Consider the following 144,179-nt stretch of genomic DNA (forward strand, 5'->3'; position numbering starts at 1 on the left):
ACTCCCTGCAAAAATAGCGGCTGCTACAACACGGAGGCCGCCACCACTCGCTATAACCGAACCACAAGAACCCTATGTTACAATGGCCGACGAGGAAGAATTAGGTGCTACTGCGAAAGAACCAGAAGAAGAAATACCCGAAGAAACACCAGAAGAAGAAATACCGGAAGAAAAAGAGGGGAATATACCCCGTATTGTACTCAAGAAGAGCACAATAGATGAAATTAGAGGCTTCAGCAGCAGGGAAGAATTAATTAATTTTGCTGCCAACAATTTTGCTAAGAGCATACGAGATAAGAAGCATATCAATAGCGGTTACGAGAAAAATATAAAGTCGTTAAAGGACTGGGCAAGAATAGTGTATTTAGCGAGTAAACATAAAGATGCATTACCACATCGTAGTAAATCCGATTACGACGCATTCCACAAGGAAGTTAAGAGTATAACACCAAAAAAAGGAAAAGGATACTCTGTTGGTAAAGAATCCTACGGCGTTACCTGTCCTGGTAGTGTTCTCAGTGATATATCACGGCTGGAAGTACTAATCGGAGGAAAACGAGCCGGAAATAACTCTCCGGAAATAATCAATGAAGCCGCTGATATTTGCAAGCGGTTATTTGCAGGCGGTATTATGGACATTAATGCATATCGAACGCTCATAGACGAACTCGTGGATGATTAATTGGAAAACTGGTGTTTTTAATAAGGATGATCATACACTACAACCATGATAAACCAGTACTCGTCTACGTGGTAAACTCGCGATTGCCTGTTTACCGCGCGTACTATGGAGATGGTCTCGGTAGCACCATTGCGGGGTTATTTACAAGAATGGCTCCAAAAGTAGCGCCGTTAGCCAAACAATTAGGAATGAAGGCTATTGATGTTATTCGTGATAAGGGTATTAGTGCTATTGGAGATGTTGCCGGAAGGGCGTTTTCTGCCGCGCGGGACAAACTAATGTCGTTGGTGAAATCCAGGAGAAAAAAACAGAAACCACCGGTAATGCCATCAACGACAGTGATGCCTGCAAATGTCAGTAAAGTAATAAATAACGCCGTGGAAGAAAAACTAGAGTCGTTGGCGACGACTCAGTCGTTGGCGACGAAGCCATCAATGGCTGAGCCATCCGCCGATGCGGCAACCAACGCGCTCATGAACGCGATAGCGGGGAGTGGTTTAAATTCAAAGAATTTACGACAAAAAAATCGCAATTGAAAACATCAACATGATAAATAATAAAATGTTTGCGCGTACCGCTGATCCCGCGTTTGATATGGACGCCCCAGTACGCAGGGATGATTCTGTCCGTGATTATCAATATTATTCTTATTATGCAGCGCAACCTGACCTACGATCGCGAATTGAACTTCAAGTCCAAGATACCAGTAAATATTTTTTGCCGTGTGAAGCGTTTATCGAAATCGAGGGAGAACTCGTGACAAATGCCGCCGATAATGCACCATACGCAGATGACCATCGTGTTCGAGTTGGCTTCGTCAACAACGGTATCATGGCGTTATTTGAGAGCGCCAGATATCTTATTGACGGGCGAGAAATTGAATCAATAGAACGCGAGGTTGATGTTGCAACGACGATAATTGGGTTGGCGAGATACTCGGATGATTATACAAGATCGGCGGGCCCATCTATGATGTTTTCGAAGGACACCACCAATAACGCTGACCATCTTCAGTACATCAACGTGCTGGTGGAAAGAGATACCGCAACTGACCCACAGGCTGAAGCAAATAACCCAGACCGCAGAGCAAGACCAGGTGCTAATTTTAATATTATAAAAAGCACCAACAATGATTACAATCTAGGATTCGCAGCACGAGTAGGAATGTTGCAAGGACCACGCCGACAGTTTTCATGCGCGATTCCACTCCATCACATATTTGGATTCTGCAGAAATGTTAGAAAAGTTGTCTATGGGGCTAAGCATACAATCGCGCTGACGCGAAGGGGCGATGATAACAATGCAATATGGCATGCTGCTGGCATCGCTGCCGGTAAGGTTGTTTTAAGTAAAATGGCATTGTGGATGCCGGTGCTGACTCCATCAGTTACCACGGAAGCACGATTGTTAGCATTTATGGAACAGGGAGGGAAATCGTTGTTGAGTTGGCTAGCGGTAACAACTGATGCTAAAGAGGATAACGTCGCCGATACGTTTACATGGCACCTGGCGTCAAAACAGGGTGTTTCAGCCCCGCGTCATATATTCATAGCGCTACAGAATAGGGAACGATTGGGCAGTCAAGAACGCAGCCATATGATATTTGATCAATTAGGAGTCAGGGATGTTTCGCTGAGAATAAACGGACAACAGGAACCATCCGAGGATATACAGCTTAATTACGGCGACAACCATATCGCACGTGTGTACCATCGATTGCTGTCGTATATGGGTCGTGATCAAAACGTCGACACTGGTTTGCAAATATCACAACTTGATTTTAAAAACCTGTATCCGATTTATTATTTTTCGCTGGAACATCTTGATTTAACGAGACAATCCGTCGTTGATATACACTTCCGAGCTCGTATAGCCCCGGGTGGTGTTAATTATAGAGCGGTTGCTGTCATCCTCAGCGATAAATCAATGCTGCTAGAAGGTGTTGGTGGACGAATGAGAATCATTGATGCACCAGTGGAAAACATGTAATTGAAAGCACAAACGCGTTTACAATAAAATGTCGTATAGTGTCGTCAGTGTAGAGTTGACTGATGGTCAAGTCAAGAAATTACGATCAAAGTCGGCTAAACAATGCGGGACCACAATAACGCTGAAGCCGTCACAGATGGCAGGTGGTAATCATAAGATATCGTTGACGGCGCGTCAAATAAAACATTTCAATAATGCGATGAAGAATAAAAAGGGTGTTCAGGTAGATTTCTCGGCCGCAGCGATCAAAAACATGGAAAAGACCGGTGGGATATTTCCGCTGTTAGCTGCGATTCCGGCATTAATTGCCGCGGCCGCACCAGCAGTGGCTAAGGCGGCGGCGTTGGGGGCCGTTGGTACCGCGGCGGGAATGGCATTGAAGAAGGCAACCGGGAAAGGCTACAAAAAAAAACGACCCGTAGCCGGAAAGGGTCTAAGACTACCGGGAACCCCGTATTCATGGTATTCGGGAAAGGGTCTAAGACTACCGGGAACCGTTTATTAACTCGGGAGTCAATGACTCCTGAGTCTATGACTCCAATGTCTAATTTTGATTTAATAGACGCCGCAAACGCGCTAGCGATAAAAAACTTCAGAGGTGTTTTTATGAGGGATCAATTACCGGCGGCACCAAGGAATATTGAAACCGGCATAATTAACCTCGATGGATCCTCCGGAGCGGGAACTCATTGGGTTGCGTACGCGATTGATCCGCGTGCGATCGTCTATTTTGATTCATACGGGTTAGCCCCGCCGAAAGAGTTCATGCGGTATATCCGGGCGTGTTCAGCCCGGGCGTGTTCAGCCCGGGTTTTTTATTCCACGCTGCCAACACAGCGATTAAGTGACTCACCGATATGTGGCCGTGAGGTATTGAACGTACTTGCGGCGATTTCATCATCGCGAAAACCACCTCATATGGTTGTAAACGAATATACTAGTGGGGTCGTAGAAGCTCAACGGATTTTAAAGAATAACATTTACAATAACGATGATTGATATTTGGGGACGACCGGTTTCGGCGCTGAAACAATCCACGGAAACGGCCGCCGCCGACATAAAAAAACTAATTGAGGATGAAATCGCTGATATGTTGAATCTAACAAGTGTTGACCCGGGCGAAATAGTTGTATTTCAAGACCGCCAGGGTAAATTGAAATCCAGTAATGTGTCGCTGAATGACGTTTTAATACGACAGCGTGATGCCGCCGATGGCACCATAGCGTTGTATACCGGCGACGGACTACTCAAACCGGGTAGACATATATTTCAGATAGAGAATACGATAGAATTAATCCAAGACGGTGTTATAAGGTTGAATAGATCAATAATCGAACTCGAAGGGCATGTGAAAACAACTATCGATAGATTTTTTGGGTACCCGATAGTATTCGAACCAAATCTTGCAACAATAAAAAATACTATTTTGGAGTTTACGACGCTGTCGGGCCAATTTTACACGTTACGAAAAAATGTTAACAGGATCGATGACAACTTTGATAAATTCCTTGGTAAAAAAAATACCAAGCCGGATGAAATCACAATAACTATAAATGATATCACTGCGTATGGACAGGAAATAGAAACAATCAAAACTGATGTTGCAACAAACAAAAAGGGTGTAGACGCGCATGAACGGGAAATAGAAATAATCGGCGCTAATGTTGCAACGATCATAAATAATGTAGACTCGCATGGACGGAAAATAGAAACAATCAAAACTGATGTTACAACGATCATAAATAATATAGACGCGCATACACAGGAAATAGGAATAATCAAAACTGATATTGAAGCGAACAAAAAGGGTGTGGACGCGCATACACAGGAAATAGGAACAATCAAAACTGATGTTGAAGCGAACAAAAAAAATGTAGACGCGTATTGGCGGGGAATAGGATTAATCAAAACTGATGTTGCAGCGAACAAAAAAGGTATAGACGTGCATACATATGAAATAGGAACAATCAAACTTGATGTTGCAGCGAACAAAAAAAGTATGACCGAGAATACACGGGAAATAGAAACAATCAAAACTAATGTTGCAGCGAACAAGAATAATATAGACGCGCATTGGCAGGAAATAGGAACGATTAAAACTGATGTTGAAGCGATTAAAGACGGACTACCGAGAGTAGCAGAGCAATTCGAAAAAATAAAAATCCCTCATGAGAACATCATCAACACAGTATACACAATTCGGCATGGATCATTCGATTGGACTCCTACACAGAATACAGTAAATATCACCGCAACTGTTAAGGGTATTTATCGACTGACACTGGTTTCAATGATGCAGTTTAATATATTATCGTCGAGTTCATCCGGGTTTAACAATACAATATCAACAATTATAGACAAGAACGCAACTGAACAGTTTACAATTTATGCCGTTGATAGAAATCTAGCCCGGGCAAACATTACATGGTATGTGGAATTTGCAGCGAATCTAAGTAATTAAAAACACTAGCTCTTTTAAAATAAAAATGACCACCAAGGAAGTTGAATCAGAGGTATCACCGACGTCACATCAATATCGATTCGATACCGCAAAAGAATTCTCCGCGAACTTGAAAACGCTTTCCGAACAATACCGTGTAAAAATAAAAAAATACCGTCGTAAAATAACCGCCATCGACGCGGTCGTGTACTCGGTGTCGGGTATAGTAGCTGGCGCCGGTGTTATTTTATCCACGGTGACCACGATAACCCCGATCGCTGTTCCAATCGCTGTCTCCGCAATGACAACAGTTGCTGGAGTTGCCAACGCAATCACTAGGAAGATATCATCGTGTTTTCAGAAAAAACTCAACGAGTATACAGTAAAACATCAAATAGTATCCGACGCATACTCGAAATTATCCGGGTTGATCTCGTTATCGATTGATAATTTGTTCGTATCCGATGTTGAATTCTCCACGATGGTCCAGTTATATAGCTCCGCGATGTCAAAAATCGAGGATTTTCAACTGGAAGCCGAAACCACCTGGTTGTTAAAATTAGACACTAAAAACAACGAATAATAATAATGTCGCTGAACCCCGAAGGGTCTCAATTACTTCAGCGGATCGCGGAGAACACCACTCCGGTACAAACAAGTATGATATCGATAACATCAACGAAACCCGAATTCAGTGTGAACTTCCCATCACCGGTTCCAGTAAAGGAAATAGCGCTGGCAAAATTGCGAGTATATCACAGTTGGCCTAATATCCGAGCGGACGCATTTAACGGACAACAACCTAATAACTCGCTGGTTTTTGCACGGACAAATAAACCCGATGGGACCCCAAACTGGGAGGAGGTTACAATACCAACTGGGTCATACCAAATAGAGCAAATCAATAAAGAATTTCAACGCAGGATAAAATCGATCACAGGAAAGGAATCAAAAATCGCTATTACGGTTCATGAACCGACGTTATCGTCGACGATTGAAATAAGCACACCGGGGTATATGGTTGATATTTATAACAGTTCAATAAGAACCATACTAGGATGGCCTGAGAATCCACCCGCGGACACCCCCCCATCAACTATCCTCAGACACGATAACGGAGATGGTGGTAGGCATATTGCTCCATACAACGTAAATATCGCATCAGTGATAGCGATCAATCTAGTGTGTGATGTTATCGAAGGGAGTTATCAGGTGGATACCAAGCAATCAAATCAAGCTCAACAGGGGTATATCCTTTATTCGTTTTCACCAACAGCCCCTCCGGGATTTTTGATCATTGAGAGTCCGATTAATCCGGTCTATATGCGATGCCATGATCGGTTTTTAACGAGAATTAATTTCAGACTTACCGATCAGTCAAATAACCTAATTGATCTGCAAGTGGAGGAGTTAGTGATCACTCTGTTTGTAAGATCATAGCAGCAGAGGGGGCAATGACATCGACGCGGTCGTCGATGTGCTTACCGGACGCTGACGACGCTGGGGATCAGCGCGCAGAAGGTGTTAATTAAACCAAATGACGACGCGACGATCCCCCAACGACGTCGTCGTTTTTTTTTTACCAGGCGCTGACGACACTAGATCGTTGAGTTGCAGAAAGTAATAATTAAGCAAAATAACGATTGGACAAAATGTCCGATTCGCCCCCTCTGCTGCTCTTGGACCTGTTGGGCCCTGCCCCATATATTTGTCCAAGGTAAGGTCATCAAACTTTCACTTCTCATTTTTCGCATTGCTGATTTTGCCACCTTTAATTCCTTTATCATAAGCTACCTCTCCCTTTTAGATAAACACTTTCCTCCTGTTTTTAACTCCATTTGATGTGCTATACTTAGTGTTTATATTTGGCATTTTTCTGTATTTTATTCCCCTAATTTCACCTCCCAATCAAAACATAACCACTTACAAGCTGCGATTTACTATATTTGGTGACTGACTGGCTTATTGAAACAATTTTATTCACATTACAAAGGCGGAAAGCTTACTGTTTGTGTTACAAAGAGGATGGGTAGGTGGACCTTTGTGTGAGGACTGGTGGTTAGTGACCTCTTGTATCTGTAGATAGTGTAAAGTGGTCAAAGCTTATACTTTATAATAAGATTGGGTCATGTCCACCTGTCTCTGATGTTAAGTTCTGCACCTACCAAACAAATATAAATTCCTTTCTTTTAGGTGAATTGTACATTTTGAAGTAGGACAGGTGCATACTATTTGGTACATTGACCTTTGACCTAGTTATTACATAATATGATATAATGTGATTTATCCCATATCACCTATGTGAAGTTCAATAATTGCTGATATGAATAAGATACAACTCATAGTTGAAAGAATTCATTTTATTTCAAAAGATGATTTTGATAGTGAAGCAAAAGTATGAAAACAATAGTTCAAACAGCTCAATGACATTTCTTTACACATTCATATAAGACATAGGTTAGTACCTCATCAAATTGTTTTTCACAAGTGAGACTAAGTATATTTGTTACTTATACAGTCCCGAACTATTTCACAGATTATTGGAAAAATTAAGGTTTGCTATAGGTATAACGGTACCAATTGCGCAAGTCCAGGTGGGCGGAGCTTAAGGTGTATGGAACATTGTATTCAGAATTAAAGAACAAAACTAGCTGTGATTGGTGCATTATGTAAGACTTGTACTTTCTGTTTGGCTTAAAAAAAAGTTGAGCCTCTTGGCAACATGTGAGTTTGTGTTAATTTCTATCTAGATCATATTTTGTATTTTTTATGAGTTTTTTAAAATATGGTACACATGACTGAAAATGTGCTTGTTGTGACTAGATAACTCTTACCCCTGTCTAGTTCCAGTAGAGTTATCTCTCTTAAATGCAATGGAGTACCTGGTTATGTCATTGTCAAATTGACAATCTAGCATTGTTCTATATGACAGCGTGTGACATGCATGCCCAAGTAGGACAGAAAGTATATTTATTTCACAAAACATTAGCATTGAGGTATATGGAAAAACAATTGGTACCGTGATACCTAAAGGAAAGAATAGCCTCACAGTGTTTCCATAGAAACGCATACATGTGGGCGGCATTTATGAACTATACTAGTTTGATGTAGGAAAACAAATGTGTGCTGAACACTTTTGGTCAAATATTGAAAGTTCTTTAAGAATAAAATGTATAAAATCTTTAGAAAATAGCACAAGATGGCTTTGGATGGGGACTTTTGATAACTATAGCTATGATAGATATAGACTTGTGTTACCTGATGCCTTTATGTATGTGCTGTTACCTCCTAGATTGGAATGCATGCAACAAAATAAGTTATGTAAACATAATATAGTTGATTTTGGCCAAATATTGGCTATTGTACCTGCAAAAGATGAAAAATCATGTGTACAAAAACAACTATCTTATTCTTGTAAGGCATGCCATAAACCAGGATAGAGAACACTCTAAGTACACTTGTAGATAGATCACTTGTACCATGTGGGATGTTCTGGCATGAGTAATTTTTAGGTAATTTATTAAGGATTTGGTATTCCTTCCCATTTTGATTTGAATTGTCCTGCTCTAATTGTCCCTTTTTTTTTACACTCTCCTGCTTTGAAATTGTTCATGTAGTTAGTTCAGTTCTCTTGCATTCCCTTTTGTTGAAGTAGCAGTGAATACCAACAAACAAGAACAGTTTCCTTAAGTCAGCATTTCCCATTGGCACTTGTATAAGCCCAATTATAATCTACTATTGACTTTCAATTAATCCTATTTCTTTCTGTCAAGCTGCTCCTGTGGAATTTCCATGTTTGGTCCAACATTACAAGAATGATAACCATTTTAGTCACACAGTGCGTATTCATTCCATTCAAATCCACACTGTTCTTGAAACTTTGCATCCCATCGCAAGAATCCAAATTGGCATGAGATGATATCTGCATGGTTATGGAAGGCTGCACTCTACATGCCGGCATTGTAGAAAATATGAACTATGTGATATGAAAGAGCTGCGTCATCTTAGAAATTAAAATTACATGACTCTTGAGGTCTCCACTAAACATAGGAGTCTAAATGTTAGGTTCTCACTTTGTCAGTAATGTATTTTGAGATAATTTAATTGCAATGAAGTTAATACAGGTTGTTGATGAACTCATCTATATTACATGGATAATGTATTCAAGGTTACCACACCTTATGTATATCATTCAGTTATCTCCCTTACACCAGTCATAACATTTCAAGGAAATAAAATCTCACATTTTCAGTGACTGATTATGAAAATAAAGAGAAGATTTGTGAAGTATTATATTAGCCCTCAATCTTGACGCAAATGTAAGTAGAAGCAATTTGATAATTTCTCACAGTAAAGTTTACAAGTTTAAAAACTGATAAGGTATGTTCTGCTTGGCTCTGAGATAAGTTTCTCTCTATCTTATGCCAATTATTATTAAATTCTTATGTAGAAGAAATATACTTTATATGTATCTATATTATCTAAATTATTCACCCTTTTATATTAGATGGAAATGAACACAACTTCACTTGAAATTTGGGTCCTGTAAGGGATGTTATAGCACAGTTGCCTTTGGGCTGTCCTTGGACCTGTTGGGCCCTGCCCCATATATTTGTCCAAGGTAAGGTCATCAAACTTTCACTTCTCATTTTTCGCATTGCTGATTTTGCCACCTTTAATTCCTTTATCATAAGCTACCTCTCCCTTTTAGATAAACACTTTCCTCCTGTTTTTAACTCCATTTGATGTGCTATACTTAGTGTTTATATTTGGCATTTTTCTGTATTTTATTCCCCTAATTTCACCTCCCAATCAAAACATAACCACTTACAAGCTGCGATTTACTATATTTGGTGACTGACTGGCTTATTGAAACAATTTTATTCACATTACAAAGGCGGAAAGCTTACTGTTTGTGTTACAAAGAGGATGGGTAGGTGGACCTTTGTGTGAGGACTGGTGGTTAGTGACCTCTTGTATCTGTAGATAGTGTAAAGTGGTCAAAGCTTATACTTTATAATAAGATTGGGTCATGTCCACCTGTCTCTGATGTTAAGTTCTGCACCTACCAAACAAATATAAATTCCTTTCTTTTAGGTGAATTGTACATTTTGAAGTAGGACAGGTGCATACTATTTGGTACATTGACCTTTGACCTAGTTATTACATAATATGATATAATGTGATTTATCCCATATCACCTATGTGAAGTTCAATAATTGCTGATATGAATAAGATACAACTCATAGTTGAAAGAATTCATTTTATTTCAAAAGATGATTTTGATAGTGAAGCAAAAGTATGAAAACAATAGTTCAAACAGCTCAATGACATTTCTTTACACATTCATATAAGACATAGGTTAGTACCTCATCAAATTGTTTTTCACAAGTGAGACTAAGTATATTTGTTACTTATACAGTCCCGAACTATTTCACAGATTATTGGAAAAATTAAGGTTTGCTATAGGTATAACGGTACCAATTGCGCAAGTCCAGGTGGGCGGAGCTTAAGGTGTATGGAACATTGTATTCAGAATTAAAGAACAAAACTAGCTGTGATTGGTGCATTATGTAAGACTTGTACTTTCTGTTTGGCTTAAAAAAAAGTTGAGCCTCTTGGCAACATGTGAGTTTGTGTTAATTTCTATCTAGATCATATTTTGTATTTTTTATGAGTTTTTTAAAATATGGTACACATGACTGAAAATGTGCTTGTTGTGACTAGATAACTCTTACCCCTGTCTAGTTCCAGTAGAGTTATCTCTCTTAAATGCAATGGAGTACCTGGTTATGTCATTGTCAAATTGACAATCTAGCATTGTTCTATATGACAGCGTGTGACATGCATGCCCAAGTAGGACAGAAAGTATATTTATTTCACAAAACATTAGCATTGAGGTATATGGAAAAACAATTGGTACCGTGATACCATATCCTAAATTAGAATGGTGTTTAAATCCATGTGTGCTGGGATAAATTGTTATTTTTCTAAGTTAATGCTTTAGAAGAGACGAACGTGAGAATTTGTAGCAGTGTGAATTCGGACACCGACGTGCTTCTTTTAATAAGTGCCATTACATGATAACATATCTGTACTTCACTTTATCGAACAGGTGAATTATGTCCCTAATGTCCTTAGTGCGTATAAATATAATATACGTAGATGATTGGTTAAATGTTCACTCGGTGCATTTGCATAGCAGCATAGCCGCCTATATAGATCCCAACCAGCTTTCGAGTTAGGACGGTGAATTTTCACACACTATAAAGCATACAAGGAAAGAGGAACTCGTTACCTATAATTGAAGTGCATGACGGGAAGCACTGGAATAATATACAAGAATCTGGTTTTCCTTGGCGGTCCGAAGAGAATAAATCACACTCCAGTAGGGATAGCAGAAAATGTGTGGGGGATATCTGGCACATTTCATAGCGAGATACTAAAATGTATGAGCTTTTGATATTGATATCGCTTCAGCGGAAATATCACTTTGTCACCACACTGGTGATGTCACTTTCAGAACTACTTTCTTTCCTATGTAGGAAATACGCATGTCCAAATACATGCTATTCAAATTTATACATAAATACTTACACCCATGTTCTCGCTACCTACCATCATCCCCCCCCCCCTCTCTCGGGGGCCCCGAGTGTCCGAGTGGTCTAAAGCGCTCACCGTTACGGATCACTGCCATCTCACCTCTGTCTGCGTGATTTCGAGTCTCAGGTTCGGTTAACGTTGGTACGTGAGAAAGCCTGCCAGTAGCTTCTCGTGTGTCGGTGGTTCTTCCCGGGGTTTTCCAGGGTTCTTCCTCCACTAATTATACTGGCCGCCATGTATAGCCTATCTTGTGCTGAAAAATGGCGTTAAACCCTACAACAACAACTCTCTCTCTCTCAGGATGAGCAGATAGTAAATTGTGTCATTTGCGTGAGTAAGCAATTACCGCTCTGTAATGATTGTACAATACTATCTTACTCGTCAGGTGAAAACATTTTGCATTGTAAATCGTGACAATACAATTTTTCACTTCATTCGTAAAATATTTTCTTGTTTCTAACCAGGAATCGTTGATATCATATACTCTGAGTCTGGCCTATAAGATTAACGTACATTGTAAACTGAATAATAGTTTCCTATACCCATCATAGAAGTTGTGTAGGACATTTTGTACTAAGACGTCATTCAGCTTTTCCAACATGCCTAATATTTTCATGAGCGTTGTGAATCGAGTTTTATGTTAAATAAATTGAAGAATAAATATCGAATAATTATTTTAACATTTCATGTCTTTTTTTTTCGTTACATTTAACAGATCTTGTAACTGACGATGATTATAATAAAAATTTACCATAGATTATTTTACGTTTATTAGCCGCATACAAAGCCAACACGAGACTCGTCTGTCCTATCCGATCAATTAGTCCATACATATAAATACCAAAGGTGCAGTGAGATGTTACTTGAATGCCTGAATGAGCAGATTAGCATTACTCATATATTTAATGTGTAGATACGATGACGCGTTCGTAAGACAAAAAAAAAAAAAAAACAGAAGTAACTTGAACCCAAGCAACCAAGACTGACTATTGTTTTCTTGATGCAAGTATCCTCATACTCTTTTATATCAAGTTGAAACGGAAAGTAGCTACTGAAAATTTGGATTAAGTAGGACAGTTTGCATTGGCATTTCCGAGTAAAAACGAAATTCCACGCAAACAAAATGAAACTACTCTTTTCAAATATACAATCAACGTGTCTTCTCGTGCTCACACATCTGCATTTTCAACAGGACTTTCAGTGAACTCGAAGTAGTGAAAAAAGAAGTTAAACATTCCCTTGTCACGTGACAAGATCTGTTTGAGAGCTCAGTGTGCGTTGACAGTGGCGGTGTATTTTACGTGAAATATAGAGTTGGACTAGTACATATATTCTTTCTGAGCACTTAAAGAAAGAGGCATATGTAAACTTTTCCACAGACTCATTTAAATCAAGATAGAGAAAATATTTGACTAGAACTAAGCATACATGGAGATTACCGTGACCATCGGTGGCTCAGAGGTTATCTTCCCGGACTCGCTACCGAAAGAGTGCGCATTCGGATCCTATCATCGGCGCAGCCTGGGTCAGCGACCGAATTGCGTCATTATGCGAGGCACTTTACTCCTGTAGCCCCCGTCACTAAATATCCTATTTCTGGTATTGTGCCCTAATGCACTAAACTTGTACAAGGACAATACCATCGTCTGGTACTGAAAATTTGCTTCACAAGAGCACTATACTAGACAGTTACGTATATATATATATATATATATATAGAGAGAGAGAGAGAGAGAGAGAGAGAGAGAGATTGTTGTTATTGGAGGTTCCACTTGTACCTTAAGAGTTTGTCATGTTAATTAACACGGTAAATTTTCAGCATATAAGTTTTATTTCGTCTGCGTCTCACATCAGCTGAGTTTGTATTCAGTCAGTTTATTGAGGTCTCTATATATGTAATGCAGCTGTAATCAAACACTTGTGTATATCATGTCACGTTTTTTAAGTTTCATTTGAAAAGGGGTTACGTAAGAAACGCTCAAGCGCTTTCACAAAATCGTGACACAAATGGAGAATTAATAAGGTAAATCCATCGTAGCATCACTAACATTTACTTTGTAATGAGAACATCCTAAATTACATCCTTGTTCGTGTCCCATTTTGTGTTTGGATAGCATACTTCTAAGTTAATGTTCTAGAAGACACAAACGTGCGAATTTCTTTCAGCATGAATTCCGTCACGTACGTATATGTTTTAATCAATGACATTACATGATTCCGTATCTACACATCGCTTTTTCGAACATGCCATCTGTGAATGATGTCCTTAGTCTGTATCAATATGGGCCATTCCATGCCAAATTACCTACAACTCACCTGGTGACTATTTCAAATTTCCAGGATTTTTTTTAATGGGGGCTAGAAAAAATGTTGTTTTAGCCAAGTAGTGTTGACTCATAAAACTATCCAAAGGTCAATCCAAAGCTTGTATGAGAATGGGGTGTGGGTGGGACGCGACAACAGACAAATTTAGCAAAAATAGCAAAAGGAAGTTACCAAAACCAGGTTGAATGACTTTGGTATCTCTTAAATCTTGGGTAATTGCTATATTTTTCTTTTTTCATTGTAACTGTTTGATCGCTAATTTTGAAAGAGGGGTTTTGGTTCGTTAATTTATAATCAAGCACACACCACCCCATGAGAACCCCAGGCGCTTTCAAATGAACATACTTTGGAGCCCAGGGAAGGTCCAGGTCTCGGATTCCACCCCACTATAATAGCATGTGTCGCCCACACAAACAATATGTCTATATATTGTGTTTCATTTTTGGACTCGAACCCATGAAGATGTTTTCACTAGTCGATCGAAAGTTTGTTTGTACGCTTTAATAACTTCAGCCACCATCTCACTTAAGAATGTACAATGTAATAATTTACATGAGCATACGCTGACTGAACAGAAAGACAGATGTTAAACATACACACGTATTTAAATCGTATTATTTCTTCCTCAAGTATTTTTATTTAATATAACATACACTTCTATAGCTCGTGTACACTAATCAATTTTACCTGTTAAATTTCAGCGAGTTAGCGTATCGAACCACGTGACCTCAATTGAGAAACCCGCGTATTACGAATAGAGCATAGGTATTTTAACGCAGTCACGTGACCAGGGCAATGTCGAAGCCTTGGGTATAATTGAGATGAGGTAATTTATTGTATTTGGAGAGAGAAAAATTACTTTACGTTACTCTATAGTAAAACTTGTGTCACTGCTGACTTAGTGACCTATTATTAAATCGTCGTTGTAATATAATAATGAGTGATTCCGCACTAGCAATGGAGTCTCCAACGCCAAGTTAGGTTGACAACGACTAAATGCAATTAAGAATTATTTTCAAGTCCGAGATTCTGTAAAACATCATCTGCAACAACGCCTGGAAGCTCATATGGAATTTACAGAGGGTACAGAACAGTTAAAAAAAAACAGTCACAAAAGTCACTAAAGACGTTCTTCCGTCGTTGGAGCAAACAGCTAAATTAACCCCAAAATAGCTATAGAACTAAACACTATAAAGATTCCCAAAGAACTTTCAGCTAAAAAAACTGCTATTCAACTACCATCACAGAAAGAAATAGAGCAAACAATTGATAGAATCGACAAAGCTCGTGATGAAATCGCTAAGGTGATCAGTCTCGCTGCAAAACAAGTTGGCGAATTTAACGAAGAAGGTTTCATAAAACGTCAAGAAAGCCTTGTAGGGACTGCTGCTGCAGGATAACAAATTCGTCGTGAACTATGAGATACAAGTACCTCTGATGTTCCAGAAACAAAAGAGGTTTCTTTTTTTATTCCGAGAATATTTTGGTATAACTCGAAACGCAGGGAAATAAAAGCCTCTATATGAAGAATTTCAGAAACGAGGGTAGCTGCTAAAAATCCATTGTTTCCAGATATATTATCGCCATAAAAATCACAATTTGGAAAGCCTCGTGTAGCGGAAGAAGAAACAGTCGGAAGTGGCCCGGCCACTCACGATCGTCGTAGGAAACAGGGTGGTAATATGATCTCTGAATCTCTGGTGATTCAAGATAAACTTAGTCCAAATAACATCCTCGCTAATGTTGATCGACTGGAAATTCTAATTGGTAGAAGACAAGATGGCAACAATTCTCACGAAATCATCAGTGAAACAGCTGCTATTTGTCAGTGTCTATTTACCGGTGGCAACATGTACAATTGCGTCTATTGGGAGCTGATCGCTGAAATTACCAGCGATTACTACAGTGAGTGATCAATGAGATCAGCGATAACAGACTAACATGATCATACACAATGTCCCACGTAGACATGAAAGCGTCAGGGTGATAAATTCCCGATTACCGGTTTATAAAATATGCTTGAGAGATGGTCTCGGCGTTTTTGTTCAATGTTCATTCAGAAGGATGCCCCAAAAGCTATTCCGATTGCAAATCAATTGAATATGAAAGCAGTTGAAGTTGTTTTTGATAAGGCTACTGGCACTCTTGGAAATCTTGCTGCTAAAGCACTCTCGGCGGATAAAAAGAGACTAGCACGGTTAGTATGACAAAAACCACAGCCAGTAAAACTGCTCAGCACCGAAGTAAGCATTCCAGTAAAAGTACCCAGTACCGAAACGATACTAGCAAGTGCCAGCAAAATAATAAACATAGCAGCAAATTAGCGGTTAAAAGAATTAGCTGGTGGGCCAACTCTGACTAAACAAGCTGCAGAGGCAATAAAAAAAATAAACGACTGCAAACCTAAAGGCAGGTAGTGGTCAGGATCACATTCATCGCTGATCAACCACTTATTGATCAGTGTTAGAACACCGTTTTGGAATCAGCGAATATAATAAAAATGTTCCAGCACGTGTATGGTCCCGCATTTGACATGGATGCACCAATATTCAAAACTGAGCCTGTACGTAATTATCAGTATTATTTTTATGAAGCACGAAAACCAGACCAACGTGGACAAATCGAATTACAAGTCCAAGATACACAAGGTATTTCTTGCCCGCCGAGGCATTTATTGAAGTTCATGGTAAACTTGTAAAAAATGATTATACCTCATATTCAATAAATGAACGTCGTGGATTCGTTAAGGACGGTATTATGACGTTGTTTAATAGTGCCAGATATATCATTGAGAAATTGAAGCATGCCTCGATAACGTTGATGTTCCTACGAAAATTATCGGTCTTGCAAATGACTCCGGTGACTATTCACGGTCCTCCGGTCCGTCCATGATGATCGCAAAGGACATTACTGACCATCTTGACGATAGGCAGCATGTCATTGTACAATTAACGCAGGCTAGTTTCGACGTTTTAGCAGCGTGAACTATACCCAGGCCCGTCGCTGCTTTTGCGACACTACAGATTGTTAATTCATAATTCAACATGGAATTTGCATCACGGCTACCTCAGGTTAACGAAGATGCCGAATGTTTATGTGTGACACCACTGTCACATATCTTCGGACTCTATAGACATGTTACAAAAGTTATCTTCGGAGCGAAACATACGGTTGCGCTGGTTCGAAGGGCCACAGACAACGATGATATCTAGCGTGCTAGGACTGGTGGTGGTAGTGCTGGTAAAGTAACACTAACACAACTAGTATTATATATGTCAACGATGGCTTCGTCGTTGACAGAAGAACAACGATTATTATCGTTCGTAAATAACAACGTCAAGTCAACGCTGTCGAGGCTGACAATGGCCACAGACACAGCTCCAGGAACAGCAAGAACATTGGCATGGCAGATCGCATCACAGCAGGGTATTTCAGCACCACGACACATATTAATGGCATTTCAGCGTGACACCAGGCATAACGATTAGACAACAAACCCAATAATGTTTGATAGATTAGCGATGTCTACGATTTCGCTGAGGATAAATGGGTTTCAGGAACCAGCCGAAGACATAATACTGAACTTTGACCGAAATAACGTTGCACGAGCTTATCATAGTTTGATGAGATTTACGGCACGTCATCAGAAGGTCTACTCCGGATTGCAGATATCTCAATGGGATTTCTCGACGTTGTATCCGGTTTATTATTTTTTGTTGGAACATGTGAATTTATTCAGACAGTTAGTCGTTGACGTAGACGTGCGAGCTACTTATAGTCCTGCTTCAGCTGGTAGTTACAGAGGAATCGCTGTTATATTGTCAGATAAAACAAAGTTTCTTGGTGTTCGTGGACGAATAAGAGTCCTTCATGCGTCCGTAAAATAACATGTTATTAGTTCATATTATCACGTCTATGTTACTCTGGCACCTGGTTAGAAAAAAAAAGGTGCAGTCGATATCAAAGAAGACTTCCGAGGCAAATATAACTCCGAAATCAGCGGCGCTGCAGGGACCAAATAAATTGTCGTTAACTGAACGTCAACTCACACACGACAATGACGCCAAAAAATTCAAGAACTGGCGTTCGACTTGATCTTTCTGCGAATGCGATCAGCGATATAACAAACCTGGATGTATATTTCACGTCCAAGCGGCGATACCGAAGCTAATTACATCAGGGACTCCAGCTGTTGAAAAAACCGCTGCACTTGGTGCTGTTGGAACAGCTGCAGGTATGGAGCTGAAAAAAGTAACAGGACACGATATAAACACCTTAAAAAGGGACTGGGTCTAAAACTACCAGGAAAGCGGTATCGTCAAGGTCTGTGCCTGCCGGGTAAGCTTCATTGCAACTCTCAATGACCAATTTTGATTTATTTGAAGCTGCTCAGCGTTTAAACATGAAAAATTCAGAGGTGTTTTCCAGAAGTACTTGCTATACTTAAACCTGTTACAAGGTCATCACCGCCCCTTCATAAATTCATGCATAAATATCCCCCCCCCCTCCAAGATGGCAAAGCCGTCTAACGTCGTTTTAAACAGGTTAATAATTTATAATGGCATATATTTATGGAAGAGCTGCTTAACGGAAGCCCCAGGGTGACATTGAGTCATCCAAATATGAAACACGAGATGAACCTGCTAGTCATTTACTTCTCGCCGGGACTGATCCGGATGAAGTTGTTGTTTCTCAGGAGCAGCATAGGCGGCTAAAGACGAGCAATATCAAATGAGTCGATATTATCCTATAGAGTCCTAGGTGCTACCAACAATACCATCGTGGTATTTATCGGCGAAGGAAGAAACAAAGACTCAGGCGTATCATTCACGATTATCCACAGTGATCTCAGTAGACGTGCTAATAAAATCGGTCATAAAATGACTGGTAAACTCAACATGGGCGTAAATAGTATTGCTAATTTGAAAGAACCAGAATCGGAAGAAGTGCTGTAACGAAGAAATACGTGGACAACAACGACGTCTCGATAAGGACCTCCTTAACAACAATCAATAAAGGATTGATAATATTCAGAGTTGAATAAAATAATTACATAGCTGAATTTACGAATTTTTGGGGAGCCATACATAGAATCATAAACGGATTTCTGTGGGGTTCCAAATTTCCTCGACATTAATCTCACAGAAATTCGTACACGACTCGAAGACATCGCCGAAAAAATCAAAAAGATTTCCGCTCATGTTGTTCATACGACTTCGCTCATCAACGCGGTATACACAGCAGCGTCTGGACCAGCAACGTGGTCACAACAACACAACACCATCAAATATACCGCTGAGGTCACCGGCTGTAGAGGCTCGCCGTGTTTAGCACCGCTAAATTCAAGAGATTCACAACATTGCCATGGCGTTATGTCACCGATAGATTTACCGTAACCGTGTCGGTCATGCTAAAATTCCGAGGAAACTTTCATATTTGAACCAATTGATAAGATAAAGCCATAACCGCAACTACGTATTGGTGGTGCCTGGAATTCGTCTCGCAAACAGCTCAAGTGGTAAATTATTATATACCATGATGAATCCCACACAATCCTATCGGTATCATCCTGCATGTGCATGGAAGGCATCGATGAGAGAAATTATTGACGAGCAAAACAAACAAAAAAATCACAGACGAATCATCGTCATTGACTATGGTGTGTAAGCTGTTTTCTCTAGTTGGTCGCTGTACAATGACTATAATCGGTACATTACCAGCTACGCGCTGGAAACCGCCCATGATTGGAATCAGTGTCTCTGATGTTGTTGGTGTTGCTGGTATACTCAATATAATCGCGAAAAAATAACTACATGTAACAGCCAAAAATTGCACGAGCACACATAAATAACATACGCTGCGATATATGCGTGTTTAAATAAATTATCGATTCTGTCGGCGGAGTTGAACAACGCTGAGATATCAGGCAATGAATTTTATGCAGTTAGGGATATTTATTATCGATATCACAAGAATACCAAAGCACCGTTATCAATGTTACCAAGGCCACATTTCGAGTCCACAGTATAGATTATAATTGTCGAAGAAATAACCACACGACTGGAGCAGATCATCGATAACACAACACCGCCGACGACCACAATGATATCAGCAATGTCCTCACAGCCATAATTCGATATTGGTTTTCTAATTCATATAAAAGCTTCATATAGTCAGACATTTGGAATCGCACTAGCACAATTACGACTTTTTTGTAGTTTGCCAAACATCAGAGGAAATCATTTGGTGAATTATCTGCCAACAGTTCACTGGTATTCTCGCATAAAACCATAGTTGATGCAGTTGGTGGGCAAGCCCCAATATGGCAAGACATTACCATCCCAACAGGATCATATCATATCGAACACATCAATGATGAACTTCAACGTAGAATCAAATTAATAGCAGAACAAGAATCTGAGATTGCTATCAGAGTGCAGGAACTAACGTTGAGTTCCGCCGTAGAGATTTTGACGCCAGATTACGCCGTTATCATTTACAAGTTGTCGATCAGAACCGTGCTGGAAGCGCCAATCTATACCGGACCACCTCAAGTACAACGATCTGATTATTTTTTAGAAAGCATACGCAAATAAAAATTCCAGAGATTATACAACATTTTCAGTGGTATGCTTGGGTAGAACAACATTAAGAATACAATCAATTGGCAGTATAGTGATAACTTTGTTCGCTACGGATAAAAATATTAGGAATGTTCTGGAAGAGAGTAACATAGGGGAAGACGAGGCAGACTATGTTAGAGGAGGTCTAATGTACCAAGAATAGCATGTTGATGATGCAAAAAGCGACGGAACCAGAATTAGAGGAAAAATACAATTCGAGGGTTAATAGTGTTACGGATATTTGATTAATTTATATTTAATTTAGTTGTGTTTGATTTGGTTTGATTGTTTTTAGGTTTTGGAATCTTTTTATTTTCTTTACATGTCAATCTAATGTAATTTTGTTTACAACGAATTTCACATTTTCCAGAAAATGCAGTTTGACCTGAATCTTTCCATAAATACCTAATAATAGAACCACTTGTTCCTATTTTTGACTTAGTTCCTGGCTTTGTTTGAGGGTCAAGTAAACAACTTTTATTCCCGAAGTAAAATGATTGATCATTACCAAGGACATGCAGGAGCTACGTGATTTTTATATGTAAACCTGAACATGTGATCCTCTATTTCGCAATTAGGCATTTCCGAAATTGAGAAATACTTAGTATGAATAGTGATGATTAGAGACAGAGAGATCTCAGAGAGATTTTGGGCTTTTAAACACTTGATGTCAAGTTGTTTTCTTTTCTGTTATGACTAGTTTGAGTTTTTGGGTTCTATTTTAATTTTTCTGATTCTAAAAGATTAATTCGTTTCTCTGGAAATATTTTGTGCTCATACCGAATTCTTGAACAGAGAAATTTCTTGAAAATTTTATTTGGATTTCCAAGACCGGAGGATTAATTATCGTGTTTCTTCTAGTTTTCGACACAGTACAAGTTACACCATACGTCATCGCCTTCCATCTTGGATTCTTCGCCGGGACTCAAGCTTAAAATCGTTAGAACATATTTTTATTAGGACTTCTAAAATTTTATCGGTGGATTATTCTTGGATTATTTTTGGATTTGATTCTACAAACAGTAAGTCATTTTGTCTTCAATTTTTACAGTACTTTTCAGGGAAACAAATTATTTGTTAAATTTTTCAAAGCTTGTTTTTTCACTCTTTCTTGTGTTACTGTTTTTTTTTTTGAGCCTAAACACGTAACATATGATAAATAAATCGTTAATTGACGAAATAACGCAGCAACATAAAAATGCACAGAGTTTTCTGGAAAGGCTTTTTAGTTGTTTATACTTGAATATCCAAATGATAATCTTAAACAGGAAATCGTCAAAGCAGTATCATATCTGAGAGTGTTGAAATTTGGTGCAGAATGCTTTTAAAATTCTGTGCTAGAAACAACAATTGACCGGACTCATAGATATTGTTTACCCATGGGTGAATACAAAAAGCTATTTCTCGATTATTTAAAGACCACCGCAGAACAAATATCTACACTCAAACTACACAGGTAGGAACTCGATAGCCTAATTGACAAATATTTTCCGTAATTTATTGCCGCATGGGAGAAAATAAGAGGATCCTACAGATATTCTCCGATATAAAACGATCCAACAGGTGCTAGTCGTCATGTATCACTGGGTATTTTCCATATCAAGTCGTCGATTTCTATAAATCTAATATGTTATGCAGTCGACTGTAGTAATAACTCGTCTGGGTTGGCATTACAAGGGCAGGCTAAGCAGGGATATGTTCTTTAAAGCTTTTCTCCGGATGTTCCACTGGGTCATTTGAATGTATCAGTGTCCGTTAATTATGTTTATTGACGATGATATAATCCATTGCTGTCAAAAACACGTTTTCGCCTAACCGACCCAGACAGTAATTTACTGGAAACACGTGGTGAAGAATTGATCGTTAGTTTCTACGCGTGTGATAGACTATAACGGCACACCATGATGAAAAATTAACAACAAAAATAAATAACAAAAACTATAGCATTGTTTAGTCGTTAATTTTTTTTGATGGTACTGGCCACGTCGTTATTCTGTGGATTCCTTGGCGGATTTTGCAGAAACCTTAATAGACTGAACTACAACATTTTTTTTGTAGCTGTCTAGCACGTGCACTTACATCCACTCGAGTTTCATATTGCCGAGACAAATCTAATGGTATTTTCTCAATGACGCTTGCCAATGGAACATATTTAGCTATATCATGTTGCTCGTGTAAATCCACCAATAACATTCCCAATCTATACTCTGTCGCTGGTTTATATCCGTTCTCAACCCTTTGCTGCTGTATCATCTCAAAATTATCGTTGATGCTTTCAACAGCGAGATGAATCGAGAGACCATCTTTCTGCAAATGTTCGATCGTAGAGATAATCTTGACAATATTGTCCTGGCTCATTATACAACAAATGCATTTCTTTAACAAAAGATTTTATCTAAACGAATTCGATAACTTGTTGCTGGATCGTGTAAGCTTATCGTGATGAATCCTTACGGTGTTTTCTGAGCATGTGCGACGATATCTTTAAATTTACATATGTGCAGGTCACCGGGACACCATTTCTGAAGAATATTTCGCAACGTATGTGTATCAAACTCGTCAAATATAACCAAATATTAGCAGTTATCTCTGATAACTTTGGGAATCTGATTATCTCGATGAGTAACATTACACCTGTTGAACTGGTCAGAACATTACCCAAAACATGTTGTACAGAAACTTGTTTTTATTCCACGTTGATGGTTTTAATGTGCATTTTATCGTTGTACTGAAGCCTTTGGCTTTTATGTATTTTTGTCTTTCGTGTTCATGTTTAAAACATTCAATAAACGTGTCCTGAAAAAAAGTATATAAACTCTTGTCTTGTCTGTTTTCGTGTCACAAGTGACATTCCTAACACTATGGCTACCTCTGCTGTCTCTGCTCCCTCTTCCTCCATTGTCAAAGTCATCGACGAATATTTAGATTGTGCCAGTTGGGAGGCTTTGTATCTTCGCCATCCCTTTAACATGCTCATTGCTGGACCTAGCGGTTCAGGCAAAACCGAATTTGTCAAACGTTTGATCGAACATAAACATCATTTGATCGATCGGCCACCTAACGCATCGTGTGGTGTTCCAAAGAGTGGCAGTCGGCGTACAGCCTCTTGCGAGAAAGTCAAGGTGATTCCATCGTGTTTGTGGAAGGCATTCCTAAAGAAGACGACGGAATCGTCTCTGACTCCCGTCAAACCCATTTGGTCATTGTCGACGACATGTTAGGAGAAGACGAAGAAGAAATTAAACTTTGGTTCACGCGCAAAGGGCATCATCGTAATGCCAGTGTCATCTACATCACCCAAAATGTGTTTCAACAAAGTAAAGCCCATCGCACCATCAGTCTCAATGCTCATTCCGTGGTCTTGTTTAAAAGCCCTCGAGATAAATTGCAAGTGCAAGTCTTAGCCAAACAGGAACGCCTTGGCTGACTCAGGCGTACGACGATGCCACTCAAACTCCACACGCTTATTTACTCGTCGATTTGAAACCTACTACCCCCGATGATATGCGATTTCGTACCCAATTGTTTCACCACTGGTGCCAAGACGGAGAGCCTGTCCTGTACACGTCTCCGTCCTCGACTTAACCTCTACAAAATATCTATAAAAACCTCAGACACTTTTCGTCTGTCTCACACAGTTTGAACATGACGTCCCTTCATTCGCATCTTCCCGTCAAATTGATTCGTGCCTTGTATGGCATCAGTCGAGAAAAGAATCCACAAATACGGGCTCGTGTCTTAGAAGCTAGTCTCAAAGAAGTCTTACGATGGTTCACTGTGACAGCACGTCAATTACTACAAGGGATCATTCAGATTCCTCATCAAACCAAACGCCTTTTTGATCGAAACAAAGTTGCTTTGACCCAACTGGCCGATCCCCGCATCGACACTCAAACCAAAAAAACCAAATCATTTTGAAACCTGGAGGGAGCGGTATTCTAGGAGGGGTCATCATTCGCTCTCTCTTAAGATGGGATCCAAATGCTCCCAAACTTCTCCCCAAGAAAAAAGTCAAACGAAGCTCCAACAAGAAGAAAAAGAGCCACGGTGTCAAGACCAGGTCCCCAAGGAGACCCATGTCTCCAAGAACTTCTCCAGTGTCGGGACCCTCCTCTTACCAGTCACCACCCCGGAAAAAGAAAAGCCCCCAGAAAAAGAAGCAGAGAAAAAGTCCCCAGAAAAAGAAAAGCCCACACCACAGACAACTAGTCGCAAGAGAGGTACTTCGGCCAGGACGCAACCTTACACTCGAAAACCAAGACCTGCAACGGCGGTGACCCCGTCTCCGGTAGTCTCAGGTTCATTCACTTCTCCGTTGATGACACCAAGAACTGAAAAGTACTTGGAGACGTTGATTACACCAAGAACTTCTCCGTTGATGACACCAAGAACCTCCCCAGTGGCAGGACCCTCCAATATAGCGGCAGTGGCCGCTGCTCACAAAGTACCTGCTTCCAAAATCAAAGTTCAGGAAAGATCGGGCATGTTACAAAGTTTACTGGATTTGTCCAAGAAAGAAATGGCTCGATTTAGTCCGTTGCGTACCCCTGCATGACGTGTCATGCCTGTCCTCAAGTTAATACGACGTAAAGACAATCAGTGGCGACGCGTTCCAGTATAAAAAAAGGTCTGTGACCAAGTAGGGTATCAGTGTTTTTGGCGCTCCTGAAGACTCAAAATGTCACCCTCCAGAAAACATCCCTCTTCTAAACAACCCCAAGGAAAGAAAAGGAAAGGACTGCCTCCTCGTTTAGTCAAACATGGGGACATGTTATCTGTCCTGTCCAAAGCTTCTCCACTCCTACGAAAAAAAACTCATTCAAACAGCCTCCAAAGAGGTCATCGATACCGTGTGCGAATGTTGTTTGAACGTGTTGAAAAGCACGATCCCTTTGTCCAAACACCAGAAACAATGCTTAGGCAAACATCGTCACGTTCTTCGCCAAATGGTTCAAAAGAAAATTCCCATCAGACAAAAGAAGATGTTGGTTCAACGTGGAGGAATTTTACCCCTCTTGTTAGGCCCATTGCTGAAAGGAGTCTTGGGAACCATGATGGGAGGACTGATGGGAGCAAGATAAAAAGGCCCTCTGGAGTCCCAAGATCTCAGAATTGACCCCTGACATCCCATGGAGGGACGAAAACTAGCTTTAGTGCCTTACAAACGATGGATGGAATACCATCGTTGGCAAGAACAACGCACCCCGCATTTACCTCCCAATCCCCATTTAAGCGAGATGTCCCAGTTACAACACGAATTGCAGTCCTTGATGGATCGCCAAGATTTGTCCGAAACAGAAAAATCGCAAAAGTACGGTCAACTCTTGCAACGACTGCAACTCTTTCACCAGAAAGCTTTAGACGAAACAGCTCTACCCACTCTGAAAGATTTTAAGACCTTGATGAAAAGTCCATCCCCCACACCATTACCATCACCACCACTACCATCCCCAGGGGTCACCAGAGACACTACCCCACGACGGCCTGAGGAAGAAGAGATACGAGAAGTGTTTCAAACACCGTCAGCCGCTCCCATGTCTAGTAATATTGCAGCATCCTTCTTGAACCCGTCCCCCACACCCCAACGAGAAGAAATGAAAGCTTGGGTTAAAAAGATGATGTCCACTCCTCCTTCGACAGAAGTGAAAAAGAAAGAAGGGATATCAGAAGTGAAAAAAGAAAAGAAGACCAAAGCCATTCCATTGCCACCTCCACCACTACCTTCGACTTCTACTCCCGTAGCCCATCCGTTTCCAAACCACCCTTTTGTCCCACCCAAAGTAGCATCCTCGAAGAGGTTTCCCGAGAACGAAGTGCTGATGTCTGATCGCCTGTTTGGTACGTTCCCGACGAGGGCTGTCCCCAAGAAAAGTGGAGTGTTGGCCGTAGGAGATTGGGTACGCATTGGCAAAACCAAACGCACTTTCGACAAAGGTTACTTACCTAACTGGGCTACCGAATTGTTTCGTGTCACTGGACGAGTGCATGGCCGTCATCCTGCCATCTATAAATTGGAGGACATGAACGGAGAAGTGCTCAAAGGAACGATTTATTTGCCCGAGTTACAACGAGTCACCAAAAAAGAAGACGACGTGTACGACATCGAAAGCATTCTCGAACGCAGAACCCGTGAAGTAGGTAAACGACGTGTCAAAGAAGTCAAAGTACGTTGGAAAGGATATCCACCCAGTTTTGATTCTTGGATCGACACTTCGCAAGTCATCGACTATAAAAAGAAGTGACCATCATGCCCTGTCACACAGACGCAAATACTGGGACCACTCCTTCACCCAGTTCTTCTCTGCAAGATTTACAGAAACAACCCTTGTGGGTGTGGTTTGGAGAACGTGTGCCTAAAATGCAAATCGTCTTTTTCTGCCAAATCTTTGTGGTGTATTGTGTCATCGGTGCAGCCATTGCCATTTTGAGTTTGCAACAAGGAGACAAACAATTGTGGACCATTTTATTGAGCAGTTGCATCGGCTACCTGCTTCCCAATCCCTCCCTAAAATTCTCTTCCAACGGGAAGAACGGGAACCTTGTGCCCAGTGCCAGTGTCAGTCACCACTCCAACAACAACAACCCCATTTTAGGCGGAGACACGCCTCTGACGTCCAGTAACCCCTCGGGCAGCCACAGAACTCTGGAATTATGAGCAATAACAACCAATTTTACTTAACCTTACCCAGTGACAGTTCCATGGTGGTGTTTCCCAAGAACACGTTGTGCTGTTACACGGTCAAATTACCTCAGACCATCCAATTAGATCACGAAGCCCATTGGGAAGTGGCTTTAGTGAAAATGATTCACCAAACACAAATCAAAAACATCACCGAAAAGCACAACACTTTCCAGGTGGAAATCCTGAATGCCCAATTGCAAGAAGAAATCAATAAAATCGGGGTTTTAGGGGACACAAGACCAGCCAGCAATCTAGCCTTCATTATCTACACCTTGAAAATTCCTTCAGGTTATTATTTTAGTGGTGAACATTTGGTGCACACTATTGCGGACAGGTTCAACTTAGCCTTTGGCAAAGCCCTGAACAGAGCCAAAAAAAAGTGTGAAGATTGAGTACCATAAAGTGGCTCATCGTCTCATGATCAAATTTCAAGATATGGACACATTGTCCCTCAGGTTCAATGGTAGTTTGTTTGAAATTTTGGATGGACATGCAGAAATGGTCGCAAACAATTTGAGCCCAAGATCAACAGTAATATGGATTTTTACAGAGCTTTTGGAAACCCGGTAGAACTGAACCAAGGACTGAATTTGATCTTTGTGTATTCCGATGTGGTGGAGTACAACGTGGTGGGACACACATCTGTGCCATTACTGCGTGTCATTCCTTTCAAAGTGGATAGTACCACGACCAATGACCAGGAAGGTGCAAACACCTATCACGTACACCGCGAATTTGTACATCCTCACTATTTGCCGGTCAGTAAGTCGTATTTGGACACGGTCAACATTGCTATAAAAGGAGATCTGGGACAAAATATTCCATTCTCCAAAGGGAAAGTTACGGTAAAACTCCATTTTCGAAAACGGTTCTCTAACGAATTATAAGTCAAGGCAGCGACGAGGGACATTTCCACCCTATAAAATCCGGCCAGATTCGAGTGGAACTTCAGTTTACTAATCCTCTACCTGACACAGTGAACGTCCTCCCGTATGCAGAATTTGACAATACGATAGAAATCAACAGTTTGAGAGAAGTCATTCTAGACTATTAGAAGCCATGGAAGACTGTTATCCCTCTTTACCTAGTGGAGAAACTTTGGAGATGGAATGTGAGGAGACCGGGGAAGAAGAAGAAGAATCCCAAGACGAAGAAGTTATCATGATGAAGTCAAGATGGCCAGAACAAGAAGCCCATTTAGTTTCCTGTTTTGCTACATTCCTGGCAGATATAATGAAAGAATTGATCAAGGAAGAGTGCTATGGATGTCACAGAGATCATCCCAGTCAAATTCAACACGACAAATATTTGATGTTGAATCAAGAAGAAAAATTGGACGAATATCCGAACAAAGCTTGGGATCACATCGAGATAGAATTCGTGTTGAACGAGTGGTATGAAGGCTTGGATAAACATTCTTCTCCTCCATTAACGTCTCTGCAGTACCGTCGCATCGAATCTCTCTTGGACCAGAGTAAGAAGTCGGATCTAAACGCCTTTTACTTGTCAGACATTTTCAAGCAAAAAGTCAGGATCGAATTGATCACTTATCATTACCTGTGAAGAAAAAAACCCCACACAAAACATGGATACCTGGGAACTTTATTACCTTTTGAACCACAGTTCGTATACGGCTTCTTGGAATCCTGTCGTCTGTGCTAAAGATGAACTCCCTCATCGCAAACCTCAAGACCATCTAGCTTATGTGATCAACACGGACGAAAGTCATCTCCCAGGAACCCACTGGGTAGCCGTCTACTTTCCTCAAGAAGGATGTTTGGAATATTTCGATTCGTACGGATTGCCCCCTTTGGAAGACGATATCATTGACTTTATGAGAAGAAATGCTCAGACCACCCGATTCAATAATGTGAAATTAAAAGGCACAGATTCCTTGGTGTGTGGACAGTACTGTGTGTATTTCCGGCATCATCGCAGCCTGGGCTATTCCTTAGAACATTTAGTGACTCATTTTGATCCTCGTTCTTCTTCTAGAAACGATGTGAAAGTAGATCAATGGTTTTGTGACCATTATGCTTATCTTTTATCTCAAGCATGGAAACGTAGTGTCCATCAATGGCCTAATGACTTCCAACAGTGGAAATCACAATTTCATTCACAACGTTGTCAGCCCTGTCCAAAATAATGTGTTAATTGGAAAAAAATGTTTGTGATTTGAAAAAATGTTTGATGTTATATTGTTAAAAATGTTATAGTTGTTTGTTAGTGTTAAGTGATTTTGAATAAAAAAAATGTGTGTTTTGAAGAAAAAATGCCTTTGTGGTTTGTTTGACTATAGAAATCTTGATTCATGCTCTTTGACTTCTTACTATCCCTCTCATGACACTCATTGAACGTTGCGGCTCGAAAACCGTAGAGGGATGTTTTCCTTCACGTCCGCGCTTTGACTTTAAATCCGGGGTAGCCTCCAGTCTAACCATCCATTGTCGACTCATCCTCCTACGAAGATGTGCTCCAAACTAGCTATGCTAAACGAAGCCTACGTAAATTTGCATAGGGTCAGACAGTCTGATACCGAAGCCAGAATAGATAGAGAATGTGAGAATGTTAAAAGTCACTGAAGACTTGATAGAAGAGCTCTTCAGAGAAGAAGTGAACATGGAGAAAGAAAAATGGACAGAGAAGTACAGACTTCAGAAACAGCAGAGAGAGCAGCAACAGCAGCAGCAACAGAAACCTGAATCTGACAGAGGCTTTGTCGACTGTCGTATCGATACCAAAGAGTTCTTCTTCTCTTTCCGAAGAAGCAGACCTTATCCTGTGAGAAAGCCTATTGTCAGAGGTGACCGCCATCTTAGAACCTAAAAGATTGCCATAGCTTCAAGTTCACAAAAAACAGCCCTTTTCAGGGCTACCCCCAACTTGTAGGAAAGAAATAATTATTGATTTGCCAATGTGTAAATGTAGAGTAGTGTAAATATAAACACTTACTCTTTTCTGGTGTCATTGTATATGTTTATGTGTGTGTGTGTGTGTGTGTGTGTGTGTGTGTGTATGTGTGTGTGTGTTAGCTTTCGCTTACATACATATCGTTTGTACAAAATAATTAATTACAAATGGAAACTATTGACGTAAACCATTTAACTAAACCGTGCAGATAGCCAGAACAAACCTATAATAATACATTTTGAAAAGTGTCGTGTGACACGGATCGCCATTGTCGATCGGTGTCTGCTTTCTTCTTCGAAAACAGATCGTTTCGTCTTGACTTTAAAAATTTAATTTGACTAAGTTTTACGCACTACTTGAACTCATACATTTCACGTTGTAGGTGTAAGCCGTCGTTCTCAGTTTTCTGGAAGTTCGTTTTTGCGTTTCTCAAATGTGATACTATTTGTTATGGACCGAAAGAAATTTCTTTTGGCGTGAATCAGGACTCGTGGTTTTGTGGCATAATTGGAGAGCATTGATTAAAGCTCAGTTATGTCGTCTTCGAAATCGCTGACACGGATTTGAGCTAACACTTCAGCTCTTGTGTGAGGCGACAAGGCATGTCATTGCCTTTTACTTTCTCAATGAAATCGTTTCATATTATTGCAAAATTACATTTGACTAGGTTTCATACGCAGCAGGTCCCTGTATATAGGGAGTGTCTTAGCGTCAGAGTATTCATTCCACTCTCAAACGATCAAGAAGATGGAAGAGTCAGCACAGATCGACCTGCTGGTCAAATATTTGCTAAAAGTCATACGAAAGCATAATTCACAGACGAAAGTGGCAACAAAACTTACTCTTTTGGTCGTTGATTTGATGAGAGTCATACGAAAGTGTGTAAGTGCTGATGAAGTTTGCTATATCTGCAAAGGTAAATGGGTATTTGTCTCCAGAATACCTGCTTCGTCTAAGAAAGAGAGACAAAAGTCAAGACACCTAATATCGTTGTCGGGAGAAAGGACACTGGGATTCAGAGTGCCCTAAGAGAAAAGAGAAGAAACAGAACGAGACGAAAAGAGAAGAGGGATTCAGAAGAAGAAGAAATTGAAGATGAGGAAGAACTTGTGCCAGTGAAGACATGGAAATGGAAAAATTGACAATGTGAGCCGATGCGTTGGCCCTGATGGGAAATTTCATACCACCTTCTAAAAGAGAATAGACCAGAAAGAAAACGTAAGTGTCTCTTGGACTTGACATTCTATAATAAGGATGGCGTGTTTTGTTTTTACTCACACTTTATGAAATTGTGCTCTTTCACCTCTCACTATCCCTATGGATCATGTTTTAGTTAGAATTGAAATGGAAGGATGTTTTCCTTCACGCACGCTCTTTAGGCATGAAAGTCGGTAGACAATAGTCAGTCTATTCATCCATCATTTTGTGTCTCGATGTTTCCTAAATCACACACTGATGCCATAAAATAACGGGTTAAATGGGTTTTGTAGTGTTGGGGGTGGGGGTGGGGTGTAGGTGTTTGGCAGAGTTGGTCATTGCAGGTGAGGGCTTAGGTTCTTTCAAAAAACTTTTTCTTCTTCACTCTGTGTTGATGGAATATAATGGGTTATTTTCTTCACTCTATGTTGATAGTATATATAAAGGGTTATTTCTTCATTCCGTGTGGATAGTGTATAATGGTTTTCTTCTTCCCTCTGTGTGGTTAGTATATTATGGCTTTTTCCTCTTCCCTCTTTGAGGATAGTGTATATTGGGTTATTTATTTCTACTTCCCTCTGCGTGGATTGTAGATATGCGGTTTATTTTTTTACATCTCACCTCCGTGTGGATAGTAGGTATGGGATTTGTATTCTTCATCTTCCATATGTAGATAGTATATTTGGGGTTTGTATTATCTCCCTTCTGTGTTGATAGTATATTTGGGGTTTGTTTTTTCCTCTTCCATCTCTGGGTGTGTATGTGTGTGTATGTGTGTGTGTGTGTGTGTGTGTGTTTGCGTACGTTGTGTAGATCGTAAAGTTGGTTGTTTTTTTTTTTTTCTTCCTCCCGAGTGTTAGCGACGTTGTGTGGATAGTATATTTGGGGTTTTTATGCAATACCGACGTTGTGTGGATAGTATATTTGGGGTTTGTACGCGTTAGCGACGTTGTGTGGATAGTATATTTGGGGTTTGTATGCGTTCGCGTACGTTTGTATGGATAGTATATTTGGTTTTGTTTTCCCTCCCTTCCGTATGGATAGTATACTTTGGGTTTGTTTTCCCTCCCTTCCGTGTGGATAGTATATGTTGGGTTTGTATGCGTTAGCGACGTTGTGTGGATAGTATATTTGGGGTTTGTACGCGTTCGCGTACGTTTGTATGGATAGTATATTTGGGTTTGTTTTCCTTCCCTTCCGTGTGGATAGTATATTTTGGGTTTTTTTTCTTCCGCTTCCCTCTGTGTGAATAGTATATTTTAATTTTTGTTTTAGTCTTCCCTGTGTGTGTGTGTGTGTGTGTGTGTGTGTGTGTGTGTGTCTGTGTGTGTGTAAGATAGTGTGGATAGTATATTTGTTTTTTTTTCTTTTTCTTCCCGTGTGTGGATAGTATATTTGTTTTTTTCCCTCTTCCCTGTGTGAATAGTATATTTTGGGTTTGTTTTTTCTTCTTCCCTCTGTGGTGTGTGTGTGTGTATTGGTCTCTGTTTGTCCCTATAAAACTCCCTTTATCCCTATCAAATACATTCTACCTACCTACAGTAACGTTTATTCGGGTCAGCTACTTGCAACACTGTTGCCATTATTCATTTAGTGTTCAGTAGAGTCAGGTCATTCAAGCTAGAAATTTTGAGACTATAAATATAGATTTAGATTTTTTACAGATTGTAGCTATAAATAAATACTATGGTTTTTAAACAGGAACGTCACATAAGTTGAGGCTATAAATAGTGGGGTTTTCCAAAAGGATTTTTCCACAAGTTGTAGCTATAAATAAATAGTGAGATTTAATAGAAATTTCAACACATTATATCTATAAATAGATTCATGTGTGTTTATCCACCATCGTCACACAAGTTGATATTGTAAGTAGTTACTAGGTTTATCCATTTTAGTCTAAACCATTGTAACTTAATTTTCGGGGATATGTTATTCACCTTTAAAGTCTGGGACAATTTAGTCATTTTAACGTTACTTTTAGTCACATCCATTTTGGCGTTGAGCTTTTCCTTGATTATAGTTATTTATAGCATCATTCCAATTATGCAAATTTTTGAACACCCCAGCAAAATTTCAGGTCTTGGTAATGCTTTATATATAAATCTCAGGCTTGTACTAGTGTATGTCTGTCTCTGTCTCTGTTGTGTTTGGCCCTCTACCATCATTGTCCCTAGACAGTCCCACCATGTTCAATTCCCCTTGACGCTATACAGACCCACCATGTTCAATTTCCATAAACCCATAAGGTCGGGACCGTATTAAAATAGGGTCCCGACCCTGTTCCATTCCCCCTTGTCCCTATAATGCCTATGATGTTTGTCATGTTTGTCCAGTTATAGGGACAATGGGAAAAACTAATGTTCTTTTCCCATGTTAAATTCCCCTTTGTCCCTATAATGCCTATGTTTTATAGGAAAAATTCTCAGGGACTATGAAAAACTGTTATTTGCCTAATGTTAATTTACATAGTCCCTATATGCAATTTTCACTTTTTTCCATAGTACTTGCCTAGTCCCTGAATCGCCCCTATTCACTACTGATAGTGCTTCTATGACTTTCGAAGAGGTGTCAAAAGCGGCAACTTTAGTAGAGGTGGTATAAAAATAACATCTAGATAATTTACTTGTAACCGTTAGAAAGGTAGCAATAATGGTAATACTTAGGTGATACTACTATTCATTGAGGTGCCGAGAGGAGATTTCATTTAGCGGTTGCAGAATTGGCCGTGGTAGTAATAGGTAGTACTTATAGGAAGAGGACCAGATAGAAGAATGAATTGGTTGATTGTTGTTGTTGTTGTTGTTGTTGTTGTAGGGTTTAACGCCATTTTTCATCACACGAGAGGCTATACATGGCGGCCAGTATTAATGGTGGAGGAAGAACCCGGGAAAACCCCGGAAAGCACCACTGACCCACGAGAAGCTACTGGCAAGCTTTATCATACCCATAGCCGAATCCGAGACTCGAACCCACGCAGACAGAGGTGAGATGGCAGTGATCCGTAACGGAGAGCGCTTTAGACCACTCGGCCACTCGGGGCCCCTGGTTGATTATAACGGCACTTTTAACTAAATATAGGCTATAGCAAGCCAAGGAATTGGAGGAAAGTGACCTTAACAGCTAGGCAGCGGAATTGGGCTGGCCTGGACTGGTATCGAACAAGTGACCCTTGGATTACGCGTCCAACTTTTTACTAACTGAGCTACCGCGGCTCCCACAGAAAAAGGAATGGGGAAAAGAGGAGTTCATCTCTCAGCAGTCGTATCTGCCCGACTGACAAAAGAGAGGAAGAACAGATAGCCAGACCGATCGACCGATAGATAGATAGATATATAGATAGATACATCAGCAATCCAAGTACTCTGGCTATTGGATTTGAATAAATAAAATGAGATGCATTTATGCAACCTTCATAATCTTCACTGAGACTTTTATCCTTATTAATACTTCCGTGTTAGTTTATTTCTCTACCTTCATTAATATAAGCAAAGAAAGCTGTATGCATATCTCAGTAGACATCCTTCAACAAATAATTTTTCAATTACAAACTTCAGCCAGGTAAGGTAAACTATACATGACCTTGTTCATTGCGCAATGTTTAGCAGATTCTCTGCAGTGTTTGGTTGGTATGTTTTTAATAACAGGCTGTTAGTCGGGAAAGGTAAACAAGAACACACTTGATAATTCAGTTCAATCCCTCTCAAATTCACTGCAGTGATTGGTTAAATTAGCACTGTGTTGGCCGGGGAAAGGTAGACAAGAACACACCTGATACTTCAGGAAACTTTCGCTCTTAGGGATTTATAGACATTTTGTAAGTATCAGTCTTTTATATTATTATTAAACAACACAAATGCACTTTTAGTTTATCTGTCTTAACAGCTGGGCAAATGCTATCTTGTCACTATGTTTGTAAATACAATTCTAGCTTTACAATTACGGTACATCCTATTTAGTCAATTTATTTTTAAGTGTCAGGCTGGCGACACAAGTACACATTCATACTACTTGTGTTTACAATTACGGGAGAACACATTTAATCCATGTATGGAGTGCTATTGAACTGACATTACGTTGGAATCTATCTATTATCATGAATACCATTACATAGCATGGCTTAGTTCAAGCTTCATTCTGGTTTTTAAACTACTAATTGTTTGTGGGACGTTAATTAGTATGGGACGGTGATGCCATTAGCACACTCGGACATACATTTGTTGAAATGAGCAGCAGAGAGGGCGAATCCAACAACTTTTATAGGGTTCCAAATGCCGAACTAAGCCCTTTATGGAGGGCAAATCCTACAACTTTTAGAAGCCTCCAAACGCCGAAATGACGCTTTATGTAAACGCAATTGTCGCCGTCGTTACTGCGTTTTGTTGTCGGCGCCTTCTCTGCTGCTTCATTGAAAACCCAACCGAGGAAATAAATTAAAAATTACTTATACCAAATAATGGTACACTCAGAATCTTACACAGCTAGACTAGCCAGGGAGCGAGAAGAGGAGCTTAAAAAATATATCCCTGTGAAGGAAAAGTTTGAAAAAGATGTGCAATTACAACAGCAAGCACAAGTTGAGTACGCAGCTGAAGCAAAAGAGTTATTTAAACCTGTCATAGCAGTTACTGAAAAAGTTTTAATTGCTATTAGGGGACCAGAGGAAGGAAAAAGTCTTATTCAAGTATTTAGAGAAGAATCCGCTATGCAACCTGGTAGAAAAAAAATGATTGATCTCAGATCAAGATTTACCGGAGAGGGTATAAAAAATTAAGGAATTTGAATTGACGGATGCCCACAGTAGGTATGATTTTGGTAAGTTTGCTGCCGAAGGTTATCGACGCAGAGATCAATTTTTAAAACCCGGGTATGTTAAAGGTGTAAAGAAAGATACTTGGGGTGATTGGTTGTATAAAATAGCTACAGATGATTATACTACAGATAGAGAATAATGGAATAAGAGACTATAATGAAGAACAGCAAAAACAGCAAAAAATGGCGCGTCAACAACAACTGGAGGAAAAACGGGAACAGCAAAAAATAATACAAGAACAGCGACAACAAGAAAGAAAATAACAAAGAAAGAAACATCAAAAAGACCCTTCGCCGTTGCAGGGAGACCTTTCACTTCCTGCGCCGTTGCAACAGACAGAGAAAAAACGACGAGGAAGCCCCAAAAAAGCACCAGAAGGAATAACAGTACCACACGTAGACGTAGCTGATCCACTTCTGTCACCGACTTCACCTTCGGATTTCTCACTTCCTGATATGGGCCCACAACAAGGACCTTCTTCGTCTTCGATTCTGTTGCCTCCGTTGCCTCCGTCTCCAACTTCTCCCTTTGCTCCAACTCTGTCAGGGTCCACGCAGAAGAATTTCTGGTCGCCAGTTTTTCACTAAGGACGCTCTTAAACTTATTATTAATAACCGTGACAAATCAGTCGAATTAGCTGCACGTGGTTATGACAAAAATTATCTAGCCCCTGAGTATGCTGATAAGATACCTCCTGATTCTTGGATTGATATATTATATCTTGCTCACAAGGATTTCCCAGCAATAGTACCCATGAGAACGTCTTCCACTTATTTAAAATTTATAGAGGATGTGAAAAACTATAAATCAGGCAGCGGTTTTGGAATCCCTTGCCCTGATAATATTTTCAATGATGTGTCGCGGTTAGAAGTTCTTATAGGAGGAAGACGTGCTGAAAACAACTCACCGGAAATAATTAATGAAGCCGCTGATATTTGTCGGCGATTATTTCAGGGTGGTGTTATGGATGCTAACATATATCAAGAACTCGTTGATGAACTTATTGAAAGCGATTAGATACATGACAACAAATAACATAATATGGTTATGTACAACAGTCACTACACACCCGTGCAGGTCAGAACAGTAAACTCACGATTACAAATTTATAACGCAACTTACGGAGACGGACTTGGTGATACCGCTCAAAGGTTATTTGCGGGGTTAGCACCAAAATTGGGCCCTCTTGCAGAACAATCATCAATGAAAGCCATTAATGTTGCTGGTGAAAAAGCTCCTAGTGCAATTGTTGGTGCTACTGGCAAAGCATTCTCTGCAATCAAAGAAAGATTAGCGCGACTCATAAACGCAAACCGGTAAAATTGCCAAGTACCGAGACCATGCCGGCGGAGGTCAGTAAAATAATAAATCAGGCCGCAAATCAAAAACTAGCGGGGCTGGAATCTGACGCGCAAAGAAATATCACAGCAAATTTAATAGCAGGAAGCGGACTATCGTCCATTTGAAATCACACGCAATAGTATAAAATGTTCAAATCCATATCCGATGTAGCATTTGATATAGATGCGTCGGTCCCTAGAGATAAATCGGTGCGTGATTATGAATTTTATTCCTACGATGCAAGAGAGCCAAATCAGCGAGGGCGTATTGAACTTCAAGTTCACGATACAAGTAGATATTTTTTGCCATCTGAGGCGCTCATTGAAGTAGAAGGCAATCTTGTAAAGGCGGATGATACTAACTACGATCCCAATACACGAGTTGGTTTTGTCAACAACGGGATTATGGCATTGTTCAGCAGCGCCACATAGATGATTGATGGAAAAAATATCGAATCGATTCAAAATGATGTCGATGGTGCCACAACAATAATTGGTCTAGCGAGATATTCTGACAACTTTACAAGATCATCTGGTCCATCAATGATGTTTGCCAAAGATATTACCGACAGCGCTGATCATATTCCGTATGTTATAGGAACACCAAAAAAAAAAAACCACTAACGTTAATAAGGACGCAGATATGGGGCCGTAGTTATGAGTGCTAGCACGACTCATAACTTGGGATTTACAACACGCCAATCAATACTGTCAGGAAATACTAGAATGTTTTCGTGCGCGATTCCACTCTCTCACATCTTTGGATTTTGCAGAGACGTTAGAAGGGTCATCTTTGGAGCTAGACACACGGTTGTGCTTCATAGAAAAACCGACGATACTGATGCGATCTGGCGAGGAGCTGGTGTTGTTGGTGCTGATCCTGCTGCCGATGCTGCTTTTGCTGGTAAAGTAAACATAACGAAACTCTCATTGTGGATGCCGGTATTAACTCCATCGGTCATAGAAGAACCGCGACTGCTCTCTTTTATGAATCAAGGCGGTAAATCATTGCTATCGTGGCTTACAGTAACCACCGAAGCGATTCAGAGTCAAGTCAGGGATGTGTTTACTTGGCATATAGCATCACAGCAAGGAGTTTCTGCGCCACGACATATTTTTATTGCGCTGCAGGATGTTAGTCGGGTGAATAATCAGCGAAAGTCTCATATGATATTTGAAAAACTTGACGTTACTGAGGTTTAGTTGAGAATAAACGGCCAACAAGAACCATCCGAGGATATATCATTAAGTTTTGCAAATAATCATGTGGCGCGCGCATATCAGCGCTGGCTGACATTCTTGTCGCGTAACAAAAATATAGATACTGGGACCCAAATATCACAGCTTGACTTTACACATTTGTACCCGATTTATTACTTTTCGCTGGAGCATCTTGATTTATCCAAGCAGTCTGTTGTTGATATACATTTTCGAGCTCGTGTCGGCGCCCTACCAGTTCCCGATCCTGTTCATGCAGATGTTACCGATCCCTATAGAGCAATCGCGATTATTCTCAGTGACAAAACAATGTTACTCGAAGGCACTAGTGGTCGAATGAGAGTCATTGATGCACCAGTAGAAAACATGTAGGACAATTAGATCAATCCCGTTAATTATAAAAATGTCGTACAATTGTGTTAATGTCACTCTGACTCCTGGTCAGGCTAAGAAATTGCAATCAAAGCAGGCAAGCACATGCGGGACAAAAATAACTTTAAAACATGATCAAATTACTGGAGGTCCAAACAAGTTATCGTTGACTAAAACACAGTTTAATCATTTTAATAAAGCGAAGCAAGCGAAGAATGGAACCCAGTTTGATTTTTCTCCAGCCGCGGTCAAGAATATGGTTAAAACCGGCGGTATATTTCCTCTTCTCGCAGCAATACCAGCACTGATCGCCGCTGCTGCCCCAGCTGTTGCTAAAGCCGCTGCGTTAGGAGCTGTTGGAACCGCTGCTGGAATGGCACTAAAGAAAGCCACTGGAAAAGGATACAAAAAAGGACGCGGTCTAAGACTTCCAGGAACTCCACCATCGTGGTACCCAAAACGGTTTTAGGTTTCACTCCAATGTCAAATTTTGATTTGCTTGACGCTGTTAAACAATTAAATATAAAAAATTTCAGAGGCGTCTTTATGCGACATCAATTACCACAACAACAGAATAATCCAGAAACCGGAATTATTAATCTTGATAATAGTAACGGTCCAGGGACTCACTGGGTTGCTTACGCGATCGATCCACGTGGAAACATCTATTTTGATTCGTATGGGCTAGCACCGCCAGTTGAATTTCTAAAATATACAAAAGACATCCCCCGTCCTTGACAGGGACAAAATTTTGGTACTCAACGCTGCCAACACAAACACTGACCGATCCTCCGATATGTGGTCGTGAAGTATTAAATGTCCTTGATGCGATATCAGCGTCAACCAAACCACCTCACACAGTTGTGCACCAGTATACCATGGGTCGATTTAAACAGTTTCCTATTAAATAATGGTTGATATTTACGGAAGATCTCTTCTTAACAGAAAAGTGAAGCGCGCCGATATAGATTTATCAAAATATGCGACCAAAGATGAAATCGATAATCTTTTAAGTCTGACTGGGATAGACCAAGATGAGGTTGTTATTTTTCAGGACCGACACGGAAAACTAAAAACCAGCGATATCAAATGGCATGAAATAATTCGTAGGGTTATTGGAGCTACGTAACATCCCTGTGTTCACTGATAGCGGAAAAATCAGAGATTCGCTGATATCAATTGTGGCGCTGCGAGATGATACGCAGAAAGCTGCAGGGGAACGCGTAAAAAAGACCGATGATACAATGACAGGTGAACTCAGCATGAACGGAAACAAAATAGTGGTTTTGAGAGATCCAACATCCCCGGAAGATGCCGCGACAAATAATTATGTTGACACAAGCGCTAGCACCATTGACGGTAAATTGTCCACGTTGCGAGTCGAGTATGATGTTCATGTAAACGCGTTTGCAAGACTTCGAAGAAACTTTCAAAAAACTAATGAAACCGCAGAGGAATTCTTTGGTACTCCGCACACCGTTGACATAAAACTTTCTGATTTCAAGACCAACATTGACACGATCAAACAAACACAGCAAGATATCGTAAGTGGGATTCCTGAGATCGTTAATAAAACCGGTTTGATTAAAATCCCATCTGGAGTAACTGCCGGGCATATTACCAATATAGTATACACAGTATCATCTGGATTTACAACATGGTCTAAACAAAACAACACCATCAACTATACAGCAACAGTCACTGGTGTGTACAGGTTGTCTGTGTTCAGTGCCGCTAAATTTGATATCTTCACAACGTATCCCTGGAGACATTCCACCGACAAGTTTAACGGGGTTGTAACTATCATATTAAACAAGGGAACCGAAGAAACATTTATACTGGAATCCGCCGACAAGAAATTAACCGCAACATCTTACTGGTGGTGTTTGGAATTTGTAGCTGAAACACCTCAATTGGTTACTACGTAAAATAATAAAATGGCGTTAAAAAATAAATCAGCATCAATGACAACACTGGATGCGCAACAATACAGATATGATCAAGTACGCGAATGGCAGTCAGAGTTAAAAAATACCATTAACGAATGCACGATAAAAGTAAAAAAATACAAGCGGCGTGTAATCATCCCAGACACAATAGTGTATTCGGTATCCGCGATAGTTGCATCTACGGGGGTATTTTTATCAGCGCTAACACCAGTGACAACTGCAATCGCGGTCACAATTACAGTTTCAACATCAACGACAATTGCAGGCGTTGCTAATATTATCGCGAAAAAAATATCTTCATGCGCGCTAACAGAATTGCACGAATATGAAAAGTTAAATAATGCGGCCACGAGAGCCTATTCGACATTGTCGTCGCTCATATCATCAAGTCTCGACGATACAACAATATCAGATTCCGAATTCGCGCAAATGGCAAAGATGTATGAAGACTACACCGGTCATTTGAGGCAACAAAAGATAAATAATGACAGAATTACTTCATCAAGCTCTGCTTGATATAGTCGAAAATACAAGCCTGAAACGAACTTCTTTAATAACAGTAATCTCGACTAAACCAGAATTCAGTATTAATTTTCCAACTGCGATTCCAGTAAACGAGATCGCGTTAGCACAATTACGAGTATATCACAGTTGGCCCAATATCAGATCAAAATCGTTCGGTGGATTACCAGCAAAAAATTCGTTTGTGTTTGCACATAAAAGTAAACCCGATGGCACACCAGACTGGAACGTCATTGGGTTACCAACCGGATCTTATCAAATCGAAGAAATCAATGAAGAATTGCAACGTCGAATAAAAAATGTCACAACAAAGGAATCCAAAATAACAATAACTGTTCATGAGCCAACCCTGTCTTCTGCCATCGAAATAAGCACCCCAGACTACGCCGTGGATATATATAATAGTTCGATCAGAACAGTGTTAGGATGGCCTGAAAATTCACCACCGGCACCACCAATACCACCAGAAGCTAAGAAATCTGACTATGTCACTGATAATAAGTCATATCACGGAATTTTACCAATATACGAGGAAAATTTAATTCTGCTAAAAAGCGCAACATTGGGTAGTTTATTTGAATTTCACAGCGCGGATAATATTATATGGCTTTTTACTTATGACCGGAATCTCCAAAAAGAACAGTTAAATACATGACTATAAGCCTAGATGCGATCAATCATTACTTCAAATTCATTGATGAAGAGCATAAAAAAACAATTACAGCAACTACGGCAACTTTTCCAAGAACATATTTTTGATACATCACTACGCAGCGAAATTATTAAACAAACTGAGATATTAAATCAGCTCGCATACGATATGGAATATTTTAACCAGCGATTACTTCAGGCGATAATCGATCATGTTGACGGCGTAACCAAATATAAGCAACAATTTTTAAACTTCTTTAGAATACCAGAGGCGAATCTACAAATTTTAAACTTCCCTGGTATAATGTAGCCGAGTTGAAAAAATCAGTCAACGTTCTAATCAATGAGTTCTTTGATGACATACTTGCACAACACAGGCGATCACTACCGGAGCCAACTATCCTCAGACACAACAATAGTCTTTCGGGAGAAGGCCGACATGTATCTCCGGGCATCGTAAATATGACTGAAGTGGTCGCAGTCAATCTTGTGTGTGATGTCATTGATGGCAGTTACAGCACTGATACCACAGTATCAAATCAAGCCCAGCAAGGATTTGTTCTTTATTCATTTACTCCGAAAGATGTACCACCCGGATATTTGATTGTGCAAGAGCCGATCAATCCAGTCTATCTCATCATCATTGGCGACTCGGTCTCGAAAGACCATGCGAATAGCGCCCTTGGGGTGTTGTCTGTCTCTGTTGGCATCGTATGCTGTGGCTGTGCAGGCCTATACGTGAGTGACAGTCCCTAATGCAGTTGGTGCAGACATACTGGGAAGTCTGCGTTACTGTGGTTGCTGTTGTGTTCTTCTTTCTCTTACGTTTCTCTGCCGCCAACTGGCCTCTCCTTGCATCAGCGACTGATATGCCATTGTTTACCATCAGTCTCCAGGTGCCTCGGTCCTAAGCCAGCTCTTCCCAGCCATCGGGTGAAATGTTGCATGCCTTCATGTCCCTCTTGCACACATCTTTGAAACGGAGTGAGGGGCGTCTGACTCTTCTCATGCCAGTGGCCAGCTGTCCATATAAGATGTCCTTTGGCAGCCTTCCATCCTCCATGCGTCGGACGTGACCCATCCATCGAAGGCGGCGTTTAATTAGCAGGAAGTACATGCCGGGGGTACTTGCACGCTGCAGGATCTCGCTGTGTGGAACACGGTCTTGCCAGCTGATTTTCAGGATGCGTTTTAGGCACCGTATATGGAAGGAGTTGAGCCGGCGTTCTTGCCTCATGTAGGTACTCCACGTCTCACTTCCATATAGAAGGGTGCTGAGAACGCAGGCCTGGTAGACTCGGACCTTGGTGTGCTCTGTCAGCGCGTTGTTTTCCCAAACCCTCTTTGTTAATCGAGCCATGATGGTGTTTGCCTTTCCAAGCCTTCCGTCCAGCTCCATATCAATCGAGAGAGTGTTGCTGATGGTTGACCCTAGGTAGGTAAAGTTGTTGACTGCTTCCAGGGTGACACCGTTGATTTTGATTGAAGGGGCAATGGTGGTATCTTGCACGCTGACATTTGTTTTTTCCAAGCTGATTGTGAGACCAAACTGCGTGCAGGCAACAGCAAAACGGTCTCCCAGTCTCTGGAGGGCTTCCTCGGTGTGGGCCACAAGAGCTGCGTCATCTGCAAAAAGCATCTCCCTGATGAGCACAGCTCTCACTTTGGTCTTTGAGCGCAGTCGTGCCAGGTTGAACAGCCTCCCATCAGACCTGGTGTGTAGATATATGCCATCCGTGGACGTGTCGAAGGCGTAGGACAGGAGCAGGGAGAAGAAGATCCCAAAAAGTGTTGGTGCCAGCACGCAGCCCTGCTTCACACCACTGTTAATTGGGAAGGAAGTTGAGGATGATCCATCATATAGGACTGTTCCCTTCATATCTGCATGGAAAGAAATTATCATGCTGAGGAGTTTTGGGGGGCAACCGATCTTACTCAGAAGTTCAAAAAGGCCCTTCCTGCTGACCAAGTCAAAGGCCTTGGTGAGGTCGATGAACATCATGTAGAGTGGTTGACCTTGCTCTCTGCTCTTCTCTTGGAGTTGTCGTAGGGAGAAGATCATGTCTGTCGTCGACCTGCCTGCTCTGAAGCCGCACTGTGATTCCGGGTACACACGGTCTCCCAGCAACTGCAGCCTGTTGAGTATGATGCGGGCGTACACTTTACCAACAATACTCAAGAGCGAGATCCCTCTGTAATTATTACAGTCACTGCGGTCGCCCTTGTTTTTGTAAAGGGTCACAATTGTGGCATCACGCATGTCTTGGGGGACTATTCCTTCCTCGCAGCAGCGGCAAAGTAGCTCGTGCAGTGGTTTAATCAATGCTGGTTTTCCACGTTTGATAGCTTCGGGCGGGATGCTGTCACTAACTGGTGCTTTGTCGTTTGGAAGGCAGTCGATTGCTTTGCTGAGCTCCTCTAAGGTTGGCACTTTGTCGAGCTCTTCCATGGTGGGCAGATTCTTTATGCTGCTGAGGGCTGCATCAGTGACTGACGTTTCTCGGGAGTATAGTTCTGAGTAGTGCTCCACCCATCTGGCCATCTGTTGCCCACGGTCTGTGATCTTCTCTCCCGTCAGGGATTTCAGGGGAGCGACCCCTTTCACTGTAGGGCCTAGAGCCTTCTTGATGCCACTGTACATGCCTTGGATGTGTCCGGACTCGGCACTGCGCTGGATCCCTTCACACAGTTGTTGCCAGTACTCGTTCGCACACTGTCAAGCAATGCGTTGGGTGTTACTTCGGGCACTTCTGAGAGCAGCAAGCGTCCGTTCATTAGGGCATTTTTTGTAAGCTATGAAGGCTTTTCGTTTCTCCTCAATTTGTGGTTCCATCCTTGATAGGTGTGCATTGAACCAGTCCTGGCTGGGTCGTTCCTTCTTGCCAAAGGTTGACATAGCTGTACTGTAGATGGCACCCTTCATGGCGTTCCACTTGGCTGTAGCGTCATACTCAAGCAGGTCCTGGAGAGCTTTGTTCAGGGCAGACACATACTCCTCCACCTTGGCAGGGACTGACATCTGTGCAGTGTTTATGCGATGACGTCCTTTTGGTTTTGAGCGGTGTAGAGCGTGTGGCTGTAGTCGCACTCTGCTGCTCACAAGGGCATGGTCGGAGTCACAGTCTGCAATGTGGTAGGTTCTGGTGGAGAGGACGCTGTTAAGGGCAGAGCGCCTGGTGATGACCTAGTCGAGTTGGTGCCAGTGATGAGATCTAGGGTGTTTCCATGACACTTTGTGTTGTGGCTTACACTTGAAGAAGGTGTTTGTGATGCACAGGCCATGGTAGGTGCATAGCTCCAGCAGTCTCTGGCCGTTTTCGTTGGTCTTTCCAGTGCCATGATATCCGAGGCAGGTAGGCCAGGACTCGTGGTCCGCACCTACTCTGGCATTAAAGTCGCCGAGGAGGAATAGTGGTTCATTTTTGGGGCATCCTTTGATCTGTTCGTCCAGCTGCCCATAGAACTGATCCTTCAGTCTTCTGATGACGTGAGGGTTGGGGCGTAGACACTGATGATGTTGACAGGACCTGAAGTAGTGGTGAGGCGGATGGACAAGAGACGCTCAGTGCCCCCTGTGGGAGGTTCAACCGAGGCCAGGAGATTGTTTTTGTTGGCAAAGCCCACTCCGTGCTGACGGGGCTCCTCAGGTTCTCGACCCTTCCAGAAGAAGGTGTAGTTTTCTTCTCTGAGGGAGCCACTAGAGGCGAGCCTGGTTTCCTGGAGGGCAGCTATGCTGATATTTAGTCTGGTGAGTTCTCTATCGATGATGACCGTCTTTCTGGTGTCGTCCACTTCTCTGAGGTCGTCGGAGATGCCTGTACACATGGTGCGCACATTCCAGCTTGCAAATCGAAGAGCTGAAGTCTTCTTTATTGGTTTCTTGTTTATTTTGTCTGGTGTGGAATTACCGTCTGCTTGTCATGCTGAACAACACACTGAGCTCCAGACACCCACTGGAGCAGGCAGACGATGGCGGGTCAACACCTTATTGACCGGGGGCTGCCCGGCTTGAGGCGGGCGATAGTTGGCCAGTGGGACACGATGATCCCTCCCACCGTCAAAGCTGACCCGTGGTGCCCCTTCCCTACGCCAATCGGGTGGGACTTATAACCCGTAAACTGTCAGCTTCCGTGTTGTTTCCTCACTCAGTAGCGAGACTGGAGTGTCCTCTCCAGGGCGCAAGCCTGGGCGTGGAGTATGGAGATCCTGGGCTGCCCAGACGTCAGGATCCCCCTCTCGTCCTTGCTGGTGGGGTCCAAAGGAATGCTGAGCATGACATTTGGCACCAGTTTTGATGCAGGAGCTGCCGGAAGGAGGTCGTAGTCGACCCTCAGCCGCCTTAGGGGCTCCACTCCTGATTTTCTGTCTGGGTTTACTCCCGTAGCCTTTCCTTCTCCCGAAGATATCCACAAGGCAGTGGAGCCATAATCCAATGGATGGGACTTGGTTGGTTTTGAATCAGAGTTTTCTTCTCCTAGATGAACTGCCTGACAAGGCTAACGAGCTTCATCTGCCCGGGTTTGGGGTCAGAGTTTCCCTTCTCTTAGACTGGTTGCCTGCCAAGGCTAATGAGCCCAGTCTGCCCACCCAGTTATACCGCCGGGTACTCGGTCGCGCCACACAGCAGGCTCTGTTAAAACAGGGGGCACCGCGTGAAGGTGCTGCTGTGGACACAATAATGTAGGAGAGGCCATATGCAAGTAACCTCCCGCCCCGCAGAGCGAGACAGTGGTCCTGCGGCGATCACTACACCTGGGAAGGAGAGGCTATGAGAGACGCTTCACTTTCCTTTGGCAAGCGGGACGTCAGACCCAGGCCACGCACCCCCCGCAATCCAGTCCGGTCACCTTTATTTTCGAGGTGAAACACTACATATTAATCTGCTAGTGAAATCCTAAAAATATTTATATATATTTTGTGCACACTGTCCGATTTGCTAATTTTGATAGGGTGTTTACTAGTAAAAATCACAGAAATCGTCCGATTTGCTAATTTTGATAGGGTGTTTACTAGTAAAAATCACAGAAATTCAACGTTTTTCAGTAGAAAAGAAAAAAAAATATTGAAATCTGCAGAAACAAAATATTTTTTACTGAAAAATCATGGAAGTCGAAGACTTTTACGATTTCACAATTAATCAATCTAGTATTATATAATGTATCACCGTGTAAAATGTTTCATACATAACAAAGAACTTCTTGATGAAGCTGTCAGTACCGGAAAAGTTACCCCGGAAAAAATAATTGTTGATGAATAAGGCGGCACTGACGATTTTATACTGACTGATACTCAACTACAGCGACTAAAAAAAGATCATATTGTGATCGCGCATTGCAGTATACCTCAAATTTTAGAGTATATACGTGTATTTATCTTGAAATATATACCACCACATAAATGTTTTCGTGTAAGACAAACAAGCGCTCGAGCAAGCAGTTAAGGCTGCATTTACCCAAGAAGAAATTAACGTTAAATTTATTATTGACGAATACGGAGACGAAGATTTCTTACTAACACAGCAACAGTTAGATAGTCTCAGACGCGAGCATATTATTTCAACTGTATGTGACTGAGATCAAATTCTCAATTACGCTCACTGTTGCATTAAATCCAGCCGACTAAGGGAAATATCACCTTGATGAAATCACCTTGATTTTATCAAGGAAGTAAAAACAATATCATTTTTTTTACTTTGAATTTCAGTTCCAAGTACTTGACTTCATTTCTAGGTATCCTTGATGATCAAATCAAGGTGAGATATTTACTTCCTCGTCAAGGGACATACAAAGTTTTAGCTTTCTTACACGAGTATTTATTATCTTCCTTGTTTCATATTCTTGAGCTCATTCCAACCTAATCTTTTCAATTGCACGAGACAATGAAACAAATTCATTTATTTGTGCTTCTTCTACTGTAGCCAGCGATTTATATAAACTCGTCTGGATCATCTTTATAAATCGGTACTGAGCAGGCAGAATATAACGCCCTGCGCATTTAGCTTCATGTAGTGATTCAAAATCAGACATAATTGTTTCAGGATTTAGTGATATATTAAATCCGCGCTCTTCTAATTTTTTAATAGCAACAATCACATCATTGATATTTTGGTAATTCATATATATATATATATATATATATATATATATATATATATATATATATATATATATATATATATATATATATATATATATATATATATATATATATATATATATATATATATATATATATATATATATATATATATATTTAAAAAAATAAACAGTAGCCATTGAGCGGTTATCAACATGGGTCTTGCATTGGCCTATGGGTCTCCACGAGGTCCTTTCAGATTTGAGTTTTTTACTTCCTTGATTTTGTCAAGGTGAATTTTTATTTTCACTCAGTCTTACAGAGCTTTTCTGATAGCTTCTTGGCATCCTCGTGATGGGTTCTTTTAGCCACATTTTTTTGACCCATGTGATGTAGAGCTTTATACATCCAAGGCTACTGTTTATTTTTGGGAGCTCCATGTACATACCTCCAAATCGAAATCCCAGGGGTGAAAAAAACACCGCCACGATTCGACGTGGAGGACATATGTACACAAGGCCCCTGCTGGAGCCCCCATTTTATTATAAAACCCCAAATGGGCACCGTCGACAGTATGTCCGTGACGAGATTCGAACTGATGGCATTTGATAAAGTCGGGACAAGAGTCAAACGCTTTACCACTGTACCACTGTCTAATCTGATAATACAGGGTTTAAAAATTATTATATAGGTAACTACTGACAGACAGTTAACAAGTTCTAAAACATTACTGCTAAATTTAAATTCTGAACTGGATTTTAAATTTAAGTTGGATCTAAACACAGAATTCATATTACTTATGAAAAATACCTGTACTCACAAACGCGGAAGTGTTATAGACTGTGACGCAATTGTAAAAAAAAATAATTGTATACCGCCCTGGATAAATTTACCGGTCTTGCACAATCTCAGGGAGTGTTGCGCAATCACTTTGACAAGGGGGGACTAATTGCATGAGATATGCTTAACGGAGTTATCTCCCATTTACATTAAAAATCCTCGGATTTTAGTGAAGTAAATAATGAAAAACAATTTTTTGACTATATGTTTTTGAGAGGGTAGATTTGGTCACTTTACCTGCCACACGTCGTACCCCCGCGGAGTTAATACCGAAATACGTGGCAGCTGAGTTCATTGAGTGAAATATTTTTTCTTCACTGGTACTTATTTTAAAAGATTTAACTGCCCTAGACTCTCTCTTTCCCTCAGTATTTCCTCGTGCAGAATTTTCACTAGGTGTGATAGCCTGTAAATTTTGAAGAGAGTTATTAAGATTTTGTCCATCAATGTGATCAATTACAAGACCGTCTTTGATCTTCCCAAAGAAACATTCGAATACAAACCTGTGATTATGATAGGCTTTACCCCCAACAGTAAATCTAAGATAACCAGCATTAGTAACAAAACCAACTGGTTGTTTCAACCTGCAATATCTGACTATTCCCTCACGATTCGCTTCGTAATTGTTAATGATAGGATGTGGAGCAAATTCTTGGCTCATTTATATAATAATATATTTGTCTAATTTATAATTTGTCTGAAAACTTAGTTAAATAATCGCGCTCACATTTTAGCGCAACATCGTTATTTTTTGTTGTTGTTATAATATCTTTTAAGTTTAAGGTATCTCCTTCCCCCGCAACTTGCACATAACTGTGTTTTAGCCCTGACCCCAACACCACATCGCAGGCAGGGTATTGGTCCTAAACTCCACCTTCGGACGCTTTGGGAATGTTTCTCGCAGAATTCTTTTCTGCAGGATTTATTACAAACAGTTACAGATCCAACCTGAAGCCACTTGCACTGATTCATTATATATATAATATTTCTTATTTAAATGTTTGTCTTAAATATAATATGGAGGAGCTTAAAAGAATCAAGCCCAGTGCCATCGGCACCGGGAAAGCTTCTAGATTCGATCTTGACAGACTAACCCCTGACTCTATGAGACGAGCCCTGACTGATCTGTTTGATATTATCAGAAATGCCAAAAAAAGAATTTCGTAACGACGGTGCATCCCACGTATGGTCCACATTTAAAATTATACGCGACACCAACTCTGTCAAGGACGCTACAATGAATGATGCACGAGCGAAAACAGTTATCGATTATCTCTTTGATAATCAGAAATATTTTTTCAGAATAAAATTTATTGTGCAAGCAGATTCCGATACGTGGATTATCCGTGATAAAAATGACCCTGTCCTTGCTAATGAAAAAACCGTTCTGTTAAGTAAAGATTCCAAACCAGGAATGTTGACTGGGATTGATAAACCATATTACGCTCGAGCGTATCCTGTGACCGCGGTCATTTATGGAATCTATCCGATAAAAAAACTAAAAATCAATAAACTCACCCCAGTGAGATTGACAAAGTCAAGGCTGAATTGTGTTGCCGAGCGAGTAATAGAACATTTCGAAAATGCGATGCGCGGAAACGGTCTAACTGGTCTAAGACGTTCCAAGATAGCAGCGTGGGCTGAAAAAGTCAAGGATACAGGATCATCAATAAACGATGTTGCCGAGCTAGAAAAAGCATTAAGATTTCCCATAACCGTAACAACAATAACAGAGGAAGTATTATACAAATCGAAATAAAATCGAAACGGGGCTCCAATAAATATCATTGATCATAAAGCTCACGCTTGGACTAACGTAGTTACGATATTTCCGCGGGATCGTGTTGTGAAATATTATTCGGGAAATATATTTTATTTTATTAAACAGATAAGCAAAAACGACCCTGTGTCGATGTGGTTGTTTAAAAGTTCCGAAGATGGCGAGTATGATCAATTTGTAAAATTTAACGGCGAATTATACCGGACGGAATTTCTGTAACAATAAATGAAAAAACTCGCAGAGAAATATTCAGAAAACATTGAACAGTTATTAACTAATTGTTTTACAGTTCCATCAGTTGCCGCTCACGCCACTAGAGAGAGAAATTCATGGAAGCCAAGCCGAAGTGAGTTTCTTCAAGATATACAATTGAGTTGTGTCGAGTATGGACACGGCGGTTTGTGGAATACCAAGTATAATACCAGCGAGATGATATCAGTTGATATGGTTGTGTGTTATCCGGGAAGCTTTCTTGGGATGGGCGAGTGTAGTGGATATTTTAAAAGATTTGGACATCCCACGAACTCGATGACGCGAGTTGCTATAAACGGTCCTTTACCCGATTTTTCCCTGGCAGGATTTGCTCGTGTGACATCGTTTGAATTCGCTACAGAGCTTCATCCGTGATGTTGTGTTTGGTTTGGCAGACACTTTAGTGAAAAGCGTTGGGCACCATAGTGTTATTGCGATATATGCTTGACAGCCGAATACTGGTATCGTTGACTGTCATTGAAGCAATCATATCATATCGACCGCAGACTTTGGTTTGGTTACCAACACCGGAGCGTATCAGTCTCGATGAAGTCATTGAAGAATATGCATGAGAGTGTCCCCATCAAACCATGGATGTCATTAACAATAACGCTCCTAACATTCTTAAGATTAAACTCAGCAATAGTGAAAAAACAGCAAAAGATCTCGGTAGAAGAATAATCGGTATATTTACTCAAGGTGGCGCGTATGATCATAAACGATATCACTCATGATTGATTATGGATGATGCCGAATTAAATTTTATAACTGCTGATGCCACTGCGAGAAATATATTTTGTAATCGGGAGGACGCTTTCTTGTCCGACGGAACACGGTTGGGTACAATTGTAAGTTACATTAATGGAGAATCACCTCAATACACACATTTAAGTTCTTCGATGCTGGCTTATGTTTCTATAAATTTGCTATCGCAAGTAAATAGATTTCGCGACACCGCAGTTAGAGTTGCAACGGACTCATTTTATATCGATAAAAGATATTCAGAATCACTGGCTGTAAGCAACGATGAATTATGGAGTTCGTGGAGAATAAAAAAGGAAATGTTACATGGATATTGTGAATCCGCTGATGTTGAAATTAAGGATAATTATCGCAAAGCAGAATTATCAGAAATGTCGTCGGCGCCGTCTGTGTATGATCCAATCACCAGACACAAAACCGTTTATTTGAACGGACCGGGTGGTTCTGGTAACACAACTCGAGCGATTGAATTATTTCGAAATTCAATTTACCGTGGACAAAAAAAGATAACAGTCGCGGTCACACACGCGATAATGTGATGCTGACCTGTCTTGAGTGTAATCGACGTCGTGGTGCTAGTTAATTGATCTGGGCGGTAATTGTGTGTCCTCGGGAATTACTTGTAATTGTTCACGGGTGAATCCACGTTGAGGAGCAGTTGAATCCAGCCTGCAGATTTCTGGTCTACCAGTGGATCTAGTTATGTTAGATATCTTGTGTGTCGTGATGATCCAGATAGGATCGGTCGCTCTTTTTTTACCACCTTCAAGTTCACCTGGTTCATATAAATACCTTACAGTGACATCACCCAGTATTGGTTGTACTGAAAAATCACGTCGTTGTACGGGTATATTTTTTTTGGTAATTGCGTTAATAGGTTTCATGTTGGTTGTTTGAGTTATTTCATTATTTAATGCAGTTATCACACTTGGTAATCCTGCAACCCATTCACGAGATCTTTTATCTTGAATGAATTCCTTTGCGTATTGATATCCAAATAACCGCCCAGCAAGTGTTCGATTAAATCGTTCAACAATTGCCTGATCACGATGAATCTCAGTATGCCCTCGTCTAATGGTGACATTATGTTGCTTCATCGTTGATGATACTGCACCCTGAAATTCTTTGCCAGGATCAACTTGTAATAGATGTGGCCATCGTAGACCACCTCGTTGATAAATTCGTTCAAAAGCAGAAGCATCCTCAGACGCTGTTTTACTCGTTAACGGTTCTGCTTCTTTGTATTTATCGCAACATCAACTACAGTTAACGCGTACTTGTATGTTTTGCGACGAACGGTATCATGTGGTAGAAATAATATATCAGCTTGGTGAACTTCATTTGGCACACTAACATTAAAATGTGCAAAATAAATTTTTCTAGGACGCGGTAGATAAATTTGCCATATTGCCTGTTTGGATAACCAATTCCTAGCGGTATCACGCGTGACTTTTGCTGCACTGGTAAGTTTACTAATTGCTGCGCTACCCCTCCAGTATCCTTTTGGGAAATAATAAATCGACTCCATTATAATTAATTACCAGCACCTAATACAAGTTTAGATTTCATCGCGGACTTTATTAACCAGCTGACTAACCCTTCTTTGAGAGATTTCTCTGTGATGGCATTTAACGCGTAAATTAATTTCACATCCGCGAGATGTCTATGCTGCAGATCTTTACTTTTATAAGCTACATCATGAGCATGACACGCCTTATCAATAGCGTTTATCGGATACTCACCTGGTTTTGGTTGATCTTGGTCATCAAGTCTGATATCAAGTCGGGTTCCAGGACCACAGTAATTAGATCCCGGGAGATCTTTTTCTCCTGGGTATTTAGCCCACGGAGCCCCTGGTAATTTTCCTAACTTGGAGGCAATATCACCTCCTTTTTTTTAGCTGGCTTTGACTTTGGCTTTGGTTTTGGCGCTGACTTGCCACTGGAGATAAATTTAAATTTCTTTGTACCGCATCGTTCACACTTGCCTGTAAGCGCTTGTCGATTATTTTTTGTTGTAGTGGTTGTTATGTCTGCAGTTGGAGTACGTGCTCTACAGTTCACACAATATAAATCCATATTTATATTATATTATTCTAATGCAGATCACTGACTTTTCTGCTACAAGGAAACGAGAACCAGTTAAACATCACGCAGCACTACCAAACTCTCGTATGATTATAATTGGCCCATCTGGGAGTGGTAAGACGCAGTTGTTACTTAATTTAATAATGAAGTGGATGAAGTGGGACAAGTTGTATTTGGTAGCACCGAGTGTAGACGATCAGCGTTGTTATGATGTAATAAAAGAGTTTAATGAAAGTGCAAAATCGTTAAACAACGGTGATGATGTTGTTGACTTTATCACTGACATTGATGAAGCACCAAGTATTGATGATATCGACGGGAGAATTAACAATTTAGTCATGTACGACGATGTGATGTTGGATAAACAATCAAATCCTGCCAGGATATTTTCACGCGGCAGGCACGAAAACACAGATGTGATTTATGTAACCCAACGATATACCCAAATTCCTAAAGTGATCAGGGATAACTGTAATATTCTTGCGGTGTTTAACGGAGTTGATACACACACGTTACGAAATATACATCAGACTTGGTGCAGTGGTGATATGGATATAAATAAGTTTAGAAATTTATTTAGTAAGGCTCAGTCAGCCCCGCACGGATTTATAGCAATAAATCTACATGATCCTCGGACACGGTATCGAGTCGGGTTAAATAAAATTTTTTAATCGCAAGCAGCAGAGAGGGCGCCGACAACAAAACGCAGCAACGACGGCGACAATTGCATTTACATAAAGCGTCATTTCGTCGTTTGGAGGCTTCTAAAAGTTGTAGGATTTGCCCTCAATAAAGGGCTTAGTTCGGCATTTGGAACCCTATAAAAGTTGTAGGATTCGCCCTCTCTGCTGCTAAATGTCATTAATTTGTTTTAAGGCTCAATATTTTGGAGAAAAAAGAAACGGAGTAACAGAATGGGGAGGGGGCGTTATTTTGGTCGTTTCTGCTAGATGAAGTCGCAATTCCCAGATACGATCGAATGAATCTGCAGATCCATTGGATTTTACAAATCGTAATGCCTCATATTGGTTACTAAGAAAATTACGGCACATAAACAAATAAACAAATAAATTTAAAAGAAAGAAACTTTTCTTCTATGAGACTTATTACATAGGTGTTAGACTTAAACATTGCAACTATACGAATAAGATTTTAATTCTGATGAACGTCATATTACGTGCATACTAATTTCTAGTGACTAACATGTAACACTACTGCCAAATTGAAGGCCCCCGAATGTGATATATATATCACCTACTCCAGTAAAGATAAACAAAGATTGATACAAGAAAGCTTTATTTTACATACTTGTTAAAAAAATTGTGTGATAATATGATCTCTTATGAATGACACTCAGTTTATTGGCACGAAATATACACAAAAAAGCAACACAGTACTTATATACTCGTAAGAGTGCATTATAAATCAGATTATCTTTTCCTCTAATGTTTCAAATATCAAAGCTGTATTTTAACAGCATCAAATTCCATCGAGAAAATCTCTGATTTTTGTTTATCGTTTTGCTAATGACAATAAAGGGGAGGGTGATCACTAAATAACTGGACAAGGACCTGAACTAATGATATACACCTGTTAATGTTGCAAAGTCAATATCAAAACGAAATAATTCATTTTCGCTTGCTTTATAATTTTTCTGGTGTTTGTTGAGATAAAAAGCACAATGGATGAACCACGTCATTTCTATACATCGAGAATCAATACTCCGCCAGCCCCAACATCCGTTAGTAGTAGAGAAAATGGGGTTCTGGTCTACTTTCACTACTGCGTGATGAAGGACTGAGCGACAATGTCCCATTTCTCTCTACTACTGGGTCATGGAATTTCTGGCTCACTTCGTGTGTCCGAAAACATGTGTGTTTTGACTTAGTGGGTTCTGGCTCTCCTATCACACTGCGTGGTCAAGGTGAGCGTGAGAACCGTCATGAAACTTTACTACTGTGTGGTAAGGGTAACTTGTGCTTGAAGGGGTTTTCTGGGTCACCTGTACTCAAAAGTGTGTCACATTGTTTTAGAGGAGTGCTTGTATTATAGTGAAGATGTCTTTTCCACGTTACCCCTTGCATGTAGACAAGTTGGGTCTGAGTGAGAAGAGTCCTGAACCCGAGTGGGAATTAAATGGGGAGGAGTATCAGAAATGGTTCAAGCTAATTAGTTGATGGCGTATGCAAATAAAGATCTGAGTTATGTGCAAGAGATGTTTTATTGTAAGGAGACTGAAGAATAGGAAGAGGACTAGTGGGTGAAGAGTAGTCACCGTCATCAGCGTTTTGTGCATACTTACTATCAGAATTATTATACCCAAAATAAGCTGAAGCGTTTTCAGTCGTCAGAGCACCGCACCTGATTACTGGTTGAATAAGGTAACTAGAGTACAGTTGTCGGATCATGAACAATTTATAAAATTTGAGTATGTGTTCAAGCTTATTTTTGAGCAGATGAGTCTTCAGAACATGCAGCGAAATGTAAGACTTTCTGGGGAGAGTTTGATGGAGAAGTACGATAATATTATTTCTGAGGCGTTATCGTATTGAAGGAAGCGGTGGGAATCCACGAGTTGAATTGTTCAGAATAATCAAACCACTTGACAAGTGATTTTTTCCTTGAGTAGAGATGACTCTTTGCAACACTGATGACGCCCTGATTCGTTTTTTTGTAATTCCTGTTCGTAGAAAGACCATTGGATGGGTTCTCCTGAATAATGTTGGAGGGTGTAGGTGACTGGAATTTTTTTGAATGGTATCGACAACAAAGGCTTCTTCTGTCCAGTTGGGAGTGTATCCTTTTTCGAAGGTAGATTTTGGTCTGCTGATTCTAACGAGATCCCCTATTTTGAATTTGGATCTAATACATATGGCCTCTGCGACATGTTGTTTTGGGGTTTAGGAGGAGGCTTCTGTATGGTTCATTCGAATGCTTCAGTGACAGGTATGAATGTAGTGATCGACGAGGTCAGAAAATCCAAGTACCGATGAGTATTAATGCTGGTGAAATTTTTCCACATGCGATTTTTGAGAGTTAGGTTAAATAGTTCGATGACGGAAACTTTGAGAGATTATGATTGCTGTAGAGAGTTTTGCTAGGTTATAAGCCTGTCTGAAACGGTGTTGTTATAAAATCATGTTCCATGATCTGCCCAGAGTTGATGTGGCTTTCGTTCTTCAATGATATGCTGCAATGCCTATACGATAGAAGATTTTTTTTTTGTTTTTGAGAGGAATGACCCAAGCGCATTTACTAAAGACATCGATGACGGTCATGAGATAATGGAAACGATCGTTGTAGGCGCTCTAATCTCTCATACTGACGAGATCTGCTGACCATATATCATCTACGTCTACAGCAATGACTCTGCCTATTGGAAAATGCTTGCGTGCGGATTTATGCAGCTCTTCTGCCAGCAATTTCATTGTCGGATCGCCTGGAATACCTATGCCCAACTTATGTTTAGTGCCGATCATCGCACGAGAGCTCTGTCTACACGTTCTCTGAAATTGTGAGGCTTGAGGTCTTTTAAGTCCCTCAGCATGACTCGATCGCATCCTGTTTTATCGTCAGGATGATCTCTGTTAACATATATCGTGATGTATGGCAATGGCATCGACACCATTGTAGGTTACATACCTGGAAGAGGTTGATCATCTTCATCCAGTTGTTGTTCTAAATGGTTCCATGGTCCTGTGCATTTATGCCCTGGTAACGTCCATAAGCCTCGAGGTCTGGGAAGTTTTCCGATGAGGGCCTGGACATCCATATCTCCTCTGAGAATTTGTCGATGACCACATCCTTTACAGTTTCCCACCCACATATTTCTTTCTACACGAAGGTTCTCACAGCTCGTATCGAGCTCAAAATGTCTGCAAAGATGCATGTTGTATACAGATGCATGTTTTACACAGATTTCTCTACATTTTAGTAGAGACCAGCAATACTTTCTCTGCTGTGGCGACAGTGAGAAATCCACTGGAATGTACTCTATATGAAATGCTATTATGTTGTTTGTTTTTCCTTTTTTTGTAACCAGTACAGAATGCCACGAGAGCTCGATTGTTTCTACGAATACTACTACGCGGGAAACTGTTTCCCATAGCTACTTTTTGTGCAGCTTCGGTAAGAGCTCCTGTGGCTGCAGTGAGTCCTAAGGGGTCTAAGTTGTTAGTAAATAACTTATGAGCCATGGTTTTGATGAAGGGAAAAATGGCGGTGGCAATGAATATTCCATCCCGTCGTCGACTCTGTGATATCTTTTTTCTAGGCATGGTGTGGACAACGAAGTTGTCTAACAACAGAGTTGTTTTACAATAGAATTGTCTGTGAAAACAGAATTTTCTTAAAGAGAGTTGTCTATACAAGGATATTAATTTTTCCGTTGAGAACGTCCATCGTCATGAATCGGTCTGAGGTAACCAGGGCGTAGCAGAGATAACCGTTACCAGCAACCACCGTTCATCTGATTTATTACCGACGGTATAGTCTTTAAGACGTTCGGTATGTTTAGAGACATCAAAGTGGAAGATAGGATACAAGCTAGCGAAATAATCCAGAGAGATCTGTGTGCCTGTATCGACATCTTGACACTTCTACATGGCTTTCAGCAGCATCTCGTAGTCCCGAGAGCAATTACGGGTAGCGACGTCTAAGTTGCACTCGAGTTCCCGCTCTTGATATTGCCTAGAGCTGATGCGGACGTGAATGCGAGAAAGACTGATATTTTTGAAGATTTCCTTGTTTTGAGTTTGTGGTTGAAGTGCGTTACGTTGAAAGGTGACGAAAACGTGTCTGGGAAGTTCGCTGCCTGGATTAGTGGCAATTCTCCACGAGGTAGTGTCTGAACTGCAGGAAACTGCTCCATGTAGATGCGCTGTTGCTCAAAGTACAGTTTCTTGGTGAATCTGACTAACATTGTTTCCAGTTCGAACATGTGGTGGTAGAAGGGTGTAATTTGGGGCATCCACGGCGACCATCACGTTATGGTAAATTGTCCATGCGCTGAAGGAGTGGTTTTGTAGATATATTGAGCGGATGAGTCTCTTTCCAACACCAGCGTGTCTTTGACACCTCTAAAGATAGTGGGGATATCTCGAAACATTCCAAAGTTGCTGATGAGAGGAAGAAACATGCAGGTATCTTGGCTAGTATCAGTGAAAGCAGGTCGTACGGTAAATCCCAGGTTGAAGGTAGCATTACGTGCAAAAGCAAAACTGGGCTTTGAAATTAGCTCCGTTGACCGCATCAGTATTGCACACGCCCACCACAGGAAGCAAGTCTTCCGCAGTTGGAAATTCGTTTTTTTCAACGTTGTTCATGTATTAGCATATCTAAACAATCACATATTGGTGGCCCAGGATCGCATGTAGTCATCGCTGTACATGATCAAATTCATGATGGTTCTAGCTTGAGGTAAGTAGCCATTGTTTTCTTCGACGGTCTGATTGTTCAGCTAATATTGCGCTGACTTAAATAACGACCACACATTATTTTGGAGCCTTATCTGCGCATAGGCTGCATAGTCAATAGGTGGGTTGGCGTTAGTTTTGTTTCTGCGGAAAGCAGATACTTATCTTCGTCAAGCGTCTCTACATTTCGATGGGTGCTTACGCTGAGATTGCTGATGTTGGTATCCTGATACTCCACGTACTCGTACTCAATAGTGGAGTCGTCCAGGGGAGTATCGTCGTAGAGACGCAGTTAATCGTGCGTGAATCTCGAATACATGATGCTATGCTATATGAATGTGATAAAAAATTTCCATAATCGTTTTAATCCATATCCAGACATGATATATCCCATGGAAGATATACTGTCTCTTAGATCCAGGTCCTATAAAATTCTTTCGGATATCTCACTGAGGATGCAAGCCGTTTTTCGAAGCGCTTGTTTCGCCTCTCTGGAGACAGGCATTTCTTCCACGGGAGATGGCGCTGCCACAGCTGTGGTCGCTGACTGTGTGGTCATTGTTGATGGCATGATTTTGCTGGATTGTTTTTGTCCTAGTGCTGTTTCTGCTGATGAAACTGCTTTGAGAGCTTTGAGTTGAGAGCGATGGGGGCGGCTTTGGTGGCAATGCCTGTGAGGGCTGTTCGCACGGAAGAAAACAGCGTGGTTAAAAATCCACCTACGATTTAAGGTCGATGTGCACGTGAAGGTCTCATCGCTGCCTTTTACAACTACAATTTTTTAGTTGTCTTTGCGTCTATGTGCGGGTCTGAGACTTCTTCCTCTAAGACGCTTTACGTATCAAATGCAAATAGGTGACTCTTTTCTTGTTGTTATCGACGACGTTGCCAGACTGATCGGTAAACCACATGGTCATTTCCGATATGGCGTACGTGTTCGTGATAAGGTAGTAAATGAAAGGATTGGAACGAAGAATCCTGGTGGGACATTGATGGAGGTAAAGTTGAGGCGGAGCCTACGGAAGATAAGGATCCTTGGACGATAGAGCAATTGGTGAGGAGGCTGTTAACATCAGTGATGTTGATAGGCATATCTTCATCATACACTCCATTACTACCAAGGACTGTGCCTGTCTGGAATCCAAGAACGGATCCGTTGCAGTTAGCAATGTAGAATTCTACTCGATATTCCTCAGAAAGAGTGATGCGAGTGCGAAGGGAAGAGTAATTATGCTCGCTTTTGATGTTGGCCGAGGTATGTCCGTTGGCAGTGATTAGCCTGGAGACTTCCGTGGCGATGTCAGTGATATTGTATTCCCCCTGGAAAGATCATGATCTCTCTCGCTGAACAGAGGCCCAATACAAAAACCGATTATTGTTGATGAAAACGTTGTAAAGTTGTTCCAGATTTCGGCGGCGATGAACGCGAAAAGACAAATGAGAATCTGCAATGATAAGCTCATGAAAGAAGAAAAAAAAATGAAAAGAAGACAAAAGAGGAGGAAGAGGAGAAGAAGAAGAAGAAGAAGAAGAAGGAAAATGGAAGAAAGAAGAAGAAGAAAAAAATGTGATGGATAAGTTGAGAAGTTGGGGGGAGATGAAGCAGACGAGAAGAGAGAAATTAGATGAAGAAAACCAAAGGCCCTTTTCAGGGCCCCTCAACTGTCTCGATAGATGCATATTCTCTCTTGCCTAATATTTTAGTCTATTGTGTGTTTAATAGATTGATGTCAATCAATCTATGTATGTATATGTCTCTGTTTCTGTCTCTAACCCTGTTTCTAAACACGTCTATGTGTATATGTCTCTATTTTTCCCATGAGTAACGCGTATTCAGGTCAGCTCCCTTGCAATACTGTTCTGCCGATTGAGGTCAGAACCTTGTAACATTGTTGCCATTGTTTCCCCTGTGTCCAGTACCATGACGTCACCCCCGTTCACTTCCTATTGTCCCTGGACAGAACCAATCCATTGTGACTTTACATTTCTTATGTTCAGTTCCCAATGTCCCTAAACAGGTTCACCCATGTTAAACAATCCCGATGGTCAATTCCCATTTTCCCTATACAGACTCACCCATGTTAAAATCCTCTTTGTCATTTTAGGGCCGCATCCCTATTTTAATGCTAAGTCCCATAGTCCCTATTTTGCAACCATATACTACTTACGTGCGTATATGTATGTATGTATGTATGTATGTATGTATGTATGTATGTATGAATGCGTGCATGAATGTATGTATGTATGTATTGGTGTTCTTGGTACTTTGGCATAAAAGTATTTATGTAGTGCCAACCAAAGTAAAAGTCCGAACAGATAAAAAATCTTAATTAAACCGGCAAACAAACAAACAAACAAAATCACAAAAACACAGCAGCATCCACATATAACAAAAAGTCTTCGATCCAGCATCCAGTAGGTTCAGTTAAAGGACGGCAAGCTAATACAAAAATAATACTAGTCGGCAAAATTTTTCAACATGAAACATAATCCCTGTAGTGGTTTAATTTTCCATTTCTACCTATGCAACATCACTAACAGGAAGTTAGTCCATAATTCATCAAATATATCAACTAAAATCATCCGTACCAACTATTTATGTCGTAAGTACCGTGCCAAATATTTATGTGGTGAGTACTGTGCTAAATATTTATGTAGTGAGTACCGTGCCAGCTATTCATATGGTGAGTACCGTGCCAACTATTTATGCGGTGAGCATATGTGTCAAATATTTATGTGGTGAGTACCGTGCCAACTATTCATGTGGTGAGTACCGTGCCAACTATTTATGTGGTGAGTACCGTGCCAACTATTCATGTGGTGAGTACCGTGCCAACTATTTATGTGGTGAGTACCGTGCCAACTATTCATGTGGTGAGTACCGTGCCAACTATTCATGTGGTGAGTACCGTGCCAACTATTCATGTGGTGAGTACCGTGCCAACTATTTATGTCGTGAATACCGTGCTAAATATTTATGTCGTAAGTACCGTGCCCAAATATTTATGTTGTGAGTACCGTGCTAAATATTTATGTCGTGTGTAGCGTGCCAAATATTTATATCGTGAGTAGCGTGCCAAATATTTATAACGAGACGGCTTTTTCTATTTCCGTTTATTCCATTTCGAATAATGAAATTAAAACTATATATTAGTTTATATTTCCTCGCCACTTAACTTAATATTGATTTCATCGTCTAGCTTAGACCGTAAATGTTACTGTGGAGTATTTAGTTATTAAACATTGCACCGACCAAGAAGCACGGTCATTTTTAAACTTTAAAATTACTATATTTTTTGAAAAGAAACTTGCTATATCTCTAACGCAAATAGTGAATTTAGTCTTAAGAGATTCCGAAGTATCATTCAACACAATGTTCAAAATTATCAATTTATTAAATTAATTAACGGGTTCATTCACGTAAAGTTTCATCTCTTAACATAAACTCTGGTAGGCAAGCATTGTGTGGCCAAGTAGACTTGTCGGTTTCTAGGGTGATGCACTTTTTGTGGAAGGCAATGTACAGTAAAATTGTGTACCGCCCCCCCCCCATTATTAATAATGTCCAATATGCACTGCTTTTGTGACCTAAATAAGTCTCCAAGACTGTCATTATGCATGACTATAAGTAGTCAATAGTTTTATTGTATTAATATGTGGTCTTGCTTTTATGTACTGAGCTCATCGGATTGTTTTGAATTGTATTTCATTTATTATGAACACATGGGCCAGAAAACCGTGGTGCATTTGTTCTCTTCCAATCAATTTAATGCATAACTGCAAATACGGTTTTATGCATTCTCAGCAGAAGTAAAAAGATCAGAACCAAATACTAAATAAATTCTTGTCTTTCCGAATGTCCTTCATTTCTTGACTTTATCTCCGTTCTGACGATACGAATATTAACAGTTAAACAAATTCACACGTAATTTCTATGCTATATATTTGTCATGAATTTCTTAGGATTACAATCAAGCGAAAACATTTGAGATATGTTGGATAGTTCCTTACTGAATATGTACGCATGTATGTATGTATGTTTGTGTATGTATGTGTGTGCAAATATGCATGTATGTATGCATGTATGTATGTATGGTTATACGGATTATCCCACATTTTAGAGCTGCATAACACTGGGTAGTTTTTATTGAAATGTTAAATGATATTGATCTGTAAACTAATTGAATGATACCATTGGATGATGCCATTGAATGATACCATTGGATGATGCCATTAAATGATACCATTGGATGATGCCATTGGATATTCGGAGGAGGTTATAACAACCTTGACAACGTAGAATTACCTGATTATCTACTTTCAGGCAAAGTTCAATGACTCTGGTGTACAATATAGGAGGTAGGGGCCAGTTTTTATGCACAAATTATATGCAGCAATCACCGGCCTAGTATAAAAAATCGTTTAAAAAATACACAATGAGGTCAAAAATGTTCTACTTTTGGATACCAAAGCATAAGAATATTATCTACGTGACCAGAGAAATCAATTGCAGTTCATAGCAGAAGAAGTTTATACACCCCAATCCCATATTTATACCTGAAATGTTTACGTCCCAAGGTCATGTTTGACACCATGTGATGCTCACAGTGCAAACATAGGCCCTTTTGCAAGATGATAATTCTGCTAAACAGAGTGTACTAAACAGATGATGAAATTGGCAATAGTTGTCATTCAAGCCGTTTTTGAGACATTCTACTTCCCCCGAACCTACTTGTTTAATACTATGGGAGGATAGCTCTTTTCCGTAGCTGACTATTGGTATATTACTATCTACATAACTATGGAAGGTGTATATGCCTGACATCAGTTTCAAGAACAACACAAGCCCGAAACACCTAGTTCGCACATAAATCCATATCTGTAATTAGTAAACATTAATAGCTGAAAAGGTCACACCATTGCCTTGAGTTAAGAAATTTGCCAGGGGCCAATTTACGAAACTTGCAGCTGCCAACATATTGGTAGGACTAATTCATTTTAACGGTAAACTAAAAGTGGCCACTTTAGAAGGGTGCAAATGTTGGGACGATAGGAAGGAGGTCACGTTTCGAAATATATTGAGAAAGTCTGCTTTTACAGCGATTACGTGTCAATATATTTTCTGAAGAACATTGTGACTGTTGTATCAATGAAGACCTCTGGATGACCCACAGAAGATATTGAGATGTTAATGAAACCTTTCACTGAGGTTTTTGGACTAGATCTGTTATAACTGTTTTATTTGACAGTGTCAAGTCGTGTTCTTTCCTCATTTGAAATGAGCTTTAGCAGTCAGTTGTACCTAAGATGAGTAAATGTTCCGCACTTGTTCCATTTCATCTTTACTGATTCCTTGCTCATCAGTAAGATAAAGACAAGTACCAGTTGAGTACAAAGAGTTATAGGCGAACTAATTTCGAAATTGTCTTCATATTTCCTAATAGTTGCTATGTTAATATCTATGCACGGTCATATTCAATCGTCCCATATTATTACGATGCAATATTGTGATTTTATATAGCACAAATTATACCAAATGATTTGTTTGTGTCTGGATATGCCATGCATGTCCAAGCCGTGTGGTAATGGGCATCTATCCTCATACACGAGTGTCGCGTTAACTAAACCGATTAGATTTGACGTCGTACACTATTTTTGAGCATATTTCATAAAGACTACCAGGATTAAGCATGCTAGGAAAGGTTTATAACGTCGGATTATGTCATCAAGCATACCGAATCATAAAATGTGCACACCGGTGCCAGAGAGAGAGAGAGAGAGAGTTGTGGTGCCGTCTTATCAATGTCATCTTGGATGGCTGAAAATATCGTAAAATAGCACAAACATGTAAGACTCACATTCCTTAATGAAAAACAATTTAGTTTTTGCCCTCAAGGAAAGCCAGTATTTATATTACTTTCAGCAACAGAGACTCTAATTGACTCATCCTCGAATTGCAAGAATAAGCCTTCATGAAAATTGCACAAAAAAATCGCAGAAAGGGATCGCGGTGACTGGGTGCCGATTATGAGACTTCGCCCTTGTTGCTGCTATCAATTAAAATAAAATTATATCAGATAATGCCCCGAGCACATGAATCTTACACAGCTAGATTAGCTCGAGAGCGACTAGAAGCAATTAAGAAATATATTCCACTATTTGATTCCGTTAAAAAAAAATACAATCGCGTCAAGATGCACAAGTTGAATTCGATACAGGCGGAGAAGAATTGTTTAAACCTATCACAGTAGTTACTGAAAAAGTCGTAGCGGCTACTGAAAAAAAACCAGCAGAAAGAACTAAACAAAAAAAAGATTTTACGAGATCTTCCAGCTGATATGGCTGCAGCTCAACTGCTGCCTCAAACTCCGCCTCAACCTCCACCTCTACCTCCGCCTCAACCAAAAAGGCAAAAGGAACTAGTTTTAAAAAGACATTTACTGAAGCCGGTATAACAACAATAAAACAAGTTCCATTAATGACACGTGATGATATATTTAAATCTGGATCTTTTGCTGCCTTAAGTTATCCTTCGAGAGATAGTTCTTTGAAACCCGAACATGTTAGACGTGTAAGTCGTGATTCGTGAAATGATTGGGTGTTTAAGACAAACCGAGATGTTAGTCAGATAGACAAACAGGACATTCATTATAAAACGTTTTTATCGGGAGTAGACAAGCATGATGAAATGCTACGCCAACAAGCAGAACAACAATAACAACGAGAACAACAAAAACAACAACGAGAACGACGACGACTAGAGTGAGAACAAAGAAAACAAGGATTCAAAGAAATGACACAACGACGAGGACAACAAATGGAGCGACAAAAACAAACAATCCAAGAAACTCCACAGCAAAAGCCTTATCAACTTCCTCCCCTTCTGCAAGAAACGAAAGGAGAAATGTATTGTCCAGAAGAAGAAGAATTTCACGATGCACCTGACACTGGTTTTACAGGAAGTGGTCTTGTTGCTTGTCCTAAGAATATTCTCGATGACGAGCAACGGTTCGAAGTTCTCATAGGAGGAAAACGAGCTGGAAATAATTCTCCAGAAATAATCAATGAAGCAGCTGATATTTGTCACCGGTTATTTCGCGGCGGCATCATGGATATTAATGCTTATCGGGAACTTATTGATGAAGTCGTGGATGGATACGACAGCGATTAAACGAAAAACTAACAAATAAGATGATTATACACAACAACGGTCACCGCAGACCCGAGATGGTCAGAGTAGTAAACTCACAATTACCCGTATACAGCGAGTATTACGGGGATGGAGTCGGCGATGTTGTTCGGGGATTATTTACAAGAATTGCCCCCAAAGCAGCACCAATCGCAAAACAATTATCAATCAAAGCCATTGATGTTATTCGTGAAAAAGCTCATGTTGTAATCAGCGACGTTTCTGGTAAAGCGTTCAGAGCAATCAAGGACAGAATAGTACGATTAATACGGCGACGAAAGGTGGTTCGACAACAACCAGAAAAATTACCAAGCACCGAAGTTATGCCCGAAAATGACCAGTAAAATAATAAATCAGGCCGCAAATCAAAAACTGGTAGAAATGGTAAGACAAGAACCCAGCGAAAAAAACACGAGTTTTATTTCAGGAAGTGGTCTTTGTAGGCATGCGCGATAACCATTTGGAAAAACGACAATACAATAAGATGTTCAAACGCATATCAGACACCGCATTCGATATGGATGAACCAATTCAGAAAGATGAATCCGTGCGTGATTATCAATTTTATTCTTACGACGCACATTTACCTAATGCACGAGGAAGAATTGAATCGCAGGTTCATGATACAAGTAGATATTTTCTATCCTCGGAGGCATTCACTGAACTAGAAGGTGAGCTTGTAATAAATGTTCCTGACGATACACCATACGACGAGGGGGCTACAGTTCTTTTTGTATATAATGGTATTATGGCGTTTTTTTTTTACAGTGCCACCTACATGATTGATGGACAAAACACTGAGACAATTCTAAAGGATGTCGACATTGCCACAACAATGTAGGGTTAGCAAGATACTCCAACGATTATTCAAGATCAGCAGGTCCGTCGATGATGTTTTACAAAGATAACTCTGATCATCCTGATCCCAGGCAATTTCTGACTATGCTTGTGACACGAAATACTTCGGTTCACCCACAGCCACTTGAATCGGGAGTACTTAGACCGCCGCTGACGTTTCGGTGCAGTATATATACAACAACAATTGCAAGATTGGATTTGCTACACGCAAAAGTGTGCTAAAATGTAATGATAGAAGATTTTCATGTGCGATTCCGTTGTCACATAATTTTGGATTTTGCAGAAATGTTAGAAAAGTTATTTTTGGAGCGAAACACACAGTTGTACTTGTGCGAAAACCTAGCGACGATGATGATATTTGGTGATCATCCGCAGCTGCTGCTGGTGAGGTAAATCTACATAAACTTTCACTGTGGATGCCAACAATGACTCCATCGATCGCTGAAGAACAACGATTACTTTTTATATGGACACGCGGCACGTCATTGCCGTCACGGCACACAACGTCCACGGATAGCACTCAACGTTGTGTTACCGGGGTATTTACGTTTCAAATAGCAACTCAGCAAGATGTTTCTGCACCAAGACACATATTTGTTGCGCTGCAAAATGTTAATTGGGTGGGTAGTAAAGGACGCAGTCACATGATATTTGACACCCTTGAAGTCAGTGAGGTTTCTTTACGAATAAACGGACACCAAGAACCATCCGAGGATATAATCTTGCATTTTGAAAATAATAGTGTTGCGCGCGTATCATCGATTGCTGTCGTATATGGGACGTGATCAAAACATAGACACTGGTTTTCAAATCTCACAGTTGGAATTTACAACACTGTATCCGATCTGTTACTTTTCACTGGATCATCTTAATTTTTCAGACAATCTGTTGTTGATATACACTTCCAAGCCAGAGTAAATCCATGTGTTGGTGGTTATTACAAAGCAATCGCGGTTATACTCAGTGACAAGGCAAAGTTGCTTGAGGGCGCTGGTGGACGAATGAAAGTCGTTGACGCACCATTAGAAAACATGAAATGGTTTTCAAGTATATAACGATTTGAAAACACGAGTATTTTATAAATGTCTTACCATCACGTTAGTGTTAGTCTGACTCCTGGTCAGATTAAAAAAAACTATAATCGGCGTCAGTGAAAAAGAAAACAGGAACAACAATAACGCTAAAACACAATGAAATCACAGGCGGTGAAAATAAACTGTCGTTGATATCGCGTCAGCTTAAACATCTCGATAAAGGCAGACAAACCAAGACCGGAATACGACTTAAATTTTCCACTGGTGCCATCAGCGACACCGTTAAGACCGGTGGGATATTTATACACCTCGCGGCAATACCAGCGCTGATAGCCGCTGCAGCTCCAGCCGTTGTAAAAGCATCCGCGTTAGGTGCTGTTGGAACAGCTGCTGGAATGGCATTAAAAAAAGCAATGGGAAAGGGCTTTAGACTTCCAAGATCTCATGGAGGAAAGGGTCAAAGACTTCCAGGAACACTGTGTTAATTTCGCCGATGTCAATTTTTGATTTGCTTGATACCGCTAAGCAACTAAAAATAAAAATAAAAATTAGAGGTGTTTCTATGCGAGATCAATTACCACAACGACCAAACAGCACCGAGATGGATATTATTAATCTCGATAACAGCACTGGACCTGGAACTCATTGGTTATCATACGAGATTGATCCCCGTGGAATTATTTATTTTGACTCGCACGAGTTAGGTCCACCGCAGGAATGTATGCTCTATGTCTCTGCGTACAAATTCGGACACAGAGTGCCAATCTGGTACTCAACGCTACCAACACAAACAATAAATGATCCATCAATATGCGGCCGTGACGCAATTGGTGTACTTGACGTTGTATCAGCGACGCCATTCTTGCCACCTCACAAAGTCGCATCTAATTATACAAGTCAACAGTTTGAAAATTATTGATTTAGATCAGAAAGAAAAGAATAACGGTAGATATTTAAGTGAGATCCAGCGGTGATGCTACTAAGAGTAAAAAAAAGTTCGACGAAATAGACTTGTCAAATTACGCGACTAAAGACGAACTCGCTGTTATCGTGAGCCTCTCTGGGGCTGACCGAGATGAGGTTGTTGTTTTTCAGGACAAATACGGCGTTTTGAAAACGAGCAGTATCAAATGGAATGATATAATTCGTAGAATTCTCGGTGCTACCAGGGATAACATCCCTGTGTTTAATGACGGCGGTAGATCAGAGACTCAAATATATCGTTTATAACTACCAGAGATGAAATTGCAAGAAGCGTTGCTAATCGTTTGAAGAATACCTATTACACAATAACAGGTGAACTCAGTATGAACGGAAATGAAACATTAGTGCTCAGAGATCCAATATCCGACGAAGAAGCCGCAACAACAAAAATATGTAGACGTTGACTACAGCATAGTTGATGGTAAATTATCCACGTTGCGGGCCGAGTACGAGGTTCATGTAAGTACGTTTACAAATCTCCATAGAAACTTTGGAAAAATTAATGAAACCGCAGAGGAACTCTTTGGTACCCCGTTGACCGCTGACGTGAAACTCTCTGATGTCAAGACGAATATTGAAACGATTAAAAAGACACTAGAAGATGTCGTAAGTGGAATTCCTGATATCGTTAACAAAATTAATCTGATTAAAATTCCGCACAAACAGATCACCAATATATTATACACGATATCATCGGGATTCTAGACATGGTCACAGCAAAATAATACTATCAAACATACCGCGGAAGTCACTGGTGTGTACTTTTTGCCTGTGCTCAGCACTGCAAAATTTAGTATATACACTACATATCCCTGGAGGCTTTCAACCGGTAAGTTTTCCGGGGTTGTGTATGTTGTGTTAAAAAGAACGAAGAAACATTTATACTGGAAGCAGCTGATAAGAAATTAACCGCAACATCTTACTGGTGGTGCCTGGAAATTGTTGATGTAACTCCTCAATTGGTTACTGTGTAAAATATAATGGACGTTCAAAAATTTAGATATGATCAATTACGTGAATAGCAAACAGCACTAAAAACCATCACTGACAAGTATACAACGAAAGAAAAAAAATACCGAAGACGTGCGGTTCTTATTGATGTTGTAGTGTATTCGTATCTACACTCGTTGCGTCCACCAGCGTAGTGTTCTCAGCTCAAACACCATTAACGGTAGCTATAGCAACAATATGTGTTTCATCATCAGCAAATATTGATGCGGTTTTCAATATTATCGCGAAAAAAATATCCTCGTGCACGAGTACAAAATTGCACGATTATGCTGTAAAATTACACACGGCTAACAAACGCGTACTTTAAATAGTCGTCGCTGATATCATCAAACCTTGACGATACGACGATATCAGATTCTGAATTTGATATAATGGTTAAGACATACAATGAAGTAATTGATTTAGATAACCGTCATTTGGAAAATGGAAATTTAAATAATGACAGAATTACTTCAGCACATAGTCGTGATCGCAACCCCGTTGAGAACTACGAAGGTATCAGTAAGTTCAACCAACCATGACTTTGATATTAATTTTCCAACTGTGATTCCAGTAAAAGAAATCGCCCTTACGCAGTTGCGATTATACTACAGTTGGCCCAGTATCAGGTCAAGATCATTCGGCGGTCTACAATCACATAATTCGCTGGTATTCGCAAAAACAAATAAAGATGATGGAACACCTGACTGGGTAGTTGTTGGAATATCCACAGACAGTTATCAGATCGAACAAATCAATGATGAATTTCAGCGTAGAATATAAAATATTACGGGGAAAGAATCCAAGATAGCCATAACAGCACACGAACCAACTCTATCAGCTGTGATAGAGATAATTTCACCGGATTACGCAGCTGATATCTATCAGTCATCGATCTGATCAGTGCTAGGATGGCCTGAAGGCACCACCGACAATACCTGAGCCTACGCGGGTTGATTTTACGACGGATAAACAGTCATATTTGGAAAATACCCCTTCATACAAAGATCATTTACTTGCTATGAAATATGCAATGTTGGGTAGCAATTTTGGCTTCATTAGTAAGGACTATGTATGGTGGAATTTTATTTTGAATGTAGTAATAGAGAAACTAAATCTGCAACTATTCACCTGGATCAAATTATTGAATATTTTGAAATCATTAATCAAGAACATAAAATACAACGAGAACGGCTACAGCAAAGTTTCACTGAATATCTTTCTGATATAGCAAGTTCACGCAAGGAAATCATTAAGCAAATAGAAATATTAAATTAGCTTGTATCTGATATGGAATATATTAACCAAAGAGTAATTTAGGCAACAATCAATTATACTGACAACATAAATCGCTCTAAAGAAACTTTTCTTAAAAGCATACTTGATAACAGAGGCTGATTTACCGATTTTTAAAGTTCCCATGTATTACGCAGACAAACTAAAGAAATCACTCAGCGATCTTATCAACGAAAAATTCCCTAAAATACTTGAACAATGGAGAAAAATATTTCAGCGGGCAAGTATTTTCAGATACAACAATGGACAAGACAGACAAGGTCGTCATATTTATCCGGGAATTGTAAATATAACCTCAACGATCGCGGTCAATCTTGTATGTGACGTAATTGACGAAAGCTATCAGACAAACACAGAAATATCAAATCAAGCACAGCATGTATAGATTTTGTCCAATCTTGGATCTCTCATTGTGCAAGAATCGATCAATCCGGTCTATCTACGATGTCATATTCCGCTATTATCAAGAATAAATTTCAAACTAACTGACCAGTCCGGCAACTTGATTGAAATTCGTGGACAGGCTTTTAAGTCTGAATTTATATGTGAAATCCTAAGGATTTTTCATCTTAAAAACCAACGAATTCGAGGATTTTTAATCGTAGAGAGGTGTCTCCCCTTATCAAGGACAAAAAGAACAACACATACCTGAAAAATGCCACTGACGTGTGATACACATTAAAAACAGTATGAAAATTATCCCCGTCCTTATCCTTGATAAAATCAAGGGGTAGATATTTTTTTACTGACAAATGGACTAAAGTCAGTACGACTAAAATCTGACACACTTTCACTTTCATTTCCACGAAGGAGTCTAACGTTCATTTTCTCTACCACTATCAGTTTCTGACATAATTTTTCTTATGCCAATATTGATTGTCTTTTTTGCCTCATACTCACGAGAAAGGTCTGATCTAATTGTTTCTAATGCAAGTGAGAGAGGGACGAATTCCCTCACGTCGTTTTCTTCTACTGTGGCCAGCGATTGAAACATCGCCGTATGAATTTTGTTTTTGCGATCCGGTATTCTGATGGTAGAGTGTATCTTCCTCCTCCTTACGTTCTTGTAATGTATCAAAATCAGAAATAATTTTTACAGGATTTAGTTCATCAGATTTACTTATGCAGTCTTTTTCTAATGTTTTAATAGAGAAATACTATCACTGATATTTTCGTAATTCATTATTTACTAAATATAAGTTTAAAAGAAAATATTTTTGCACGCTTATGTGAATTCTAGATTGCCATATGACATTCTAGCAAGTGTTTTCATTTTTACATTAATGAAGGCACAATCTCCCATGAAACCCTAGATTGACATGTGACAGACTAGCAGGCTCAGGAAGATATATTTACAGTAAACCTTAATTCTAAGGACGGCACAGTACATATAGTATATACAATTTTAATTAAGGACAGCACAAAATAAACGGAAGCCATTCTCTACATTCAACAGAGTTTTGGACATCCTCCCCCGAAACCAACCCCGGGAGAGTGCAAAAGGGCATACACACGTGGTGACATGGTGGAAAGGTGTGATCGTCCGCTGAAGATCGAGCAATCAGGAGTGGACTCCCAACAATAGAACGGGTCCTATAGTATACAAGCTAACTAATACTTGGAACTTCGAAAATAGCTTACACGATGGGCGTGGCTTGTTTGCTTTTTGTATTTTTATGTTTTCTTAAATATAATCGCAGAAAAAATACAGATGAACCAGGAAACCGGATATGATTCAGTAAAACAAGAATATTGTTTCTTAAAATAAACTCCATATATCTTAAACAAACGATTACACCTACCTGTACTGACAGTCCTTGATAGAAAACAACGGAGACAACTGTCAGCGCTTAAAGTAGATACTATGGTTTGTACTTCCTGGTGTAACACAGGCTCGACAGAGCGTAGTTAGTTACTTCCGAGTTTGTCAAATTAACATTACAGTTTTACAGATTGTTTGTTCAACTGTTAGATTTTGTGACTTTAGGAATACATGACCACCCGAGTGTAACTCCGGAGAGGGACTCTTGGGAGAGAATTAACCACAAAAAATATTTATTTACAAATATTCTGAAATTGATTTCCTTTGATAAAATCAGGGACAGTGTCAAGGGAACAACGATAAATCCATCAACCGCGTTACACATTCGCGGCAGAGTTGTCTCCGTTGCTGTTATCAAGGATGTTGTTCTATCTAATACAACGGGAGGTATTCAAATGAAATCCATTGTTCACACTTGTGTGAAAAAGCTGATTTATATATTTTATTTGCGACTTTTTGTACTAAAGGCATGCAGATACCGAAATACTTGGCAGCCGCATTCATCGACTGAAATAGTATTTCTTCACCTGTTTAAGTGTTTATAGATTTGACGGCTCTCCTCCAAAAAATTCTTTCACACTTCCCAGTATTTCCGGATAAACAATTTTCACCCTGTGTAATAGCTTGAAGGTTGTGTTAAGAGTTATTGTGATTTTGTCTGTCAATATGATCAATCACAAGACCGTCTTTGATCACCCCAAAATAAACACTCGAATATGAACCTGTGACAGAGATACCTTTTCTTCCCAACGTTGAATCTAAAATAACCAGAAGTATTATCAGCAGTACCAACTGGTTTTTTCCGCTGACAGTTTCTGATTATACCTTCACGAAATGCTTCATAATTTGTATTGATAGGTCTGACAAATTCTTTTCGCTCTATTTATATGTAATATTATTTGTCTAAATTATAATTTGTCTTCAAATCTAGCTATATAATCTTGAGGGGTTTTCATAACTTTATCAAGAGCGGAGTCCTTGACAGAGTCAGGTTGTTATTTTTTTATATATCATAATACCGCTTTTTTCTCTGTATCTTTTACCACCACATTGCACACACAACTATGTTTTTTCTCTCACTCCAACACCACACCGTAAGCACGGTTTCAGACCAAGACTCCCTCTTCTTACGCTTTGCGAATGCTATTAGCGGAATTCATTTACGCAGGATTTGTTTCAAGGAGTTCAAGACCCTACCATCAACCACTTGCAATGATTCTTTATGTGAGTCATCATATATATAATATCTTAATTTAAATACTTGTTTTAAATATAATATGGAAGAGTTTAGGAGATTATCTACAATCAAGCCTTGGAAAACATCGTTTCCAGATTCGATCTTTACAGAATAACTCCTGATTTTGCGGAGGCAAACTCTGGCTGATCCGACGAATAATCTGATTAATAAACTTCAGAATGCAAAAAAAAAAGAATTACGTGATGATGGGGCATCTCACACGTGGTCGACATTCAAGTTCATACTTGATGATAAAGTCATTGATGGTAGAATGAACGATGAGCGAGCGAAAACGATCATCGATTATCTCTGCGATCAAAAATATTTTTTCAGAATACAATTTTTTGAATTATCAGAAACAGATTCCGCTGAGTGAATTATCCGTGACAAACGTGACCCTGTCCTTGCTAATGGAAAACCCGCTATGCTAAGTAAAAATTCCAAGCCAAGGAATGCTGTCTGGAATTGACAGACCATATTACGCTTGAGCGTATACTACACCGCGGTTTTTTATGGAATTCATCAGCTAAATGATAACCCTAACATTAATGAGATGTTCAGAGCTGACCTGTATACCGAACGAGTAATCTAACATTTTACAAACGCGATGCGTGGAAATGGGTTAACGGATCTACGACGTGAAAAAATTAATCAAATGGGCTGAATCTATCAAGGATACAGGAACTACAATAAATGATGTCGCCGAGTTAGAAAATAAATTAAAATTTCCAATAAAATAGCAACGATAACCAGAGGGATTTTATACGAATCAAAGAAAAAAACTCGAGAGGAGCCCAATTGAAATTATTGAACATAATGCGCACGCGTGAACCAGCGAAGTAGATATATTTTCCCAGAGAAAGGCTCTGGGAGAAACATGTTTGATTTTATTCACGAAATAAGTAAAAACAATCCTGTGTCAGTATGGCTATTTAAGAGTTCATATGATGAAAAATATGATCAATTTGTACGACATAATGGCGAAATATATCGTAAAGAATCTCTCCACGAAGAAATGAAAAATCTTGCGCACACATTTTCAACAGAGAATACTGGCCAATTACTAAATAATTTGTTTTACAGTTCCGTCAGTTGCTGCTCACTTTGCAAGAGAGAACAATTCGTGGAAGCCAACATGATTTGAATTGCTCAAAGACGTACAACTAAGTTGATGTGAATACGGACACGGTGGGTAGTGAAATACTAAGTATAATTACAGTGACATTATCTCGGCTGATATGGTCGCGTGCTATCTGGGAAGTTTACTTGGTTACGGAGAATGTTTTGGATATTTTAAAAGATTTGCACACACAACAAACGAAATGACTGAGTTTGATCTAACCGGCTTCGCTCGTATTGTATCATTCGAATTTTCTAAAGGTCTTCATCCGATCTGTTATATTCGGTTTGGTAGGCACTTTTCAGAAAAACGCTGGGCACCAATAGTTTTATTACGATATATGGATATATGCTTCATTGTAAAATACTAATATTGTTGATTGCAAGTTAGGCAATTATATCATACCGTCCTCAGACCGAAGTTTGGTTACCACCATCTGATGTTGATAAAACCGCAAAAGATCTCGGTAAGAAGAATAATCGGTCAATATTACTCAAGGTAGGGCATATGATCATAAACGACATTATGCACGATTAATCATGGATAATGTTCAATATGATTTTATAATCGCCGATACATTTGTAAATCGAGAAAACGCTTACTTGTCTAACGGAACACAATTAGGTACAATTGTTGGTTATATTGATGGCGAGTCACCTCAGTTTACTCATTTAAGATCTTCAATGCTAGCTTATGTTTCTATAAATTTATTATCGATGATAAATAGATTTTCTGACACTGCAGTCAGAGTTGCAACGGATTCATTCTATATCGAAAAAAATATACAGAATTACTGACTCAATTTACAACCACTAATTCATCATGGGGTAAATGGAGAATAAAACAAGAAATGTTATATAATTATTCTGAATCAGTAGATGTTGAAATCAAAGATATTTGTTACAAAAATAATCAGGTATCAGAATTATCGTCTGCGGCATCTGTATTTGATCCAGTATAAAGACACAAGACCTAAACGGCCCGGGAGGTTCTGGTAAGACGACTCGAGTTGTTGAATTATTTCGGCAGAGTTCGGATGGTATGATTCTTTTAGCACCTACACACAGACCACAGACTCTCAGGAGAAATGAAACAACGCGGAGTGCAATCATGTACTTATCATAGCTTTTTTCGATACAAGGGTGACACATGGACTCCTGATCGAATGGGAGAGAAATATATTCCAAAAATTATTATTTGGGATGAAGTGTGCACAGTATATAAAGATATATTAAAAATGTTTCTCGATTGGCTGTTATTGAAAACTACAGCTGTGGTCATGTGCGGCGATCATGGTCAACCACCATCATTTGTTGGGCCATCTCCGAACGGGTGGCTAAAGAATTCTGTAGATTATTACGGGGAGATAACTGATGATCATAGATCTCTGGATTTAGAATTGAGGGAGATTAACAATTTAATCAGACTACAACCGAATAAAATTCAGTGTGAAACAATGCGTAAAATTTTTTCGGAAACTTCTATGAACGGCTTTCTGCAAGTCTGGAGACCAAATGATTTGATAGTGGCAAGTAGAAAGATAATTCGTGATACACTTTAAAAATGATATTCCAGCCGCATAAAGAAAAAATTTCAGATCTACGTGTACCATTGTGTTATAAACTAGTTGATACACGACGACAGAATATCGACGGTGATATTCCAGGACAGACTGAGAAACAGAATCTCGTATTAAATGATGTTGTCGTATTTGCTAGTGTTATTGAAGATGCGTTGAGCGCGGATAAATCCCCGTGGACACTGGGATACGCAAAGATAATTCACTCATTTCAGGCTCTGATACAAAAGTTTGGATCATCGATGATCGTGTCGAATTGTCAGACTTAGTTTATCTCGCATTGTCTCGAGTCAGAAGAATATCTGAGCTGCGAAGGATTGTCATAGACGTTACAGAAACCATTGATAAATGTCAAAGTAATAATGATATAAAAAGAAGAAAAAAAACTAACTGGTTATAAACAATGTGACAAAAAAAACGCGACTTTCATCTCGATGTTGAATTTGTCACATAGCTAAAACAGCAGCAGAATAATCATTGTGCAAGTTGTATTGCAGTAATGTTGTGGCGATATTCAAATAATTATCCAAGACAATTTGCCGTGGATAGAAAATATAATAGTCTTGGTCATACACGCGAAAATGTGATGCTGACCTGTCTTGAGTGTAATCGAAATAGGGGTGCTAGTTAAGGGATCGCGATGGTAATTGTGTATCCGTAGGAATTACTTGTAATTGTTCACGTGTAAATCCACGTTAAGGAGCAGTTGAATCTAATCTGTAAATTGCGGGCCTACCAGTAGATGTGACCACGCTGAAAATTTTGTGTGTGGTAATACTCCAGATAGGATCAGTCGCTCTTTTGTACCACCTTCAAGTTCACCGGGTTCATAAAAATATCTTACAGTAACATTACCCAGCACTGGCTGCGCTGAAAAATCACGTCGTTGTACAGGTATATGCGCTTTTGTGACCGCGTTAATAGGTTTCATGTTGGTTGTTCGAGTAATTTCATTATTTAATGCAGCTATCACACTTGGTAATCTTGCAACCCATTCGAGAGATCTTTTGTATTGAATCATTTCCTTCGCGTATTGATATCCAAATAACCGCTCAACAAGTGTTCGATTAAATCGTTCAACAATTGACTGATCACGGTGTATTGCAGTATGTCCTCGTCTGATTTTGACATTATGTTTTTTCATCAGCGATGATACTGCACATTGAAATTCCCTGCCAGAATCAATTTGTAGCAGCTGTGGCCATTGCAAGGATCCACGTCGATAAATTCGTTCAAACGCAGAAGCTACTTCAGTTGCTGTCTTTGTTGATAACGGCTCTGCTTCCTTGTATCTACTTGCAACATCAACGACAGTTAGCGCGTATTTCTACGTTAATCGACGTCTTCCAATTTTGATAGTATCATGAGGCGAAAATAAAATATGAGCCTGAGGAACTTCATTTTGCACGCTGACATCAAAATGTGCGTTCTGTATTGTTTTAGGCGGTGGTAGATACATTTGCTATATTGCCTGTCGTGCTAACCATTTTTCATCAGCAACACGTTTGACACCTGCTGCTTCAGCGAGTTTACTAATCGCTGCTCTACGCTCCAGTGTCCTCTTGGGCTATAATAAATCGACTCCATCATGATAATAATCGGTTGATTAATTACCGGCTCCTAATACAAGCTTACCCTTCATCGCAGATCCCACCAACCAATTAGCTAATGATTCATTGAAGATTTACTTTTTATGGAATTTAGCGCGTGAATTAATTTCACATCTGCGATATGTCCATCTTGCAGGCTTTTAGTTTTATTTGCTACATCATGAGCGTGACACGCTTTATCAATAGCATTTACTGTATATTCACCAGGTTTTGGCTGATCTTGGTTAACAAGCCTGATATCATGTCGAGTACCAGGACCACATTAATTATATCCTGGAAGATGTTTTTCTCCTGGGTATTTCTCCCATGGACTTCCTGTTAACTTCGTTAAATTGGCGGTTATATCACCTCCCTATTTTTTCTTAAACTCCGCCTGTTGAAATAAACTTATTTCTTTTGTACCACATCGTTTACACTTACCTGTAACTGCTGATCTGTTATTTTTTGTTGTTGTTGTGATGGTTGTTAATCCACCTGTACAAGTACGTGTCCTGCATTTCACGTAATATAAATCCATATTATTATTATATTTGTATAACATGGAGGTCACTGATTTTTCGGCAACAAGAAAGCGCGAACCGATCAAGCATCATCCAATGCTGCCAACGTCTATTCGAATGATTATTATAGGACCGTCTTATTCTGGTAAAACACAATTACTACTTAATTTGATAATGAAGTGGATGAAATGGGATAAGTTGTATTTGATAGCTCCGTCAGCTGATGATCAACGATGTTACGATATACTTAAGGAGTTTAATGAGCGCGCGAAAATGATAAAAGACGAAAAAGTCATTGATTTATCACTGACATCCATGATGCACTCGGCATAGATGACCTTGACAGGGATATTACCAATTTAGTTGTATACGGCGACATTATGCTAGACAAACAGGAAAATCCTGCTAGAATATTTTCCCGAGGAAGGCATAAAATCGCCGATGTGATTTTATGTACCCAGCGGTACTAATAAATACCTAAAGTGATCAGGGATCACTGTAATGTATTTGCGGTGTTTAACGGAGTTGATAAGTATACGATAAGACATATTTATCATTCTTGGTGCAGCGGTGATATGGATTTTAATCGGTTTAAAGAATTATTTAACAGCGTGAAGTCAATCCCGTATGGGTTTAAATCAATAAACTTGCAAGACCCGCGGGCGCGATATCGAATTGGTTTTGATAAAAAAAAGTTGTAATTGATAGCTGCAACGAGGGCGAATTCTCATACTCGACACCCAGTCACCGCGATCCCTTTTTTGCGATTTTCGGGAAATCTTATTTTTGCAATCGAGGGTGAGTTAATTAGAGTCTGTTCGCCCTCTCTGCTGCTCTTTCAGTTAATAAAATATCCCTCAATAACTATATGATTCTGTTTCTTAAATATTTCCATAGTGAGTAACTAGATACGGGATTACATTCACGAGTGTTGTTTTGGACCAGACACTGCAGGCCCTCATTGAACTTCTAAATATATATTTAAATAATAACAGATTGTGGAATAATTTGCAGGCGCATTGTTTTAGTCAAATTGTACGAATTTTGTTTTGAGAAGCAAAGCATAATGTTATAAAATAATCTCAGCTCATTTCTACCGACTTTTCAAAAGCATAATATATCAACTTATTTCCGTTCTTATCACCGAAATTATATATTTGTATTGCTTAAATAAAAATAGAGCATTGCTAAAATAAATGTTGAGAATAAAGATCAGTGAAGGTTCATTGCACGAAACAGTTTTGTTTTCCCATTACCACACTTAGAGGTGTTAAATTCTCGATCTTACTGTAGACTTTGAATTAGTCTCATTCTCAATATTTTTCTGTGGACTTAGAATTAGTTCAATGCCCGACCTTATTGTGGGCTTAATTTGTTTACTTTGCGATCTTAATTATGGACTTTGATTTAGTTTATTTCTTGATCTGTATTGTGGACTTTGAATTAGTCTAACTCTCGATCTTTACTGTGGACTCTGACGTAGTTCAATTCCCGATCTTACTAAGGACTTTGAATAAGTTTAATTCTCGATCTTTATTGTCGACTTCGAATAAGTTTAATTCTTGATCTTACTATGGACTTTGAGTCAATTTAATTCTCGATCTTTACTGTGGACTTTGAATAAGTTTAATTCTCGATCTTTATTGTCGACTTCGAATAAGTTTAATTCTTGATCTTACTATGGACTTTGAGTCAATTTAATTCTCGATATTTACTGTGAACTTTGAATTAGTTTAATTCTCGATGTTACTGCATATTTTGAATAAGTTTAATTCTCGCTCTTAGTTTATTCACGATGTTTACTGTGGATTTTGAATAAAAATCATTCTCGATCATTACTGTGGACTTTGAATTTGTTTAAATCTCGATTTTTAGTGTGGACTATTTAAAATCTCGATCTTACTCTTTACTTTGAATTAGTTTAATACCCAATCTTTACTTTGGATTTTAAATTAGTCGAATTCTCGATCTTTTCTGTGGAATTTAAATTAGTTTCATTCCCGAACTTTACTGTGGAATTTAAATTAGTTTGATTCTCGATCTTTACTCTGAACTTTGAATTAGTCTAAGTGTCGATCTTAGCTGTGGAATTAAATTAGATTAATTCTTGATCGTAATGGTGGATTTTGAACTAGATTAATTCTCGATCTTAATTGTGGTCTTTGAAATAGTCTAATTTCTTATCTTTACTGTGGACTTTACATTTTTCGAATTCTCAATCTTTAATATTACTTTTAATTAGTTGACTTCTCGATCTTTACTGTGGACATTGAATTAGTCTAATTCTCGATCATTATTGTTTACTTTGAATTAGTCTGATTCTCAATCTTTACTGTGGACCTTTAATTAGTATAATTCTCTATCTTGATGGCTGATTTTGAATTAGTTTAATTTTAGATCTTTACGATGGACATTGAATTAGTTTAATTCTCGATCTATATGTTGAACTTTGAGATCGTTTATTTCTCAATATTTGTCATATAGTAGGTATAGTTTTCCTATAGTATGTGCAGTTTCATATTTTTTATATTACCATATGTTAAATTATCACTTTATGTGATTCTGATTGGTCCAAATAAGCCCATGAAATTATTGTGCGGTATCCTTTTTAACATGTTTAACCCCGCCTTCTCGAACTTTTTGTTTTAAATGAACATTTTGGGCGGCCATTTTTGAACTCGACTCGCGAAAGGAAATTGAGGAAAAATTATTTCGGCTGTCTGAATCTGGATACGTTACCCCAACAGGGGTTTGTTATGTCATGTATAACAATATCACAATGAGAAAAATGGCGTAAAACTAAAAAACAAGAACGACAATAAGAAGTAAAACTAAGGGTAATGCTTATTTGATGGCGGGGTGGGGGAGAGTCGGTATATCTGTAATATCGATGTAGAATCCACCATATATACAAGTGTGGTTTAAATGTTAACTTACGGAAGTAAATAAACTCACCTCTGTTCACAGAAGAATTTGGACATAAATGGGTCTCTTAGCTGACAGAACTTTATCCAACCACAGCTGATCTTTGCGCAGTGCATATGGGATGCAAATCCGACTCAAAAAGAAGTTTGCTAACGTCTTCTGTGCAGTCTATTGTTCCAGTCAAATACTGCAAATATCCGGTCACAAATGCATTGCTGTAGATGTGGGAATTTCTGCCTCTAGTAATCCTATTTCACATGAAAATCGCAACAATGTAATGTTTTGTTCTGAAAGGGATATTCTAGGGTAAACCTACTATGTACCGTATCCAACAACATAGCATCACATCGCATTGATCATTCTGTAATGAAAAATGATTTTGCCGTTATAAAATGTTCTGTTTATTCTTTGATTTATAGTTTGCAAAAAAGTACCATCTACTTTTACTAGTTCAGCTTTGTTTGGGACTATATTTTATGCACAACAAATGAAAGGTGCACCTTATAACAGAATGAACGATATTAATCGCTCTTCTTTCTATCTAAATAATTTCCACTGAAATAAAAAATAAAGGGTTATAAAGAATTAGTTTAATTCTGGATCTTAATGATTGGCTTTGAATTAGTTAAATTGTCGATCTTAATTGTTGACACTGAATTATCTTAATTCTCGATCTTACTGTGGACTTTAAACTAGTTTAATTCTCGATCTTAATGACGGACTTTGAATAAGTCAAATTGTCGACCTTAATTGTTGACACTGCATTAGCTTAATTCTCGATCTTAGTAATAGACTTTTAATTAGTATAATTCTCGATCTTATTGGTGGACTCTTAATTAATTTAATTTTCGATCTTCTGTGGAATTTGAAGTAGTTTAATTCTCAATCTTAATTATGGACTTTAAATTAGTTTCATTGTAGATCATTTGTGTGGACATTGATTTAATTCTCGTTCTTTATGGTGCAGTTTGAATTAGTTCAATTTTCGATCTTACTGTGGACTTTGAATTAGCTTAATTCTCAATCATTATTGGGGAATATGAGTTAGTTCACCTCTCGATCTTTACTGTGGACATTAAACAATCGAATTCTCGATGTTTTCTGTGGACTTTAAATTATTTGAATTCTCGACCTTACTGAGAGCATTGTATTAGTTTAATTTTCGATCTTTACTTTTGACTTTGAATTAGTCTAATTCTCGATGTTTTACTGTAGACTTTAAATTAGTATTATTCAATAGGTTTTGTTGGCTTTGAATTAGTTTTAGTTTCGATCTTAATGGTGGACATGGAATTACTTTAATTCTCGATCTTTTGTGTGGACTTTTAATTAATTTAGTTCTCGATCTTACTGTGGACTTTGAATTAGTTTAATACTCGATCTTAATTATGGACCTTGAATTAATTTCAATCTCGATCATTACTGTGAACATTAAACTATTTTAATTCTCAAAATTAATGATGGATATTAAATCACATTAACTCTCTTATCTTTATGGTGGACTTTGAATAGTTTAATTCGCGATCTTCAATTTAAACTTTGAATTAGTTTCATTATAGTGTACATTAAACCATTTTGATTCTCGGTCTTTACAGTACACATTGAATTAATTTAATTCTCGATCTTTTCTGTGGACTTTGAATGAGGTACATAGTCGATCTTAATGATGAATTTTGATTTAGTTTATTCCATATTTTGATGATGGACTTTGAATAAGATTAATTCTCGATCCTTACTGTGGATTTTGAATTATTTAAAATCACGATCTTACTGTGGACTTTGACTTTTGTATGACTCTAGTTGTTTTCTGTGGACTTTGAATTACTTAAATTCTCGACCTTTACTGTGGACTTTGAATTAGTTGATTCTCGAGCTTTACTGCGGACTTTGAATTTTTTTAATTCTCGATCTTTCTATAGGCTTTGAATTAATTTAATTGTCGATGTTTAATGAGGACCTTGAATTTGCCTAACTCTTGAACTTGCTGTGGACGTTGAATTAGTTTAATTCTGAGTCTTTACTGTAGATTTTAATTTAGTCTAATTCTCAAAGTTTACTGTGGACTTTGAATTAGTTTAATTCTCGTTCTTTACGGTGGACTTTGAAATATTTTAATTGTCGATCTTACTGTGGGCTTTGAATTATTTAAAGTCTCGATTTTACTGTAGACTTTGAGGTGGTTTAATTCTTGATCTTAATGATGGACATTGATTATGAATAATTAAGGATCTTTACTGTGGACTTTGAATTAGTTCTTTTGTCGATCTTAATGTGGACTTTGAATATTTTAAATCTCGATATTTGCAGTGGCCTTTGAATTACCCTAATTTTCGTTCTTTACTGTGAACTTTGAATTAGTTTAATTCTCTATATTCACTGTGGGCATTTAATTTATTTAATTCTCGATATTAATGGCTGACTTTGAATTAGTTGTATTCTCCATATTTTCTGAGCACTTTAAAGAAGTTTAATTTTTATCTTAATGATGGAATTTGAAATTGTTTGTTTCTCGATCTTCATGATTGACTTTGAATTATTTTAATTGTCGATTTTTACTGTGAACTTTGAATTACTTTAATTCTTTATCTTACTGTAGACTTTGAATTAGTTTAAATCTCGATCTTAATGTTGAATATTTAATTTGTTTAATTGTAAATATTTACTGTGGACTTCGAATTACTTTAATTCTCGATCTCACTGTGGACTTCGAATTAGTTTAATTCTCGGTCTTTACTGTGGCCATTCAGTTAACTTAATTCTTTACTGTGGACATTCAACTCTTAATTCTCGATGTTAATGGTTGACTTTGTAATAGTTTTATTCTTGATCTTTATGGTGGATTTTGAATTAATTAATTCTCGATCTCAATGGTGGACTTTGAATTAGTTTAATTATCGCTCTTTACCGTTGACTATCAATTAGTTTTATTCTCTATCTTAATGATGGACTTTGAATTAGTTAAATTCTCGATCTTTACAATGGACTTTCAAATAGTTTAGATCTCGATCTTAATAGCGGACTTTGAATTAGCTTAGTTGTCGATCTTTACTGCGGACTTTGAATTAGTTTAATTCTCGACTGTAATTGTGGGCTTTAAATTAGTTCAATTATTAATATTTCAGATGGACTTTTAATTAGTTTAATTCTCGATTTTTACAATTGAATTTCAAATTGTTTATTTCTTGATATTAATGGTGGACTTTGAATTAGGTTAATTTTCAATCTTCACTGTGGACTTTGAATTAGTCTTATTCTCGCTTTTTGCTATGGACTTTGGATTAGTTCAATTCTCGGTCTTTTCTATGAACCTTAAATTAGTTTTGGTTGCTTTTGAATTAGTTTAATTTTAGGTCATTATGGTGGACATTGAATTAGTTAATTTTCTGTCTTTATGTTTGACTTTGAATTAGTATAAGTCTCTATCTTACTGTGAATTAGTTTAGTTATCGGTCTTACTGGTTGACTTTGAATTAGTCTAATTCTAGATTTTAATAATGGACTTTCAGTTAGTGTAATTCTTGATCTTACTGTGTACTTAAATTAGTTTAGTTCTGGATCTTAATAGTGGACTTTGAAATTGAAATAGTTTTATTCTCGATCGTTTTGGTGAACTTTGAATTAGTTTAATTCTTAATCTCAATGGTGAACTTTGAATTAGTTTAATTCTTAATCTCAATGGTGAACTTTGAATTAGTATAATTCTCGATTTTTACTGTTGACTTTAAAATAGTTTAGTTATCTTTCTTATTGGTGGACTATGAATTAGTTTGGTATTCGATCTTTATGGTGGACTTTCAATAAGTCTAATTCTCGATCTTTGATGTGGACTTTGAATTAGTTAATTGTCTATATTTACTGAGGACTTTGAATAAGTTTAAGTCTCAATCTTTACTGTAGACTTTGAATTGGTTTAATTCTCGATCTTACTGTGGAATTTGAATTAGGTTAATTGTCGACCTTTATTGTGGAACGTTGAATTAGCTTAATTCTCGATTTTACTGTCTACTTTGAATTAGTTTGATTCTGGATACTCACTGTAGAATTTTATCTAGTTTAATTCTCGATCTGTCCTGTGTACTTTAAATTAGTTTAATTCTCGATCTTTACTGTGGACTTTGAATTAGTTTAATTATCAATAAGTACTGTGGACGTTGAATTAGTTCTGTAGTCGATCTTACTGTGGTCTTTGAATTATTTTTATTCTCGATCTTTCTGATTTACTTTGAATTAGTTTAATTCTCAATCTTAATGATTGTCTTTGAAATAGTTTAAATGTCGATCTTTACTGTGAACTTTGAATTAATTTAATTCTAGATCATAATGATGGACTTTCAATTAGTTTGATTTTCGATCTATACTGTAGACATTTAATTAGTCCAATTCTAGATATTTACTCTGAACTTTGAAATTGTTTAATTCTCGATCTTATTGATTGACTTCGAATGAGATTAATTCTCTATCTTTCCTTTTCATTTTGAAATTGTTTAATTTTTGATCTTGCTGGGACTTTGAATTGGTTTAAGTCTTGGTCTTTACTGTGGACTTTAAATTATTTTAATTCTCGCCCTTACTATGGACGTTGAATTAGTTCAAATTTCGATCTTTACTTTGGAGTTTGAATTAGTTTAATTCTCGGTCTTCATGGTGGACTTTAAACTATTTCAGTTGTCGATGTTTACTGTGGACTTTAAATTAGTTGAATTTTTGAACTTACTGTGGTCGTTGAATTAGTTTAATTCTCGATTTTACTGTGTTCTTTAAATTTGTATAATTCTCGAAATTTACTGTGGACTTTGAAAAAGTTTAATTCTTGATCTCTACTGTGGACTTTATATTAATATAATTAGAGATATTTAATGTGAACTTTGAATTAGTTTAATTTTCGATCTTTCATGTGGAAGTTGAATTAGTTTAAATCCACGAAGACTAACATTCTCATAATAAAGCCAAATTCAAAGTAAATATTTCTAAAATAATTTATTTATTTATCACATGACTAGTGTGAAACATGTTAATGAATCCACATCATAATCCTTCTATAGGTAACACATATAAACTTAGAACAATTATATATAAGCAACATATGCACATATTATATGTAATCAGATTAACTTGAGGTATGAACATATCTTTATAAATGCCTAAAATGTTTTGACAGGAGTTGAACTGGAATCGATCAGGGTTATTTTATCTGCTTTTTATTTTGTCATAACCAGCCACATTATAATCAGGCACATTCGATTCAAAACAGACTTTCTTAAAAACACATATGGGGCATAGTGATTGCAAATATTTTTGTCTATGTCTGTAAATGGATCTAAGATTCTAAATTACATCTGAGTAGGAAAATTTCAATGAAATTTCAGATTAGGATGAATGGTTACACGTAACCATAGCATGTTGATGTAATTAGCTTCAAAACGAATTTCATGCATGCACAAACATACGTGGGTTTGCAGTAAGCAACAAAGGGATGCAAAACAGCAGACACCGGTTGAAATACCCTGAGCGTATCATCTCACTCCGCGTGTCAATCGTTGGATGATTTGTTACAGTCATATACCTGAGCTTTATTCCCATGCTCAAAAGACAATAATTTCATTAAATGACACCATCGACCTTGTACCACAGAAGAGAAGTCGACTTCAATGCATGAGTCGGATCAGACCGCATATCAGGGTCATCGAGCCTTAGATACCATGATTAACAAGAATGAATAAATATTGCTGTACGCTAAGAAGCAGCTATACACCACAACCATGTCACTTGACAAGCAGATCTACAGCGGCAATGAACAGTGTGGCTGCCAAACATAAATTAATGGTCTTTCGCCAGATAAGAACCTGAACATCTTCCACCACCACTTCGGACTGCACGGAAGAATAAGACAATTTAAAATGACGTCCTTGTCCTGGTAAAACTATCCAGCATCTGGACACTTTAAACAGACTGGTGCGCTGTCTCAGGTGCACGAAGAAAATGAAACATAGATGCATCTTGTTACGTGTTTAGGCTCGAATAAATAGTAACACAAGAAAGAGTGAAAACAGCTAGCTTTGAAAAAATATAATAATTTATATCCCTGGAAAAATTCCGTAAAAATGAAAAAAATATGAACTTACGGTTTTAAGAACCAAGTCCGAAATAGTCCTAGAATAATCCACAAATAAAATTATAGAACTCCTAATAATAAAATATTTTAATGATTTCAAGTTCGAGTCCCAACGAAGAATCCCAGATGGAGGACGATGACGTATGCTGTTACCTGTAGTGTTGATGTATACAGTTCCTTGTAGAAAGAAGAAATATCACTCCGGTTTTTGGAAATCTGAATCATTGTTTTATAAGAGCTGTTTTTGTTCAAGAATCTCACATGAGCACACGTATTTTCCAGAAAAAAAGAATAAATCCTTTTGAATCAAAGTAATTGGAAATAATTTCAAACGACACAAGTCACTTTCCGGTGTAAAAAAAACAACTGAGATTATTTCTCGAAAACAAAGAATATATCGTATTCTAAAACGCAGTTTCAAAAATCCCCAAGTTGCAAAATCGAAAAAGGGGGTCACGTGATCATGTTTATACCACGTACGCCTAATATGTCCCTGACGAAAACCAACCATTTTACTCTAAGAAATAAACTTTTAAAAAAAATGTTTACTTCTTAATCACAGGGTCCCATCATGAACTTAACAACAACCAATCATTTTGAAATACAAATAGAACATGTTTATGTGGTTGTTACTAATTTTGAATCAAGATCAATATCTAGGTCAACACCTGGTGTTTGCTAAAACGAAAAGTCAAGGTCAAACTATTTTATAAAAAAAAGTATTTAGTTCCTAACAAACAGAACTACATTTTTTGACAGAAAATGAAATTTAAAAAAATTAATGAAATTAAAAAAATTGAAATGATTTTAAAACTTACAAACAATTAAATCAGATATAATGATATCAAATATACTTGACAATCTCACGGTCCATGTTTTATAGGCAAGCAGCCAATGCTATCAGACCAGTATGACGCCCAAAAGTCAGTTATAAGGATGTCTCAAAAGGTGATTTGAAAATGCTCAACATCAGCATCAACGAATGGAAGTCTCCTGTCAGCAGCGGGGACAACTGACGCCACAAACTTAGGACTGTTCTAACTAAATAAAATGAAGTAGTGCGACAGTCAGGCTGTACCTATCTCTAAACACATTTGCGACACCTAGACAGGTCCTATCGTTCCAAAATAGGAATTTTAAACCATACTATGAATCAATAAAACGTCACCACAAACGGCTACTACATATCGAACGTCTTACGCAGATAGATATCAACGATTGAAAATTATGCTTCATTGATTTTTGGACGAAACTACTTAATCAACATCGTGCCATTTACCTCGCCTGGTACACACAAATGCTTCTCGGGTAAATGATCCTTAATAATTTTGTTTAAACAGGTCCAGCTTTCGGAAAGTCTCATGAGTTTGTTAGCATACTAGTTGTGGTGACTTCATATAGCATATTAGTTGTGGAGACGTTACATTAGTTATCATACTTGTTGTGGATACGTGACCCTAATTAGCATTCAAGTTGTGGAGACGTGAACTTAATTAGCGTACTAGATACGGATACGTGACTTTAATTAACATACTAGTTGTCAATTAGTGACTTTAATAAGGATACTAGTTGTGGAGACGTGACCTTAATTAGCATACTAGTTGTGAATTAGTGACTTTTATTAACATATTATTTTGGAGACGTTACTTTAATTAGCATGCCAGTGGTGGAAACATTACATTAATGATCATACTAGTTGTGATGTAGTGATTTTTATTAACATACTAGTTTTGGAGACGTGATTTTTAATTTGCATACTAGTTGTGGAGACGTGACTTTAATTAACATACTAGTTGTGGATACGTGACTTTAATTAGCATACTTGTGGTGGAGACGTGACTTTAATTATCATACTTGTGGTGGAGACCTGACTTTAATTTCCATACTAGTTATGGATACGTGACTTTAATTATCATATTAGTAGTTGTGACTTTTATTAACATACTAGTTCTGGAGACGCGACTCTAATTAGCATACTAGATGTGGATACGTGACTTTAGTTATCATTTTTGGTGAAGTAGTGACTTTAATTAACAGACTAGTTGTGCAGACGTGACTTTAATTATCATATTACCGTACATGAGGCAGACACAAACAAAAAGCATTTCCATTGTCTTCAAATTTGGTTAGCATCGTCTAACTTTGACAGATCCGAACACGTCAAATATTTGTACTGTATACAAACTGCATTGAGCAAGGGACAACTGGCAATATGTGGAATTATGGCAGTATCCGAAAGGAGGGAGCTATGGGTTGAATTTTAACACTTTAAAACCACTTTCGTTAACGCCATGATCTGCAGAAAGTACGCATGATGTAACTGTATGACAGTAATTTAAGTTCAAGATCATACACATGTACACATATAACCAACTTACACATATGCACAAATGACCAACTAGCCTAATTAAAGCGACCTCAGTTTGCTGTTGGGATAGTTTTATTCTTTTGCATTTTTTATCTTCCATATTTGTTGAGGCTAAATACAAAATTACCTACAAATACGCATACATTAACCGGCAAGTCAACAAAATTAATTATCCACGAAACTGTCCTTCTTTACAAAGCCACGACAAATCTCACTTGCACCCGCCATCTCTAATAGTCCAACAATTCTTCCACTTCATATATCATACAGCGAATGCACAATGATCTGCCGGTATTTCCATAATTATCACAATCTCATTTGCACATTTGCTTATTAATCTCCTTAATAAGGTGTGGGAGTAACCGCTTAATTTGGAAAATTACATCTATGTCATAAATAAAGCACTTTCTATCCCCCCACCTGTTGTTCTTGTACCATAGTCTTATTTTGGGGGTTGTCCACTTTTAGTAGTATTACTTAAAAGCATAACCAACCTCCAGTCGTGTACCATATTGCTTTACATTACCATTCTGTCGTTATACGATTACAGGACCACATACTATCGTGTCATCGAACCCTTACTTCTACAATAATTGGAGGTGATTACTGAATAAACTATTTAAATCTTTGTGCTATAGTCAATGTTGTGACAAAAGTCCAATACCCATTGTACTTTAAACAGAAATGATGCAGGAATAGATATTATTGTTTGTAAAGACTGTTCATTTAGAAAGCAGCCTGAGTTGGGAAGTTAGAAAGCGTACTTAAACGTAATTTAAGATGATATTTGAATATTTAAGCACATATGTGATTAAACTATTACAAATACATATTTCCGAATGCAGATATACAGACTTAATACGAACAGGACAATGCAGGATACAATCAATTCTGGATAAACAAAATGACAGCGGAAACTTGAATTAATTACAAAGTGCAAGAATGTGCCGTGTACAGACAGCAAATGTTTTGTAGTCTATATTCTAACCCTTTCAAACGAATGATTGTGCAGTCCAAGCAAAGCTTGCGCTCTAGGCTGCTTTATTTAAACAATACATCCAATGGCAAGTATCCGTTGCTGAGATGGGTGAGTACGGCTAGGTACTGAACTACACGAGCTTTCTAAGGAAGATAAATGAAGTTTGACAGTCATGAGTTTCTATATTTAATTGCCTCTATCAAAAGCGTCAAAACGAGACCAAAAATGCGAATTAGACATGTTAAATGCGGTTATGATGTATATGAAGAGTTTAAACATACATAGATGACGTATGTATGAATTGGCGTAGGAATGTCGACGCTAAGGGGGTGGGGGTGGCTACATGTACAATTGCTAGTCTCGAATTGCGAATCATATGTTTCGAGTTTCGACCAAACTTTCTTTGCAGGCGTAGGTCAATAGATACAAGGAATTCTAAAGATCTTTTTAGATCACGCCACCGAAGCCGTTCACATTTTTAACTGGATGCAAAACCGGCGGTTGTGAATTCCGTTATGTTTTTTATCTGCGGAGGTACTAAACAAATTTGCACGGCGTAGGATTCAGTCCAAGACCGGAGTTACGCTTTATATCAACGATAACAAAAGAAAATCAACCCCTTTATTCAGTGTCAAAATTACGCTTGATAGGTAATTTTGTTTTTCACGTAGCTTACTCAATTTAAAAGCACAAAGCCTTCACGTCGATAGACCATCAAAATAAAGTTTGGACAAAGGCATTTACTGCTTCAAGTATTAACATCTCTAGGCACATATTATATCGATTTCTGTTTTAAAAGAAAACAACTGATCTTTGAATCTCTGAAAGTGAAATCGATATATCTTCAAATACATTTGACCAGCTAGAATGAAAGAACAAGACAATTAACATGTTGAGGTGCAATTTTCGATAGAGAGAAAACATATCATTACAAGATTCAACAAAATCGGTGTCATCACTTATAATCACACCTTAAAAGGAACAAATATATATTCAAGAAAAAAGTGTTTTGTTAAATGGGCAAGGGAAGTAATTAGCTCACAAAATAGTACAATACAATGTTGACATCTCGATAGAGATAACACCTATGGTGCACTGGTTATCAAATTCAGAAACTATCGGCAGACTTTGAAAGCTCCGTGTATTGTTTATTTTGAATTAAAAGGTATCATCGTTCATGCTTCTACGTAAATTTAAGAATTGTTTCTTGAATATCAAAATTAGATTCTTCAACTCTTATTACTGAACTGTGTATTGTGCTTCTCTGTGGACAAACTTTAATGAATGTATGAAAAGAAAACCATTTATTAGCTGCACTAATAATCTTCGTTTTCTATTAGGTCTTCCTAGATGGAACACTGCCTCCAACATTTTGTAAATTATAATGTATTCAATTTTGATTAAGTAATGACAAAGTATTTATTCTCAATGATGACAAGAATATCTAGCATTAAGAACTGTATATAGAAATCTCTTTGGAACTATGACATTCATTTAAATTCTCATATTATTAGTAGATGGAACAAATTGCTCTTTAAATGTGGCATTTAATTTCATTCTTAACACATCAGAGGACGCAATTAATTGTGTATATGTATCTGTATACTTATACGTATGATATATATGTTCTCTTATGTTTACAATGTTTATAATTTATATTTTAATTTAGATGTATGGGCTATGTAGTGTGAAATAAAGAATTCTTATCTTATTACCAAAACTGATTTTCTTATTTACGTCTTGTGTATCAAACAGAGCAAAGTGAATATAGGATTTTCACTCGTTATCAATTAATTTTCTAGTCAGTGAAAATATACCAATAAGACGTTGATAATCACTGATGGTACAGTAATTATTATGTTCTAGAAAAATGAAGCGGTGTTTGTTTCTCAGAGGCAGTTTTTGGTTTCGGAACCTGACAAAAGTTAATTTAGACAGTAACAAAGCAAAGTTACCTTATATTCCCGTTTTACAAGTCCATATGCAACTGTACAGACCCAGTTGTACCATTGTATACTGCAGTCTGTTACAAGTATTTAGTCAATCAAACAATTAGACCCTGATCTGTGGGCACATTATCTAATGTGTTGTTGGCACTCGGAATAGACGTTTAAGCGAATCTATGCGGTCTATTTAAATTGACCAGTCTTAAACTGCATCACGTGGCAAATGCTGACAGCCACTTTCTAGGTCACACATCTCTAAGATCATACTTTTGTAATTTTAAAGAATGACAATTCTACTCTTCTGACAATGAGCTCATTTGTGACTTGACTTTGTGTCGCAATGAGGTGCTCATTTCAACCATATATACCGATACACATTCCAGTCATACATATCTAGAGTATCCATTCAAAGAGTGCCTATCTATTACACTCATTCTAACACTGCATACCGAGCATATCCATTCCATGCATGCGTATATAGAATATTAATCCATCCTCTTGTACCTAGAATATTCAACGCAAGTGTTTTACCTTGTACACCAATGCAAGTCATGCGTGCATATAATATTCATTCACACTATTTTTAAATGGAATATCCATTCCAACAGTAAGTGTCATGTGTATTAATTTCATCTTTATACGTATTTAATATCATCATAACTCCGCGTGTAACAGTGTGAAACATTGTGAAAGTAGTTCTTGGGAAACCACAAAACCAAGTGTACATTTTAACAAATTAAAATCCTTCCTTGCAAATGCTCAAAAGGATTTTAAATGGAATAAACAAAATGGTGTCGTTTTCAAAGAATACGTTCAATACATAGTTAAAATACCACCGGTTTTAATCATGCTGCTGATGGCTTTTGGAGCGAAATCAAGTTGAACTCCAGTTTTCGCTTGCTTCGCTTTGTTGAAATGTTTTCGTTGGGATTTAGTCAACGATAACTTGTTTGGGCCGCCATTAGCAATTTGATCTTGTTTTGGTGTTATCGTTGCCCCACATGCGCTCGCGCTTTTTGATTGTAATTTTTTCGCCTGACCAGGAGTCAGAGTAACATTAACGTAACTATATGACATTTTTGTAATAAACGCAGTTGGTCTAATTGTCTACATGTTTTCCACTGGTGCATCAACGACTCTCATTTGCCCACCAACACCCTCAAGTAGCATTGCTTTATCGCCGAGTATAACAGCAATTGCTCTGTAATCAGCTATAGCTTCTTTTGTCACATTAGCTCGAAAGTGCACATCAAAGACATATTGTCTAGTTAATCAAGATGCTCTAGTGAAAAGTAATAGATTGGATAATATGCCATAAAATCCAATTGTGATATTTGCAAGCCAGTATCGATATTTATAGCACGCGCTAGATATTTCGTCAAACGTTGATATACACGTGCAACATGATTATTAGCAAAATCTAACAGTATATTCTCAGATGGTTCTTGATGTCCGTTTATTCTTAAGGAAATTTCAGAGACACCAAGTTGGTCAAATATCATATGACTCCGTAATTGTGAGTTTGTTCGTGTAACATCTTGAAGAGCAACAAAGATATGTCGTGGTGCAGAAACTCCCTGCTGCGATGCTATATGCCAAGTAAATAAACCATTAGTATTACTTTGAACACTATCTGTGGTTACTGTAAGCCATGATAACAACGATTTTCCACCTTGATCCATATAAGAAAGTAATCGCTGTTCTTCAGCAATTGCCGGAGTCATTACCGGCATCCACAACGAAAGTTTTGTCAGCACTACCTTACCAGCGTCACCTATGGGTCGCCATAAAGCATCATTATCATCAGCTTTTCTAAAAAGCACAACTGTGTGTTTTCCTCCAAAAATTACTTTTCGGACTTCTCTACAAAATCCAAATATATGCGACAGCGGAATTGTACAAGAAAATTTTCTACGATCACCACTCAACATTAATTTACGTGTATAAAAACCTAAATCAAATTCTGTATTAGCACCAAGAACCACCGCCTGTACATCAGCGTCAGCGTTATTGGCATTATTTCTTGGTCGTCTAATAGTGTACTGATTATTGTTAGGAAAATCAGAAGTGTCCTTAGCAAACATCATTGATGGACCAGCTGATTTTGTATAATCATCGGAATATCTTGCTAGACCAATTATTGTTGTAGTCACATCAACATTATTCTCAACTGACTCAATTTTTTTTCCCGTCAATCATATATGCAGCACTTTCAAACAAGGCCATAATTCCGTTATTGACAAAACCGACTCTAACATCCCCCCCCCCCCCGTATTCTGTATAATCAGTTTTTGTAATTTCACCTGCTACTTCAATAAATTCTTCAGCGGGTAACAAATATCTACTTGTATCTTGAACTTGTAATTCAATTTGTCCTCGCTGATTTGATTCTCGTGCGTCATAAGAATAATACTGAAAATCACGTACTGATTCATTTTTAAGAACCGGTTCGTCAATGTCAAATGCTGTGTCGGATTCACGTTTAAACATTTTATTATAATTTGTTATCGTCTAAAACGAAGACCATTTCCTGATACCAGACTTGTATTTATTTGTTCAGTCCCTTGATTTATCAACGCTGCTAGTTTTTTATTTGCGGCTTGATTTATTACTTTACTGACATTTGCGGGCATCACTACAGTGCTTGGTAATTTCACTGGTGGTGGTGGTGGTTTGCGTATTAATCGTGCTAGTCTGTCCTTGATTGCCAAGAATGCTTTACTGGCAACGTTACCAATAGCACCAGGAGCTTTATCACGAATAATATCCATTGCTTTCATCGATAATTGTTTTGCAATTGACATTGCTTTAGGGGCCATCCTCGTGAATAAACCCCGAACAACATCGCCGAATCCGTTTCCGTAAGTCATCCTGTATACTGGTAATCGCGAATTTACCACCCTAACCATAACTGGTCTACGATGAGTATTGTGTACGATCATTTTATTTAATTATTTATTTATCTAACAACTAGTCATTATGATAGTCATCAACGAACTCATTAATAAGTTCTCGATAAATATCAGTATCCATGATACCGCCTTGAAATAATCGTCGACAGATATCAGCTGCTTCATTAATTATTTCTGGTGAGTTATTCCCAGCTCGTTTTCCTCCGATGAGAACTTCTAGCCGTGACACGTCATTGAGAATATTATCAGGACAAGCAATAAAACCACTTCCAAACCACTGCCAGTAGCACCGGTGTCAGGCTCATCTTCTTCTTCATCTGGATAATACATCCCTTTCTTCGTTTGTTGCAATGACGGAGGAGGTTGTGGTTGTTGTTTTTTCTGTTGCTGGGGAGGCGGTTATGGTTGTTGTATTCGACTAAGATAATTATCTATTGCGCTAGAAAATGCAATAAATCTAGTATCACTGTTTCTAGCCTGATCAGCATCATAGTATATACGAAATATCCACTTGTACCAGGCTTCACGACCTATAGCATCATCGGCATACTCGGATTTTAAAACTGTACCTCGTTGATCATAACTTCGCACGGCAAACTCAATTAAACCATCTACGGTTGGAACTGTCCTTATGGATTTAATACCTATTTCGGTAAATTTATCGTTTATATCAACTTTAGCCTTGGCTTGTTATGTTTCTGTTTTTGGTATGCGCTCTTTTATATCACCGATTTCAGCACGAATTTCGCTGACGCCTTTAAGTATTTCTTCATCGACGGGTAGAGGCTGAGCTGCAGCTAGATCAGTTGGAAGATCTCGTAAAATCTTTTTTGTTTTCTTAGTTCTCGCTGCTATTTTTTCAGTCTGCTCAGCTGTTTGTTTTAATACTGGAAGAATACCCTTCTTCCTCTCCTCGTCATCCTTAATATCTCCCCATATAGCTCTTTCAGTAGTCGTTGTAATGGGTTTAAATAACTGTTCTTTACCCTCTACAAATTCAACTTGTGCTTCTTGAAGTTCTTGAAGATTTTGTCTTACAGAATCACGAACAGGAAGAAATTTCTTAATCGCCGTTAGTCGCTCTCGAGCTAATCTAGCGGAATGTGCTTCTCCGATATTTGCCATTATTGATATAGCGATGATTTAATTAATAGCAGCAGAGAGGGCGCGGCTCCGAATTGGTACCGACACAATCGCGTATTTTCCTTCGGTGTATCGCAAAGAAAAAAACTTATCAGCGATAACCGGGTAAGCCAATTTGTCATCGACGGAGTTGTCTTACGCTGGATATCGCGGTTTTTGGGGGGTTTTTTTTGCGATTTCCCAGGAAGGCTTATTTTGCGAAAATACGGGTGAACCATTTAAGGCTTGCCCGCCCTCTCTCTTGCTTAATGACTTAAAGTTTATTTATTGTTGTATCTACATACCTGCGATTGATAATGACGTCAAAGAGGTTTTAATTTACTATATTATATATACATGCCTTGGGATGATAATAAAAAGTAATTTGAAAGGAACTATATATTCTTTTTACCTTCGACTGCAATCCATAGCGCCAGATACAACACGATTAGAACCATCTTGGAACTGGTACTCTGACCCAATTATTTATCTTATCATTGAACTTTAACACAGAAATACCACTGAGTCATGCTGGTTCTAATTTTATCTACCAGAAACATGTACACCTACAGATCCCGAAATTTCGTTTTTTCTTTGTATAGCAATGATTGACCGATAGTCATAAGTGCAAAAATAACACTCCTATTTACAGCTGGCAGACCGTGCTGCAACACGTAGGACAAACAAAAATCGGTTTTTGTACTACGATACATACTGTGGAACACGTTGAAAAGGTTGTATCGGCGCCTGAAAAACGAACATTGTGGAACGTTTTAATCAGAATGTTGTCGGTCGTTTTGGAGACTGGGCACTGCATAATGGGATTAAGTGGAAAGAACAGCATTCTCTGACAACTTTTCTCCCGATCCACTGCTGGTTTGTAGTGGTACAACTGTATATCGAACTTGTTGAAAACCCTTGTAATTGATAAATTTTAAAATCTTACAGTGTGTAACAAATGCTTGACGCAATGTGTAGCAAGATTATTTCAATTAGAAGTAATTATCATAAAATGTTAATATTCCTCTACTTACCTTTTGCATTCAGTTGCATTCCGGACTCTCCGATAGCCAATATTTTTACAAGACTGTCACTTTCATCCTGTACACTCGGAGACGGAATGCCCCTTCAGGTGGCACACAGTTTTAGTCGGTACTTTATCTATGGACCAAGCCTCATGGATCTTGTGATGACAGTTACTTTTCTCTGACGTTGTGGGCATTCTATAACCCACTACCCTTTCTCTGACGTTGTGGGCATCATATCATATTGCCCCTTCACTGACGTTGTGAGCATTCCATGACCAACTCTCTCTCTCTCTCTCTCTCTCTCTCTCTCTCTCTCTCTCTCTCTCTCTCGTTGTGAGTATTCTATGACCCTCTGCCCTTCTCGGATCTTGTGAGCATTCAATGATCGACTGCCCATTTTATGTGCATTTGTCTTTTTTGGATGTTACGATCATGCTATGCCTCATGCTACATTTTTTTTTTTTTGACGTGTGTGCATTCTATGGTCCATTGCCCTTTCTCTGTCGCCATGTGCATTCTATGGTCCATTGCCCTTTCTCTGTCGTTGTGTGCATTCTATGGTCCATTGCCCTTTTTCTGTCGTTGTGTACATTCCATGGCCCATTGCCTTTTCTCTGACGTTGTGTGCATTCCATGGCCCATTGCCCTTTCTCTATAGTTGTGTGTATTCCATAGCACACTGCCCTTTCCCTGACGTTGTGGGCATTCCATGACCTATTGCCCTTTATCTGACGTTGTGAGCATTCCATGGACCATTTCACTTTCTCTGACGTTGTGTGTATTCCATGGCCCATTGGTCTTTCTCTGTCGTTGTGTGCATTCCATGGCCCATTGCCCTTTCTCTGTCGTTGTGTGCATTCCATGGACCATGGCACTTTCTCTGACGCTGTGTGTATTCCATGGCCCATTGCCCTTTCCCTGACATTGTGGGCATTCCATGGCCCATTGCCCTTTCTCTGTCGTTGTGTGCATTCCATGGACCATGGCACTTTCTCTGACGCTGTGTGTATTCCATGGCCCATTGCCCCTTCCCTGACATTGTGGGCATTCCATGGCCCATTTGTCTTTCTCTGACGTTGTGTGCATTCCATGGCCCATTGCCCTTTCTCTGTCGTTGTGTGCATTCCATGGACCATGGTACTTTCTCTGACGCTGTGTGTATTCCATGGCCCATTGCCCTTTCCCTGACATTGTGGGCATTCCATGGCCCATTGGTCTTTCTCTGACGTTGTGTGCATTCCATGGCCCAGTGCCTTTCTCTTGATATACAAAAATTTACTTTTATCTTGGGAGTAGGTTTAAGTCTCCGCATAGTTCTTGTAATTTCGAATCACTTACTGTAAATCTAACACCAGAAGATAAACTTTCAATGCTCTTTTATATTCATCTGTTTTGAGTTCAAGTCGACTTGAACGACATCGTAGCTTTATGTGGGTGTCGTGTAAATTACATCTTACATATACATAAGAAACCCTAAACAAAAAATGCTACACAAATTCTTCACTTCATCATCTTAGAACCACTTGGAGGAATTTACAACACGTGATATAAAAAAAGTTTTGCAATAGCAATGACAAGTGGGTTATTGGGTCTATCATATAGAGAATCAACATGTTTTGACCTAATTCCAGATTGTGAACACAAGGACAGAAGCACGTCGTGACAACATGTCAAAACTATCCACAAGATTTACAAAGGAAATTATATCCCGGAAGAATCATGCATGGGAATGAGGGCAAGAAAACTGTGAAGGGGAAAAATAATGGACAAGGTAAGGCTTTATTCAAATTTGAATAATACCTCAACATATTCTAAAGCTATAAAGATTCTCAGGTGTGCATTTTTAATTTTGTTTCTTTTTTTAAAAAAATTGTATTGTCTACCATTGCTATATATGAGAAAAAGCCCAACAATATGAGAATTGTCACAAACCATATAATATAAAAGCTCCATTTGAGGAAATAAATTGAGAAATTTATTGTAATCTGGCCAAGTATATGTTTTTTTCGTCGTTATATGAGTGTATTTATACAGACAATAAACTGCAAGTTGCGATGATACTATGAACAAGTAAAAATAAATTACGCAAAAAGATGCACATATTGATTGTTTTAATGAGAAATATCATTATGGCGGTTTGTGATTTTTATTACTTTTTCTAGGTCACAGTCTGTATCCCGCATGACGTTTTGCTCATTTAACAGGCAAGCCACACAAGTTATGCAACCCGTGGGCTATTATTGTTAATAATCCACGAAAGTGAAGTGGCACAATCAAGCAGCAAGAGGCATACAGTGACGCAGAGCAGTAACCGGCAAACACCGCCTAACACAAATTGTTTTTGTTTTTACTCGTCTTTTATTGTCTGTAAATTCGCTACGCGGTTCTTTATTTGTGCTCTGAGATGTGGGTGACTTTCGATTTCCTCCAACAATGTTTAGAATTCGGCCATGCTGATTATTGTTTCCTCAGTTGCCACCGAATACAGTTTACTACTCGGGTTGAGAGTACATTTTACCGCTGCAAGCAGTTCTGAATATGACACGTATTCGTGAACATAAACGTATCGAAATTAAATTTCCAGCACCACCATTTATACTGGCTACTATCGATATGGCCCCGACAATACTTCTTATTGATGGTTGTCGTGGCTGCGATTCTAGTCACACCAAGTCAGCAGCAATAGCCACAGCAGGGCTAGAAAAAAGTATCTACAACCAAACAAGCGCGTTTGTATTTTGCTATCAATGCGGTTCTATTGGTGATTTCATCTCGCAGATGTCGCTCTGCTTCGATTACTTTCTTCACATCGGTAACATTGAGGTTCCATCATAGTGCTTCTGTTAACAATACACGTGACTGATGGCTCATTCCCACTGACATTATTTATCATGATATTCAGTGCACCCCACTTGCCACTAAAAACGACTATAATTAATAAATATGATCCAGACTCGAACACCTTTAAAGAGTGAGATTTATGTGCATCTAAGCCATTTCCGACAAAACTGAAAATAAAGTTGGTCATTTGATATGTGTATAGCTTTTATCTCTCCTCCACAGTTCGATATGTCTGAAAATATACCCCCTGAACATATTACACTTGGTGGCAGTGCGTACGCGTTAGCGATTTGTTCATCCACGTATTGTATTGTTGTAGAGTTTGTATCATCCACATACTCTTGGCTGTATTTAATCGACACACCAGCGTCTCTGATTCTACCGATTTCAGAGATTTCAACCAGGTTCTTTGTGACCGTGCCTTTCAACTTGACAATAATATATTGAATGTTATCATTAGACGTTTGCAGCTTACTAGTCTGATCTTCAAAAATCACAAGCTTACCGTGATGAACACCAACAACAACACGACTAGGAAATCCAGTCAAATCTGCTTTTGTAGCAAACCTGTTCAGATCCATGTCGTGAGCTGAATAACGTTTCCAATTGTTAATTGACATTTGTGTATACTATTAAACGTACTTTAATATGACATCAACAAGGGCTTGCAGTCTTGGTGAAAGTTCAAGTACAGGCAGCGCTTCAATAATAAGATGACCGCATAAAGTATTATTCAACAGAGTTTGTACTGCTAGAGACAAATAAAACTTGTTGTCCAGGTCCACCGATTTTCGTTAAATAATCAATAACTTGAACTGATGGTGCAAGTCCATACAAGTCAAAATACAAACGATTTCGAGATGTCACCGCGTATGCAATCCAAAGAGGGCCGAGTCCTGTTGTCAAATCCAGATTGATAATATTGTACGTGGTATCATCGTTGCAAGTTCATTTCTTATAAAGACACCACGAAAATACTTCACTGTATCTGCCATTATTAAATCAAGATTGGACAATGCACGCGTGACCAGCTTGCTGAACCGGGTGATCGAAGACCTCTTCCCGGTTGTGTTTGGCGATTAGTTCCTGGTAATCAAATGCCTTTTTCCTTTTTTTATAGACGTATTATGTGCTATGAGACCACCAATCGTCTTTTTGCAGCGCCATTCTGGATGCAGTTCCGACAGACCTCAGCGCAGCAGCTTTTGCAACCGCTGGAGGCGCTGCTGATAACAATGCTGGAATTGCTGTAAGGAATGTAAATATTCCACCAATCTTTTGCGTTTATGTCGCCTCTGATTTGGATACTTTTAATACTACTGACGTATTGTCTTGTTTAGCCGCATTATGCTGAGTGAGTTGTGTTTGAGTCAACCGCACAAAGACATTTCCAGTTAATTTTGCTGGAGAAAATGTGAGTGTGATCCAATAATTGTTTTTTATTGCACTTTTATTTTTCCCAGCTGGCTTTCACTAAAGACAACCATCACTTGGTGATAGGACATTATTATTTAAATGCGTAATGGGCATAATCATGCATTTTCCACAGGTGCATCGATGACCGTCATTCGACCATTAGCACCCTCCAAACAATGTATTGTCAGAAAGTACCACTGCAGCTGGAGCTGCTCCTACCCGTGCATAAAACGACGTATCAACAACTGATTGCCTGAACAACCACAGGTGTTCCAATGGAAAGAAAAAAGATCGTGTACAATGTCATGAAGTCGTGCTTTGCCAACCAGTGTCGATGTTTTGATACTGATAAACTGAATGACTTAGGAATGATCTTAGAACTGGAACGAAATACACAATGCCAACATTATCAGTAAAACAAATATATAATATTAAGGAAGATATGTGCACGGAAAAATGTAGTCATTGAAGCTGATTAAATCACACGCTACATCTGATGCGAGCGAGGATTGAATCCTCTGATGGTTTAAGCGAATGTTAAAGCTGTACTGATGAAGATGTACAAGAGTTAAATATTGTTGCTGTGTATTAATATAACAATGGAATCTGAACTCACCAGTCTTCAGTATATCTATGAAATGGGGTACAACGACGGAGAAGAGAAGAGAAGCCAGCACCAAAGGAAATGTACCAACGTTCCAAGACATTTTATGTTACTGGATGCACACATACAAAGTCTAGTCGTACTCGAGTTCGTGTAATAGTCTGTGATGAATCATTTGAGTTACTTTGGGCTGATAGTCAGTTGGAATTTATTTGATCCGCTTTTGCATATGAATTTGCATCTACGGTTGCAAACTTTTATGTCGATTCAAAACCGAATAAGCCTTTTAATTTGAGAAAGCCCGATTTAAAATATCGAATTACTCTGTAAAAGTCTTTATCCACTTAACCTCAGTATTAGTGTAACATTTTGATGTGGAGGAGGAGGATGTATACTGCCTCGTCATTATTGCATATTTCTTCCAACGATGTATATGCGGATATGGGCGCGGCATCATTGGCGTGCAAATTTGATACCAGCGATTATCCGAAAGAACATCTTTTGTTTAATAAAACCAATAAAAGGGTTGTAGGCAAGTTCAAAGACGATCTGATCTGGTTAAACCAGTCGAAAAATATGTGGGATTTCGACTTAAATGTACTCAACTGTTGTTTCCCCACGTTGAGCTGAAAGCCCCAAGAACATTAAAAAGACTAAAGGTGTCCCATGCCTGGTTGTGGAAAATGATCTCCGGCACGACATTTACATGGAATGTCTTCGAGACCGACGTGAATTCAAATATGATACGGCGTCAGAAACATCGCATGGGTGTTTACCGATGCACCTAAGTGAGTTTGTACCTGCTTGATACCAAACGATAGATACTTGACGACAGAATCGCACCATAAACGTTTGGCTATTATGCAATTATGAATCACTTTACGACTGATTGACGTTGGTGTATTGAAAATCGCAAAGCTACACATTAACATGTTAAAACAGTTCTTGGGGGCAGCTCCGGATTTGCTTGACATGGTGGTTTGGCTGTTTGTTCATTAATATGCGCCAACCGATAACATGTTGGTTGTCTTGGAGTATCAAACCATTCCGAAATCGTAGCACGACGTTGTCCAACTTCTAAATCTCCAGGTGCATACAGATACCGTGTTTCCAAGTGGTTGAAGCGGTGTCTGCAGTGAAATTATTTTCTGCGTAGATGTAACGGTGTTTTGTGGAATCGCATTTGCTGGTTTGAATCCAATCATGCGTGTAATTTCATTATTCAATGATCCTGTGATTGACAGAAAAACGTGCTACCCATTCATGTAATCTGAGGTGGGTGGGGGGCAACAACGCACCAGAAGTCATCGAAGAGGCCACTTCGATTTGTCAGCAGTTGCTCACAATGTCATCATTGACAGAAAAACATATTGCGCGTTGATGCATGAGCTTGCTAAAGATATCAGTGACGTATATAACGATGCCGATGGTGAGTTCTGAAACGACTGAAATACTTCGTGTTTTACATGAAATGTGTGCTGCGATGCAAGAGGTTGTGGTTGTTGTTTTTGTTGTGGGGTTTAACGCCATTTTTTCAGCACACGATAGTCTATTCATGGCGGCCATTATTAATGGTGGAGGAATAATCCGGGAAAACCCCGGGAAGAACCACCGACCCACGAGAAGCGACTGACAAGCTTTCTCACATACCCACATTGGCCGAATCCTAGACAGAGGTGAGATGGCAGTGATCCGTAACGGTAAGCGCTTTAGACCACACTCGCGGCCCCCAAGAGGTTGTGGTACATACAACCCAAAGCGTTACTCGATGATTACAGTCTCATCAAAGAAACCATAATTCTGTGTGACTGTTTCTACACCTGTTAACGCTGTGGAATCGCGCACACTCGAGACGCACTAGTGTCGCTGTATGTTACAGTTGGCCTAATATCCAATCACAACAGTTAGGTGGTCTGCCCACAAACAACCCATTTGTGTTTTCATCTGATCGCTGGTCCGTCCTAAAACAACTCATTTGTGTTTTCATCTGATCGCTGACCAACTTGGTATAAAGTACAACTTCATATAGCACGTATGATATTACCTCAATCAATGATGAGGTCCGAAATTCTAGGTTTACTGGTAAAGACACTAACACTTGTTAACATGAACATAATGCCATTCTCAGCTACGTCATCACAGTTGAATCTCCGCAATATTTGGTTCACATTGGACGGTCGTCGTTGAGAACAGTTCTTAGCTGGCCCAAAGATATTCCCGAAAAGGAACAATGTTTGCTTGCATTACCTTCTGTGACTGGATACCATACCACGCATGACACAGCCAGAATTACTTCAAAGACGCAGATCAATTTAACATGTGACTCTGTTAGTAGTAGTTACGAAAGAAGGTCTGAAACGACACGCGTGGTTGTTTAGGGTTATATACTGTTTGGCTTTCCACCAACAGTTGATCTGTGTGATTTGATATCGAATACTCAGGCAGCACTTGTGTATCTTTCATGTCATAATATTCGGTTGACACATATCTTTTTTACGCTTGTGGATCTTAATGGATACGTTGTAAATTTCCGAGGTGAAATATAAACTACATAACTGTACATTAGAGATCGACCTGATATTTAATATCAGTCGTACAATGACATATGAGATCCTTGCGCATTATTAACACGAGAAAACCCGTTTACAGGATATATTATGGAACTGGCCTTGGTAACGCTGTTCGTGGATTGTTTATATGTGCACCATAGGTGCTCGCTACGAGTTATGATAGCATCAGAAGGTTTGCTGTGGATCGGTTAAGAATATGGATCGACGACAATGATTAGTGACTCTAAGAGGTTGCTTTACCATCAATTGAAGATATGTCGAATGCGGCTGGTAAAATTATTAACGAAGCCGCGCAACAACGACTGTTTGATTCACTGATTGCAATCTAGCGATGGGAAGTGGATTACGGTTGAGGAAATGAGTTGAGTAGTGTATGATAGGCTGTTTTGTCGGTCTCTGCTTTGCGTATGTATGACTCTGGCTGCTTGTTGCGGCCACCTCACTTTCGTGGATTATTAATGCCAATAGTCCAAGGGTTACATAACCTGTTTGGCTTGTTGCTAAATGAGCAGAACCCATGGGGATAGAGACTGTGACCCAGAAAAGTAATAAAAATCCAAAACCGCACTGTTGACACTACTGAATGTTTAGACCAAAGCCAGGGTTTAACAGTTATAGTCGCTAAAGCATTGATTAGAAACATAAACCTTTGTCAATTTTATAACACACATAACTGAGTAAACGCTACACTATATGATATATAAATTGTTCGATATTATTTCCTTTTTTCACTAATACAGATTTTAACCATTTCACTGTAGATACATACTTACTTTAATCTAGATGGTTTTTCCTTGCATTGAACTGAATGCGGGAATCGAACTTCTCATTAATTATATAAGTGACTGTCATAAATGCTCACTGTTATTAAATTCTGTAAAATGAAAGACTTCCTATGAAAATTTACACATGTAGTAGAAGAGTAACACTGACTAGATATTGAAATATTATTTAAACCTCAACAAATCAACTAGTTGGAATACATTATGGAAAACAAAATTATATCATAATATTTAAATGCTCATTTGTAGGCTTCGTCTATGGACTGTTGAGGAGTAATTAAATAATAAGTGTCAGGTAGCTAGTAATTTGTTTGGTTGAAAAGCTTTAATTGATTGGCATTTGTTAATTAGTCAATTGTTCTCTCTCTCTCGAGCGATCCTTGCTAGGACGATGACAGCTCGACGTTTCTTTGCGGTCTTTAGCACTTACCCCGGCTAATAACCTTCATGTAAATAAATACTCTTCCAATGTGCTAAAATTGATTGGCGTGTAGTCATGTGATCAAGTTGAAACGTGAGAGGGGAATACGATACCCATATTGACCCATTTGTACGAAAATTGTGGTGTAGCGTAGGTTTTGCATTATATGATACACAATAAAAGCCCCGTTAGTGCCATGTTTTTTATTGCTCATCACCAAATGTGAATGCTTGGACGAGCTGCCGGACAAATCACCAAACAGGACGTATCCCAAAGGATCACAATTCATGAAGATGACGGCGTTTTTGTTTAAATAATGAGATCCGTGTCTGATTAACTTCAATAAAAGATATTTATTTGCTTGAACGGTAGAGGTCGTGATAATGAATAATATTCGCGCCTAAGACCGTTAGCCATTGTTGCTACATGTAAGGTAAGCTACACATAACAGGGCAAAGGAGTTTACAAGCTAGGTATGAAGATAATTAACCATAATGTCTGAATGACCAAGCGACATGCTGATCAATTATCATTGTTCTAATGAGAAGTTGAAAGGGCGTGTGGGATTTTCCGATAATTGACGCCGATGTCAACTTTGTTCTTTTGTTGATACTCGAATTCATTGACCAACTAAATATGAAGTCGAAAATAGGAATGTGACACCTCCTTACAAAGGAAGACCGCGATTAGGCTGTGAGAAATTAAAAATGGTGGACAGAAATCAAAGAGAATTGACTACGGTACGTACCACGCGTTTCTTTTGATGATACTACAATATCATTATATATTTGAGTGTGTGTGTGTGTGTGTGTGTGTGTGTGTGAATTATTTCCTATTTGATCATTTATAAAGTAAATGTTCAATTGTTGTTATGCTTCTGTTACTGATTGCGCGACATTTTTAAATGTAAGTATTATAGATTAATACAATAGCTCAAATATTATATTGTTACTTGTTTCTCAGTGAAACATTAGCGTTTGATTAGCTAGGTCACTGATCCACATACCAGTGATGCTTGTAAATTGGGGTTTTCTAACCAAAATCACCATGAAAACAAAATTACGAATCGATCATGCCAAATTGTGCAAATGATTCAAATAATGGAGGAGAGTCCTCATTATTTTCCTTCTTATTTTATTGTGCTCTACTTGAACTCTAAAATGGTCTAAGTCTGATATTGTCTAAATAACGACAGGATGCAAATTCAATGTTTGATGGAAGATCGTGTACATCGTTACGACTCTATGGTCATAAATTAAATAACGTTAAGGAGCAAAATCAACAGGTTTGTAATTATCAATGTTATGAAAATGAACTTAGTAGTATGAACTGAATCCGAAATAATCCTTAAAGGTTCTGTTAAAGTCCAAATGAATGAAATGTTCCGTATAAGTGTCAGTTCCATGAATATATTGATCCGCAAACAGTGCTGATGTGTCAAAATGGCCTTGCCCAGAACTCTTTTAAATAATTCTCACAATAGTCCCAGATATAAATTATAGTCAAATGAGCAATTTATATTTCCAATAAATGATTGTAACAAATGTTTCCTTTCAAATTGTTTAAAAACAACATTAAATACATCTGCAGACTGATTTCAACATATGAAATAAGAATATGAAAAAATAATGAATACCAAATAGGAATGAATGATTGCTCAGTTCTTTCCTTAAATATACCTTCAAGAATCTGTTACGACTGTATGTTGCAATATACTCTACGTGATAGATCTTACCGCTCAATCAAACATTTTAAAATACCTATTCATGTGACCTTAACTCATCCAATGAAAAAAACGTAATTCTTCTAAGAAGTCACATGACCTAACCACTCCAGCCAATGAGAAACTTTTTGGTACTCCAAGCCAATGAGAAATTACCCCAGAATTGTCAACAGGTTTTATTATTAGAAAAATGACAACATATATTAATACACTCGATATGTTTTATAATAGAACTTTATACCCGAGTACAAATATTTAGCTATATGATATCATTACAATTAAAGTCATAAATGAAAACTACACATAATATAATACAGTCACGAACAAAGACTTACAAAAAATATATATACTTAACACCATGAATATATATATATATATATATATATATATATATATATATATATATATATATATATATATATACACACACACACTTAATGGCAGTCCCAAATTGTTAATATATTAACTTTTGGTGTATTTTGTAGTAAAGGTTCTTCTAGTCATCGAGTTTATAATTAATAACTAGACCGTAATGAGTGAAAGTTGTGCATAGCTGGTTAAAATTGGCAAAATATGTACGTAATACCTTCTACATCACAAAGTTAAGAATCAATAACCAATAATCAGTTTCTCGTTTTGTCCCCTAGTCCATGCACTTTTTGTTTTCTTTCGGACTTGATATTATATTATAAACTCATTACTATGCCAAATGCATTCATTCTTTATGGGAGCTAATTCATTTCTTTAAGGGAGCTTATTCATAAACAGAAGAATAGGATGTTGGCAGTGTTAAGGCTCTGTATATGTTATGCTAGAGCGGAGTAATGTTATTTAAGTTGGCTATGCTATCCATGTTAATGTTTTTTCAGCTTTTCTACAAAAGTTAAATAATCCTCAGGTAAACGAGCTTGCCATTAAATATGGTCAGGTACTTTGCAAGTTTTGCAAATTTGAAATCATGGTTATTTTCAAGATATTTCAGTTCATTATGATATACATTGGCAATGTAAGTTTTTATAAGGTAATACCATTGTACTGACTTTGGTAACAACTTATTAACATATAATGACGTGGAAATTCGAGCTATAACTGAAAATTGCACAATTACAAATATTGACCTACAAATTTGTCGTATGTCAGACCTACTGACCTTACACCATGGAGATTGCCGTTGCATAACATAAAATTAGAAATGCCATAACTATAATGTTTGTCATTCACTCTTTCTGTTTAAGAGTTAGATTATTTCGGATAGGTTTCTTATCAAACATAAAATTTCTAAACATAACATGCACATAAAGAAACACAGTATCTGAGCCATGAAGACTGGTCATTTGATGTGCCTGAAAACCAGTTTGAGATTTATCATCATCATCATCATCATCATCATCATCAGTATTCTTGCTACATTTCTTCACCTCCATTTTCGTTAAACCTCATTTTGTTTTTCTGTGATAATGATGACGATTATTATTATTGTTATTATTATTATTATTATTATTGTTGTTGTTGTTGTTGTTGTTGTTGTCTTTTCACTGTCGTCATTGTTGTCGTTATTGTTTTAAATCGAGATAAAAACAAGAATAATTAATTTTTGTTATTACATTCTACTAGACCTTATTTAACCCTACATAAACCGTTTTGTTTTTGAAAATGAACTCATTTGTAATTCGCTATCGTCATTGGATTCCTTGTAACATGCTTCACATTTTAATATTGTTTTGTAGATTCAATTCAACGAAAGACAATGTAAAAGAATGAATCTTTTCTTTGTTTGATTTCAGAAATAATGACGGACACAGAGACCAGTGACTTGATGACCAAGCTTTCGCTCTTCCTGATGCGAATACTACATAATATTGGGGTAAACAGAAAGATTAGGAGGAGGCGAAAAAGAATCTTTACACAAGCTGCAGAAATGGACACATTATGCAGTTCGTACAATGAAGCCGGCGCCGAGTGTGTCCGATTTGAAGCGCACATCTTTGGGAGCCAGATAGAAGGAGCCACAACTCCTGGATTGAAATCAGACATCGATATTGTGTACCTCGATAAGGTTATGCTTGCTGTAGAGAAATTGCAGGATTCAATATCAGGACTTCTTAATTTATTGATGATTGTGGATGAGCACACATACCCCGGTTATTTTAAGCTGCAATACTTGCATGTACCGCTGCTTATAGGGGCTATTGAGGTCACTGAGGGGTTTGTTACGGACTGTAATGGACGCATAGTCTTGAAATCATCAAATTTCCATTCCAAATACTTTACTGATATTCACGGCCCTGCCGCAACTCTCCAGTATGGCGGTGACTGGTTTGTGGACAATATTTTGGGAATTGGAGTCAAGAGTTGGGAACAACAAGCAGTTTCCTGGTTACGACGACCCAGACGCAACGACTGGATCTCCAAAGAGGATTTTAAGTACTTGGTAAAAACGAAAGCATTTCTTGTTCCCGTTGGATGCCCCCTCAGCCATGAGCGAAACCTTGAATGGAGAATTTCCTTTACTAGGGTTGAGAGGGAACTGATGTGGAAACTTAACAGTACCCAGATGGCTTGTTATATTCTGATGAAGATGATCATTAAAGAATTCATCAAACCAGTCATTGTGGAAGGCTTGTGTAGTTATCACTGCAAGACTGTATTGTTCTACTTGATAGACAATACAGATGGTGGATTTTGGAGACCGAGAAATATGTTGGTTTGTTTGAATTTGATCCTGAGAACCATTTGCTCCTGGGTGGATGCTGGATTCTGCCCTAACTACTTTCAACCCGATGAGAACATGTTTCTGGGCAAAGTGAGTGGAGCAGTTAGAGAGAGATTGTTCCGTATTTTAGTTTCTCTAATCGAGCAGGACTTTCGATATCTGCCTCAGATAATGTGCGATGGAGTCGGGGATGCATTGTCAAGGGCATGCATGGGTACCTCTTCATGTCCGGAAATACAGCCTGCTTCTGTAGAGCTTAAAAGTGCTGTATTCGGATTGTCCTTTCTTCCTAATCACAGTATAATAAGTGTTATCCATCCCTATCAGGATCTTCTGAAACGTTGCATGAGCACAGAAGCACAAAGTCTACTCATAAAAATGATACACGATTATCAAAGAGGAAGCAAGCTTCTACAGGAAGGGCTATCGACGTTGATTGAATTTCTTTGCAGCCACATTGGAGGTATACTGACATCACAGTACCTTGCTGATCAAAATATGTCAACTGTTGATATGCAGATTCCACACTCGTTCCTCCGCATAGGCACAGGGTCGGACGTGGCTTCTGGGAGACTTAAATTGGCGGGATTTTACCTCAGAATAGGATATGCATCTCTGGCCGAAGAGGTACTTACAGCAGTAGAGCGGGATTTCAATCAATTCGTATCAGATGTATCAATTGTAAAGTATAACTCAATCGAGGATGTAAGCAGTCAAAAGATTATGTCAGAGGACCTCACACTGGATTCAATGTTCAGGAAATACATAGCAGTATGCGTAGTTTATCTACCGTCAGAGATTCATTGCACTCCGCCTCCTTTGTGTTATGAGATGTTCCGATCAGTAGGTTCTAAGCCTGACCTGAGGAATCCAGATGAGCACTTCTGGTATGACTTAGCGGTGGTAGACGCCAAACCTTACATGTACTTTTTACAGCACCAGACCTATTCAGCTCTAGGCATGCACAGAAAGAAACTAGTCGCGCTTATGAACCTGGCCGAGTGTGCAGTACAGAAGAGGATAATACACAGGGACACGTGTTTAAACCTAACTGCGTATTGTCTGAGGCAGGAAGAGTTGATTGATAAAGATAAAGCTATGTTAGCTCTCAGCTCATCAATAAAGATCAAACCACAACACAATGCTGCAATATGGCAAATCTGTGACATTTTTAATCAGATAATCAATGACGAAACATTGATCTACAGTAGAAACTAAGAAAGTTGTCATTGCGCTCGGACTAAAGGATTCTAAATATCTAATAGAAAGACACGAAAGAAAATAAAACCAAGGCACGGTGGTACGAGTTTGTTGACAAAAAAGAAAATAAAACCAAGGTACGGTGATACGAGTTTCTTTACAGAAAAGAAAATGAAACCAAGGCACGGTGGTACGAGTTTGTTTACAAAAACATTCAATACCTTTTCTTAATTTTGAAATAGGAAGTTACATCAGCAAATAAAATATTGTTATTCGAGAAGACGGAGAACACGGAACAGACTTAATCAAAATAAAACTTTTATTTGACTAAAAATGATAAAAACAGCAAAACAGTAGTACTTTGAAAACAAATAGCACTTTTAATAAAGAGATTGAATCGAAATAGATTGATAAATCCTCAAGAATACGTCTATTTTTTATGCATTATCAGTTCGGAACAAGAACATTATACGTGGGGGGTTGGTTGGTAAACAAAACTTTCGTTACTTTTTTGCGTTCCTTAAGGTGGTAATGGTGAGGTGCAAATACGTTCCATGTAGTTATCAACAAAGTTCAATAAGAACAATGGTGCAGAAGTCAAAAGGGGAAACATACAATCTGTTCAAGGCATTTTGGGTGTGAAAAAAATGCAGATGAATGGGCCAGTTTCTTCTTTTTCTACCTGAAGATTTTACTCAAGACACCTAACATATTATTTTTAATTTTAGATCTGTTCATAGAAATACTGTTATAAATCACTTTTCAAATATTTATTTATCTGATAACGATAAGTGTGGAGTAATTATTGAGTATTTATGACGTCCTATTAAAGACTATTTATTTTGAAATTATATGAGAAATGGCTGCAAACTTATGTCTCAAAATTGTATGTGTCTATAGGAAATTACAATTTTTATTAGCTTTTACATCCTATCGCCTTGTTTGCAACATTTAAAATACACATATTACAATATGCATCAAAAAGCAACTAAAATTCTCCATAATAAAATATACTATGAAAGATATCAATTGTACATAAAAGGAAATGGAGGAAAACAAAAGTAGCCATAGCTACAGAAAGCTCACTTGATAAACCGCACACACATGCGAAACTATAGCAGAAAAGCGATGTTGTTAGTGTACATGTCTGTAGATCCGGCAATGAAAAGCAAGCGATGATTCTTGTTCTTCGAGGGATAGAAGAGTTGCCTATGGAAAAAATATTCTGAGTTAAATAAGGATTTTCTTGGTTATTAGCTCGACAATGACCATTAGGAAATTTGTATACAGCGCGCATATCGTGTCGGTCGAAGGAGTCGTTCTGCGCGCCGTTCTTTATCAAGGATAAAGATAATATCCATCTATTAATTGCTGCGTTCAAGCACAACGAACTAATCCTAGATAGTACTAAGACTCTTGTTGACAAGTACATATTCATAGGAACTATCCCAAAATGTTCACTGAAACTAGGCAAATGTACATCGTGTTTTTCTAATTGTGTACTTTCTAAAAGCCATACTAATATATTTTTATTACCACCTTTCGTGACACGTAATTTCACACTTCAATTCTGGGGGATTATCATTCTTGGAGATTTAAACTTTCACTTTTTCTGTCCTGGAAACCCATACACATCAAACCTCCTAGATTATATACACAATTTCAACCTCAAACAGTCACCTAGCCAACCCACCCATACAGACAGTCATCTAGCCAACCCACCCGTACAAACAGTCACCTAGCCAACCCACCCATAGTCATTTTAACTGGATTATTCATAGACATGATGAAACTATTTTTCAGTCTTCATTAGCGTCCCACGAACTTGCATCAGATCACCTCTACATCATATGCCATCTCAACGTATCAGTCCGTAACCCTCCATCTCTGTTCGCTACTAAGAGAAACCTTTATATGATTTGAATATAACACAACTAATGCATGATATTCAAGCAAATCAAACAACTTTGTTACCTCCTGTAGCAGCAAAGCTTGACAAGTGTTTTCGTTTATTGCTTCACAAGCATGCCCCAGCAAGCAAGTGCACAGCTACAATTCAAAAGTGTTCTTCATGACATCGTAGCGTCAGGGACAAGCTTCGAACTGCTAAGAGAGAACACTGTAAGACTGAGAGGATTTGGCTTTCCACCAACCTCACTATTCATAAGGAAAATCATTGAAGCTACTAAGAAATATGTCACAAACATAGTTCACGCAGCAAAATCATCCTACTAAAGTACTAAAATTACTGAAATTCAAGCCAGAAAGAGATCTTTGAGATTACAAACAAGTTATTGTCAAGTAACATTCCAACAACCTTCTCTCCTGTCGACCTTCCGGACCTGATTAAAGATTTCTTCCGTGACGAAGTACAATGCATTAGAGATAAGTTTAACAACACAATTTCATCTGACTCATACTCACCATATAATTGTGATACAAAACATATATGGCAAACTTTAACAGCATTTGAACCTGTCTCTATTGTTTTGGTACCTACACATGTGATGAAAACCGCCATGAAGTCATATAAACTCGGTCCGACTGCGTCTTCACTGCTGCTGCTTGAGTGCTTAGATTCAATATTGCCTTCACTAACCGATGTCATCAATACTTACCTGTGATCCTTGTAATTCTCATCATTTTTCAAATCTGCCATCGTAATGTTGAAGAAACCAACGCCTGACTATAACGATTTATAGAATTATGGCCCTGTTTCAAACCCCCTTTCATGTACAAAATCTAAGGAAAGGTTGTTCTGTCCCAACTTGTATCTCATCTGATTTCCAATAGTCTTTGTTAGCAATGTACTGACAGCATATTGCCCTCGCCATATTACAGAACTGGCCTTCTGTGAGTAGTTAACGGCCTTCTCTCTACTTTGGGTAGTGCAAAGATGACAACCCTCATCCTCCTTGACTTGTCTGCAGCATCTGACACAGTAGTCCGTGATATATTACTCCACCGTCTCCAGCATGTATTTGGTATTCATGATGCAGCCTTACTATGGTTCACGCCCTAGCAGCAGAGGGGTGAACAGACCAGAATTTCAGACCAAAATAAAGCTTCCTACGGAGGATGAAAAAATACAAGCACTAATAATGCTAAAGTAGGGAGGGTAAATAGATCAGAATTTCAGACTGAAATAATGTTTCCTAAGACGGGTGAAAAAATACAAGCGTCACTGAAGCTTCTAACAGGGTTTTTTCTTTTTGTGTCAAATATATTTACCTGGGTTGGCACCATGTGTGTGGTAAAAAATGTGGCAGGTCAGATGGCGTAATCAGGTCATTATTATTTATATAATACACTAACCATGGAATCTCGTACAACTAAACTAGCTCGACAGCGACTAGAGAGAATTAAAAAAATATCTTCCAGTCCCTGATTCTGCCAAACAAAATTACAAGAACGTCAGGAGTCTCAGATGGAATTACAGAAGGTGCAGAACAGTTATTTAAACCGGTTACAAAGGCTATCGAAGGAGTTACAAAGGCCACCGTGTGTCCTCTTCCCACGTTGGTGCAAACATCTAAAGCAATTGTAAAAATATCAGAAAGAACTAAAAAAACAAAAAAGATTATAAGAGAACTTCCAGGCGAAATAGCTGCTGCTCAACCACAGACACAACACAAGATAATATTGACCAACTTCGTTCAGAAGTAGCCGATATGAAGGATCTTATACCAGAACCAGAACCAGAACCAAAACAAGCAAAGGAAAAAGTTGAGTTGAATAATAAATTGACCGAAGGTGGTATTAAATTCATAAAAAGATAAAAAGGTGAATGAATTGTCTGCCCTTGCCGTGGTAGGTTTTGATAATAACGACAAACTTTTAAAACCCAAGTATGTTAATCAGGACGTAGGTCGTGACACCTGGTATAAATGGATATTTCGCATATACTACGGTGTTGATCAGGCTCGAAATAGTAATATGAAATATATTGCATTTATCAATGGGATAGATAACTATCTCATAGTTACAACAAAAACAACCTCCTCAACCACAACGACCACAACCACAACCTAAACTTAGTGTCATGGATGAATTTACGCCTGGAGATATTACTGCTATCAGGGATCCAAGCAAAAATAAATATATTGAATCATATAGATACGATGAAAAACATAATTATGTAAAACCTGAATATATTAAAAAAATAAACCGTAACAGTTGGATTTTAAATGCATATAAATTCGCTAATAATATTGAGCAGGTCAGATATGATGATCAAAATTTTGCTAAATTTAAACGGGAAGTAGAACGAAAAATAGAATCAGACCTTGCAGTAGTTATTGAAGAGGAAGAATTTTATGATGCAAATCCTGGTTTTAGTACAAATGGAAGTGGTCTGTCCAGTGGTGGCCTTATTACCTCATGTCTCAATAACGTTCTTGCCGACGTAGACAGACTAGAAATTTTAATCGGTGGAAGACAAGCCGGCAATAATTCCTCACAAATCATTAATGAAGCAGTTGCCATTTGTCACCGATTATTTACAGGCGGTATCATGGACATTAATGTTTATCGGTCTCTTTTTGATGAAATCGTTGATGATTATCGCTGTGAAAGTCTCGATCTGTCATACGTAGATGTAATAGTGAAAATCTCGATCTATCAAAGTTACATGTAATAGTGGAAACCTCGATTTATCATAGCTACATGTAATAATGATAAATCTCGATCTATCATTCTACATCTCATAGTATAAACCTCGATCTATCATACCTACATGTAAAACCAATATAGTCATAAGTTATTTGGAGGGTGAGCAATTTTAGTGATTTATGTTCTGAAATATAAGTCCGTCTCCTTTTCTCTTAAAAAAATAAACAAAATAAAACAAAGCCAGATTTACTCACAGTTTAGGGCTATCTTGAATTTAACTTGTGTGTGACAAAACACATAACTCGTGTGTGACAAAACGCATAACTTGTGTGTGACAAAACGCATAACTTGTGTGTGACAAAACGCATAACTCGTGTGTGACAAAACGCATAACTTGTGTGTGACAAAACGCATAACTTGTGTGTGACAAAACGCATAACTCGTGTGTGACAAAACGCATAACTTGTGTGTGACAAAACGCATAACTTGTGGGTGACAAAACGCATAACTCGTGTGTGAAAAAACGCATAACTTGTGTGTGACAAATGTTATGTATATTTGATTTAATTATATCTGATTTAATATATATATTTATTTCAATTTAATTGTTTGTTTGTCAGTTTTAAATATTTTTATTTTTCATTACATGCTATTATAATGTAAATTTATTCACTGGAGATGATACTTTTTCCAGAAAATAGTTTGACCTTGACTGTTCATTTTAGTAAACACCAGGTGTTGACATAGATCCTGACCTTGATTCAAAATTAGTAACAACCACGTAAATAAGTTCTAATTTTTAACAAGTAAATAATTTCGACGAGGTTCTAGAACATGATCATGTGACCCCCCTTTTGTATTTTAGAATACGATATAACCTTTCGTTTGGAGAGATATTCTCAGTAGTTGGGCTTTTTCTTTACACTGGAAGGTGTATGTTGTGCTGTTTGGAGTTATTTCAAATTACTTCGATTCTAAAGAATTAATTCTTTTTTTCCTGGAAAATATGTGTGTTCATATGAAATGCATGAACAAGGACAGCTTTTATAAAAATTTATTCAGATTTCCAAAACGAGAGTGATATTTCTTGTTTCTACAAGGAGCTGTAGACTTTAACACCACAGGTTACAGCATACGTCATCGTCTTCCTTCTTGGATTCTTCTTCGGGACTCGAACTTGAAATCATTAGATCATTTTATTATTAGGAGTTCTAAAATTGTATTCGTGGATTATTCTTTGATTATTTTTGGATTTGATTCTAGAACAGTAAGTTCATATTCTTTCATTTTTACAGAATTTTCCAGGGAAATAAATTACTATATTTTTGAAAGCTTGTAGTTTTCACTATTTCTTGTGTTACTGTTTATTCGAGCCTAAACACGTAACATAAGGCAAAACGCATAGCGTGTGCGTGACAAAATGCATAACTTGTGTGTGACAAAACGCATAAATTGTGTGACAAAATGCTTAACTTGTGTGTGATAAAACGCATAACTTGTGTGTGACAAAACGCATAACTTGTGTGTGACAAAACGCATAACTTTTGTGTGACAAATCGCATAACTTGTGCGTGACAAAACGCGTAACTTGTGTGTGACAAAACGCAAAACTTTTGTGTGACAAAACGCACTACCTGTGTGTGACAAAACGCATAACTTTTGTGTGACAAAACTTATTACTTGTGTGTGACAAAACGCGTAAGTTGTGTGTGACAAAACAAATTACTTGCGAGTGATAAAACGTATTACTTGTGTGACAAACAGCATAACTTGTGTGTGACAAAACGCAATACTTGTGAGATGAGGTGACATTTGTAAAAAGGTTGAAGGAAAAATAATTTCCATTGTAAGAACCATATAACACAAGATAAATTTTATTTAAACAAGATTATCCTGTTATATCTTAGGCATTATAGTTAAAGCATGAAATGAGAAATTTTATATGTTAAGATTAAGACTGAAAATTTCAGGCTTTTAATTTTGAATCTTGGGTGTTCAACAGGAACATGAAAGACATTTTACATTTTTTACTTCATGACATATTAATAGGCATTATTGATATTTCATTTTTGCTGTTGCATAATACAGTCATCAAGAAAGATGTTTATATAATTTATTCTCCATCTGAAAATGAAGTCACTATTAATTTATTATTATTATTATTATTATTACCACTTTTGTGCTAACTTCATTTTCTGGTTCTTCTCTCAGATATAATTATGCCATGGACATGGTTTCTACAGCCTCAACCTATTTAAAATTTCACCTTAAGGTCAGGTTGAAAGGAAAGGCAGGCAAAAAGACAATGATTGAAAAAGAGGACATGCGTATCTTATCGCAGCAAATTTTCAGTCAGAAATTGATTTATTTTCATGCTTAGTGAATAATGGATATCTAGAAGAAAGAACTTAGAGATTAATGAAGCTTTAGCTTTAGTGGTGAGAATTATATGCCTTAAAAAAACAATTGGAAAACAAGACATTATCTGGGTTCAGGCTGAGGATGGGATGTTCTTAAAGCATATACATGATGTAATAGCAAGCTGAGATTGTTTGAATTGGTGAGAATAAGTTCTTGACGAAACATTTTTCAGGATATTTTGAATTATTCTTCTGGACAAAATAAGGATTGTGTATGGATTCCCGAACGAATACATGGTTAAAGCTTGGACATCGTTAAAGCATATCAGACAGTGTGTTATTCCAGGTGAAAAAATATGAAGCTCAGAAAATAAACTTTTCACATTTTCTTCATTATTTTTGGAAAGGTTTGTGCAGTAATTTTGTGTCAGTTCGAAAGAGAGATACAGAAGCACCTCTTTGGCTTGAAGGGATTTCTCCTCCTCCAAATACTATAAATATATTCTTCTGTTTCTAAACATAAATGCGTTCATTTTATGGTAACTTACAATATTCATGTCAAGGAACACAACTCCTCAATGGCATTAAATTAAATTTAAATTGTTTTAATTTCTCAGATATTTATCTTTGAGAATGCCTATGCTCCTTTACCAAAAAATGGGTTACAATGACCTTTTTGTGTTCCAGTGATCAAATCTATTTTTTTTCCTGCCAGCATTAGTAGATGTTGTTGTTGTTGTTGTAGGGTTTAACGCCATTTTTCAGCACACGATAGGCTATACATGGCGGCCATTATTAATGATGGAGGAAGAACCCGGGAAATCCTCGGAAAGAACTATCGATCCTCGAGAAGCTACTGGCAAGCTTTCTCACATACCCACATTGGCCGAATCCGAGACTCGAACCCACGCAAATAGAGGTGAGATGGCAGTGATTCGTAACGGAGAGCACTTTAGACCACTCGGCCACTCGGGGCCCCACAATTAGTAGATGATGAGATGTAGTTAACAAAGTTTAATGTGTGACATCAATATCATCATTGTCATCAGCAATAATAGGGTTTTATGTTAATATTTCCCCAAAGTTATGCAATGTTGTTTCTCCATCATTTACTTTATTTAGGTAAAAGGTGGGTACAGTAGTACTGTATGCATAATGTTAATACAAATTCTCTAGTGACATATAAGGGAATGAATATTTAGAAACTTAAGATGAAGATTATTCAGATCAGTATTTGTGTGATCATAAGAAGGACCATGAAAAGAATTGATTGTATGGTGATAAAAGGACCATGAAGAGTAGTATGTGTATGGTCTTAAAAAGGACCATCAATAGCAGTAATTGTATAGTGGTAAAACATACCATGAATAGCACTATGCGTATGGTAATAGAAAAGACCATGAATAGTTCTTTGTGTAGGGTAAAAAAAACAACAGACCATGAACAGCAGTATTTGTATAGTAATTAAAAGGACCATGAATAGCAGTATCTCTTTGGAATTAAAAGAAGTCTTTGAATAGCAGTGTGTATGGTAATAGAAAGCACAATGAATTTCAGTCTTTGGATTGTAATTAAAAGGACCATGAATAGCAGTGTGTGGTAATTAAGAGGGCTGTGAATTACAGTATCTATATGGTAATGACTGAATGTGTTTGTTAATTAAAAGGACCATGAACAACATAGAGTGTATGAAAATAACAAGGACCATCAATAGCAGTGTGTGTATGGTAATAAAGAGGACCTTAAATAGCAGTGTGTGTGGTAAGAAAAAGGATTGTGATAGTGGTATATATATATATATATATATATATATATATATATATATATATATATATATATATATATATATATATATATATATAGAGAGAGAGAGAGAGAGAGAGAGAGAGAGAGAGAGAGACAGAGAGAGACAGAGAGAGACAGAGAGATCATAATAATAATAAAAATGACCATGAATAGCAGTATCTGTATGGTAATTAAAAGGACCATGAATGACACTGCTTGTTAATAGAAAGGACAATGAATAGCAATATCTATGTTTGTATAAAAGACAAGGAAAAGCATTGTTCGTATGGTGGTAATAGAAAGGACCATGAATAGCAGTATTTGTATGGCAATAAAACAGACCATGAATAGCAGTATGTGTATGGTAGAAAAAGGGATGATGAATAGCAGTATGTGTATGGTGCCGAAAGGGACCATGAATAGTAGTATGTGTATACCATGAATAGCAGTATGTTTATACCATGAATAGCAGTATGTGTATGGTGATAAAAGGGATGATGAATAGCAGTATGTGTATGGTGATAAAAGGGACCATGAATAGCAGTATGTGTATGGTGATAAAATGGACCATGAGTAGCAGTATGTGTATATTAATAAATAAGACCATGAATAACAGTATGTGTATGGAAATAAAAGGGACTAAGAATAGCTGTATGTGTATGCTAATAACAAGGACCCTGAATAGCAGTTTGTGTATGCTAATCGAAAGCACAATGAATGTCAGTTTTTGGATGGTAATTAAAAAGACCATGAATAGCAGTGTGTGGTAATTAAGACCACTACTAGCATTTTCTGTATTGTTTTTAGAAAAGACCAGTATCTAAGGTAATAATAGTGACTCAGTAGCAGTGACCAGGGATTGCAGTATGTGTAGGATAATAAAATGGACCATGAATGGCAATTTGTATGCTAATAACCTTGCCACCATAGTGAAGAACCTGGATGAAACATCTTCCAGATTTGACATGGAGATAAGCACTGAGAAGACAAAGCTGATGATAAATAGTGGCAAACAAATCTCAGCCAAGATTAAAGTCAGAGGACAGGAACTGGATACAGTGAGCCAGTTCAAATATATTGGTTCCATAATCACCGAAGAGGGATCAACAGCAGAAAGTTTGTCAAGAGCAGCACAAAAAACGCAGCTATGTCAAAGCTAAGATCCATCTGGAGAGACAAGAATATCTGTCTGAAAACTAAAATCAGACTACTGCGAGCACTAGTCTTCTCAATCTTTTTGTATTCGTGTAATGCCTGGACCCTGACAGCAGTAATTACAATGAAGAATCCAGGCATTTGAAATGAGATGCTACAGAACCATCCTTGGCATCTCTTACATGGACCACATCACAATGAAGAAGTGCATAACACCATCAGGCGCAAAGTAGGCCAATATGAGGACCTCCTCACCGCCATCAAAAAGAGAAAGCTGAAATGGTATGGCCATGTTACTTCGAGCCAACAGTCTATCCACAACAGTCCTGCAGGGCAGCGTCCAGGGTGGCAGAAGGAGAGGTAGACTGATAAAAAAGTGAACTGATAACATCACAGAATGGACCAGGAAAAGTTTAAAAGACACAGGCACTGGCACATGATAGAGACAAATGGAGGGAACTAGTCAGAATTTCCTTCACGTCCGCGCTTTGACTTTAAGAACCGGGGCAGTTTCCAGTCTAACCATCCATTGTCGACTCATCCTCCTACGAAGATGTGCTCCAAACTAGCTAAGCTAAACGAAGCCTACGTGAATTTGCATAGGGTCAAACACAGTCTGATACCGAAGCCAGAAGAGATACAGAATGTGAGAATGCTAAAAGTCACTGAAGACCTGATAGAAGAGCTCTTCAGAGAAGAAGTGAACAGGGAGAAAGAAGAATGGACAGAGAAGTACAGACTTCAGAGACAGCAGCAACAGCAACAACAACAACAGCAGCAGCAGGAATTGAACCTGACAGAGGCTTTGTCGATTGTCGTATCGACACCAAAGAGTTCTTCTTCTCTTTCCGAAGAAGAAGAAGACCTATCGTCAGAAAGTCTATCCTCAGAGGACGTCGCATTCTTAGAAACTAAAAGATTGCCATAGCAACAAAAAAAAACAGCCCTTTTCAGGGCTACCCCAATACTCTAGAAAAGAAATAACAATCGATTTGCCAATGTGTGTAGGTAGAGTAGTGTGAATATAAACACTAACTCTTTTTTATAGTGAGAGGGTATGTGTTTGTGTATAAGATTGTGTGTTTGTAAGTGCTCACGTACGTTGGTGTGGATAGTAGATTAAGATCATGTCTTTTTTTTTTTGCTGTTAGAGATGTCGGGAGGGTAGATTTGGGGATGGATTGAATTGCTTTGCGTATGTGGATAGTATATTGAAGTGATTAATGAAAACTTTTTAGAATAGTGATGGGTAGTATAAAAAAGTGAGTGAGTGTTTCTTTTAGGTCCGCGCGTTGTTTGGTCATGATCTAGGTAAGATCAATTTTATGTTTTTAGGGGGATGTTTTCCATCACGTCCGCGCTTTCCCTATCAATTAAAAATCACTCGGCAGTCTAGCTACCCTTGTTGATTGATCACACCAGAATGAACACCAGAATTGTGAAACTGCTAGAACTCCAGATGCACCTGGAATATGCCAGGCGCATAGTAAATGAACTGGCCGCGGAGGCCATAGTAGAAGAGGCAAGGATAAAGAAAGAAGAGGAGGAGAAAAGACAAAAGGAAGAGGAGGAAAAGAAAATAGGAGAGAGGATGGCTTACAAGATACCAGAGACAGAGGATTGGGGTGATGAAGCTAATCATCCTCCCTCTGCTGTAGCTGGCCAAATGAGAGACATCGGCTAAATCGGCTTGCCATTGATGATCGATGCCTTCCACTCGGGTGCGACTTCTGGCAAACTTGCGTCGAATGGGTTTGTGTAAAGTGTAGGTAGCTTGTTCTTGTAACCATCGTTGCACTTGAGGTAAACGGAGACTTTTCAGTCGCATTTTGGCAGCACGATACAATTTTTGAACTCCTGCGTAACCTGCAGGATGCGAGGGATCGTAGTAAATGCTGGCTAAGACTTTTTCCATTTTTTGTGTTTGTTTGTGTGTTAATAAGTCACCCACTCTTCGGTGATGCTACTTTGGGTGGGACGGATTTACGTGTCCGATGGGCTACGGGAGTAGAAGTCGAAGGTAATGGTGGTGGAGGTGGCAATGGAATGGCTTTGGTCTTCTTTTCTTTTTTCACTTCTGGTTTCCCTTCTTTCTTTTTCACTTCTGTCGAAGGAGGAGGGGAACTTCATCTTTTTAACCCAAGCTTTCATTTCTTCTCGTTGGGGTGTGGGGGACGGGGTCAACAAGGATGCTGCAATCTTACTTGAAATGGGTGCTGCTGACGGTGTTTGAAAGACTTCTCGCATCTCTTCTTCCTCAGGCCTTCGTGGGGTAGCATCTCTGGTGACCCGTGGAGATGGCAGTAGTGGTGGTGGTGGTGGTGGTAGTGATGATGGTGCTGGACTTTTCATCAAGGTCTTAAAATCTTTCAGAGTGGGTAGAGCTGTTTCGTCTAAAGCTTTCTGGTGAAAGAGTTGTAGTCGTTGCAAGAGTTGACCGTACTTTTGTGATTTTTCTGTTTCGGACAAATCTTGGCGATCCATCAAGGACTGCAATTCGTGTTGTAACTAGGACATCTCGCTCAAATTGGGATTGGGAGGTAAATGCGGGGTGCGTTGTTCTTGCCAACGATGGTATTCCATCAATCGTTTGTAAGGCACTAAAAGGCACTAAAGCTAGTTTTCGTCCTTCCATGGGGTTGTCAGGGGTCGATTCTGAGATCTTGGGACTTCCGAGGGCCTTTTTATCTTGCTCCCATCAGTCCTCCCAACATGGTTCCCAAGACTCCTTTCAGCAAGGGGCCTAACAGGAGGGGTAAAATGCCTCCACGTTGGACCAACATCTTCTTCTTTTGACGAATGGGAATTTTCTTTTGAACCATTTGGCGAAGAACGTGACGATGTTTGCCTAAGCATTGTTTCTGGTGTTTGGACAAAGGGATCGTGCCTTTCAACACGTTCAAACAACATTCGCACACGGTATCGATGACCTCTTTGGAGGCTGATTGAATGAGTTTTTTTCGTAGAGGTGGAGAAGCTTTGGACAGGACAGATAACATGTCCCCATGTTTGACTAAACGAGGAGGTAGTCCTTTCCTTTTCTTTCCTTGGGGTTGTTCAGAAGAGGGATGTTTTCTGGAGGGTGACATCTTCAGGAGCACCAAAACACTGATACCCCGACTTGGTCACAGGCCTTTTTTATACTGGAACGCGTCGCCACTGATTGTCTTTACGTCGTATCAACTTCAGGACAGACATGACACGTCGTGCAGGGGTACGCAACGGACTAAATCGAGCTAGTTCTTGCTTGGACAAATCCAGTAAACTTTGTAACATGCCCGATCTTTCTTGGACTTTGATTTTGGGAGAAGGTACTTTGTGAGCAGCAGCCACTGCCACTAAATTGGAGGGTCCTGCCACTGGGGAAGTTCTTGGGGTCATCAACGGAGAAGTTCTTGGTGTGATCAACGTCTCCAAGTACTCTTCAGTTCTTGGTGTCATCAACGGGGACTTTTTCTCTGTTTCTTTTTCTGGGGGCTTCTTTTCTTTTTCCGGGGTGGTGTCTGGTAAAAGGAGGTTCCCGCCACTGGAGAAGTTCTTCTAGGGGACCTGGTCTTTTTCTTCTTCTTGGAGCTTCGTTTGACTTTTTTCTTGGGGAGAACTTTGGGGGCATTAGGATCCCAACTTAAGAGAGAGCGAATGATGACCCCTCCTAGAGTACCGCTCCCTCCAGGTTTCAAAACGATTTGTTGTTTGGTTTGAGTGTCGATGCGGGGATCGGCCAGTTGGGTCAAAGCGACTTTGTTTCGATCAAAAAAGCGTTTGGTTTGATGAGGAATCTGAATGATTCCTTGGAGTAATTGACGTGCCGTCACCGTGAACCATCGTAAGACTTCTTTGAGACTAGCTTCTAAGACACGAGCTCGTATTTGTGGATTTTTTTTTCGACTGATGCCATACAAGGCACGAATCAATTTGACGGGAAGATGCGACTGAAGGGACGTCATGTTCAAAATGTGTGTGAGACAGACGAAAAGGGTCTGAGGTTTTTATAGATTTTTTTTGTGGAGTGAAATTAAGTCGAGGACGGAGACGTGTACAGGACAGGCACCAGTGGTGAAACAAGTGGGTACGAAATCGCAAATCATCTGGGGTCGTAGGTTTCAAATCGACGAGTAAATAGGCATGTGGAGTTTGAGTGGCATCGTGCGATTTATCTCGAGGGCTTTTAAACAAGACCACGTAATGCACATTGAGACTGATGGTGCGATGGGCTTTACTTTGTTGAAACAAATTTTGGGTGATGTAAACGACACTGGCATTACCATGATGCCCTTTGCGCGTGAACCACAGTTTAATTTCTTCTTCGTCTTCTCCTAACATGTCGTCAAAAATGACCAAATGGGTTTGACGGGAATCAGAGACGATGCCGTCGTCTTCTTTAGGAATGCCTTCCACAAACACGATGGAATCGCCTTGACTTTCTCGCAAGAGGCTGTACGCCGATTGCCACTCTTTGTAACACCACACGATCCGCTGAGGTGGCCAATCGATCAAATGATGTTTATGTTCGATCAAACGTTTGACGAATTCGGTTTTGCCTGAACCGCTAGGTCCAGCAATGAGCATGTTAAAGGGATGGCGAAGATACAAAGCCTCCCAACTGGCACGATCTAAGTGTTCGTCGATGACTTTGACAGTAGAGGAAGAGGGAGCAGAGACAGCAGAGGTAGCCATAGTGTTAGGAATGTCACTTGTGACACGAAAACAAACAAGACAAGAGTTTATATACTTTTTTTCAGGACACGTTTATTGAATGTTTTAAACATGAATACGAAAGACAAAAATACATAAAAGCCAAAGGCTTAAGTACAAGGATAAAAGGCACATGATAACCATCAACGTGGAATAAACACAAGTGTCTGTACAACATGTTTTGGGTAATGTTCTGACCAGTTCTATAGAGGGTAAGGTCACACAAGTGTCCTCCCGAAAGGGTCTTTCAGGCCTGTCCACGACAGTCCTGTCCTGGGTGACGGGTTCTTCTGGCACCGTCATTAACACAGGCCGAAAAGTAACTTTTTTCCTTGAACAACTCTCGTGCATACTGGGCCACTTCTTGGGTCCAAGCCTCAAAATCCCATTCTTTCCAGGCACGAACATCTGTCCAGTGGGGATGTAAGTCACAAGCTACACACACATCGTCATACACGTCTTGGGTAGCTAAAAGTTGACGAATCTTTTTTTCCCGTAGAGGTCGAGAAGTATCCAGATGAAAACGTAAGGCTTTGAGCAAAAGGAGTCTTTCGTGACCATTTAAGGCCATTGGGTGGTAAGTACTGTTCGTAAAGAGTCCACAAGGAATCGGCTGGTAAACGAAATCCCAGGAAACAAGTCACTAAGACACACACTATGCGTCGTCCCAAATTGAATGGATACAGTTCTTGTAATAATCGATGGTAATGATCCACGGTTTGAATATGGTCATTGAGTTCCTTCCACGGAATCTGTTGGATTACAAACGACATAAGTCCGGGGCCCCGAGTGGCCGAGTGGTCTAATGCGCTCTACGTTACGGATCACTGCCATCTCACCTCTGTCTGCGTAGGTTCGAGTCTCGGATTCGGCCAATGTGGATATGTGAGAAAGCTTGCCAGTATCTTCTCGAGGGTCGGTGCTTCTTTCTGGGGTTTTCCCGGGTTCTTCCTCCACCTTTAATACTGGCCGCCATGTATAGCCTATCGTGTGCTGAAAAATGGCGTTAAACCCAACAACAACAAGCACGACATAAGTCGCGGCATGGCAGCCTGTTTTTATAGTCTCTTTCTTTCGGAAACAATACACGTACTTTCTAGCCAGAGATCTTCGTTCTCCAGTGGGGAATCTAAATGTTGCATACTGTAACCGAAACGTCAGAGTTTGTTTAGATGTTTCCTCTTCCGCTAAGTAGATTCCACGTAAAATATGTCGGTAATCCTTTACCTTGTCTTCCTCAATGCGTTGCACTAGGTGAATCTCGAAGTAACCAAAATGATCAACACGTGGATCATCGGGGCCCTGGAAGTATTGAACAAGGTCTGACCACTGAAACAATTTCTGACGAATCAGTTCTCTTATACCATTCAGGTACCAGTGGTTAAAGATCTGGTGACGTAACGGATGCAATTCTTCCTTACGTTTCACTTGTATTTTGACCAGCTCTCGGTAAATCCTTTCTCTCAATTCCACAGGCAAAGCACGAATGTTCTCTTGTAAAGTATCCATGAATAGGTCAGTCCGTACAATTCACAATCTTCTCCAAGAGCAAAAGTAATCCACATAGTGAATAATTTCTGACCAATGCCATGCAGGGTAACGTCCAAGAATGTCACTGAACTCTTTTGATGTAAACGGTCTAGAGTAATGCAATAGGACGAATGCACACTTGACCCAAAGAAATCTAACACACTGGTTGACTTTTTTCACTTTCCTCTCGAGAATTTCTCGGCACAAAAGTTCTACAGTTACCCATTGAGATTTCACTCTGGCAAGTCCCTGCCAAACTTCCTTGTAAATCTTCTCTTGCAGTTCTTTAGGTAATGATTCAATATCGTTTTTGAAATGAAGTTTAAATACTGGTCTCGTTGATGTCCAACATTTGACTCCTAGCCAAACTGGTTTCTTCTTCGTTAACGACATGGTAAGTTACTTTAATGTCTCGGTCCCACTAAGGGTAACTAATGACAATTCGGTGACCATCGAGCATGTTCTACGTAGGCCGAATCTTGCGGTTCCCAGTGGTGAAGTGACACACCGCAACTGAAGCACTTGACTTTATCTCCTTCGCCCAAGTAGAAAACTCCGGCTCTGGCTAATTCTTCGGGGGTCGGACCTGCCAGATACTTAGGCCATTTTCCTTTGAACGATTGAAGACGATTTTCAAAGTCGCAGTATTCCGACAAACGCACAGGAAACGAATATTCGTCTTTCACAGGTTCGTTTCGATGAGGGTTGGGTGACATGGACAGAAGTTTGCTCAGAGCTGGATGACATCCGTAGGGGGGTAGACGTGAAGGTGAACATTCCCCTTTAAAACGAAACCCAGTAAAATGTCCAAGAGGACGAGTGGCATCGCTTTCGCATCCCTCAGGTTTGACACGCACAGCATCACTTTCCATGATAGGGGTAGTGAGAACAAAGTTCCCACGATGCTTTACGGCATCGCTAAGGTCACAACGTACAGCATCGTACCCATCGCAAGGCTCACAATCGCATTCCACTTCAGAAGCCCCACACTTGAATTGTGCCTTTCTAAACTTGTTTTGTGTTTCTCTGAAAGTATTCATCTTGTTCGCTTGGTCCTGGTAGTCACAATGAACTATCGATCTTGCCTAGGGTTCCTTTTTATATACAGACCAATACCGACGTGTCCATACGGTAAGGTGAAATGATTGGGAAGTCGCACTCGCTTCTGGTACACGATTTGATAGACTTTTTCCAAGGGCCGACTGACGATGTGGTGAGTGGGTAAACGTACAATCTTGTTAGGTTGATAGGTGGTCACTTTAAAGTGTTCATCCTCTCCCGATTGCAAGGCTTCTTTCAGTACCCCAAAGTTCACCACTCGACTGGTACGATAATTCAGAGTCAATCCTTTCACTTTGCACGTCGTGTGCACTTCTCCTTGTTTGTCCCGGTATTCGTATCCGTTAATTTTGGGACCGCCACTGACGAAACTTAGAATCTTATCGTCGGGATGCTCGTCTGTCCAGGCTCCTAAACGGTCTCCTTCGACGTCAGGGTGTTGTTGACTCGGGTGATCGATGTAAATGCAACTGTCCGTGTCAAAGTACAGGACGCGTTCCCCTAACAGTTCTAAAGCTTCGTACAATTTTAAGCGAGCATGAGCTGTCACGTAAGCCGCAATGATGACATTTCCAAAAGGGTCGTCTTGTACAAAGTCCAGATCTTCTTCGTAATTGACCAAGATCAAATCCTCGCGAACGACGTCCACCAGTTTCATGAATTTGGTTTTGTCGTGAATCATCTGAAAGTAGCGGGAAGGTTCGGTCAAATATTCCGTCTGGGGTAAACACGGACGTTGTGCCATTTTTGCCCACAAGCAATTTAACATCACTTTGGCAAACGATCGCCTGCCTTCGTTTTTCTCGATGTGATCTAAAGTGATGCCTTCTTGTTCATAGTATTTCTCTTTGAATGTCTTTTCGTCTTCGGGAGTGTGACACCAGGAAGGATAGCCGCTGGCTTCTTGCTTCAGTTTCAAAAAGGCATCCACGTAGTCGGCGAAAATGCCTTTCTGCGTGGGGTCACCCTTGTGGTATTGTTGTGTCTTGGGAAAGTGACAAATTTCGTACACTTCTAACAGTTGGTATCCCATGTCCATAGCTTTGAACAATTCCACGCTGACCCACGTCCCCGTCAAGGCCCGTTCTTCCTGGGTGTGATGGCAAGGCTGATCTTGGTTCCACGTTTCGGCACAAGTTCGGCACAAAGGAAACATCAGTTTGCCTTGGCAATGGTGAGGTAACACGGGATGGTACAAGTCCGTGGGCGGCAAAACTTTACACTTGTTCAAGCCTTCGTATTGTTGAATGTTGACCAGGTCGATGTGTTCCGTCAGCAATTGTGGGTGCCCTACAGAAAAGCGACAATATTTGCACACGTAGGGATACAGCGAACACACGTCCAAGTATTTGATTTCTTCTCCTTTCTCTTCGTCGGCTTGGTACAGCAAACAGGTGGCATTGGTCCTTCCTCCGTACAAACTATACCTCGGCTTCAGGGGGTCCATCAGCTTGTAACTTTCCACGAGGCGTTTAAACTCGGGATCGGTTTTCAAACGGTGATCATACTCGTGTTCCCACATTTCCACCACTTGGTATCCTTCCTGTTCTAACTTTAGGCGTCGCTGACAAGTGGCCTGGTACAAGTCTTCCATGGTTCGTTGTAAAAACTGATTTTTAGTGCTACGATCAGGGTAACAGACGGGACATCCGTGAAATAAGCAACCGTTAAACTCGTACACGATCTTGGGGTTTTCTAAGTCCCAGCCATCGACCGAATACGTTCCGATGGTCTTTTCACCCCCTCCGTTGCGGGCATGCTGAATCCATTTGTCTTCCTTGTCGCACAAGTAATGTAACCAACGTAGGGCTTTCACCGAGTATTGACGTTTGACATAGTTGGTCGATTGAGGGCTGATGACAGCCACGGTGTTTTCAGGCATGAATCGTTGTCTGTACACTACGGAACACGCTTTGGCAATGGTGCAAGCTTCTTTCAAAGGATCGACCCCTCCTTGTTCCATGAACAGTTCTCGAAATTTTCCACAGCAACGTCGTTAAATGTCCACGTCGGAACGACTATACTTTAACATTTCTTCCTGAAAGTCGAAAGGGTCCGAGGCGTGAGCCTGGTACCATGCGTAGAAAGCTTCTCGTTGTTCGGTACGCATGTTGTCGGGGTCGTAATAGTGAGCCTCAGGTAAATGGGGTAGAACGGCGTGTTGATTGGCTTCCGTATTGAAAAAGTGTGGAAAGTACCCTTCAGCCATTTCTATCATTCCAAACGTTTTAGGCATTCGGCTCAAAGGCATGGCCAAGTAACTCATCGAATCTTTAAACTGTACTTGTCCTACTTGCATGAAAATGATTTTGGCTCCGTTCAAAGTCACTTTAGGACGCTCGGTGCCTTGTTCCGTATAGTATCTCAAAAGAAACTGTCCATCGTATCCGGAGAAATTGTGAGCCATCACTGTGGCATGACGATGACAATCTCCGTAACGTTCGATGTCCTCTTGGCTCCACGTCTTGTCGATGGGGTTTAAGACCCATTGGGCAAAATCGGTTAACGTGTTCGGTCCTCGAAAGATTTTTTCACGCCCTCCGGGAATCTTACTGCAGTGAGGGCAATGACTGAAGATAGGTTCCTGAATGCACTTCTCGCACGCTCGATGAGCCACGCAGAAATTAGGAATGTGAATACCGGTCTCTTGCATGCAGTCGAAATCAAAAAAGATGAAATTGCCTTTCTTCTTGTGACCATCCTCTTTCTCTGGTGGGGGTTGGTATTTTTGCACGTAGCATTGGTGTTCCAAGTCCACGATGTGGTGACAAATGTGACATTTTTTCTTTCCTGAACATACGTGTGCCTTGGCATTATTGGTACGTATGCCTTGTCCACACGTAGGGCACAATCTCAGGAGTTGACAAGCACATTTCTGCTGTGAACCTTGCGTCTTCAAATGTTGTTGGTAACAGGTAGGGCTGACAAACGTGCGCAGACAAGTTGAACAAGGCACTGGTCCTTCGCTCAGACAGGGTTGAGAGGCCAAACATCCTGAGCATTTCAATCCACAATGATTGTGTTGCTCTCGATTGTTATAACCAGGGTCACATTTCTCACAGTAATATCTGTATCCCAGGAATCCGGTGATACTGGTAATGGTATCGAAATGGTCATCGTGATAATAGACATGAATGTATTTTCCATCCTTAAAGTCTTTCCCTCGAAACAACAGAGGCCCGCGCATTTCTTGAGGGTACACGTTCAAGGTGTAGCGTGGAGCTAGGACATCTTGCAATTTTTGCATCTCAGGAATGCCACAGGGTGTGTCTTTGGACAGTCCGGCTTGTTGCATCAGGAGTTCTGCTTCACTTCGTTGTTTGGCTCGGTCCGATTGTCGAATATTTTCCCAGGCTCTTTTCCATTCTACCGTGTCGTTCTTGTTGGCATAGGTTCGTCCCACCACGATAGCCCTGGCTAAACACATCTGGTCTTGAGGGTTGTTAATTCGGACGAGACTTGTTTTGGTGCTGCGAAGCTCGTTCACCAATAACATCTTTTTGCGTCCAGTCCTTTGAGGAGGAGAGACGTGGGTCATGTCCAGTGTGGCTTTTCCATCGGTGATGTCAAACTGGTCATTAGATTGTTGCACGTGTTGAATTTTGTCCATGACTTTGGAAGTGGTTAATTCTGCAGGGGTGCTAAACTCGATCCAAACAGGGGATTTCAAACCGTCGTGTTGTATGGAAAGTCTCAAGCGATCGTCTTCTTTGGGTTGACATTGTCGCTTGAGTGTGGTGAGCAAAGAATCCCACACTCCGGTGATGAACCCTTCAGCTTTCTCTAACGGTACTTCAGCCTTGAAATCTTTAAACTTCACCGTGTATTTGTAAGCCGTAGTTCTAAATTTTCTAGAGGAGCGCTTTTCCGTCTCTCGAATGGAATAGTATTTTTTCCGGGTTGACTAAGGGTGGCGAACTTTGTTTAGAGGGTTTGGATTCTGGTTCACTCATGTCCTCTTCAAAATCACTGGCATGAATTTGTGCCAAGACTTCAGCCCTGGTACGAGGCGATAGATCACGTTTCTGCCTCTTACGTTCTTCTTCTTTCTTCTCGAATGAATTGGATCTTTTCATCTTGAGTGCAAAACGTCAAATGACTCAAGTTTAAACAGCATGGACTAATTTATAGTCATGGCAGACGAGCGTATATAAAAGGGTGTGTGTCTTGTCCTTTCACTATTCATTTCACTCTCAAACCGAGCACAACGATGGAAGAGACTACCCAGATGGAACGTTTCATCAGAGCTTTGCGAGGGGTCATTAGAAAATTCTCTTCAGACCAACCGACGGACTACTCTCCTTCTTTTCGAGATAAAAGTCAAGATACTTGCCATATCTGTCAGAAGAAAGGGCATTGGTCTTCAGAGTGTCCATACCATCAAAAAAGAAAAAAAAGGGCTAGAAAAGACAAAAGTCAAGATACCTGTTATTATTGTCAAGAAAAAGGACATTGGTCTCCAGATTGCCCAAAAAAGAAACAAGAGGAGTCAGAAGAAAAGAGGGATTCTTCAGAAGAAGAGAGGGATTCTTCAGAGGAAGAGAGGGATTCTTCAGAGGAAGAAAGCAGCCAGGTAAAGAAAAAGAAACAGGAGAAGAAAAGAAGAAGGAAAGAAAGTGAGGAGGAAGAGGAGGAAAAAACTGTGAAGGTGAAGAAATTTAAAAAACAGAGAGACTAAACAATGAGACGGAAGGAGTGTAAGAACTTTTCAAAGTGCTCTGTTGTGAATTGTGAATTGGATTGTAACTATTGATAAAAGAATACATTAATTATATAAGGTAAGTGTCTTTGAGTTTTGATTTTAAAATAAGAACGTACACTCACGCACTCATATACACGTACTATAGGGGTAAAATGGTTTTTTTTTAGTTATTGGCAATTGAAATTGTATTTCTTTTCGAGAGACGTGGGTGGCCCTGAAAAGGGCCTTTGGGTTTTTTTTGGTGTAGGGGTGAGTTTAAGCAATCAACTTTAACTGTCTTAAGCCTTTGCCACGGCCGAGGCCTACTTCTGGACTGCGTACTGTTGATGATGATGATTTAGTTGAAATCACTAAGGGTGGTACGGTAGGCTTAGTCACAGGGTTGACGTGTTTAGCTCGGGAAGGTCGTATTCTCTAAAGAAGTCTGATACATTTGTTTCAGACTTCTTAACTCCACTAAAATGTCCAACAGTACCGTGACCGTTTGATTTTCACCCTCTTGTTTCTTTGCTGCTACTTCTTCTTGTTGTTGTTTTTTCTTACCTCTTCCTCTTGCTGCTGTTGCTGTAGGAGAAAAGCTTGTTCCGCTTCCTTTTGTCGTTGTATAAATTTCACCAATTCTTCTTTCTGTCTCTGTCTAAAATTCTCCACTTGCGGTAATGAAGAAGGTAACGAAGGTTCCGGAACAAATTCTTGCGAGGTAAGAAAATCCACAAAATCCCAATTTACCCCTTCTGAAAGTAAGTCCGGGTTCCCTTGGGCGGTCTCCACTGCTGGCGCACCCAAATGGATCGTTTTCTGAGTTTCCGTCATGTTGAATCACTGTCGCATAGACTGACTACACACAGGCGCTAGCGAATCTATATAGACCACGTGACGTCACTGACTATTCTCTTCGGATTGGATGCGGGCTGACTGAATTTTGTAACGCGTGTTTGGATTGGTGAATGAACTCAATCCGTTTCAATCCTTCCTCTACCTATAAATAAGCGCAGTTCACTGCATTGATTCACCTGTTCTCGTCGCCTCAAGATGTGGACCACAGTTGAATCATCCACCCTTGTGTCTTCAATGATGTTTAGGACGGACATGCTAATGTATGTCCGATCCAAGTGGACCGTTGTCCACAGGACAGACACCAGTCTGTGGATACGTAGGATCTACGTAGAAAGACAAGGATGCCTCAAAAGAGTGCTGATTTACGGTCCTACAGTGAGGCGCAGCCTAAGGACAAGAAGAAGACCAATGCGGTGCCCTTTATGTTAATGGATACATTAACATAAACCCAAAGGCCCTTTTCAGGGCCACTCATAGGTCTCGAAAAGAGAATGACTTTCCATTGCCTACCCTTTTTTTTATTATTTTTATTTTTATTTGTTTTTAAAATCCCATATTAATTTCCCCTTGTCCCTAAAGTAGTTTTTTTTTCTCCCATGTTAAATTCCCCTTGTCCCTAAACAAGCCCAAACTCTATTCCCATGTTCAATTCCCCTTGTCCCTAGACAAGCCCAAACTCTATTCCCCATGTTAATTCCCCTTGTCCCTAGAGTGGCCCAGCAATTTTTCCTATGTTAAATTTCCATTGTCCCTAGAGTGGCCCGGGGGGGGGTCTGTAATGCTAATTCCCATTGTCCCTAGGGTGGCCCCTTTCACTACTTATGTATCGTAATTAAAAGGACCATAACTAACAGTATTTGTGTATGGTAATTAAAAGGATCATGAATAGCAGTGTGTATGGCATTTAAAAGGAACATGAATAGTAGTATGTGTATGGTAATATAATGGACTATGAATTGCAGCCTCTGCGTATTAGTCAAAAGGACTATGACCGTCAATCGCATTGTCAGTATGGTAGCAGAAAGGACCATGAAAAGCAGTATGTGGATGGTAATAAAAAAGGACCATGAATGCGGTATATGCATGTTAATTAAAAGGAACACGAATAGCAGTATATGTATTGTCATAAAAAGGACCACAAATAGTATGTGTATGGTAATAAAAAGGACCATGAATAGCAGTATGTGTATGGTATTTAAAAGGATTAGTATTTGTATAAAAATAAAAATGGCCATGAGTAGCAATATTTGTATGGTTTGAAAAAGGCCCATGAATAGCATAATGTGTATGGCTCTGGAAAGGACCATGAATAGTAGTATGGTAATAGAATGGACTATGAATAGCAGCCTCTGTATATTAGAATGACCATGACCATGAATAGCATTGTAAGTATGATAGCAGTATGTGTATCATAATGAAATGGACCATGAATAGCAGTATATGTATGATAATACAAAGGACCATAAATAACTGTATGTGTATGGTATTTAAAAAGAACATGGATAGAGGCATGTTATATGGAAATAAAAATGACCATGAGTAGCAGTATGCCTATGGCAAGAAAAATTACTATGAATAGCAGTATGTGAATGGTAATAAAAGGGACCCTAAATAACAGAATCTGTATGGTAATAAAAAGAACTGAATTGCAGCATGTGTATGGCAATAGAATTGACCATGAATAGTAATATTTGTATGGTAATAAAAAGGACCATGAATAGCAGTATCTGTGGAAATAAGGACCATGAATAAAAGTATGTGTATGGTTTATAAAAGGACCATGAATAGCAGTATGTATATGGTTGGTGAAAGTACCATGAATAGTAGTATCTCTGTGGTAATAGAAAGGACCATGAATAGCAATAATAGAAAGGACCATGAATGGTATGTGTATGGTAATAAAAGGGACCATTAATGTTATATATCTGCAGTTACATTCTTTCATGTTATGTAAATTAGTATCTTTTTTACTTTCCAGGCAGGGTCCCAGGTGGCTGAATGGTCTAAGGCATCTCACCTCTATCTACGTGGGTTTAAGTCTAATGCTCGGCTAACTTGGGTATGTGAGAAAACTAGCTAGGAATTTTCCATTGGTTGGTGGTTCTGCCTCGGGTTATTCCTCCACCAAATTTTCTGGCCTGTCATATGTTGAAAAATGGTGTTAAACCCACAACAAGAACAACTTTCTTAATCATCAGTATTTTCAATGTTTTGATTTTGTTAAGATTTTTGTTTTTAAGTTTTGTGTTAAAGTTTCAAAAACTTTACAACTTATAAATTCATGTAATTGCCATACTTGAGTGATTCCGTCAAGGTTTTAAATGAAAAGTCTATTAAATATTATTTCCGCTTTGAGTATAGAAAATATTTGTACATTTCTGTAACAGTTTAATGGTCGATATAATTTTGCCACAATTTTACTGCATGTTAATCTTTTTAAATGGAGACAAGTTTTTATTCCCAACAAGCGAAACGACTCTAGGGTATATAAATACAGTATTCATTATATTTCTGTTTTCCACGTTCAGAGAGTAGCATTACTGCAGTGTGTCAATAATATTTTTGTGTCCTTCACTTTTAGAGTGTAGCAGGAATGTAGGGTCAATGTAGTTTTGTCCCCCTCACTTTCAGAGTAGCATGACTGCTTTGTGTCACTCCATAAGATTATGAAGGATGCATTTTAGATGTATCTGTCCTGTACTAAAGATTGAAGAGCCAAATTAACACAAAAAAATCTAAAACTGTTTAGTACTTTTGGCTGTTGTTTACAGTTCACAAGCAACAACGTACATACATAAATATATACATACATACATGCATGCATGCATGCTTGCATACGTTATTAGTACATACATACATAGGGGTCCCGAGTGGCCAAGTGGTCTAAAGCGCTCTCCATTACGGATCACTGCCATCTCACCGCTGTCTGCATGGGTTCGAGTCAGGATTCGGCCAGTGTGGGTATGTGAGAAAGCTTGCCAGTAGCTTCTCGAGGGTCGGTTGTTCTTTCCGGGGATTTCCCGGGTTCTTCCTCCACCATTAATACTGGCCACCATGCATAGCCTATCGTGTGCTGAAAAATGGCGTTAAACCCCACAACAACAACAACAACATACATACATACATTATTAGTACATACATAACATACATACATAATATACATACATACATACATACATTATTAGTAGATACATACATACATTATTAGTACATACATACATACATACATACATACATACATACATTATTAGTAGATACATACATACATTATTAGTACATACATAATATACATACATACATACATTATTAGTACATACATAACATACATACATACATACATACATACATGTCACTCAGATTATTGTGCAGACTTTCAGTAAATTCCTATAATTATGGTTATTAAAGAAAAGAAGATGCAGAATTTTTTTATAAGTTATAGTACAAATATATAATAAATGAAACATGTAAAAGAACTATATATTTTAATAATTGTTATCATATTTTTACTGATGAGGATAATGAGAACTGCTGTAGACCGCTCCGGTGGCCTAGTGGTTAGAGAGTCCGCCTAGGATGCGGGAGGTCGTGGGTTCAATCCCCGGCCGAGTCATACCAAAGACCTATAAAAACGGTACTAACAGCTGCCTCGCTTGGCGCTCAGCATTAAGAGGTTAGTGTTAGGACTGGTCGGCCTGGTGTCAGGATAATGTGACTGGGTGGGACATCATGCTGCATGTCTGCGGCATGATGCCCCAGTGCTAGACATCACAATAAACTGCCACACTGCAGACATCGTAGCGATATGACTGAAAAATTGTTAAAGATACATTAAAAATCCTAATCACACACACACACACACACACACAGAACTGCTGTAAGTAAAATATTTTGGCGCAAATAATCAGATATTCATTACAAAATATGAAATTGACGCAGGGCAGATGTCTGAAAATTATGAATTATGTTAAGTGCAGATATATCATATTTTCATAACTATGATAATTGAACAAATGAATGAATAAATAAAAAAGGCTAAATAGATGAAAAATTTATGATTAAAGGAGCAATAAAGTATGTCTTAATTTTTAGTTTGCATTTTTTTTGAAAATTTGTGTTTTGTTGATGTTCTATCCTCTGTAGTAAATATTGACAATAGACTTGCTTGAATGACCAATGCCTGGCATGGACGGGACATTACTGGCTCAGTGCCAGAATGTTACTTTGAAACCACTTTTACTATCAACAAGATTTATGCTGTTATATTTTTTGTTAATGCTGGGGAGGCAGTAGTAGTGAAGTGGGACACTATAGGGTCTATGGGACTTACCATTAAAAACACCCCTGGGACACTATAGGGTCTATGTAAATTTAACATGGACAAAACCTCTGGGACACTATAGGGTCTATGGGAATTAACATGGACAAAAACCCCTGGGACTGTATAGGGTCTACGTAAATTTAACATGGACAAAAACCCCTGGGCCTGTATAGGGTCTATGTAAATTTAACATGGAGAAAAAACCCTAGGCCTGTATAGGGTCTATGAGGAATTAGCATTACAGACCTTCTTGGGCCGGTATAGGGTCTATGTAAATTTAACATTAACACCCTGGGCCTGTATAGGGTCTATGTAAATTTAACATGGACAAAAAAAACCTGGGTCTGTATGGGGTCTATGTAAAATTGAAACAGGGAGGGGTTTCTATTTTTTTTTTTTTTAAAATAAAATATAAAAAGGGGTAGGCAATTGAAAGTCGATCTCTTTTCGAGAAATGTGGGTGGCCCTGAAAGGGCCTTTGGTTTTCTTCTTCTTCTAATTTCTTCTATTTCTCCACCAGCTTCTTATTTTCTGTCCTACACTTTTTCTCTTCTTTTCTTTCATTTCTTCCTCCTTTTTCTTTTTTCTCTTCTTTCTGCTTCTCGTCCTCTTCTTTCTTCCTCTTTTCATTTTCTTCTTCTTTTTCAATTTTTTCGTTCCATTCTCTCATCCTTATCTTTTCCTCTTCATCCTCCTTCTCCTCCTTTATTTCTTTCATCAGAGCATTGACCATGTCCTTTACTTTTCTTAAATTGTTGATCTCCATCTTCACTCGATGGGGACTATAAGAATAGTGATCCTCGTTTAGCCTCACTAACATTTGCTCCATCATACCCAAATTGTCTAGGACGTCTTGCAATGTTTTCATTTTATCAAGTTGGTTTGAAGCCATCTTCTTTTTTATTCTCTGTAGAATGGTTTGAACGACGAATGATGTGGGTTCTTATACGAAAAGCGCGGACGTGATGGAAAACATCCCCCTAAAGCCCAAAAGTTATATTACCTAGATCAAAACTCTAAACGTGCGGACGTGAAGGAAAACATCCCGTACTTTTCTCATTTCATATGATCTACTATCCACATAAGTGAAGCAGCAATTAACAAACCCCAAATCTACTATCCACACATGTAAAGCATTAAAATTAAACCCAACTCTACTATTCGCCCACGCAAAGCATTAAAATTAAAAAACCAAATCTACTATCCACACAAACGTACGTGAGCACTTACAAACACACAATCATATACACAAACACATACACTCCACTATAAAAAAGAGTCAGTGTTTATATTCACACTACTCTACATACACACATTGGCAAATCGATTACTATTTGTTTTCTAGAGTATTGGGTAGCCCTGAAAAGGGCTGTTTGTTTTTGAACTCCAGTGACACCTGGTTAATGATGGCACCTTCCAGGCCTGGCACCACACACACACATCTTCTTCCCCAGTCTCCTTTCACTCTTTTTGGAGGGAGAGCAGAGGCGGGATAAGTGGCTTCAGAACCCCAATCTTCTGTCTCTGGGACTCTGAAATTTCCTCTCTCCTTTTCTTCCTCTTCTTTGTTTCTTCTCTCCTCCTCTTTCATCCTTCCCTCTTCTACGATGGCCTCTGCAGCCAGCTCATTCACTATACGCCTGGCATATTCCAGGTGTACATGAAGTTCAAGCAGTTTAGCTAGTCTGGTGTTCATTCTGGTGGTGTTGATCAATCAACAAGGGAAGCTAGACTGCCGAACGATTTTTAATTTATACTGAAAGCGCGGACGTGATGGAAAACATCCCCCAAAACAAAATTGATCTTACCTAGATCATGACCAAACAACGCGCGGACCTAAAAGAAACACTCACTTTTTATACTACCCATCACTATTCTAAAAAATTTTATTAAACAAATAATATACTATCCACATACGCGACTGACTTCGATCTTGGACACATTGTAATGTTGAAACTCAAAAGGATTTTGATCGTGGGTTCCGTTGAAGGCTGAATTCCTGACGATACCAACAATCAAACGTTTGGGTAACTGTCCTTGGAACAGATGATCTTCGATCATGGATCACTGTCCAGCGGGAATGGTGAACGTTTTCACTTCTACGCGTCGTATCGGATACTTGGCGGTCGTTCTGCTCAACGTCTGACTGACGTCGTTTCCCACTTTAGGTAACAATTCCACACGACGCACGTAAAGTCGGGCTTCTTGAATGATAGTTTTGTATTCATTGGCATGGGCCATCAAATGGAAAGCGGCACTGCTACGATTCAGTTTCAGACGGATATCCACCCCGTTCAGCAAATACTTTTCTTGTAACCACATGTCCAAATGCAAACGATCCATCAGTTCTAAACTTCGCCCTTGCAGAATTTTCTTACGACGGTCGTTAAACCCCACATTGTGAGGATTGTCATCTTCTGTCAGGACTGTGTAGCTAAACGTGCCTACACCTGCCGTGTCAGATTTCCATACCACGCAAGCATCCAGATGAGTATTCTTGGCTTCTTTTCCGTACGTCAAGAGATTTTCCAGGTAGGCACGATATGGGTAAGTATCCATGCTGCTGCTGACCAGTTTGTTATTCAAGTACAAGTCCACTTCGCTGAACAAGGAATGCATGAAATTATTGACAGGAGCTACTCTAGCATCGCCTCCTGGATTGGTGTTCTCCGTTTTGATCACTTTGACTTTCAAATACAGGTAACTGCTATTCAGATCGATGTAATCTTCGGGTTGTCCTTTGATTTCAAACTCGATGGGAGCGGAATCCGTCAAAGAGGAGACGGGATGAAATTCCACCCACTGGGATTCTTGCATGGTAATCATGGTGGGGGACATGGCAAACAGATCCAGTTCCGACTTGGAACAGGCGCAAGACTCTCGGTGCATCATTTTTTTCTCTTTCTCAATAATCGAAATTTCTAAGTCTCGAACGGTTCTTCTTTTCTTTGTCTTTCTAGTTTTAGACGTGTGAAGTCTGGTGAAAGGGTGTTTTCTTCGTCGTCTCTTTCTGCCTTGTCCTTGCTGAATGCTTGACTCGGTAGCGTGCAGGGCATTTATAGGTGTGTCTAGTCGGCCTAAAAGGTCTTTGCCCGTTTGTAGCAAGACATTTTTGCCTGCCCTCATCAAGGCTTCTTTAGGATTTTGTTTGTCGATGATGACATTTTGGAGAAATTCTTTGCCTTGTGTCAGTGCCGCATCTTTCAAGGCGTGCAATCCGCGTGTCACCATCGGTTTCAACACCGGGGCCACCGAACGAAAGGCCGATTTTAACATATCTCCTAAACCGTGTCCTCGCTGTCGAGCAACGCCTCGGTACACTGGATACATGACTTACGAATCGTGAGAGAACCGTTTTCGAAAATGGAGTTTCACCGTGACTTTTCCTTTGGTGAATGGAATATTTTGTCCCAGATCTCCTTTTATAGCAATGTTGACCGTGTCCAAATACGACTTGCTGACAGGCAAATAGTGAGGATGTACAAATTCGCGGTGAACGTGGTAAGTGTTTCCACCTTCCTCGTCAGTGACCGTGGCAGAATCCACTTTGAAAGGAATGACACGCAGTAACGGCACAGAGGTGTGTCCCACCACGTTGTACTCCACCACATCGGAGTACACAAACATCAAATTCAGTCCTTGGTTCAGTTCTACCGGGGCACGAAATAACTTGCTAAAAGACTCGTTGTCGTAAATGATTGGTAATTCGTTTTTCTTGAGCAT

General features: G+C 39.1%; 1 protein-coding gene across 1 annotated transcript; it reads left to right on the forward strand.

The window, feature by feature from the left end:
* The first annotated feature begins 35,127 nt into the window (after positions 1-35,127).
* Positions 35,128-113,615, forward strand: LOC149770187 (uncharacterized). The gene is made up of 3 exons (XM_089949260.1): positions 35,128-35,265; positions 100,766-100,905; positions 111,276-113,615. Exons 2-3 carry the CDS (start codon positions 100,854-100,856, stop codon positions 113,420-113,422), a joined length of 2,199 nt encoding a protein of 732 aa, XP_089805386.1. The 5' UTR covers positions 35,128-35,265; positions 100,766-100,853; the 3' UTR covers positions 113,423-113,615.
* The last annotated feature ends 30,564 nt before the right edge of the window (positions 113,616-144,179 follow it).

The sequence above is a fragment of the Sinohyriopsis cumingii genome, unplaced genomic scaffold (assembly GCF_028554795.1).
Source record: "Sinohyriopsis cumingii isolate HCF-2022 unplaced genomic scaffold, ASM2855479v2 utg002490l, whole genome shotgun sequence".
NCBI lineage: Eukaryota > Metazoa > Mollusca > Bivalvia > Unionida > Unionidae > Sinohyriopsis > Sinohyriopsis cumingii.

What these genes read in the sequence shown, in the direction of transcription:
- LOC149770187 (XM_089949260.1), top strand. Translation starts at nt 100,854, where the DNA reads ATGCATGGGAATGAGGGCAAGAAAACTGTGAAGGGGAAAAATAATGGA. An exon ending in GGGGAAAAATAATGGACAAG is followed by an intron (nt 100,906 to 111,275) that starts GTAAGGCTTTAT and finishes GTTTGATTTCAG; the next exon opens with AAATAATGACGGACACAGAG.